At 37.0% G+C, this 144179-nt stretch overlaps 3 protein-coding genes and 2 pseudogenes across 6 annotated transcripts; 4 read left to right on the top strand and 1 right to left on the bottom strand.

The window, feature by feature from the left end:
* Nucleotides 1–4131, bottom strand: part of LOC148107762 (USP6 N-terminal-like protein) — a 4729-nt pseudogene extending 598 nt beyond the window's left edge.
* A 23116-nt stretch (nt 4132–27247) lies between these two features.
* On the top strand, nt 27248–53928 carry LOC123781612 (NKG2-A/NKG2-B type II integral membrane protein-like). The gene is made up of 6 exons (XM_087855408.1): nt 27248–27456; nt 27854–27931; nt 28586–28639; nt 29157–29308; nt 53090–53190; nt 53424–53928. Exons 1-6 carry the CDS (start codon nt 27270–27272, stop codon nt 53551–53553), a joined length of 702 nt encoding a protein of 233 aa, XP_087711534.1. The 5' UTR covers nt 27248–27269; the 3' UTR covers nt 53554–53928.
* Nucleotides 53929–69721: 15793 nt separating this feature from the next.
* On the top strand, nt 69722–86419 carry LOC123781638 (NKG2-A/NKG2-B type II integral membrane protein-like). 3 transcript variants are annotated; one of them, XM_087855618.1, is made up of 6 exons: nt 69722–69938; nt 70340–70417; nt 70898–70951; nt 71742–71884; nt 85879–85985; nt 86220–86419. In XM_087855618.1, exons 1-6 carry the CDS (start codon nt 69752–69754, stop codon nt 86338–86340), a joined length of 690 nt encoding a protein of 229 aa, XP_087711744.1. In that variant the 5' UTR covers nt 69722–69751; the 3' UTR covers nt 86341–86419. The 3 variants fall into 3 exon arrangements, with proteins under 3 accessions (XP_087711744.1, XP_087711745.1, XP_087711746.1); XM_087855619.1 differs by lacking the exon at nt 70898–70951; XM_087855620.1 differs by lacking the exons at nt 85879–85985; nt 86220–86419 and adding an exon at nt 79919–80624.
* Nucleotides 86420–103251: 16832 nt separating this feature from the next.
* Nucleotides 103252–121379, top strand: LOC123781611 (NKG2-A/NKG2-B type II integral membrane protein-like). Of its 2 annotated transcripts, XR_015721600.1 has the most exons (7): nt 103252–103349; nt 103860–103958; nt 104430–104483; nt 104962–105110; nt 116711–116808; nt 117043–118015; nt 120055–121379. XR_015721600.1 is itself a non-coding variant. In XM_045781225.2 (6 exons), exons 1-6 carry the CDS (start codon nt 103280–103282, stop codon nt 117152–117154), a joined length of 582 nt encoding a protein of 193 aa, XP_045637181.2. In that variant the 5' UTR covers nt 103252–103279; the 3' UTR covers nt 117155–121379. The 2 variants fall into 2 exon arrangements, 1 of the variants encoding a protein (XP_045637181.2); XM_045781225.2 differs by having other exon boundaries at nt 117043–121379.
* Nucleotides 121380–132405: 11026 nt separating this feature from the next.
* On the top strand, nt 132406–142823 carry LOC123781610 (NKG2-A/NKG2-B type II integral membrane protein-like; annotated as a pseudogene).
* The last annotated feature ends 1356 nt before the right edge of the window (nt 142824–144179 follow it).

Genomic DNA, 144179 nt, shown 5'->3' with positions numbered 1-144179 from the left:
AGGAACAAGACACCAGACTCTTGCCAGATACGGAAGGGCTCTGCATGTCCCCCACCCCTGCCCAGGCTATGGGGAAGTGCCTCTGGGGTGCTTCTACTCACCACGTGCTTCTTCAGCTTTGAGAGCGCTTTGCCTAGAATGTGCTCATGGTGGCCCTGGAATCTCAGCAGTTTGGGGCACCCTGGAATGAAGAAGCCTGAGGAGGTCCCAAGCCCCCCAGCAATCAGGGCCTTCTCCCCCACCAGGTGGGGGGTGAGTCCTGGCATGTACCTCTTCTCCCATGCCCTGACTCCAGTGTGTGCCCACAGCCCTCCTGAGCCCTGGCTGGATACGCTCTTCCTAGAGAGCAGGACTATCTTCCAAGCTTGGGGTGGCAGGGCAGAGGACCCTCCTCTTCACAGAGACCCAGCTGGGTTGGTGTCCTGTGCTAAGGACCAGGCCCGTCTGACCCAGCACCCTCTTTTCTGCAGTGGCCACAGCAGGGGACAAGGGGGTCCCCAGCACCGAGGGGCAGAGAGTGTCCCCCATGGGGAGGGTGATGGGGAGTCAGGCTGGGGGTGCACAGGAGTAGGACATGCTGCCACCCGGGCTCTGTCTGGGTGTGGGCTGGCGGGGTGCTGGGGCAGTCGAACAGGCAGCCAGACAGGAGGCTGAAGGACCAGCAGAGATGCAAGAATGGTCAGCAGATGGTGGGGCTGGTGGCCATGGCTACAGGACCCTGAAGGCGACCTGGGGAGGCAGTGCCCTTTGCCAGGGGGGAGGCAGGCAGAGTGCAGTCCCTGCTGGAGCAGCCCTTCAGGGTGGCTCTCCTGAGCTCCAAGTCCCATCCAGCAGCCCAGCCGGCCCCCTACCTTCCATGGCATGCCTTTCTTTGGTCATCAGCTGAGCCAGCACCCAGAAGGCATCCTCCTCACTCAAGAACACTAGCAGGATGGCCGAGATCTGGTTCATGCCCTGGCAGTAGCCCACCTCCTGCAAGAGCCAGGCCACATGGAAGGTGACTACACCGAGGACACCTCTGTGCCCTCCCCTGGCACTGGCATCAGGCTCCCAGAGCTTCCTTATAGCCCAGTCTCACAGAGGGCACCCCCAGAAGGCGAGGAGAGCAAGGTGCAGGGCCGCCCGGACAGCTCAGGTGCTGGCACCACACAGCCCCTCTCCTGAGCCCTTTGGATGCCGTCCCAGGGTCCCCTCAGAGAAGCAGGAAGTACCTAAGTGAGGTGTACCAGGGTGAAGGGGACCAGCGAGGTCTGGAGACCCCCACCAGGAGTGCAGGTGGGGGACTGACTGTGGCATATGGGAGGGTCCACAGGGACAGCGGGGCCAAGACACCGCCATGGACCCCGTGGAGTGTCTGGACCCTTCCGGAATGCGTGGCAAAGTGGGAGCAGCCTCCTTGGGAGCCGTGTCCTGGTGTGTCACATTATTAAGCAGTTCAGGGTAATGGCAACCTTCCTCCTCGCCCAGTTTCTGATTAGTGCTAAGGTATTTCAGGATCCAAACCCAGGTTTTACAACAACAGCAATGTATGCTAGAACACCTGGCAGCCCCAGGACCCAAGGACTCAGCTGCCATCCCTCCCCAGTAGTGAGGTCTGCACCCAGCCCCTTGCCTTGGTCCTAGATTAGAGAGCCCCTCTCTTGTCTCTCTGTGACAGTGGGAGCTGGGGTCCGAACTAGTAGGTCATGTTTGGTCACAAATACTGAAGACAAAGGACACCCATGAGGCAGCACGCCTCGCTGCGGGGATACTCCCAGTGTTGTACACGGGATAGGCGAAGAGCACGTGGAACAGGGCTTGCTGCCTAGGAAAGGGGACAGCAGGGTGCGTTGGTTTGCTCTTGTCTGGTCAACCATACATTAAGTCTGGTGAGGCTCAGCAACCAGCCACTCAGGCCCTGCAGTGTTCAGGGCACCTTGCGGTGTGACGTTTCTTTGGGGTCAGCCCCCCACTCCAGCCCTGAGCACCTGCTCCACCCTGAATGTCCCCTTTGGAGCCAGGCACTCTTAGTGCACCTGCTTTCGGCAGCTCCTGCTGCCTCTCCTCCCCATGGTCTGGCTTGTTCCAGATGTCCTGCGAATGCAACCATGCCCGAGTCTGGCTTCCTTCCCTGAGCCAAACGCAGCGCAGGTGCATCCATGGCATTCAAGCATCGATAGCTCGTTCCTTTGCGTCACTGAATTGTATTCTGTTCTACAGGTTACAAGTGTTTGTTCATCCAAGAGTATCTTTGTTGCTTCCAGGTTTGAGCCGTCGTGAAGGAAGCAGGGAACGTTCATGCAGGGTTTACGAAGATAAAGGTTTTCACATCAGTTGGGTCAGTATCTATGAGCACTTCGGGGTGTATGGTGAGGCTCGGTTCAGCTTTGTTAGAAGCTGCCAGAATGCCTTCCAGCATTGCTGCATGACTCTGCACCCCTGCTCCTGCTGCTGCATGAGCCCGCCAGCCCTGGGGGCCGTCAGCCTCTCTGATAGGCATGTGCTGGTGTGTGCTAGTGTGTGCTGGTGGGGATGGGAAGGTTCGGGGTGTTGTCACCTGGTGCTCTGTCATAGCATACACACACTGTATGAATGCACATCCGTGTGTGTGTGTGCACCTTCTTTGCTCAAACATCTGTTTAGATCTTGTGCCCATTTTGTGCCTCATCCCGGTTAGATAACCAAAGTTCTTGTCCTCAGTCTGCCAGGGCCCCGCATTAGATGAGCAATCTGAAATCTCTCTCCTGCTTTGTACATTTCCTTCTTATTTTGTTTCCAGGTGTGCTGCGTGGGCAGGGCCTACTCCTCATGTCGGGGCCGGTCTCTGAGAGGTGCGTGGCAAGGTGCCCATAGGATGATGGATGTTTGGGGTGGTGACTGGGGCTTCAGGGTTGCTGGAGGCTGGCCAACCCTGGACCAGGTGTCACAGGTCAGCAATGACCCAACTGCACTCTGAAGGCCAAGGCTGTCATAGGGGCCACCCAGGATCAGGGGGTACAAGGCACCTCCCTCAGTGAAGGAGCATTGATGTTTCATCCTGAGACAGGTGTAGGACAGCCCCATAGGAAGCCCCAGTCCAGGCGGCTCCTCAGCGCCAACCTTGGCAGCCCTCAAGGTCGGCCTCTCTGGAGCCCTGGGGTTTGAAACACATCCCTGGCCACCGCCCTCTCCATGCAGAGAGCTCCATCTCCTGCACCCCAACCTGTCTGGGTGCATGAGGTATTCCCATCCCTCCAGCTCAGTCCCCCGCATCATCAGGTTCTCTGCCGGCATTCAGGGACTCAACCAGAAACCTGGGTTTCTGATGAGAACAGACTTTCCAGAGAACACCAAGGTGGCCAAGAAGGTGCGAACACAGGCTGCACACTAAGGATGTGCACTAAAGCCTTGCAGGGTGCTGATGTGTGTTGTGGGCGTGCATACAAAGGGATCCCTGTTTTTTACGACGCATATGGAAACATCTCCAGATAAAGTAGACCCAAGGTCTCAGGTTTGCTGTGACACTCTTGCTGCTGGGGAAGAGTGTGATGAGCACAGAACCCCGGGCTGGACCGGATGACAGCATCAGGGGGTTCATCATAGTATTTATCTTTACAAATGATGGAAATTTTCTAAAATAAAATGCAAAAAAAAATCAGAAATAAATAAAAACACCAACAGTGGGTATCATTTTGACCTGTTAGACTGGCATTTGGTCTATGTGCGTCCTTGTCCAGCCTTGTCTGTGCTGCCTGGCCCCCAGCTCTCCTTAGTGCCTCCCCACACCCCACAGCCCCTGCTGTACACGTGGCCAGCTCCACATGACACTTTGGGCCTCAGCTCACAGAGCGATGCCAGGAGCCTCTTGTCCTGTCACCCTCCCCATCTCCGCAGAGCCTAGCATGGGGCACATGGGTCATCCAGAGTACGTTTACCATGCGGTAGTATTTCTTGTGCTGCTGTCAATCTCTCCTCTCCTTAGACACTCTGCATTCCCCATCCAGAGGACCCCTGTGCCTCTCCTGCCCCTGGGCCCCCCAGGAACCCTGCTTGCTCAGCAGCGTCACCTGACACCATAGCAGTTCTAGAGCATGATGTGTTTGCAGAAGGTCTGGTTTGGTCCAGGTTGATCTGCATTACGTCCTGGGAGAAGAGCTTGGCTTGCTCCTTCATTTTCTGTGGGAGGAACTGGGGAGGATGAGCCCGTGCCAGAGACACAGAATCCTAACTGCCACCAGCTTCCATCCTCAGCAGGGAGCTCTGGTAGCCGCCACATGAGTGTGTCCTTCAGAAACCTCCTTCCTTCCCTTGTCTCTGAAGCCAGGGATGCTCACAAGTGCCCACCATGCCGGCGATGCCCTAGTCAGGGTTCCTGCTCAGCACCCCTGGGCAGGGAGGGGACTCCCAAGAGTCAGCCCGAAGCTTCTCCCCTCCCCAACACAGGAGTCTGTCCAGGACTGAGCCCAAGCCTGGACCTTGAGCCTCCCCTGGGAAGCTGCTCCCAGAGTGCAGGCCCATCTCAGGGCACTTGGGGAGGCAGGATGGGTCGGGGAGGCCTCTGCTCCTGATGCCCACCTGAATCCTACAGCCAGAGAGGTGAGGCAGGGACCAGCCATTCTCCCCTCCCATTCCCACCCATGAGCTCATTCTGTTTTGCCGAGCAGGAATCTGGCACCAGCCCACCTGCTAGGTCCCCACTCTGGGCTCTGGGAACGGAAGGACTGCTGGGGGCTCCAAACCTCCAGCTCCAGGGTGTTGGCTCCCATCACGCTGATGCTAAGCCCGCCCTGGAGGAGTGCAGAGCCCCACAGCCCAGACACCCCCACTGTCAAACCCTTATTCCTGAAGGAAAAAGTATCCTCGGGGCTCTGCATAGAGCTGATAATGTGTGTTTCCCAGTTTTAAGTTTTGTTTGCTTCTATTGAGAAAACCCTCAACCTCTGCATGGTGTCCCACACCCAGCCAATTTCCTGGGGTCCCGTCCTGATTCTGATTCACAGGGCTTCGCATCATGTCCTGAGATTTCCAAGTCCGAGATCATATCACCTGTGGGGGAAGCTCATTTCTTGTTTCTTTTTTCCTGTGTAATACTTTTATTTTCTCATCTGATTTTATTGGCTAATAGTACTGAAACCATTCTGAGTACCAGGGATGATAGTAAACATCTCTGTTTCTGACTTCCCTATTTTAAGGGGAATGGCTTCAGCATTTCATGGTTCCTCATGATATTTGCTGCTTTTCTTACAAAGTTTTTAAACATTTGGTTTCTTTCCACTCTTACATTACTTATGATTTTGTTCACAATTTAGATAAGACTGTCGGATTTTATTCTTTGGCTTTCTGGAATCTGCTTATGTCCTCAAGTGGTTCTTCCTTGTGAAAGGGTGATGAGGTATTTCGGACCCACAGGCTGGTTCTGGAGTGTGCACCATCCAGTCACCATGGGTCACCTGTTCTAAATGCAGAGCTGTGCGTCTGTGGTTAGTGTGAAGTGGGTAGTGGCTTTCCTCTCTGGTACTCTCAGCTGGGTTTTGAGGGGCCCAAGGGGTCTCCCTTGGGTAGAGACAGAGGGCTGAGGGGCGGCAGCATAGCCAAGGGCAGGGTCCTCTCTGGAGGTGGGCAAAGACCCCTGTCTTGTCCCAGTTGAGTCTTTTTCTTCCCTTTTTTTCTCTGTTTTTAAAATTTAAATTCAATTAATTAACATATAGTGTATTATTAGATTCAGAGGTAGAGTTCAGTGATTCATCAGTTGTATATAACACCCTGTGCTCGTTACATCATATCCCCTCCTTAATGTCCATCACCCAGTTACCCCATCCTCCCATCCCCTCCCCTCCAGCAACCCTCAGTTTGTTTCCTATGATTCAGAGTCTCTTATGGTTTAACTCCCTCTCTGACTCTGTCTTGTTTTATTTTTCCCTCCCTTCTCCTATGCTCTTCTGTTTTGTTTCTTAAATTCCACATATGAGTGAAATCATATAATTGTCCTTCTCTGATTGACTTATTTCACTTAGCATAATACCCTCTAGTTCTATCCACGTCGTTGCATCTTTATCCATTCATCTGTTGATGGACATCTGGGCTCTTTCTACAGTTTGGCTATTGTGGACATTGCTGCTATAAACATCGGGGTGCACGTTCCCCTTTGAATCACTACATTTGTATCTTTGGGGTAAATACCTAGCAGTGCAATCGCTGGGTCATTGGATAGCTCTATTTTTAACTTTTTGAGGAACCTCCATACTGTTTTCCAGAGTGGCTGCACCAGCTCGCATTCCCACCAGCAGTATAAGAGGATTCCCCTTTCTCTGCATTCTCACCAACATTGGCTGTTTCCTCACTTGTTAATTTTAGTCATTCTGACTGGTGTGAGGTGGTAACTCATTGGGGTTTTGATTTATATATACCTGATGCTGAGTGATGTTGAGCATTTTTGCATGTGTCTGTTGGCCATTTGGATGTCTCCTTTGGAGAAATGTCTGTTCATGTCTTCTGCCCATTTCTTGATTGAATTATTTGTTCTTTGGGTGTTGAGTGTGATAAGTTCTTTATAGATTTCAGACACTAGCCCTTCATCTGATAAGAAATTTGCAAATATCTTCTCTCATTCTATAGGTTTTCTTTTGGTTTTGTGTACTGTTTCCTTTGCTGTGCACAAGCTTTTTATCTTGATTAAGTTCCAATAGCTCATTTTTGCTTTTGTTTCCCTTGCCTCTGGAGACATGCTTAGCAAGAAGTTGTTGCTGCCAAGGTCAAAGAGGTTGCTGCCTGTGTTCTCCTCTAGGATTTTGATGGATTCAGGTCTCACATTTAGGTCTTTCATCCATTTTGAGTCTATTTTTGTGTATGGTGTAAGAAAATGATCCATTCTCATTTTTCTGCCTGTGGCTGTCCAATTTTCCCAACACCATTTGTTGACGAGACTGTCTTTTTTCCATTGGATATTCTTTCCCACATTGTTGAAGATTAATTGACCATAGAGTTGAGGATCCATTTCTGGGTTCTCTATTCTCTTCCATTGATCTATGTGTCTGTTTTTGTGCCAGTACCATACTGTCTTGATGATTACAACTTTGTAATGTAGTTTGAAGCCCGGAATTGTGATGCCACCAGCTTCGGTTTTCTTTTTCAACATTCCTTTGGCTATTCAGATTCTTTTCTGGTTCCATACAAAGTTTAGGATTACTTGTTCAAGCTCTGTGAAAAATGTTGATGGTATTTTGATAAGGATTACATTGAAAATATAAATTTCTCTAGGTAGCATAGACATTTTAACAATATTTGCTTTTCCATTCCATGAGCATGGAATGTTTTTCCATTTTTTGTGTCTTTTTCCATTTCTTTCATAAGTATTCTATAGTTTTCAGAGTACAGATCCTTTACCTCTTTGGTTAGGCTTATTCCTAGCTATCTTATGGTTTTTGGTGCAGTTGTAAAAGGGATCAATTCATTAATTTCTCATTCTTCTGCCTCATTAATAGTATATAGAAATACAACTGATTTCCGTGCATTGATTTTATATCCTGCCACTTTGCTGAATTCCTGCATGAGTTCTAGAAATTTTGGGGTGGAGTCATGTGGGTTTTCCACATCGAGTACCATGTTATCTGTGAAGAGGGAGAGTTTGACTTCTTCTTTACTAATTTTGATACTTTTTTTTTTTTCCAATGTATGATTGTTGAGGCAAGGACTTCTAGTACTATGTTGAACGGTGGTGAGAGTAGACATCCCTGTCATGTTTCTGATCTTAGAAGAAAAGCTCTCATTTTTTCCCTTTTGAGAATGATATTTACTGTGTGCTTTTTATATATGGCTTTTATGATATTGCGGTATGTTCCCTCTATCCCTACACTGTGGAGAGTTTTAATTGAGATAAGATACTGTACTTTGTCAAATGCTTTTCTTCATCTATTGGGAGAATTATATGGTTCTTTTTCTTTCTTTTATTAATGTAGTGTATCACATTGATTGATTTGTGGATGTTCAACCACCCTTGCAGCCCAGGAATAAATCCCACTTGGCCATGGCGAATGATACTTTTAATGTACTGTTGGATCTTTTTGGCTAGTATCTTGGTGAGAATTTTTACATCCATGTTCATCAAGGATATTGGTCTGTCATTCTCCCTTTTGGTGGGGTCTTTGTCTGGTTTGGGTTCAAGATAATGCTGGCCTCATAAAATGAGTTTGGAAGTTTTTCTTCTGTTTTTATTTTTTGGAAAAACTTCAGAAGAATATGTATTAATTCTTCTTTAAATGTTTGGTAGAATTCCACTGGGAAGCAGTCTGGCCCTGAACTCTTGCTTGTTGGGAGATTTTTGATTACTGCTTTAATTTCCTTGCTGGTTATGGGACTGTTCCAATTTTCTATTTTTTCCTGTTTCAGTTTTGGTAGTTTATAGGTTTCTAGGAATGCATCCATTTCTTCCAGATTGCCTAACTTGCTGGCAGATAGTTGCTCCTAATATGTTCTTATAATTTTACTTCTTCAGTGTTGGTAGTGATCGCTCCTCTTTCATTCATGATTTTATTTATTTGGATCCTTTCTCTTTTCTTTTTGATATATCTGACTAGGGGTTTATTGATCTTATTAATTCCTTCAAAGAACTGGCTTCTAGTTTCATTGATCTGGTCTATGCTTTTGGTTTCTATTTCATTGATTTCTGCTCTTATCTTTATTAATTCTCTTCTTTTCCTGGATTTAGGCTTTATTTGCTGCTCTTTCTCCAGCTCCTTTAGGTGTAAGGTTAGGTGGTATATTTGAGACTTCTTGTTTCTTGAGAAAGGCTTATATTGCTATATACTTCTGTCTTAGGACCACCTTTGCTGCATCCCAAAGGTTTTGAAGAGTTGTCTTTTCTTTTTCATTTGTTTCCATGAATTGTTTAAATTCTTTAATTTCCTGGTTGACCCATTCATTCTCTAGTAGGATGCTCTTTAACCTCCATGTATTTGTGTTCCTTCCAAATTTTTTCTTGATATTGAGTTCAAATTTCAAAGCATTGTAGTCTAAAAATATGTAGGGAATAATCCCAATATTTTGGTACCTGTTGAGACCTGACTTGTGACCCAGTATGTGATCTATTCTGGAGACTGTTCCATGTGCACTCGAGAAGATTTAGGATGGAATGCTCTGAATATATCTGTGAAGTCCATCTTGTCCAGTGTGTCATTTAAAATCCTTGTTTCCTTGTTGATCTTCTACTTGGATGATCTGTCCTCTGCTGTGAATGGGATGTTAAAGACCCCTATTAATATTGTATTATTATCAATGTGTTTATTTAATTTGGTTATTAATTGGTTTATATAATTGGCTGCTCCCATGTTAGGGGCATAAATATTTATAATTGTTAGCTTTTCTTGTAGGATAGACACTTTAATTATGAGATAGTGTCCCTTTTCATCTCTTATTGCAGTCTTTGGTTTAAAATCTAATTTCTCTGATATAAGGATTGCTAGCCCAGCTTTCTTTTGATGTCTATTAGCATGATAAATATTTCCCCACCCCCTCACTTTCAATCTGGGGATTTTTTTTGGTCTAAAATGAGTGTCTTGTAGACAGCATATTGATGGGTGATTAATCAGATTAATTAATTAATTAATATTTAATTAATCAGATTTATTTAATCTAATACTCTATTATCTTTTGATTAGAGCATTTAGCCCATTTACTTCAGAGTAACTATTGAGAGATATGAATTTAGTGCCTTTGGATTACCTTTAATATCACTATTTCTGTATATTGTCTGTTCCTTTCTGACCTATGCTATTTTTGGGCTCTCTCTTCACATAAAGGATCCTCTACAATATTTCTTACAGGGTTGGTTTAGTGATCACAAATTCTTTTAGTTTCTGTTTGTCCCGAAAGCTCTTTATCTGTCCTTGTATTCTGAATGACAGCCTTGCTGGATAAAGTATTCTTGTCTGCATATTTTTCTCATTTAGCATCCTGTGGTTCATGGTTTATGGCAACACCAAGCTGAAAGCCCACTCCTAGGATCTCTGTTTGCAACCTGCTTCCCTGCACTGATGCCGAGAAACCCTGCTGCGCTCAGGTACCCCCACTCTTCCTGTGACCCCAGGTATCACTGTCCCATTTAGGATTCCACCCTGCTTTGCCACCTGAGCACATTTCAGGAAGGGACGTCTCCCACCGAAACAGACTTCTAAAAGTTCCAGTTTTGCATTTTGCTGCTATATCACTTTCTGGTAGCTGACTTATGGAGGCTCCCTCCCCCGGGGTTTATCTTTCAAAATATCACCTCGGATTCACTTCTCTACATCTCCTACTTTGCCAAAAGTGGTCACTCTTCTATTTGTAGAATTCCAGCAATTCTTTTCTTAAATCTCCAGTTGAGTTCACAGGTGTTCAGCATGATTTGATAGCTATCTATTTGAATTCCAGGGATCAGATGAAACTAGGGTCCCCTACTCTTCTGCCATCTTCTTTTTCCTCCTTTCACAAATCATCTTCTTTATTGGATTTATACACTTTAAATGGATGGATTTTATGCTGTGTAAATTACACCTCAAAATGGCCAGTCTTTCCACCCTCTCTAGAAGCTGGAGAGTGGTAATGTTTTACTCTCTTAGGTCATTGACTGGGAGGACAACCAGGAGGTGCTTGAGGTGCTGGCAGTGGTCCACATCTTGATCTGAACTGTGGCTACAAGTGTATTTACTTGGGAAAGTTCCCCGGGGCATTACATTTGTGCAATTTACTGCATTTAGGTTTACAACAACAAGAGATTAACAAAGCATTTTAAAAAAGCTTTATAAATGGAAAAAAGGTAATTTTTTAAAGATTTTATTTATTCGTTTGAGAAAGAGAGAGACAGAGAGAGCACAAGCGGGGAAAGCAGAAGAGGGAGAGCGAGAGCAAGCAGGGAGCCTGACATGGGGCTTGATCCTAGGACCCTGGGATCATGACCTAAGCCAAAAGCAGACACTTAACTGACTGAGACACCCAGGCACCCCTTTTTAAAAGGTTTTTTTAATCATACTTTTCTTATGGTAAACAATTCAGTAATATTCCCATTTTTCTAATAGATTTTATAATCAATCAGTTACATTTTTATTATTTTTCCATCAATTGGAATGATAAATGTTTTTTCTATACGATATTTATAAAGTAAATTAAATTCTTATTTCAAATGTTAAAGTAATCTTGCATTTCTAAAATAAGATCACAAGGATTATTCTGTATTGTTCTTATAAAAAAATCAGTGCATATATTATATTAAATTAGCCACATTTAAACAGAAATGTACTACTTCCAACCTCACAGAAAATTCTCTAACTACAGTTTACCTAAAACAGAAGTCAGTAGCCATAAATTTGAAGATCCTTCTATAGTTTTAAATTTGGTAATATATTTCTAATTAACATGTGAGCTAAAGAAATAATCACAATGAATGCAATCACAATTTTTATATGTATTACAAGAAAAACATAAGAGCAAATGTCTGTCTTGTGAAATATAATAGTGTATATAAGATTTTTTTCTTCACCCATGTTCACAAAGAGATTAGACTGAGAGCTATGTTTTGTTATAAAAGCTATATTGGGAAGCATTTCTTTTTTTCTATTACTGAAAGATTTTATAGCCATATAGGTAAATCCTCAACTTTCGTTGTGTAAGGGTACTGCTATTTTTTCATATCCTTTTGTTGTTGTTGTGTTGTTGTTGTTGTTAATTGAAGTGTAGTTGACATATATTCAATTTCATATGTATGACATAAGGATTTCAAAATTCTGTATATTACTCAATGCTCACCATGATTAGTGTAGTTACTCTCTGTCACCACAAAAAGTTATTACAATACGATTGACTGTGTTCTTTATGCTGTACTTTTCATCCCTGTGACTTATTTATTTGGTAACTTAGATTTTGTAGCTTTTAATCTCCTTTTCCTATTTTGTCCATTACTCCTGCCCCTGCCAGCAACCACCAGTCTGTTTGTGCATTTCTGTTTCTTTTGTTTGTTTCTTTGTACAATTGTTTTGTTTTAGATTTCACATTTAAGTAAAATATATGGTGTTTGTCTTACTCTGACTTATTTCACTTAGCATAATACCCTCTATGTCTATTCATGTTGTTGTAAATGGCAAGATCTCATATAAATCTCACATCTTTATCTACTCATGTACTAAGACATTTATGCCACTTCTATATCTTGGCTATTGTAAATGGTGCCACAATAAACATATGGGTGCTTGTATCTTTTGGAATTAGTGTTTTCATTTTCTTTGAATAAACACCCAGAAGCGGAATTTCTGGGTTGTATGGTATTCCTATTTTTATTTATTTGAGAGGAATTGCATGCTGTTTATCATAGTGGCTTCAACAATTTGAGTGTTGTTATATTTTTAAGTGTCACTATTTACTACTGACGCCACTTTATTTTACAGAATTTTTTTCTAGGAAAGCTTATGTAATGAACTCAGTTTCTGTAATACATGTTAGGCTTGCCCAGGTTTCTTTTCGTTATACTACATTTTGGTAATTTGTCTTTTCTAAGAATTCTCTATTTAATGGAAATATTTAAAATGCATTCATACTATGGCTTTATTATCTGTTCAATATCTGTGAGAATCAAAATGGTATTCCCAAGTTTTATCTAGATATAAAATATTTCTCTTAGTTTTTTTCTTCAGTCTTATCAATTTTATTGTCTTTTCAATGAGAATGCCTTTGTTCTTTTTGATCCTCTCTACTGCAGTTTTGTTCATTGTCATGATTTTCTATTATTCATTATTTTCTTCTACTTCATTTGGATTTAATTTCATCTAATTTTTGCTTTTATGTTTCTAGTTTCTTGTGATATATGTTCAGATTTTGCTCTGTTTTTATAATCATGCAATATTTAAAGGAATCAATATTTCACAACACAGAATTTTGCTGTTGTAATTTCCTTGTAATTCATATAAAACTTGTGAACATTCATTGTGATCATTTGTTTGGATCACAATGTTACTTAGAAATATATTACTGAATTAAAACTATATGAGGGATAGGCTGGTGATGGGTAGTAAGGAGGGCACGTATTGCATGGTGCACTGGGTGTTATACACAACTAATGAATCATGGAACTTTACATCAAAAACCAGGGATGTACTGTATGGTGACTAACATAATATAATAAAAAAATATTATTATAAAAAAAACTATATGAGGATTTTCAATATTGTTGGTTACTGACCTCTATTTTAAGTAAAGTATAGTTAGAGAATCTCTATGAAGGTGGAAATGGTCTATATTTGTGTTTAAAAATGGCTAGTAAGACTGAGGAACAAATCTGAAAATTTTATTTATCTTTAAATCATTACAAATTAATTTTAAATATCCATATTTCATGTGCCCAATTGCCAAATTTGGCTAGTGGCTACTACAGTGAAACCACTGTGCTGTATATTTTATATTAATATACTTGGAAATGTTGAGTGCATTTTTGGAAAATTTCTATGTGAACTTAAAAATATGAGTAATCTATACTACTATATAGTGTATGTATGTATGTGCATATATGTATTTGTTAATTGTCTAGTTTAAATCTTCCTATAGCTTTACTGTTATATCTGTTTGCTTGATAAGCAGGGAGATAGAGTTGTTTAAATAACCATTTATGATGGCTTACTTCCTTTTTTCCAAAACTATGTTGAACTTGCTTTATTAAGTACATACAGATTTTATAAAACATTACTAAATGTTTGGATACTCATCTGTCATTATTAAATGTACTTCATCATTTCCAAAAACGTTCCAACCTTATACTGTGACAGTGCATTAGCCAGAACAGATTTCTACCAGCTTTATATTATTCATCTTTATACTTTTGTCATTCTTTTTGCTTTTGTTGGAGGAGTATCTCATTAAAAGAGTAAACAGTAACTGAAATATAAATATTTTTGAAATTAAAAGGAAAGCTATTCTATTTATATTAACATGATTTTAAATTATTATGTTTTATTTATATATTTTACCTCTATGTATAAGCATATAGATACAATTAAGTGTTAAGTATAACATATCACTAATTTGGAAATAACCACTATCATTTCTTTGAACTCTACTTTTTGTTTTCTTATCTTTCACAATAAATATTTTACTTTAACTTTCCTCTATAAGAACATGTTAATTTAATATGCCTTAAATATTCTTCTATAATGCCCTACATTTTACAACAAAGTATCTATAAAAAACAGTGGCTCTTACCCATCCCCAGCCAGCAGGCAGCTTTGGCTAGGTCCATCACCCCTGCAAATGGCCTCTGCCCACCAAAGCCAGTAGATCTCCTCAGTTGGGAGCAGTGCCCCAACTAAACTGACTACCATCCTGCCACAACCTGGTGACCTCACGAGAACTGGAGCCCCTCAAAAGCAACTTCTAGGGACATCTCCTGCCCACCACTGTGCCTACAACATTTGTGGCCAAGTAACACACAGAGCCGTTATGGGGCTTGTCTCATACAATAGCAGGCCCTCAGTACCCCTACCCAGTCCTCTCCATCAGCCATACAAGGGGAAGGCTATCATCAGGCACTGAAATAAAGCTCTCAGACCCCAATCTGAGTGGCCGTGCAAGGCTGGCTCTGCAAGGGAGTGCAGCAGCAGCTGAATTCTCCACACAGCTTGCTTGCATTTATTTATTTATTTAATTTATTTATTTATATCAGAAAATTACAGATGTATCAAAGCATGGGAAAGGAGTACAAAGACTTTGAGCAGGTCTGCACCCTCCCTTATATGCAGGCGGACAGGGAGGAAGTTATGAGATAAGGGAGGAGCAGGGAGTCATCGGAAGCAGGAACAGGGGTTGAGGGTTACTTTCTTTCCTAACTCCCAATCTATGTTCTATCTCAGGATAATGGGATCCTGCTCCTACCTGACAATTGTGTTCAGCAGCCCCAAAACAAGAACACTGCTGACATTTCAGTTGCTTCCACAGTCACCCTTTAGGGCTTACAATACACTTTATAAGAATAACCCAGAAGATTATGGGATCCTGTTCAGACCAGGCTATTCCATTCAATAGCCTGAGAACAGGAACACTGCTGGTATTTCAGCTGCTTCCACCATCACCCTTTAGGGTTTACAATACATTTTGAGAACAGCTCCACATAAGACCTGCCCACCAGTGTGCCCACAGGACTTGCAGCAGGGCTTCGCAGCCAGCCAGGATGGAGACCAGTCTCATAGTAATTGTGGACAAGCCACAACAGAAGAGTGTGTACAGACCTCACAGGAGACAACCCCGGAGCACCTGATTTTCATGACCAGGAGGAATTGCACTTCTGTGTCCTACAAAACACCTTTTAATAAGGCCAGTCCTTCAACACTAGGAGACTAGCTAACCTGCTTATACATAGAAACACAGAGTCGGGTAAAATGAGGAGACAGAGGAATATATTCCAAATGAAAGAACAAGACAATATCTCAGAAAAAGACAAAAATGAAATGCAGATAAACAATCTACTTGATAAAAAGGTCAAAGTAATGATCAAAGAGGTGCTCACCAAACTCAGGAGAAGAAAAGATGAACATAGTGAGAATTTCAACAAAGAAATGGAAAATAGAAAAAAGAATCTATCAGAATTGAACAGTATGATAACTAAAATTTAAAAATAAGCAAGGAATCAAAAGAAAGGGGATGCAGAAGAAGGGACCAGCTATCTGGAAGACAGAGCAGTGGAAATCATACAAGCAGAACAACAAAGAAGAATTGTTTAAAAATGCGGATAGGCTAAGGAAACTCTGGACAACAGCAAGCTCATTAACATTTGCACTGCAAGAATCCTAGAAGAAGAAAATAGAAAAAGCAGAAAACTTATTTAAATAAATAATAGCAGAAAGCTATAACTAATTTTGGGAGGAAAACAGACATCCAGGTCCAGGAAGCACAGACAGCTCCAAAGAAGATAAACCCAAAGTGGCCCACAACAAGACCCATAAAAATTCAAATGGCAAAAATTAGAGAATCTTAAAAGCTGAAAGAGAAAATTAACTAGTTAAATACAAGGGAACTGCCATAAAACTATCAGCTGAATTTTCAGCAGAAACTTTGTAGGCCAAAAGGGAGTGTCATGATATATTCAAAGTAGTTAAAGGAAAAATGCTAAACAAAGAATACTGTAACCTGCAACGTTATTCAGATTTGAAAGAGAGATAAAGAGTTTCACAGAGAAACAAGTTAAAGGAGTTCATGACATCTAAACAGGCCTTATAAGAATGTCAAAGAAACTTTTTTAAGGAAAAAGAAAAAGTCATAAATAGAAGTGTGAAATTTATAAAAGAAAAAAATCTCACTGACAAAAACCAAACATATATTAAAGGTCATGGATAAACCACTTACAAAGCTAATATGAAGATTAAAAGACCAAAGTAGAAATATCAACTATGCATAATTGGTTAAATAATACACAATGTAAAAACAAGTAATATATTGTGTCAAAAGCACAAAACATGGTGGGGGGTTAGCAAAAATATAGTGCTTGCCAAATGTGTTTGAACCTAAGTGACTACCATATATGTATATAATAGACCATTATATACATATGATGTATATATCAGCCCCATGGGAACCACAAACCAAAAACTTATTTATAATAGGCACACACAAAAATAAAGAGAAACAAGTTGGAACATAACACTAAAGAAACACAAGGGAAACACAAGGGAAGAAAGCAAAATAAATAATTAAATAATTAAATTTTTTAAAAAAGAAAAAAAAAAACACACCAGAAAGAAACAGAGAAAAACTACAAAACAACCAGAAAACAATTAACAAAATGGCAGTAAGTTCGTATCTAGCAATAATTACTTTAAATCTAAATGGACTAAATGCTCCAATTAAGGGACTGAATTGGATAAGGGACTAACTGGATAAAAAATAAAATCCATCTATATGCGACCTACAAAAGACGCACTTCAGACCTAAAGACACATACTGACTGACAGTGAAGGGATGGATAAAGATATTCCATGCACATGGAAATAAAAAAGAAAACTAGGGTAGCAGTACTTATCAAAAAGTGAAATTAAGAAAACAATGTCATTTACAATAGCATCTATAAGAATAAAATACCTAGGAATAAATTTAACCAAGGATGTGAAAACCTTGTATTTGAATTAAGACATTAATAAAAGAAATTCAAAGATGATACAAATAAATGAGAAGATATACTGTGCTTATGGAGAGGAAAAAAATTATTTTGTGAATATATCTATGCTACCCAAAACAATCTACAGATTCAATGTAGTCCCTATGAAAATACCAATAGGAGTTTTCAAAGAACTAGAACAAATTATCCTAAAATTTGTATGGAACTACAAAGGAAGGACCCTAATTATCCAAAGCAATCTTTAGAAAGAAGAACAAAACTAGAGATATCATCTTCTTACATTTAAAACTATACTAAAAAGCTATAGTAATCAAAATAGTATGGTACTGGCACAACAATAGACATAAAAAAATGGAACAGAATGGAAAACCCAGAAATAAACTTGTGCTTACATGTTTAATTAAAATGACAAAGGAGGCAAAAATGTGTAATGGAGAAAATACAGTCTTCAATAAATAGTATTGAAAAATTTGCACAACTACATGCAAAAAAAAGAAAAAGAAAAAGAATCTGGACCACTTTTTTACACAATATATAAAAATAAACTCAAAAAGAATTAAAACCTGATAAAAGACCTGAAACCATAAAACATCTAAAAGAAAACACAAAAAGTAAACTCTTGGACACAGGTCTTAATTTTATGTTTTTGGATCTGTCTCCTTAGGCAAGGGCATCAAAAACAAAAGTAAACAAATAGGACCATATCAAACCGAAAATCTTTCACACAGCAGAGAATCATCAGCAAAAAAAATGCAACCTATTGAATGGGAGATGATACTTGCAAATGATATATTGATAAGGGATTAATATCCAAAATATATAAAGAACAACACCACATCCAAAAAACCCAATCAATCAAAAAATGGGCAGAAAGCCTAAATGGACATTCTTTCAAAGAAAATATAAAGATAGTCAACAAACACACAAAAAGAGGCTCAACATCACTAATCATGGAAATCCAATTCAAAGCCACAAAGAGCGCACTTGTCAAAATGGCTAGAAACAAAAACACAATAAGTAACAAGTGTTGGCAAAGATGTAGAGAATAGAGAACTCTCATTGGCTGCTGGTGAGGATGTAAATTGGTGTAGCAAGAATGGAAACAAATATGGAGGTTCCTTAAAAAATTAAAAATAGTAATACCATAAGATCCCAAAATTCCCCTTTCTGGATATTTATCCAAAGAAATGTAAACATTAATTGAGGAGATATATGCCCCCCCAATGTTTATTGCAGCATTATTAATTATAGCCAGGGTATGGAAGCAACCCCAGTATCCATTGATAGATGAATGGATAAAGAAGATATATATATCTTATATGGATTATTATCCAGCCATAAAAAAAAGAATGAAATTTTTGTCATTTTTGACAACATGGATGGACCTAGTGCATTTTATCCTTAATGAGATATGTCAGACAGAGAAAGACAAATACTGTATGATTTCACTTATATGTGGAATCAAAAAGCAAAACAAATACACAAAACAGAAACCAACTCAAACATATAGAGACCAAAATGGTGATTGCCACAGGGGAGAGGGGAAGAGTGATGGGTATATAAGTGAAGGGGATTAAGTGGTACAAACAGTTAAAAAGAAGTCACAGGAGGAAGGAGGAAGATGGTGGCAGAATATGAGGACCTTAAGCTTGTCTTGTCCCCAAAACACAACTAGATAACTCTTAAATCATCCTAAATACCCCCAGAAATCAATCTGAAAACTGACAGAACAGGCTCCACAATTAAAGGGAGAGAAGAGTCCACATCAAAGAAGATAGAAAGTCCAGAGATGTGGTTTAAGAGAGAAATGGATTGTGAGTGCTTTGGAGGAGAGGGAACCATAGTCATGGAGAAGGGCAAGAGAGAAGAACACAGAGGGGAGCACACAAAGAGAACATTTCCCCAATGCCATTGTCTTGGAAAACAAGAGGGGCTGAATTTCATGAGTTCTTGCAACCAGCAGAGCCTAAAGTCTGGAGTCTTAAGGGTCACCAACTTGGCTGGGATAGAACTCTGATGGCACAGCTCTGCTGCTGGACAGAAGGCGAGCAAACAACATGGGGGCAAATGGTGTGGGAATAGTAATCTCAAGAATGCCTCGGGCACACAAGGAGGAGATTATTCACTTTTCCCAGAGCACATCCCAGAGAGGCAGCATTCACTGACATCTCTCCAGGAAAAAAGGAGGTGGCTGGTGCCATTTCCCTCTCCTGCACCTAAACATAAACACAGAACCACCTGCAGGAAGCAGCATAGTGACAACACAGGCTGCCTAACTTGCTTACACCAAGCCCCGCACTCCTGAGCTCTGGCAGGCCTGGCCTTTCCAGTCAAGTTTGTGTCAGTTCCAGAGTGGCAGGCCCTCCCCCAGAAGGCCAGCACAAATCCCTGCCCACACCATATCTTCCAACCAGAGAGTTCTGCAAAGCCTCAGTTCTGGTGGGATTGATGTTAGGTCTCATTTCACAAAGCAGCCCAGAGCACACATAGTTGAAACTCAGCACATTCAAGCCAGGGACCAAACACTGCCGACAGCAGGAAAGGAGAGTCTCTGCAGACAACTGGCCTGAAAGATAGAGCAGCCAAAATGCAACAACAGAGTACATGAAGCATGTACCAGTGACACTCCCTGAAATGTGAGGTGCTAGGCAGTACATAGCCTCTTCATAAGGCCATTATTTCAGAAGCAGGAGACATAACTGCTTTTCTTTCCTTCTTTCTTTCTTTCTTTTTCTTTTCTTTTCTTTTCTTTTCTTTTCTTTTCTTTTCTTTTCTTTTCTTTTCTTTCTTTCTTTCTTTCTTCTTTCTTTCAAGACTTATTTATTTATTTTAGAGAGAGAGAGAACTCAAGCAGGAGGGGCAGAAGGAGAGGGAGAGAGAATCCCAAGCAGGCTCCACACTGAGCATGGAGCCTGACGCAGGGCTTGATCTCACGACCCTGAGATCATAACCTGAGCTGAAACCAAGAGTTGAATGCTTAACCTACTGCACCACCCAGGCGCCCCATAAGTGGCTTTTCTAAATCAAAAAAGAAGGCAGAGACTTAGACAAAGTGCCAGGATAAAGGAATTTATTGCAAATGAAAGAAGATAAGGTCACAGTCAGAGATCTAAGTGAAACAGATATAAGCAGCTTGCCTAAGGGACAACTTAAAGCAACAATCATAAAGATACTCACTGGGATTGAGAAAGAAATAGAAGACAACAGTGAGACCCCTACCACAGAGATAAAAGAGTTAAAAAGGAGTCAATCAGAGATGAAGAATACAGCAAATGGAATTAGAAACAGACTTGATGCAATGAACAGCAGGCTGGAAGAAAGAGAGGAATGAATTAGTGACCTAGAAGACAAAATAATGGAAAATAATGAAGTTGAACAAAAGAGAGAAAGAATTATGCAACATGAGAATAGAGTTAGTGAACTGAGCAACTCCATCAAATGTCATAACATTCATTTTATAGGAATCCCAAAAGAAGAAGGGAAAAAAGGGGGCAAAAAATTTATTTATGGAAATAATAGCTGAAAACTTCCATAATCTAGGGAAGAAAACAGACATCCAGATTCAGGAGGCACCGAGAAATCCCATCAAAATCAACAAAAGCATTTCAACATCAAGACATATTATAGTTAAATTTGCAAATATAATGATAAAGAAACAATCTTAAAAGCAGCAAGACAAAAGAAGTCCTTAACTTACAAGGGAAGACCCATAAGACTAGCTGGACATTTCACAACAGAAACTTTGCAAGTCAGAAAAGAGTGGCATGATATATTCAAAGTGCTGAATGGGAAAAATCTGCAATCAAGAATACTCTATCCAGCAAGGCTATCATTCAGAATAGAGGACATATAAAGAGTTTCCCAGGCAAACAAAAGCTAAAGGAGTTCATGACCACTAAACTAGTCCTGCAAGAAATATTAAAGTGGACTTTTTGAGTGGAAAGGAAAGACCAAAGTGACAAAGACAAGAAATGATCAGAGAAAAATCTCAGGAAACAATGAAACAAGAAATAAAATGGCAATAAATACATATCTATCAATAATTATTTTGAATGTAAATGGACAAAATGATCCAATCAAAAGACATAGGGTGCCAGAATGGATTAAAAGAAAAGACCCATTTATATACTGCCTAAAGAGACTCATTTCAGACCTAAAGACACCTGAAGATTGGATAAATTCCTAGAAACATATAAACTACTAAAACTGAATCAGAAAGAAATAGAAAACTTGAATAGACCAATAACCAGCAACAAAATTGCATCAGTAATAAAAACTCTCTCAACAAACAAAAGTCCAGGGCCAGATGTCTTCATAGGGAAATTCTATCAAAACATTTAAAGAGAATTAATACCTATTCTTCTCAACTTACAAGGTCTTTCTTTCTTTTCTTTCTTTTCCCTTCTTTCTTTCTTTCTTTCTTTCTTTCTTTCTTTCTTTCTTTCTTTCTTTACTTTCTTTCTTTCTTTCTTTCTTTCTTTCTTTCTTTCTTTCTTTCTTTCTTTCTTTCTTTCTTTCTTTCTTTCTTTCTTTCTTTCTTTAAGTAAACTGTTCCTCCAATGTGGAGCTTGAGCTCACAACTCCAAGATCAAGACTTGCATGCCCTACAGATTGACCCATCCAGGCATCAAAAAAATAGAAAAGAAAGGAAGATTTCCAAATTCATTCTATGAGGCCAGCATTACTCTGATAGCAAAACCAGCTAAATCCCTGATGAACATGGAGGCAAATTTTCTCAATAAAATTCTAGCAAACCATATCCAACAATACATTAAAAAAATCATTCACCATGATCAAGTAGGATTATTTCCTCGGTTGCAAGGGGGTTTAATATTTGCAAAGCAATAAAGGTGACACTACATTAATAAAAGAAGGGATACAAATCAAACGACCATCTCAATACATGCAGGAAAGCATGTGACAAACTACAGCATCCATTTGCAAAAACCCTCAATAACATAAGGCTAGAGGGAACATACCTCAATATCATAAAGGTCATATATGAAAAACCCACGGCTAATATAATCATCAATGAGGAAAAACTGAGCTTTTCCTCTATGGTCAGGAATAAGACATGGATGTCCACTCTTATCATGGTCATTTCATATAGTATGGGAAGCCTTAGCTACAGCAATCAGACAACAAAAGGAAATAAAAGGCATCCAAATGAGCAAAAAAGAAATCAAACTTTCACTATTTGCAGATGACATGATACCCTATATAGAAAACCCAAAAGACCACAGCAAAGAAACTTCTAAGAACGCATCAACAAATTCAGTAAACTCTCAGGATACAAAGTCAACATACCGAAATCTGTTGCATTTCTATACACCAATAGCAGAAAGAAAAATTAAGGAATCAATCCTATTTACAATTGCACCAAAAATGATGAGATACCTAGGAATAAACCTAATGAAAAAGGAAAAAGACATATTCTCTGAAAATTATAAAACACTGACGAAAGAAATAGAAGACGACACAAAGAAATGGAAAGACATTCCATGCTCATGGACTGGAAGTACAAATATTGTTAAAATGTCTATATTACCTGAAGCAATCTACAGATTTAATGCAATCCCTATCAAAATACCAACACTTTTCAGAGAGCTAGAACAAATAATCCTAAATTTGTGTGAAACCACAAAAGACTGAATAGCTAAAGCAATCTTGAAAAAGAAAAGCAAAACTAGAGGAATCACAATTCCAGACTTCAAGCTTTATTACAAAGCTGTAGCCATCAAAACAGTATGGTACTGACACAAAAATAGACAGATCAATGGAACAGAATAAAAATCCAGAAAGGAGCCCATAACCGCGGACAAAGCAGGAAAGAATATCCAATGGAAACAGGGCAGTCTTTTCAACAAATGGTATTGGGAAAACTGAGCAGCAACATGCAAAAGGATGAAATTGGACCACTTTCTTACACCATACACAAAAATAAATTCAAAATGGATTAAAGACTTAAATGTGAGACCTGAAACCATAAAAATCCTAGAGGAGAACACAGGCAATAATCTCTTTCACATTGGCTGTAGCAATTTGCAAGAGAAACAAAAGCAAAAATAAACTATTGGGACTTCATCAAAAAGCTTCTGCAAAATGATGGAAACAACCAACAAAACTGAAAGACAGCCTATGGAATGGGAGAAGATATTTGTAAATAATATCTCTGTTAAAGGGACAATATCCAAAATATATAAAGAACTTATAAATTCAACACCCAGAAACCAAATAATCCAGCTAAAAAATGGGCAGAAGACATGAACAGATATTTTCCAATGAAGTCATATAGATGGCTAACAGACACATGAAATGACACTCAACATCATTCATTATCAGGAAAATACAAATTAATACTATAATGAGATATCACCTTACACCATCAGAATGGCTAAAATGAACAAAACAGGAAATAACAGATGTTGGTGTGGGTGCAGACTAAGGGGAACTCTTTTGCACTGTTGGTGTAAATGCAAACTGGTGCAGCCACTCTGGAAAACAGTATGGAGGTTCCTCAAAAAGTTAAAAATACAACTACCTTATGTCCCAGAAATTGCGCTGCTAGGTATTTACCCTAAGGAAACAAAAATACTGATTCAAAGGGATACATGCCCCCCAATGTTTATAGCCGTGTTTTCTATAATAGCCAAACTATGGAACAGCCCATGTCCACTGACTGATTGACTGAAGAATGGTTAAAAAATATGTGATACATATTCATATATATATATGAATATTATTCAGTCAATAAAGAATGAAATCTTGTCATTTTCAATGACATGAATGGAACTAGAGAGTATTAAGATGGTAAGCAAAATAAGTCAGCTAGAGAAAGACAAATACTATATATTTTTAACCCATATGCGGAATTTAGGAAACAAAACATGAGCAAAGGAATAAAAAAAGAGAGGCAGAGAAAGAAACAGAACAAACTGATGGTGGGGGGGATGGGTAAATAGATGATGGGATTAAGGAGGGCATTTGTTGTGATGGTGGTGTATGGAAGTGTTGAATCACTATATTTTACACCTGAAACTAATATTACACTATATATACTAACCAGAATTTAAATAAACACTTAAAATAAACAATAAGTCACAGGGATATTAATTACAGTGTAGGAGTTATAGTCAATAATACTGTTATAACTTTGTATCGTGACAAATGGTAACAAGATTTATAATGGTGAATAGTCCATAATGTATATAAAGTCTGATTCACTATGTTGTGAATCACTAATATAATATGCCAATTATGCATCATTAAATTAATAAATTTGTCACTCAATGTTGCAAAGAAAAGAGAAAAATACAGATCAATAGAAACAGACAAGTAAAAAAATTTAAATTGCATTTTAAAAGTACTCTTTCTGTCCTCCCCAGTTTTTTAAGTTAAGTGAAATTTCTAAAAATTACCTTCACCTTAATAACTGAAGTCTACTTCTGAAACTAATGGTATACTATATGTTAATTAATTAAATTTAAATAAAATAAAATTTTTAAAAATTACCTTCATCTTCTCCTATCTGTTTAGGTTTTTGTCATTTAGAACAACTATTTCTATTAAAATACAGACAACTAGTTATCATGGGAGGATGAATCAATGAATAATACGAATAATTATTTAATATTTTAATCTCGGCCATGGTGTTATTATTCAAAATTTTTTGATATTTTATCCTTCCCAGAAATGTATTATTTTCAGCATAAATCTAAATAATGTACTTACAGATAATAAAATTGAATGCAGCATATTAAAAACTAAGGCAGAAAAGTAGAGGAAAGTTTGGAAATTGATGTCATTGTGACAGTGACAATAAAGTTGAAAATGTGGTAAGTCTTCAGAATTAGTGTCAAATATCAGTAAACACCTGTTATTGGGATGTTGATTTTAGAATATTTTCAGTATAATAGAAATGACATAGCAAGAGCATAAGAAAGAAGTATGTAATGCTAATTTAGCAAACTTGTCTCACAGTAAAACTTAAACATCTAAGATATTTCTCACAAGGCCTAAATTCTCCCTGTTTGTGTTTCAGATGGAAGCAAGCTAATAGCCTGGGTGCTCAAGTCTCTGACCCCAATATCTTGTGCAACATAAAAATTTCTCAGAGGCACAATGCCAATTAAATGACACACTACAAGCTGAAAGTCTCAGACATTCTGGAGGTGTGTGATGAAATAAACTGTCTTCAAAATAGCCCAAGTGTAAGAATTTCCTGCCAAATTTTAAGTGACAGATTGATGAGAAATCTACTTTTTCCACTATTGCCTCACTTTGAGCTCTCACAGGGCTGGCAGTCTGTGAAGACAACAGATATTACCCGTTTACAAGAGTAACCTGGTCTCCCACCAGAAGATGCATGACTTTATGGCCAACAGAAGGTATGTGTCGCTACTCTGCTGTCTCTCTCCAGCCACCTCATTGAGTGGGAGATTACAAATGCTGGATGGGATGGAACTGAGTTACAACTAATATACAATTAAATCACAGAGAACATTGGTATCTTTATTCCAACAATTCATGGTGAAAAACAAGAATAGATATGAAATATGTTAGAAAATGTCTTAAAATATTTAAAATATTGCCTATGGTAAAGTAATCAAGTGTATACACACACACATAGCTGGGTTTGTAAATCAATACAATGTCAAGTGAAATTCCATAAGCATCATGACAAGAAACACTTAATTTTGAATTTGTCATCAGTATAGATATACCTACATGTATGATTGATACTTAGCCCAGCCTTTAAAAATGGACTCTTAAAATGAATTCATCAAAACGTAAAGGTAAAACGTTATTCTTCATACACTTACTTAGGTAAATGAAAGCAGTTTGGTTTTTCATAAAAAGCAGGAAGAGGTACCCTCTGTAAAATGCTATTTTAATTTAACTATAAACAGTCAAAAGACTTTTTTAAAAAAATTGAGCAAAACTTGGCAAAAAAAGATTCCATACTGAAAGACACTACTGTCTAATGAGTTTTGTGGCATGGTCTAACGAATATGAATCGGTAATTATAATGTGGCTATTGTGTTAAAAATAATTAAAATAATTAATGTATTATTGAGACTTTATAAAAGCCATATGGAGTATTAAGTGCTTTATGTGCATTATATTTTACACATTTTAACTCTAATTTTAGATTAGCAAACTAGATAGCTAAATGTGAAGTAACATTTTAAAGGTCGTACTTTGTAAAATTGAGAGCCAGAAGTAATTTCAGATCTCACTGACTTCAAAACTCATTCGCTGAATTATTAATTTACATTTATTTGATTTATTACAATTGTTTACACAACTAAAGTTACAATTGTTACACAACTAAAGTTACCCTCACAACCTAGGATTGACATGGGATCTTTCTGAAACTTTGTAACAACAGTGTTCTTCCATAACCGATCTACACTTTTATTTATCATTTTATGGTTTCATATTTTGCCGTCAATGCCAATTTCTGGTGTTAAATAAGTAGTTTTTAAAAAATCATTTTTTAATCTTGTTTTCAATATTGTTCAGGTTTTGGATAGGTTTAGTGTATCATGTAACATTTTGAACATATACGAACATAACATATATGAACATAACATTTTGAACATATACAATTACTCAAAATAAAAGATCATTTAATAATAACACATCACCCTTTAATAAATAAATATGCCATCAAATCAAAGTAATTTATTACAGGAAATTCCTATATGTGCTAAAACTGCTATTCCCCTATCAGAACTGTCAATGTTTAACCATTACCAGATTTTTTAATTGTCATAAAAATTGGTGCATCATTTATTTTCTAATATAGCATATTAATTTTAACCAAGTTATTCTAATAGTGTTAAAATATTTCTGTGCAATCTGACCTTATATTAATAAGGACAATATTATTCATGAATTCTTTTCCTCTCCAGTAATTTTTTACTTTACATTTTTCCAGCCAATACTATTGTGTCAAACATAGAATATCATTATAAAAACCACTTAACTCTATCGTGACACACCTATTTAAAGCTCTAAGGAAATTAGTACCAGATTTTACATTGTTCAACTGCAAATAATTACTACCACTTACCTCACACTCCACCCAGTGTGACTGTGTAGCAATCTTGTCATTACATACACCATTCATCGAGTCCTTCAGTGCAGCCCCATTCAGCACTGTGCCTGACAATACTCAGCTGCAGAGATGAATAACCAAGGAGTTACCTATGCAGAACTTAATCTAGTGAAGAACCCAAAGAGACAGCAAATGAAACCTAAGGGCACTAAAAGCTCCGTTTCAGAAACTGAGCAAGAAATAATATATGCAGAATTAAATCTTCAAAGTGCTTCTCAGGATCTTCAAGAGAATGGCAAGAACAATTACTGCAAAGGTAAAACATTTAATATGCACACAGTATAACTGTTCTAGGATGTGCACTTGGGGTGCAGGGTGTAGGGAATGAGTAGGAATATCTCCCATATTTTTCATTCGTAAGATCAGAGCTTGGAGTTGGTATACAGTATTGTAATTGGAATCTGAGGACTAATTTTACTCAGGCATTGTAATTCGTAGTCTTTAATGTATCATGGAGTATTATCTTTACTGAAAATGCAATGGTATATTCTGAGAAGATTACAATGGTAGATAGGGGTTTGAGGTCCAAGTTTTTATATGTGATTCCCTGTGCATTGTTGGTTTTCTTGTATGTAAATTTCCTAAATGATTTTCCCCCTCCATCCTTTCTCATTGTTTTCATTTCTGTTCCTAACATTTACCACTATTTCCAGGGAAGCTCATGGCTGGGATCCTGGGAATCATCTGCTTTGTCTTGATGTCTGCTGTGATAACAATAGTTCTAATTCCCTGTAAGTAAGTGTTTGAATGACTATTTGGAAACTTTTCATTTTATTGATTGTCAGTGTCTCAAAATATCTCATACTATTATGGGAATAGATCTTTCATTTTAATGCATGTATCCTCTAAATGTAGAATGATTATTCTGAATTTGTCAAAAGTATAAATAACAGAATAATTGTTAAGAATATTACGTATATATTCAGTTTCATTATGTAAAGAGATGTTCTAGGAGACACACTGAGAAATAGAAACTAATTATTTTTTAAAATTTAAATTCAATTAGCCAACTTATAGTACATCGTTAGTTTCAGATGTAGTGTTCAGTAATTTATCAGTTGTATATAACACCCAGTATTCATCATGTGCCCTCCTTAATGCCCATCACCCAATTACCCCATTGCCCCACCCACCTCCCCTACAGCAACCCAGTTCTTAAGACTGGTTAAACCCAATCCTGTAAGAGATGGAACGGTTTGGTTCATCAGGCTTTTGAAATATTTTCTCCCATATCTTCATTACTTTATTAATATTGCTTGGTAAAATAAATTTTATTACAGAATTTTGTAATTCTAAACAATACACCAAGTTCTAAGTTAAGAAACCCAAATAATTATATTTATTTCAATATTAAATTTTTATGAGGATTCCTTTAATTATTTTAGCTACTGAAATACTGGAGCAGAACAATTCATCCCTGAAAACAAAGATCCAGAAAGGTACAAAAGGATTTTCAAAATTCTGATATTGTTGTAGTTTCTATTTTATCTCTATCTTTGACTGTTCAAAGGTGATAGTAGATTTGGGGGGGGATGAATTACAAAATTGGGTAATAAAGATTCAGAAATGATTATAGGAGAGTATTACTTATTAAGCAACAATATGAAGAAATATTCATTTAGAATCCCCATACCCATTGTTACCAATCGCCTTAAATTTCCTCCTGCTATAACAAGATAAGAGATAAATCATTTTACTATTCTAAAAAAGTGGTTTTGTTCAGTGGTCTCAGGACATGTAGAGATTGATATTTTGTGTGTTTGCTTTATATGGGCACATAAATTAGGGAATGACAGGCTGACTGTTCTCTGTGAGTGTGCATGAGTGTATTTTGTTTTATTTATACTATCCTGTGAGTGTGCATAGATATGTGTATACGTATACGAGTGTGTAAATTAATTTTAATTTGTTAATATTCAAAGATCTCTTGCATAGTATCTCATAATCTTTCTTTAGCTTATCACTGTGGTCGTTGTCCAAAAGAGTGGATTACATATTCCAACAATTGCTATTACATTAGCACTGAAAGAAAACCATGGAAAGAGAGCTTGTCAGCCTGTGCTTCTAAGAACTCTAACCTGCTCTACATAGATGATGAAGAAGAATTGGTAAGATTTCAAATGTTTCCAGATTTTATTAAAAACTTACCAGTTAATGTTATATTTGTAGAGTTCATTCATATTTTTGTATGTATTTGTAGTTTATTTATTTTAAAATCTCTTAATATTTCATAGTTTGACTCTATGATATTTTATTTGTATTTTTATCCCTTTAATGTATATTAAATAATTTTCAGTCTTGCTTTTCATAGAAAACCATTCTTCTATAAATGCTCTTTTGCCTGAAATAACTTTACTATTTAATTTTACTATACAATAAGGAAACTAAACATACGATTGTGCAAATTGATCACAAAGTAGCTAGAACCATGTAATTACAAATCAGATCATGGGAATAGAAGTTTAGAGCCTTGGGGCGCCTGGGTGGCACAGCAGTTAAGCGCCTGCCTTCGGCTCAGGGCGTGATACCCGCGTTATGGGATCGAGCCCCACATCAGGCTCCTCCGCTGTGAGCCTGCTTCTTCCTCTCCCACTCCCCCTGCTTGTGTTCCCTCTCTCGCTGGCTGTCTCTATCTCTGTCAAATAATAAAAAAAAAAAAAAAAGAAGTTTAGAGCCTTTATAAGTCTTGCCAATTTTAATATTATGAAATATCTTTGCTTATTTTTGGACTTTATATGAATGGAATCATTCAGTATACATTTGTATGTATGTCTTCTTTCGCTCTCATATGATATTTGTAATCCTCTATATTATCACATTTGTTTATAGTTTGTGAATTTTCACTGCTAATATGAATATGATATTTTAAATCTACTTATCCTAAAGAAATTCAATTCCTTTTTAGGATGTGGGTATTATGAATTATTATTTTATGAAAAGCCTTTTCTTTATCTTTTTTCATGTATTATATTGTACTTATAATATATATTTACATAAATATATTTATATGATACATAGTATATAATATATTTAGGCATATAAATATATTTATCATAATAGAATAATGATGTAGAAATATAACATTATAATTGTAATTATATATAATTATAATACATTTTCTTCTAAGCATTAGAATGAAATTCCATGGTCATAGATATGTGTGATGTCAGTTTATTACATTATTCCAACATTTTTCTAGATTATTGTGTAAATACACATTTTACCAAATAGTCCCTTGATCTAAAACTCAGTTGTCTCAGGAAAATTAATATAATAAATTCTGATGGTTATATAACAGTACCATTGTTCTGGGGTATTAATCATTTGAATAGCCTCTTCTATGAGAGTGAGGAGTGCTCGAGTGTGTCTCTTGCCCATTTCTCCTAGACGGTGTCTACTTTTTCCTTTTTAGTAGTCTTTGTCATATTTTAGATATGAGCTCTTTTCAGGGTTCTAAAGATGCAAATAGATTTTTGACTCTGTGACTCACATTTTTACTCTCTAATTAGAGTCTTTTAATAACCAAATTTATTAATATTACTATAGTACAATTTATCATTTTGGGCATTGGTGATTATTTTAGACTAATTTCAGAAATTAGTCCAAGTTCATGAATGTAACTTCCTATATTGTTTTCTAGGATTTACTTTTTTTCTTTATTTCTTTATTTTTTAACTCTTATTAGGCTTTATGATCCATTGGAAATTTATTTTTTGTGATGCTATATTTGTGATTCTATGAGATAAAAGTGAAGGTTATACTCTCCTATATCACTGAGGGAACATAATTTATAGCAAAATCGATCTTTTCTTCATGAATAATTTTTATATATAAAGATACATGGGTAAATACATAAATTCTAATCTGCTTTATAAAGATAATAGTGTATTATATATTTATATAATTATACAGATCATTATATATACATCTGTCACATTCTACACAGTCTAGCACAACTACAGCCTGTTCAGTAAAATGTAGATCCTTACCTTCCTTTATGTCCCTTTAATGTGTCCCATTTATGCTCTAATTGTCTTGAGTATTTCTCTACTTACGTTGAGAATCCCATGGATGTTATAATTTTGTTTCAACTGATAATTTTGCTTCAAGTATCAATTTAGAAAAGAGATGAAGGAAAGTCCTTTAGATCTAATGATAGTTTTAGTCTTTCTTTTGTCATGTCTTTTGTCCCAATGATCCACGATTCCTTCTTTTATCACAATTTCTGTTTAGATAATTCCCTTTAGCAATTCTTTCAGAGTGGGTCTGGTGTGACACATTTTTTTTTAGTTTTCCTTTATTGCAAAATGTCTTAATTTCCCCTGCATTCCTGAGTGATATTTTTGTTGGATCGTCAATGGCTTTTGATTGGAATAAGGCATTTAGTGTCTAAATTATTTTTTGTCTTTCTAGCATGCCTTTTATTATTATTATTATGCTTAGTTAGCCAACATCATTAGTTTTTGATGTACTGTTCAAGGATTCATTAGTTGTGTATAATACCCAGTGCTCATCTTCCATTATTTAGACTGGAGAGAAAAAAAAAAAACACAGTTTTGGAACTTTTGTCTGTACCCGTTAGTGTCTGTGGTTTGCTCACCACTCTGGGACATGTGAGGGAAAGAGAAATTCCAGGGCGCTCACAGCCGTGTCATTCCTTAGGTCTGGAGTGCTCGGTTCTGTCAGCTTTCTCACCTGTCTGAATGTTCTTATGTTGTATCCAGTGGTTTTAGCTCTATTTGGTGGGAGGACTAGGGATAAGTATATTCTCTCTCTCTCTTTCCAGAAGATTAAGTCTGATACGCGGTGGTTTTAATTTGAATTTTCCTGGGAGTAACAGTGTTGTGCATAATAACAATTAAAAAAAAGGGTTGAGGGGCGCCTGGGTAGCGCAGTCGTTAAGGTGTCTGCCTTCGGCTCAGGGCGTGATCCCGGCGTACCGGGATCGAGTCCCACATCGGGCTCCTCCGCTGTGAGCCTGCTTCTTCCTCTCCCACTCCTCCTGCTGTGTTCCCTCTCTCGCTGCCTGTCTCTCTGTCACATAAATAAATAAAATCTTTAAAAAAAAAAAAAGGGGGGGGGTTGAGCATCTTTTCCTGCACTCATTTGCAATTTTATAGTTTACACTTAGGTTTTGTGGGGTTTGGCCAGCAAACCCTGAGGTGACGAATGGAAAGATTACTCCAGACACCTAAGTAGGAGAAAGGAGAGGGCGAGGGGACAAGACGCTCTAGTGGCAAAAGGTCCCGAGCCAAACTCTGCCTTCATTTTTATTATGCATGCTACTGTTACATCAAAGAATCAAGATTAGAGAAGAATGTGAAGTTTCAATAGCTAGGGCAGTGACATTTTCGCAGCGTCTTGTGATGAGAGCTATCTGTGTTCATGACTTGCAGCCAGGGTAGGTGACTACTAAGGATTGATGTCTAACCTAAGTTAAACACCTGCTCCCTGGGAGACTGCGTTAAGCCACAACTAGGATCTGGCTATTTTCAGCCCAGAAACTTCAAAGGAGGCCCAGTTTTCTGGTCACTCCTTTGCTTTTCAACTAGCCTCTGCCAAGGAAGATTGTGTTTATTGTATCTTAGCTAGCCAGGCATTGTGATCTCCCACAGGTTTACGATCAGTTTGGAGCATTTTTGTATGTGGTGTAGGGTAATTATTAATATTATTTGATAGCCAGTTATTACACAACGTTTGTTGACAGACTATACTTTCTCCACTGAATGACTTTGCATCGTTGCTGAAATTTGTTCACTATATGTGTGGGTAAAAATTTTGCACCTTCTCATCTGTTTCATTAATCTAGTTATGTATTTTATTGCCTTTTCCTTCTTTTATTTTCTTAAAGACTTTATTTATTTGACAGAGAGAGAGAGCACAAGCAGGGGGAGTGGCAGGCAGAGGGAGAAGCAGACTCCCTGCTGAACAAGGAGCTGGATGCGGTGCTTGATCCCATGACCCGAGCCGAAGGCAGTCACCTAACCGACTGAGTCACCCAGGCATCCCTGCTTTTTCCTCTAAAAAAACAAACAACAACAACAACAAAAACCCTCTTTTTTTTTAACGATACATATATATTTATTCTATTTCAGAGTTGTTTGTGTTTTCTAGATCTTTGCATGGATATTTCCTCTTATTTCTGTCTTTTTTAAAGATTTTCTTTTTTCAAAATAGAATATGAGTTTTATCAAATGCATTCTGCATCAGAAAAAAAATATGATTTATTTTTTTCAAATTTTTACTTAAAACCTGTTAACATACCATGTAATATTAGTTTCAGTTGTAGAATTTAGTGATTCATCACTTACATACAACACCCAGTGCTCATCTCAAGTGCCCTCCTAAAAACCAATTTAGCACATCCCCCTGGCCTCCTCCCCTCCAGCCACCCTAAGTCTGTTCTATATAGTTAGGAGTATGTTTCCTGGTTTGCCTCTCTTCTTTTTCCCCCTCCGTTCATCTGTTTTGTTTCTTAAATTCCACATGTGAGTGAAATCATATGGTGTTTGTCTTTATCTGACTTTTTCACTTTGCATAATACGCTCTAGTTCTATTCATGTCATTGTAAATGGCAAAATTTCATTCTTTTTCTTTTTTGGCTTAGTAATATTCCATTATATATATCTTCTCTTCTTTATCCATTCATTGGTTGATGGACATTTGGCTCTTTCCATAATGTGGCTATTGTTGATAATGCTGCTGTAAACATTGGGAAGCATGTATCCCTTAGAATCAGTATTTTTGTGTCCTTTGGGTAAAACCTAATAGTACAATTGCTGGAACATAGAGAGTTCTATTTTTAACTTTTTGAGGAACCTCCATATTATTTTACACAGTGACTGCCCCAGTTGTCATTCCCACCAACAGTGCAAGAGGAGACTTATTTCTCCACATTCCCACCAGCACTTGTTTCCCGTTTGTTCATTTTAGCCATTTCATCTGGTATAAGACGATATTTCATTGTAGTTTTGATTTGCTTTTCCCTGATAATAAGTGATGTTGAGCATGTTTTCATGTGTCTGTTCGCCGTCTGTAGGTCTTCTTTGAAAATATGTCTATTTGTGTCTTCTACCCATTTTTTTTTTAACTGAATTGTTTCTTGGGTGTTCAGTTTTAAAAGTTCTCTATAGATTTTGGATACTAAGCTTTTTTCAGATATGTTATTTGCCAATATCTTCTCTCATTCCGAAGGTTGCCTTTTAGTTTTGATTGTTTCTTTTGCTTTTTATCTTGATGAAAATCCGAATAGTTTATTTTTTCTTTTATTTCCCTTGCCTCAGGAGACATATCTAATAAGAAATTGCTATGTCCAATGTCAAAGAGGTTAATGCCTGTGTTCTCATCTAGGATTTTGATGGTTTCCTGTCTCATGTTTAGTTCTTTCATCCATTTTGAATTTATGTTAGTGTATGGTAGAAGAAAATGGTCCAGTTTCATTCTTTTGCGTGTTGCTGCTCAGTTTTCCCAGCACCATTTGTTGAAGAGACTGTCTTTTTTCCATTGGATATTCTTTCCTGCTGTTGAAGATTAGTTAACCAAATGGTTAAATGTGGGTCTATTTCTGGGTTTTCTATTCTGTTCCATTGATCTGTGTCTGTTTTGTGCTAGTACCATACTGTCTTAATCATAACTGCTTTATAATAGATCTTAAAGTCTGGAATTGTGATGCCTCCGGCTTTGCTTTTCTTTTTCAAGATTGCTTTGGTTATTCAGGGTCTTTTGTAGCTCCGTACAAATTTTAAGATTATTTGTGCTAGTTCTGTGAAAAATGCTGTTGTTATTTTGATAAGGACTGTGTTGAATGTGTAGGTTGTTTTGGGTAGTAGAGGCATTTTAACAATATTTGTTCTTCCAAACCATGATTTCCATTTCTTTTTTTTTAAAGATTGTATTTATTTATTTATTTGTTTGTTTATTTATTTATTTATTTATTTAGAGAATGTGAGCTGTGAGGTGGGAGCAGGGGGAGAGGGAGAGAGAGAATCTCAAGTAGACTCTGTGCTGAGTGTGATGCCTGATGTGGGGCTTGATCTTATGACCTTGAGATCATGACCTGAGCCAAAATCAAGAGTCAGAGTATTAACCAACTGAGTCCCCCGGGAGCCCCTGTTTTTCCATTTCTTTGTTTCATTGTCAAATTCTTTCATTGGTATTTTATACTTTTCAGAGTAAAGATCTTTTACCTCTTTGCTTAGGTTTATTCCTAGGTATCTTATGGTTTTTGGTGTAATTGCAATTGGGACTGATTGCTTGATTTCTCCTGCTGCATCATTACTGGTGTGTAGAAACACAACAGATTTCTGTACATTGATCCTGCAACTTTACTGAATTTGTTTATCAATTCTAGCAGTTTTTTTGGTGGAGTCTTTTGGGTTTTCTCTATTGAGTATAATATTATCTGAAAATAATGAAAGTTTGACTTCTTCCTTGCCAATTTGGATGATTTTTATTTCGTTTTGTTGTCTTATTGCTGTAACTAGGCCTTTCAGTACTATGTTGAATAACAGAGGTGTGAGTGGCCATCCCTATCTTGTTCCTGACTGTAGAGGAAAAGCTCTCAGTTTTTCCCCATTGAGGATGATATTAGCTGTGGGTTTTTTGTATGTGGTCTTTATGATTTTGAGTTATGTTTCTTCTATCCCTACTTTGTTGAGAGGTTGTTTTTTTTTTTTTAATTCTGAATGGATGTCTTACTTTGTCAAAACTTTCTCTGCATCTGTTCAGAGGATCATATGGTTCTTATCCTTTTTTTTATTAATGTGGTTTCTCAAGTTGATTGATTTGCAAATATTGAACCACCGTTGCAGCCCAGGAATAAATCCCACTTGATCATGTGAATGATTCTTTTAATGTATTGTTGGACTGGATAGGCTGTTATTTTGTTGAGAATTTTTATATCCATGTTCATCTGGGATATTGGTTTCTAGTGCTCTTTTTCAGTGGAGTCCTTGTCTGGTTTTGGAATCAGGGTAATGCTGGCCTTGTAGAATGAGTTTGATGTTTTCCTTCCATTTCCATCTTTGGGTGTATTATGAGAATAAAAGGTATCAACTCTTCTTTAAACGTTTGGTAGAATTCCCCTGGGAAGCCATCTGGCCCCGGACTTTTGTTTGTTGGGAGATTTTTGAATACTGATTCCATTTCTTTGCTGGTTATCAGTCTGTTCAGGTTTTCAATTTTTTCCTGCTACAGTTTTGGTAGTTGGCATGTTGCTAGGAATTTAGCCCTTTCTTTCAGTTTGTCCACTTTGTTGGCGTATAATTTTTCACAATATTCTCTTATACTTGTTTGTATTTCTGTGATGTTGTTTGTGATCTCTCCTCTTTCATTTGTGATTTTATTTATTTGGGTCTTTTCTCTTTTTTTTTTTTTGATAAGTCTGACTAGCAGTTTATCAATTGTATTATTTTTTTTTTTTCAAAGAAACAGCTCCTGGTTTCATTGATCTGTTCTGTTATTTTTTTTTTTGTCATTTATTTCCACTCTAATCTTTATTTCCCTTCTTCTGCAGGCTTTATGCTGTTTTTTTTAATTGTTATTATTTCTTCTTTCATTTCTCTGCTTGACCAGTTCATTCTTTAGTAGCATTTTGTTTAATCTTGGTGCATTGGTTGTCTTTCCAAGTTTTTTCTTGTGGTTGACTTCAAGTTTCATTGTGTTGTGTTCAGAAACTATGCATCGAATGACCTCAATCTTCTTGTACTTGTTGAGGCTTGATTTGTGACCTATTATGTGATGTATTCTGTATAAAGCCCCATGTGCAATTGAAAATAATGTGAGATCTGCTGTTTTAGGATGAAATGTTCTGAATATATCTGTTATGTCCATCTGGTCCAGAGTGGCATACAAAGCCATTGTTTCCTAGTTGATTTTCTGCTTAGATGATCTGTCCATTAATGCAAATGGGGTGTTAAAGTCCCCTACTATTGTCGTATTACTATCAATGAGTTCCTTTATGTTCATTACTAATTGTTTTATATATTTGGTTGCTCTCAAGTTGGGGGCATAAATATTTACCATTATTAAATCTTCTTGTTGGATAGTCCTCTTATTATATACTGCTATTCATCTCTTGTTACAGTCTTTGTTTTAAAATCTAATTCGTCTGATATAGGTACAGTTTTTCTGGCTTTCTTTTGATGTTGGTTTGTATGATAGATGTTTCTCTATCCCCTTTCTTCCAATTTGCAGGTCTTTGGGGGCTAAAATGAGCCTCTTGTAGACAGCATATAGATGGGTCTTGTTTCTTTCTCTTTTTTTTAAATTAATTGTAACACCCTATGTATTTTGATTGAAGCATTTAGTCTATTTGCATTCAACATAATAATTGAGAAGTATGTATTTAGTGTCATTTTATTACTTGTTTTGTCATTGTTTCTGGGGATTTCTCTGTTCCTTTCTAGTCTGTCAATTTTGGTCTTTCTTTACTACTCAAAAAGTCCCCTTTACTATTTCTTGCAGGTCTGGTTTAATGGTTATGAACTCCTTTAGCTTTTGTTTGTCTGAGAAACTCTTCATCTCTCCTATTTGGAATGATAGCTTTGCTGGATAGAGTATTCTTGGCTACAGATTTTTCCTATTCAGCATGTTGAATATATCATGACACTCACTTCTGATTTGCCAAGCTATTGTGGAAAGAACTGCTTTTAACTTTATTTGTCTTCCCTTGTAAGTTAGGGTCTCTTTTGTCTTGCTGCTTTTAGGATTTTTTCTTTATCACTATATTTTGCAAATCTACAATATGTCTGGGTATTGATCTGCTTTTGTTGATTTTGATAGGAGTTCTCTGTGCCTCCTGTCTTTGGATGTCTGTTTCCTTTCCCAGATTAGGAAAGTGTTCAGGTATTATTTCCTCAAATATGCCTTCTGCCAGCGTTTTCTCTCTTCTTCTTGTGGGACTCCTATGATATGAATGTTACGATGTTTGATGGAGTCACATTTTCTCCAAGTCTACTCTCGTGATCCATTATTCCTTTTTCTCTTTTGTTCAGCTGCATTATTTTCCATGAATCTATCTTCTATATCACTTATACATTTCTGTTTCTTTTGTCTTTGTGGTTACTACATCCAGTTGATTTTCATATCTCAGTTATCGCATTTTTTTATTTCTGTCTGATTTTTTTCTTCTTTCTTTTCTTTTCTTTTCTTTTCTTTTCTTTTTCTTTTCTTTTCTTTTTTTCTTTCTTTTTTTCCCCCCTTATGTCTCTGTGGCAGGAACACATGCTGACATCTTTCATACTTTTCTCAAGCCCGGTATGTATCCTTATGATTGTTGCTTTAAATTCTGCATCAGAATTTGCTTATATCTTTTTAGGTTAGATCTCTGGCTGTGATTCTTTCTTATTCTTTCCTTTGGGTTGACTTTCTCAGCCTTGGCATTGTGTTTAGGTCTCTGTCTTCTTTTCTGTGTCAGAAAATCCTGTTATGCTTCCTGCTCCTGACAGTAATGGCTTTATAAAGAAGAGGCTATATAATGTCCAGAGCCTGGCACCTTCAGGACACATACTGCTTGTGCTCTGCTGCTGTGTTTTGGTTGCTTTATTCCTCGGGTCAGTCATCTGCAGAGTTTCTCCTTGCCTGCGGTGCTTGGATGTTGGCCAGAATGTGGCAAGTATTAAGTAAGTGTGGTTTCATCTACTTGTTAAATGAGATCTGATGCTATTTCCAGTAGAACTGAAGGTTTGCAGAACTCTGTGGTCAACAGATATGGTGCATGGGGGATTTGTGTTGATTTTCTGGGGAAGGGGCCCACTGCTCTGGTCCTTAAGCACACTTGTCCAAGAAAAGCAGTACCAGCAAGGCACAGCAAGGAGGGACTTGGTGTATTCAGGTTAGGTAGTCAGTGCTGTCACTGAGCTACTTACTGAGGTTGGCTTATGCTGAGAGGGTGAAGAGGGAAATGGTGCTAGCTAGCTTCTTCATCTCCATGCTTGCGGCTCCCAGAGAAGCCTTCCCACAATAGTGAACAATTTCCCCTTGTGCATTTCAGGTATTCTTCAGATGGTCTGTCTCCAGGTTTCTTGCCTCCATGCAGTAGCACAGTGCACTTTGGGCTCTAACCCTCCTAGGCCTGCTGGCCTTTAAAACTCTAAAATTTAGGGACCTGATATGGCAGGGACGTGGCTACACTTTTAGGGACATTCTTGCCATGCTGGAACTGATGCAGGTTTGACCCGGGAGGGCAGACATGCCTAAGTGCAGGTGAATGGGATTTGGAGCAAAGCAGGCTTAACAGCCAGTGTCCATGTTAGCTGCCCTCGGCAGGTGTCTCTGTGCATATACTGAAGGGGAGGGGAGAGAAATGGATCCTGCCACCTCTTTTGCCCCCAGAGATACAATCTCAGCTCTCACAGATATGCTCCAAGAAGTGAGAATAGCTTCTCCCTATGAACCTTAGGAGATGCTCAGATCATGCCATCTCCCCCAGGGTTACTTGTCTGCCTTTTCTCCAGGAGTAGGGCACCACCCTAAGGTCTCTATCCCAGCCGAGCCCACTGGCCCTTAAATAACAGTCTTTGAGCTCCACCGATGGCAAAAACTCATGGAAATCAACCCCTCTTGGTTTCTGAACCAATGGCTTTGGGAAAGTATTCTCCTTGTGCCATTCCCTGTGCACTCCTCTTTCTGTCACTTTTCTCCATGACCAGAGCTCCCACCTCTCTGCAGTACCAATGATCCGTTTCAACCTCAAACCATGTCTCCATACTTCATATTTTCCTTGATGTGTCATCTGTACTCCCTCTAGATGTGCAGCTTGTTCTGTCAGTCATCAGGTCAATTTCTTAGGTAGTCAGAATGATTTCATAGTTTTCTAGCTGTGTCAAGGGATGAAGCAAGCCTAGGGTCCTCCTACTACACCACCACCTTAGTTACCCACCCCCCAAGAAGTCATATCATTTTAGCTTCTTTACTCTGCTAATGTGATGGATTAATTTTATGGGATTTTAAATGTACATTTAACATGGTATTGAGTCAATAAAACTACTTATGTCATAGTCTATTATTTTTATATATTGTTGGAATTTATTTGTAATTGCCACAGATGCGTAGTTTCCTTTTTTAAAAAATCCCCATCAAAAATACATATAACATATTTTATCAATCTTTTTTTTTCCTACCCTGCAAAAACTTTTTTTTAATTGGCATTATATATTTCTTTATACATAAACATCTAAATGCTCAGTAACAGTGTGGAGAGTTTTTTGAATTGCAGATATAATCCTGTTAGAAGATATAAATGCGCTGGTGGTGGGTAGTAAGGAGGGCACGTATTGCATGGAGCACTGGGTGTTATACACAAACAATGAATCATGGAACACTACATCAAACACTAAGGATGTCCTGTATAGTAACTAACATAACGTAATAAAAAATTATTTAAAAAAAAGAAAATATTTTTATTTATTTTTGTTTGGGTTTTCACAAGTTATATTTGGTAGGATTTTTTTCTCTTTTTGTCTGTTTTTAAATGTATTTGCACGTTTTCATAATATTCTCTTACAATACTTTTACCGAAGTATAATACACATACAGATGGAAGCACATGTTATACATGCCAACAGATGGCTGAATGTTCAAGTATCACCATTGCACAGAATGAGAAAATGAATTGCAAAAGGCCCCTTTCACATTTTTTTTTCTTCATTAAAAAGCGCTTTATATACATGGAATCTTATAGTATGGATACTTTATTTTTGGATCTTGCAGGTGAAGCTAAACTTGCGTGATTCATCCATATAGTTGCATGCAGTTGTAAATGTCCATAGCTCCTCGCTGTTCATTATCTGATTCTGCTACAGTGTAGAGTCCAATCCATTCCGATGATGGTACCGTTGGATATTTGGCCATTGTTCCATTTGAGGCTCCCATGAGTTATTCTACTATACCTATTTCAGCATCAACTTTCAACTCAATATGTGTTTATCATTTCTTCCTTCTCTAACTTTAATTACGTTTTTTATAGCTTCCTGAGAGGAAAGCTACTCAGATCATTCATTTCATAACATTCCTCCTGTTGAGTATAAGTGACAAAGCTATGAATTGTCTCTAAACACTACTTTAGTTCTACCCTATTTTTTTGATATATTCTAAGTTTAATATCATCCAGTACAAGGTAACTTATATCATCCAGTACAAGATATTTACACCAGTGTCATCTTTGAATTGTAAATTTTTCAGAAGTGTATCGCTTTCCAAATGTTTGAAAATTTTCCATATTTTTTTCTGCTGTTGATTTCTCATTTATTCTTTTTCTTCAGAGAATGTTCTTTGAATTATTTCATTTGTTTAATTTTTTAAAAAGATTTATTTATTTATTTTAGAGGGGGATGGGGCAGAGGAAGAGGAAGAGAAACTCTTAAGCAGACTCTGCACTGAGTGTGGGGCTTAGGCAGGACTGAATCTCACAACCCTGAGCTGAAACCAGGAGCTGGATGCTTAACCAACTTCGCCACCCAGGCGCCCCTCACTTATTTAAATTTTTGATAACATTTATGACCTAGAAGAATACTCCCCACATATGTCAGTTATGTCAAGCAGGTTCCTAGTGTTTTTACAGTCTTCCGTAGTCCTCCTGATTTTGCGACTAGCATTCTATCACTTATTGAGGGAAGAGCTTTTAGATCTCCAACTATACTTACTGAATTGTTTATTTATCCTTCCAATTCTGTCAGTTTTTATTTCATGTTTTTGAGGGTTCTGTTGTTAGATGAATAACATATATTTATAATAATTTTACCTTCCTTTTATCCTGACACCTTTAATATTTTGAATTTTTAAAAAATAGTCTGATAATACTTCTTGTTTTAACAGCTACTTTAATATTAGAATAGCCACTTCTGCTCATTTATGGTTACTGCTTTTAGGGTCTCTTTTCTCATCATTTTATTTTCACCTATTTGTGCCTTTAAATCTAAAGTGTGTCTATTGTAGACAGTATATAGATGGATCTTACTTTTTTATTCAGAGTGAAGTGACTTTCTATCTTCCGATTACAGTATTTATTTCATTCATATTAATGTAATTATTTGTATACTTGAATTTAGGTCTGTCACTTTGCTGTGTGTTCTAGCATATGTCTCATTTTCTTCTTCCACTTTAACTGACATCTTTTGTATTAAACACATATTATTTTAGTGTTCCATTTCAATTCCTCTGTTGATGTCTTAGCTATATCTTAAAATATATCTTCTGTTTGTTTGCTTTTATTGGTGTATAATTTACATATAACGTTGCATACAAATATTGCATTATGATTACTATGGTAATATTAACTAACACCTTTGTCATGTCACATGTTTATCATTTCTGTTTTGTGTCGAAAACAGTTAAGATTTAGTCTCTTTGCAGCTTTGAAGTTAATAATACAGTAATGCTGACTATAATCACTAAATTGTACGTAAGGTCAGCAGAACTTATCTTCTAGTTGTAACTTTGTACACTTAAACAACATGTCCCCAGTTTCCCCACCTCTTAGGCCCAGGCAAACAACATTTGACTGTGTTTTCACAAGTTCAATTTTTTAGATTCCATGTGAAAGTAAGATCACACAGTATTTGTGTTTCTCTGACTCATATCACTTAATATAATGCCTTCAAGGTCCATCCATTTGTCAGAAATGGCAAGATTTCCTTTTCCCTCATGGCTGAGTAACATTCATATATATGTGGTATATATATATATCATACCTTCTTAACCCTTTATCTGTTGGGAGACCTTAGGTTGCTTTCATTTCTTGATTATTGTAAGTAATGCAATGAACATGGTTGTACAGATATTTATTTTAGGTACCGAATTAAGTTCCTTTTAATATACACTCAAGAGTGAGATTACTGGATTATATGATAGTTCTATTTTTAATCTTTGAAAATTATGATTTCCGTTGCGGCTGCACCAATTTACATTCCCACCAAAAGTCTTCCTTTTCTTCATGTTCTAACAATATTAGTTATCTTCTCTCTTTTTGATGAGAGACATTCTAATAGATGTCAGGTGATCAACTCATTGCTTTATACTCGTTGATTTGCATTTCCCTGATGAATAGTGTGGTTGAGCACCTTTTTATATACCTCTTGGCTATTTTTATGTCTTCAGAAAAATGTCTACTCAGGTCCTTTGCCCATGTTTAAAATTGGATTATCTTCTTTTTGTTATAGTGTTGTATGAGTCCTTTACATATTTTGGAAATTAGCCCCTTATCAGATAAATGGTTTGCAATTATATTGTCCCATTCAATATGTTGTCTTTTCATTTTTTTGACTGTTTCTTTTACTGTGCAAAAGCTCTTTATTTAATGTAGTCTCGCATTTTTATTTTATTTTATTTTATTTTATTTTATTTTTTATTTTATTTTTTGATGCCTGTGCTTTTGGTGACTTATCCTAGACATCTTTTTCCTTTTGCCTATACCAATGATTTTATACTTTCATATATTTTTAGGTTATTAATTTGTGTGTGTGTTTTGTTGTTGTTGTTTTGGCTTGAAGAATTCCTTTTAGCATTTCTGTAGGTTAGATCTAGTGCTTATAAATTCCTTATGATGCACGGCTTTAACAGACACCAGTGGAGTCATGCTGCTGCAATCCTGTGATTGCCACCCAAAGCCAGAGTTGAAACTTTGATCCACTGTCCCCTGAGATGGTGAGAAAGTCTTTATTGCTCCTTTATTTCTGTATGATAGCTTTGTTGAACAAGGCATTCTTGGTTGATAGTTATTTTTTTTTCCTTTGATCACTTTGAAAATATCATCCCAACTTCTGGGGAAGTGGCAGAGTTAGAAGATCCTAAGCTCACCTCATCTCATGGATACAACTAGATAACACCCACATCAATGTAAATAACCCAGAAAATGACCCAAAGACTGGCATAACAGACTGTCCGTAGCTGAATCGAGAGAAGAGGCTACGTCCAAGAAGGTAGGAAGTCCAGAGATTCAGTCTGGAGCTAAGCAGACCTGCAGGACTGTTCGTGGGAAGAATGGCTGCCATAGGTGTGGAGAGAGGAGAAAGAAACCCTCACACAAAGCACCCCATGTATGGGGAACCCACTCAGGGGAAAAGAATCCCATAACATTGACTTTGAAAACCAGAGGAGTCTTATTTTGTGAGTTCTTATAATCAATGGGGATTAAGACCTGGAACTCTAAAAATGAATAGTCTCATCTCTAGGAGAGCCTGGGGGGCTATAGAAAACTCAGCCTCCACCCTTAGAGACAGCACAACAAATAACATGACTGAAATACACCATAGAAACATCAGCTTAAAAAACACCTGGGGTATACAAGAAGAAGATTTATTACTAATTTCAGAGCATATGCAGGAGGGCATGGATCTTCAAAGGAACAAAGGAGCTGGCCAGTAGCATTTCCCTCCCCTGCTCCCCGGCTTAGAGACAAGGACAGGTGCCCAAGCCAGTGCTACAACAATGCTCTCCACCTAACTTGCTAACACCATGCATCATCCCTGTGTTCCCTGTAGTCATGGCTCCTCCAACCAGGCCCCTATTTCAGGTCTTTTCCCACCTGAACAAAACTTGTTAACACTGTGTACTCTGCCCTATGTTCTCCTGGGAACCTGCTACCTCCCACATACCCTTGTCCAGAGTCCATGCAAAGCTGTGCTACAAGCCTGGCAGTATGCAAGAAGCCCCAACAGGGGCCAAGACCAGTCTAAAGGATTTCTGCCCTGGGGGAGAGGAGAAGATAACCACACACAGGAGTCCAGTTGTGGTCCCAGCAGAGGGTTGGGGGTCGATATGCAGTCTGACTGCAGGTCTTAACCACCAATGAAAGCTTCTATGGGAGAACACAGGGAGAATGCCTTGCTATTCTATGATATTCCGTCTCTGGAAATGTCTGGTCTGACTCAACTCAAGCCCAAGGAGGCCCCAAATGGGACCAAACCCATTCCCCAACAGACAATGCCCATTGCAGATGACTGGACTCAAGGTAAAAGTAGATCAGCCACAACAGCAAGGCTCACACAACACACACAGGAGGCACCCTTGAAATGCCTGGATCCACTGAACAAGGGACATTGTGTAGCAGGGCACTACAGGAACTCTTCTTCATAAAGCTGCTATTTTCAAGAGCAGGAGATGTAGCTGACTTTCCTAACACATAGAAACAGACACAGAGTTAGACAGGAAACAGTGGCTTTGAATGACACACTGGACTAGATGGATTTAATAGATATATTCAGAACATTCCACCCTATTAGAGCAGAATACACATTCAAGTGCACATGGAACATTATCCAGAATAGGCTACAAAACAAGTCTCAACAAATTGAAAAAAGATTGAAGTCATACCAGCCATCTTTTCTGATCACAATGCTCTGAAACTAGAAATCAACCACAAGAAAAATCTGAAAAGAACACAAACACATGAAAGTTTAATTTTGTGCTACTAAATAATGAATGGGTCAACTAAGAAATCAAAGAAGAAATTAAAAAAATACATAGAGACAAACGAAATTGAAAACACAACACTGTAAAATCTTTGGGATGCAGCAAAACCTCTTTAAGATGGAAGTTTGTAACAATACAGGCTTACTTCAAGAAGCAAGAAAAATCTCAAATAAACAACCAAGCTTTACACCTAAAGGAGCTAGACAAAGGAGAACAGACTAAACACAAAACCAGCAGAAGGAAGGAAATAATAAAGATTAGAGCAGAAATAAATGATATAGGGACATCTTGGTGGCTTAGTTCGTTGGGCATCCAACTCTTCTTGGGTCATGATCTCAGGGTTGTAGAATCAAGCACCGCATTGGGCTCTAGGCACTCAGCACAGAGTCTGGGATTCACTCTCCCTCTCTCTCTGCCCCTCCCCTGCTCACACTCTCTCTGTCTCTAAATAAAATATATTTTTTAAAGAAATAAATGATATAGAAAACTAAAAGAAATGGATAAATTCCTAGAAACATATAAACTCACAAAATTGAATCAGGAAGAAATAGAAAACTTGAACAGATTGATTAAAAGTAATGAAATTGAACAGGTAAACAAAAAACTGCCAACAAACTAATGTCCAGGACCAGATGGCTTCATAGGTAATTCTACAAGGCATCTGAAGAGGAGTTGATACTTATTTTTTTTCTCAAACTGTTGCAAAAAATGGAAGCAGAAGGATGCTTCCTGATTCAACCTATGAAGTCTGCATTATACTGATATCAAAACCAGATAAAGACACTAGGAAAAAAGAGAACTATAGGCCATTATCTCTAATGAACATAGATGCAAAAATCCTCAGTAAAATATTAGCAAACTGGATCCAACAATATACTAAAAAATATATATTCACACCAATCAAGTGGGATTTATTCCTGGGATGCAAGGTTGTTTAATATTTGCAAATTAATCAATGTGATACATTACATAAGCAAGAGAAAGGTTAAAACCAATATGATCATTTCAATATGTGCAGAAAAACCATTTGACAAAGTACAAAATCCATTTTTGTTCAAAATCCTCAACAAAATAGGTTTAGAGGGAACATACCTCAACAAAATAAAGGCCGTACATGAAAAATCCACATCTGGAATCATCTTCAGTGGTGAAAAACTGAGAGCTTTTCCCCTAAGGTCAGGAAAAAGACAAGGATGCCCACTGTCACCGTTTTTATTCAACATAGTACTGGAAATCCCAGTCACAGCAATCAGACAACAAAAAGAAATAAAAGGCATCTTATATGCTGGCTAATTGAACTTAATAATAAAAGTATATAAATTAATTAATTTAAAAAAGGGAAGAAAAAGCATCCAAATCGGTAAGGAAGAAGTAAAACTTTCACTGTTTGCAGATGACATGATACCCTATATAGAAAACCCTAAAGACTTCACAATGAAACTACTAGAACTGTAATGAATTCAGCAATATTGCAGGACAAAATCAATGTAAAGAAATCTGGTGTCTTTCCAAATACACCAATAATTAAGTCGTATAAAATACCTAGGAATAAACTTAACCAAGGAGATGAAAGATGTGTACTCTGAAAACCATAAAACCTTGATGAAAGAAATTAAAGAAGACACAAACAATGAAAAGACATTCCATGCTCAAGGACTGGAAGAACAAACATTGTTAAAATGTCTAAACTATCCAAAGCAATCCACAGATTTAATGTAATCCATATCAAAATAGCAACAAGACTTTTTTTACAGAACTTGAGCAAATAATCCTAAAATTTGTATGGAACCACAAAAGACATTCAATAGCCAAAACAATCCTGAAAAAGAAGAACAAAACTGGAGGTATCACAATCCCAGATTTCAAGATATGTTACAAAGCTGTAGTAATCAAAAAAGTATGGTACTGGCACAATAATAGACACATAGCTCAATGGGACAGAATAAAAAAACCCAGAAATAAATCCTTAAGTTCATACTCAATTAATCTTTGACAAAGGAGGAAAGAAGATGCAATGGGAAAAAGTCTCTTAAACAAAGAATGCTGGTTAAACTGAACTTCTACATGCAAATGAATAAAACTGGACTGCTTTCTTACTCCATACAGAAAAAGAAACTCAAAATGGATTAAGGTCATAATGTGAGACCTGAAACCATAAAAATCCTAGAAGAGAGAACAGGCAGGAATTCTCTGACGTTGCCCATAGCATCATTGTTCTAGATATGTCTTCCAAGGCAAGGTAAACAAAGGAAAGGTAAACTATTGGGATTATATCACATTCCGCTCTCTACTGACCTGTGATGAGAGGAAAGTTTAACAAGGTCGTCCTTCTTGGAGATGCTTCTGGCATTCAGACACTCAAAGCCCTCAAAGCAGCATGGGAGCTATAGTCAGTCCTGGGAGGAAGTGCAAATGGAACGAACACAGTGTCATGTCCTGGGGCACAGTTTTACTTGTCACTGTGGCACGGATGTCTAGGGTGGAGGCATGTGTCGATATCCCAGAGACACTGTACTTGGGGTCACTGTGACTCTGGCTGGTGAAGGAAATGCATCAGTGACACAGATTCTGGGATTTGGGGTTTCAGTGTTGTTTGGGCCCAGAGGCAGGGTGTAGCAGTCTGGGGATATAGTTGTCAAAGCTTCAACTCTGGCCTAGGTGGCAGCCTGGGAATACTCAAAAATTTTTCATATAAATTAACAGCAATAACTTATTCAATTTATACCATTTTAGCCTACAAACGTTTTCATAACAATACTCCACATTCAGATAATGAGGGAAACCTATACTTCTAAAAATGTGCTAAAGCCAGCTAGCGCTGGTTTCTGAACACCAATTATGCATAGCTTTTTCAACACTGTGTTCATGATTTCACATTGGTGACTTGAAATAAACCACTCATGGTGACTTTGCACCACAAAAATCAATAAATGCAAAAATAATAATAATAGTAATGATAATAATAATAATAATGTTTTCATCCCCCTCCAATGTGCCCAATTACCAGCACAAAGTTGTATCTCTATATAGTATAGACCAACCATACAATGGTATAATGATGGCTTTAAATAATCTTACCTTTTAAAGAAATAGAGAAACACACACACACACACACACACTCTTAAATTTACTCACATATTTACCATTTCTATTGACCTTTATTCCTTCTTGTGGACCTATGTTACCATCTAGTGTTACGTACTTTTATGTTGAAAACCATTTTTGAAGAACAGCTCTGCTAAGAAGATATTCAGCTAGATTTTGTGTGTGTTGTCAGGTCCTTATGCACCTTTTTTTTTTTTTTTTGAAAGACTGTTCTGCTGAATTTAGAATTCTCGTTTGACAAGTTTCTTTGTTTTGTTTTGCCATCTTTTGGGGTTTTTTGGTTTGTGTTTTTGTTTTTTGTTTTTGTTTTTTTTCAATACTTTGAGCTCTTTGGTTTTGACCTTCCCTGTCTTTTATTCTTCATAGTTTCTGGTGAGAACTCCTCTATTAATCGTATTATTGGTTGTAATTAAGCATAATGAGTAGTTTTTCTCTGCTTTCAAGATCACCTCTTTTTGTTTGCTTGCTTTTTATCTTATTTTTTAATCATGCTAAAAATAATAGAAAATTTACCAAATTCAACTTTTTTTCTGAGAGCAGTTTTAGATTCACAGCAAAACTGAAACAAGGCGCAGAGGTTTCTTATATACACCCTTACTGTCTGCACACGCATAGCCTCTCCCATTACCAAAACCCTAACCAGAGGGATGCACTTGCTACAACTGAAGAATGTACATTAACCCATCTTTATTACTGAAAGACCATTAATTAAATTAAAATTTACTCTTGATTTTGTACATTTCATGAATTTGGAGATATATATAAAGACATATTTATATAGAATAGTTTCACTGGCCTAAAAATCCTCTGTGCCTCACCTGTTAATTCTTCCCTTCCTGTGAAACCTGGCAACTACTGATCTTTTTACTGTTTCCATAGTTTTATTTTTTCTGGGATATTGTATAGTTGGAATCACACAACATCTCATGTCTTATCCATTACATTTAACAAATATTTTAACATTTTACAACATGCATCTTAATCGACTTGAATCATACTGTTTAGGAGTGTTAACTGTATTCATATTGTTGTCCAACGGATCTCGAGAACTTTTACTTTTTAAAACTGAAACTTCATACTTATTGAACATAATTCCCTTCCTCCACTTTCCCCTCAACCCTTATCAATCATTATTTTACTTTCTTTTAGTTTGACTATTTAGATACTTCATATAATGTAATAATACACTCTTTTATGTGTGACTGTTCTGTTTTCACTTAGCATAATCTCCTGGGGTTTCATCCACGTTATAGCATATGACAGGATTCAAGGCTGAATGATACTACATTTTTATGTGTACACCATGTTTTCTGATCCATTCATCCATTAATGGACATTTGAGCTGCTTCTACCACTGGCTCCTGTGAATAATGCTGCAGTGAGCATGGGTGCACAGATACCTCTAAGATCTTGCTTTCAGTTCTCTTATTTTCCTATATGCGGGATTGTGGATTCATATAGTAATTTTATTTTTAATTTTTTGAAGAAGCTGTAAAATGTTTTTCATAATGGCTGACCAATTAACATTACCAACAAGAGTGTGCAACACTGTCTACTTCCTCATGGGCACTTTTTTTTTTGGACAATATCCATCCTAAGGAATATGAGGTGATATCTCATGATGGTTTTGATTATCATTTCTTTGATAATTAGTGATATTGAGCATCTTTTCATATACTTTGTGATCACTTGTATATTTTCCAATGTCTATTCAATTTCCTTGCCTATTTTTAATTGGATTATTTGGTTTTTGTTGTGTTATTAGTGACATAGAATTCCTTATATATTTTGGACATGAATCTCTGTTTTGATATGTAATTTGCAAGCATTTTTTTCCCCACTCTATCTTTTCATTCTGTTGATCTGTCCCTTCGACGCACAAAAATGTTTTAGTTTTATGTAGCCCATTTGTCTACAATGGTGTTTTCCTTGTGGTCTGTGCTTCTAGGGTCATATGCAAGAATCATTGCCAAATACAGTTTTATTTACTTTCCCCCCACGTTTTCTTCAAGGAATTTTATAGTCTTACACCTTATGTTTAAGTCTTTAGTCCATTTAGAGTTAACCTTAGTATATGATATGAATGTAGGCATTCAACTTCAATCTTTTGCAAGTGGATAGTCAGTTTCCTGCCACCTTTTGTGAAAGATGCTGCCCTTTCCCTATTGAATGGTCCTGGCACCCTCATCAAAAATGATTAGACCGAATATACACAGGTTTTTGTCTGGATGCCTTTTGAAGTTATTGTTCCATGGGGGATTTAGGGCCTGGGGCTTCCTATTCCTTCATCTTGTTGAAGTTACACCCCCTTGAGTCTGAAACAGTGTGCAGGGAAGATACGGATTCTGTGATAAATAAAGTGGTCTAAGGCTGCTGGATGTGGAAGATGTATCACCCATTTCCTGATTTTCACATTGACTTAAGTCACCTCATAATCCACCCTTTTCCCTCTAGATTATTTCTTTGTCTGTGTTTACACGTGTTTTTTAATCATTTCACTATGATGCTTTGAGATATGGATTTCTATGTGCTCATTCTGTTAGTTTGTTGAGATTGGGGTCCATACATATTTTTTAACAATATTTAAGAAGTTGTTCATTCATTGTGATTTAAGATCGTTTTCTGTCCTTTTCTATCTCTCTTGTCTTCTCAGATTATATTTAGACCTATGCTGGTTTTCCTGATACTATTAAAGGTCTCTGAACCCTGTTAATTTTTCTCTCTTTTTTCTCTCTCATTCTGTGGGATGAGTAAATTCTGTTGCTCCAACCTCCATTTCATCATTTTTTTTCTACTGCATCTCAGATTTTCTCTGGAGTCCACTTAGCGCATTTTTCATTTCAGGTATGTTTTCATAAACTAAGAATTTCTCTTTGGTCTATTCATATAGTTTTATTTCTCTATTGATATTCCCTAGTTGTTATTTGGTGCCATATTTTCATTTAATAATTTGATCATAGTTGTCTTTATAATTTACATTTATTCATAAATATTACTTTAGAATACTTTTTTTCTAATAAATGTAACATCTTTTCCCAGTAAAAGTTTCTATTAACCTTGTTTTCCCTTAGTATGTAGACAGTTTCCACTTTATATGAATGTTTTAAATTTTTGGGGTGGGCATTTTGAAAATATAGTTTAGAAAACATGCAGTGTATTTCATTTTTCTTAGATTTTCTCATTTTTGGAACTTGCATAATTTTTACAACAGAATCTTCTCTGAATTGCCTGCTGATATGTCTGCTCAGTTTTCCCAAATTCTTATTATTTATTTTTATTTTCTAGCCTATCTTTCTAAGGATTGCCCTTGTGATTTTGTAGCTTAGATGTCAACCATTAATTTTTTTTAAAGGCTATATTCAAATACTGCAAATCAGTAGGGCTTCCATCCACACTCTGCCGTGTAATTTGTGTATGTGTGGCCGTGTGTGTATGAGGGGAGTGCTCATAACTTTGGTATCAGTTCTCAACTCTCCTTCAGCTTTCACTTTTAACTGGATTTATTGGGCTCTCCTCTACATGTGGGCACATTTTTTTTTCCATCAGTGAGGGGTGGCTAGATAGCTAATGTCATCTCTTATGTTGTACTTTCACTTTCAATATCTTCCCCTTATATGTATGGGAGGCCTCCACCTCAAATTAGAGAAAGTATGAGTCTTCCTCATTCATTATCAAGCGTGTTCCCCACTTTGAGCTGAAAAACCAATGGGCTATTTACCTTTTCCCCGCTGTTAATCAGGGCTGCCCCTGTGGCAATAGCATCCGTGATTTTCACAGCCTTTCCCAAATTGTAAATACTACAATTCCTCTTGATCACTGAGCTAGGGCAGGCAAGTGGGGAGGCATGGAAGCGGCAAGAAGATTACAAATGTGCTTCTTACGTGAATTTCTAGGAGGTTTTTTTTTTTTCAAAAATAAATATTTCATAAATTATTAACCTTTTTCAATTAACCCTTGGTCAATTATCAGAAACTTAAAATTGTTAGCTTGGTCAGATGGTCCTCTGCACTTAGTTTTACTAAGATATTTTCCTAATGTGTCCAGGGTGTCGCATTATATTGTCATTTGAAAGATTCCATGGGGAAACTGTGTGGCTCGCTTAGCTAAGCATCGGACCCTTGATTTTGGCTCAGGTCATGATCTCAGATGGAGATCGAACCCCGCCAGGCTCTGTGCTGAGTGTGGAACCTGTTTGAGATTTTCTCTCCCTCTGCCTCTGCTCCCCTTCCTGCTCTCTCTCTCCTGTTCTCTCTGTAATAATTACAATGATGATGATGATGATGATGTAAGAAGGAAGTAACTTCATTTGTTGCTAAAAAATTCAAATGAGCTTAAGAACTTTTATTTGACTTCTAATAAAATCTGTTTTCTCATAGTTTATGTTGAACTTCTTCATTCATTCTTCATGGATTAGAGTCTCCCAGAGAAGCAATAATTCATGGGTGTTGCCCAAAGGCCTAACTTTCTTTTCAAAACGGTAAGTTTCTCCAGAACTCTTATATTTTATGCCTCAAAAGAATTACTCACAGAAAGAAAAAAAGCATCATGTGAATAACTATATAAACACAGTGATTGAAGTGTTTCCGTAGAAAAATGATATAAAAATATTCATATTTAGATATATAATCATTAGTAAATGAATTGCTTCTTCATTAAAATATTAAATTATATATTACCAAGATTGATTAGATATTATTTCCTATATTTCAGGTTGTCAGTAACTTCAGAGATGGACAACAATTGTACATTTTTACATGTTCACACAAACAAATTTTCTCTTGCATCCTGCTTAGAAAGAAAAACACATATTTGTAAGCACCAGGCACTTCAGCTTACTTAAATTTGGTATAATGCTATCTCACCATCTATAAAGAGCATATTTCTCTTTTCTTCAAGCCATACAATTATTTACTCAGTTATTTTTTTAAAGATATTTTTTTGAGAGCAATTTTAGATTCACAACAAAATTAAGAGGAAGTACTGCAATTTGCTTGATTGCCCCTGTCTGCACATGTGACGGCCTCTCCCGTTATCAGCATCATTCACTAGAATGGTCCATTTCTTACAAGGATGAACCTGCAGTGATGCATCATAATCACCCAAAGTCCAAAGCGTACCTGAGGTTTCACTCTTGGTGTACAGAACTATTTTTCAACCTTTATTTATATTAATGTAAAAATATATGTACTTAGGAACATATTATACATTTCTTAAGCTTTTGTGTGTACTAAAATAAATTATATATAAATCATAATATCGAGTGCTGTTATTGTCAAGTCCTCAATAAGGTGAACAAACCCACTCATATTTCCAAATTAATTGATTTGTCCCAGCCCTTAAAGGGACTGCAAATGAGGGTTGAGCAGCTCAGGGTGGCAAGGTTATCAGTCAGGGTTGAGGAAGGAGACAGAAACCAGGGGAAGTTTGATGAAAGTATTATTAACTATTTGTAAGGGAAAGCCTTCTGAGAGGGGATGAAAGAAAAATATAAGAATACCTTAGGATGAAAGAAGAGTACCCAAAGGAGGGATCACTAGGAAGCCAGGTCTACCCTCTGAAGATGGGACTTAGGTGTCATTGAAGACAATGTGGCTACACAGCTTCATGGCAGACATGCTCACGGAATTGGTGGGGACAAGCAGCTCCACAGTCCACAGGCTGAACTTGGTGAGGATGGATCTCAGGCTGTGACTGGCAGCCAGGAAGAATTCCCTACCAGAGTGTAAGCAGGTAGAGGCTGGAGGATGGGAAACTTTGACTGGTACTGGCCACAGAAACTTCCTGGAGGCTGAATACACGGGACTTCCTGCGTGCATGAAGCTGGCAACCAAGCCATAGAGGCCAAACACCCTGAAAACACCATGAAACCAAGAAGAAGAGCCCTTTCTGCTACAGTGTCTCTCCATTGCGTTTTACCAACAAAACTCAACCTCATGTGAGCTGACAAGGGAGAAAAGTTGATAGGATCTGCTCTATTGTCTGAGAACCGGGGAGTGAACAATCGATTTGGAGCTGAGAGTACTGAATTGTTAACAGGCCCTCAGACTTACCATGCAACAACCACAGGGTTGCTCTGTAAGAGCCATTAGGATCTGCCTCAACTCCTCAGAGAATGGAACCAAAGTGTAGCTTCAGAATCTGTTTTAGCGCAGCTCTATCAAAAATTAGGTGCATTTTTTGGTAGAGCTTGTTTTTTCATTTAGGAATAACCAGTTTCTTCTGGTACTCTTTTCTTGTCTATTGATTTCCTGGTTTTCAGATATTTTGGGAGAGATCTTGTTTGTTAAATTTTCTCTGTCCTCACTTCTGTCACTCTTTATTACCAAGTTTAGAAATATATTTTGATGTGAAAAATAAAATGTTAAATAATAACGAAAATAAGAATTTAAAATGTACAGGTATTTGTGTGGGTCAAACAGTTAGTTATTACCAGAATTCAGGACAGACTTTAGTAATTTGATAATGATTGAGAGATTTTTTTTTCTACCCTAATTCAGTTACCAGAGGGAGAGAGATTAAACATGATTATTACTTACTTGCAAAATAAATTCATATTTCATATACATTTATCTCTTTGAACCTAGATATATTCTTTATATTTATTTCCCATGTTAACACAGAGAAGATAGATGCATATTCAAAATTAATTTCATATAATATGTAAATGGTGGTTGTAACAAATTGCTAAGATTGTGTTACAAACAACTCAAGATTGCAATGGCATTTAAAAATACGGGTTTGTTTCTCACTCACCCATTTGCGGTTTGGCTGTGTTTCAGTTGATGGAGGTTTGGGTTGTATGAGCTTGGCTATAAACCACAGATGCAGTTCAAATCTTTTTTTATATATTTTATTCTTAGAACAGTGGGCTATCTGGTACATGACCTATTTAAGAGGAGATTTGCGGCTCTCCAAGGGGCCAGCAGATATGTGCTTCTTAATGCGTGCAGTCTGAACTCATAAGGTGTCACTTTTCCACTTACCATATATTGTGAAAACAAATGATAGAGCCAAACCTCTCAATAATTATCTGCAAAGCACACTGTTTTCAAATTGGTCAGTTGGAAGAAATATAGGGTCCCTGAACAATGACCTACTCTACCATAATAGCTACAGGAATATTTTTCTCATTATATTTCCCGAGATAGATATCTTTATAAAAATAAACATTGTAAAAATTTTTTTAAAAAGTACTTTCCTAACTTCCCATCTAGATGTTTGTTTCCTCTGAGCCAAAAATTGTTATCAAATAGTTTTGTCTAGCGGTGAACATCATCATTCAGATGTTCAACAGGGTCCTTGATGAATGTACACCAGGGAGCGCAGTGTGGTATAAACTGTAAGGACATCGACAGGGAAACCAGGTCACGTCCATGTAAATTCTGAATGCACACCATTCGCCTGGTGACTCAGCTACATCACTGCTCTGGCTTAATTTCTTCTTTTATAAAATACAGAGCAAATCGTATCTTATTCATGGAGTTACTTGAAGATTATTTGAAAAGCACCTCTTGGCACATAAATATTCACTAAATCTCAGTCATTTTTACTTAAAAACTTCATGCTTCATTTCCATCATCTGTGACATGATAACCATATATGTAGCCCCTCATAGGGCTGATCTGAGTGATAAATAATATACGCCTAAAGATCCTTAAAATAAAGCCTAACCACGTTAAGTTCTTGCTGCGTGATCTCTTCGTATTTTGTGTTTCTAAATATCAAATAAAGGCTGATTTCCACGAAAACACAAGCTCTAAAACTGTCTTCTTCCTTTCACCCATCCAAATCTCTATTGTTACGATATATTTAGCTGGGCATCAGAAATAGAATCTGACTTAACCACTTGGCTTATATATATCAAAGATATTTGCATGTTAAAACAGGTCTTTGAGAAATTCAATACACATCATGTATGGAAATCAAACAAGAGTAATTTTTTTCTGGACAGGCATTTCCATTTTTTTTAAAGATTTTATTTATTCATTTGAGAAAGAGTGAGAGAGAGAGAGAGAGCATGAGCAGGGGGGAGAGGCATAGGTAGCAGGAGAAGCAGGAAGCAGGTTTCCTGATGAGCAGGGGAGCCCTATGAGGGGCAGGATCCAAGGACCCTGAGATCATGACTTGAGCAGAAGATGGGCAGAGAGCCGACTGAGCCACCCAGGTGCCTCTGCATTTCCAGTTTTGAAATTAAGTTGCAATTACTGTTCTTTCTCTTATTGGTCAAGAACCCCAGGCTCCTCACCCAGTGTGTTATTTTGGACATATGTAAATGCTGTATCTTTTGGAATTAAAGAAATTTGAAAGGAATTGTTTAGGTGTGACAAGATATCCTGTTTAGTTCTTAAATTTGGGGAACCTACAGGGTCCAAGGGAAGAAGACAGTGAAATGCCCCTTTCCTTCCAGTGTGGGAACATCCCATCTACACATGTGTCTCTCTTACCATTAAGAATGGAGAAAAGTTAGAGAGAAGGTGCTTAATACCTTCTGATGTGGAACACCTCCCAATTTTCTCCAAGTATTTTTTACATATCTAAACACGAGCATAAAAAAGTGCCTACTGAGAGGATCATATGGTTCTTGACTCTTTTCTTGTTGATATGATCTACCACACTGATCGATTTGCGAATGTTGAACCACACTTGCATCCCAGGGATGAATCCCACTTGGTCATGATGGATAATCCTTTTAATGTACTGTTGGGTCCTATTAGCTAGGATCTTGTTGAGAATTTTGGTGTATTTATTCATCAGGGATATCGGTCTGTGATTCTCCTTTTTGATGGGGTCTTTGCCTGGTTTGAGGATCAAGGTAATACTGGCCTCATAGAATGAGTTTGGTAGTTTTCCTTCTGTTTCTATTTTTTGAAACAGCTTCAGGAGAATAGGTATTATTTCTTCTTTGAATGTTTGGCAGAAAACCCCAGGGAATCCGTCAGGTCCTGGACTCTTGTTTTTCGGGAGGTTTTTGATAACTGCTTCAATCTCTTCATAATTAATCGGTCTGTTTAAAAAATCAGTTTCTTCCTGTTTCAGTCTTGGTAGTTTATAGGTTTCCAGGAAGGCATCCATTTCTTCCAGGTTGTTTAATTTATTGGCATCAAGCTGTTGATAAAAGTTTCTAATAATCCTTCCTATTTCATTGGTGTTGGTTGTGACCTCTCCCTTTTCATTCATAATTTTATTAATTTGGGTCCTTTCTCTATTCTTGTGAATAAGTCTTGCCAGTGGCTTATAGATGCAGAAAAAGCATTTGGCAAAATACAGCATCCTTTCCTGATTAAAACCCTTCAGAGTGTAGGGATTGAGGGCCCATTCCTCAATTTCATAAAAACCATCTATGAAAAGCCTACAGCAAATATCATTCTCAATGGAGAAAAGCTGGAAGCCTTTCCCTTGAGATCAGGAACATGACAAGGATGCCCACTCTCGCCACTATTATTCAACATAGTCCTAGAAGTCCTTGCAACAGTAATCAGACAACAAAAAGGGATAAAATGTATCCAAACCGGCAAAGAAGTCAAACTGTCTCTCTTCATAGATGACATGATACTCGAAATAGAAAACCCAAAAGACTCCACCCCCAAACTACTAGAAGTTATAGAGCAATTCAGTAATGTGGCAGGATACAAAATCAATGCTCAGAAATCAGTTGCATTTCTATACATGAACAATGAAGATTGAAGAAAGAGAAATTAGGGAATCCATTCCATTTACAATAGCACCAAAAATCATACATTATCTCGGAATTAACTTAACCAGAGCATTAAGGATCTATATTCTAGAAACTTCAAATCACTCTTGAAAGACATTGACGAAGACACAAAAAGATGAAAAAACATTCCATGCTCATGGATCAGAAGAATAAACATAGTTAAAATGTCTATGCTACCCAGAACAATCTACACTTTCAATGCCATCCCAATCAAAATACCAATGACACTTTTCAAAGAACTGGAACAAACAGCCCTTAAATTTGTGTGGAACCAGAAAAGGCCCCGAATCGCCAAGGAATTGTTGAAAAAGAAAAACAAAGCTGGGGACATCACATTGTTGGATTTCAAGCTATACTACAAAGCTGTGATCACCAAGACAGCATGGTACTGGCACAAAAACGGACACATAGACCGATGGAACACAATAGAGACTCCAGAAATGGACCCTCGGCTTTTTGGGCAACGAATCTTTGACAAAGCATGAAAAAACATCCAGTGGAAAAAAGACAGTCTCTTCAATAAATGGTGCTGGGAAAATTGGACAGCTACATGCAAAAGAATGAAACTTGACCACCCTCTCACACCATACACAAAGATAAACTCCAAATGGATGAAAGACCTCAAAGTGAGACTGGAATCCATCAAAATCCTAGAGGAGAACACAGGCTGCAACCTCTTTGACATCAGCTACAGCAACTTTTTTCATGACACATCTCCAAAGGCAAGAGAAACAGAAGAAAAAATGAACTTGCAGGACTTCATCAAGATAAAAACCTTCTTCACAGCCAAGGAAACAGTCAAAAAAACTAAGAGGCAGCCCACGGAATGGGAGAAGATATTTGCAAATGACACCACAGATAAAAGACTGGTATCCAAGATCTACAAAGAACTTCTCAAATCAATACACAAGAAACAAATAAACAAATCATAAAATGGGCAGAAGATATGAACAGACAGTTTTCCAATGTAGACATACAAATGGCTAACAGACACATGAAAAAATGTTCAAAATCATTAGCCATCAAGGAAATTCAAATCAAAACCACACTGAGATACCACCTTACGCCAGTAAGAATGGCAAAAATTGACAAGGCAAGAAACAACAATTGTTGGAGAGGATGTGGAGAAAGGGGATCCCTCCTACATTGTTGGTGGGAATGCAAGTTGGTATAGCCACTCTGGAAAACAGTGTGGAGGTCCCTTAAAAAGTTAAAAATTGAGCTACCTTATGATCCAGCAATTGCACTACTGGGTATTTACCCCAAAGATATAGACGTAGTGAAGAGAAGGGCCATATGCACCCCAATGTTCATAGCAGCATTGTCCACAATAGCTATTGTGGCAGGAGCCGAGATGCCCTTCAACAGATGACTGGATCAACTAGATGTGGTCCATATATACAATGGAATATTACTCAGCCATCAAAAAGAACGATTTCTCAACATTTGCTGCATCATGGACGGCACTGGAGGAGATAATGCTAAGCGAGATAAGTCAAGCAGCGAAAGACAATTATCATATGGTTTCACTCATTTATGGAACATAAGAAGTAGGAAGATCGGTAGGAGAAGAAAGGGAAGAAGAAAGCGGGAGGTAAACAGAAGGGGAAATGAACCATGAGAGACTATGGACTCTGGGAAACAAACTGAGGGCTTCAGAGGAGAGGGGGTGGGGGAATGGGATAGGCCGGTGATGGGTATTAAGGAGGGCACGTATTGCATGGTGCACTGGCTGTTATATGCAAGTAATGAATCATGGAGCTTTACATCAAAAACTAGGGATGTACTGTATGGTGACTAACATAATATAATAAAAAAATTATTAAAAAAATAAATAAAAATAAAAAAGTGCCTAAACTTTTAAAGGTACCCATAAGAAGCCATGGGTTTATTTGGTAGAGTGAGCATGTGTTACGGGATACATTATATATACAATGGAATATTACTCAGCCATTAGAAAGGATGAATACCTGCCATTTGCATCGACATGGATGGAACTGGAGGGGATATGCTAAGTGAAATAAGTCAAGCACAGATAGACAATTATCATATGTTTTCACTCATATGTGGAACATAAGGAATAGAGCAGAGGACCACTGGGGAAAGGAGGGAAAACTGAATGGAAAGATATCAGAGAGGTTGACAAACCATGAAAGACTCTGGACTCTGGGAAACAAACTGAGGGTTAGAGAAGGGAGGTGGATGGGGAGATGGGTATTAAGGAGGGCAGGTGTGGTGATGAGCACTGGGTATTATACCCAACTAATGAATCTTTGAACACTACATCAATAACTGATGATGTATTATATATTGGCTAATTGAACATAGTAAAAAAAAAAAAAGGATGCACCAAAATCAGTGGAAATACAATATATATTGTATGTATATTAGGGAGCTGCTACAAGAGTGAATTGAGAATAGAAAAGGTCACAGAGAAGTAAGGAATATAAAGATCAAAATGGTCATTTTCTCTGTGTCTAAATCTGACATATACATTAGATGTTGAACATAAAGAGTTTGTTATTCCGGGGGTGCCTGGGTGGCGCAGTCGTTAAGCGTCTGCCTTCGGCTCAGGGCGTGATCCCGGCGTTATGGGATCGAGTCCCACATCAGGCTCCTCCGCTGGAAGCTTGCTTCTTCCTCTCCCACTCCCCCTGCTTGTGTTCTCTCTCGCTGTCTGTCTGTCTCTGTCAAATAAATAAATAAAAATCTTAAAAAAAAAAAAGTTTGTTATTCCAAAATTAAACAGTACTCATTTCAGTACTAAGTTCAGAGGAAAATTATGACCTTTTAAAACTGACTATTGTTAGAGCAGAGCAGAAAGTGTATTCTCTGCAGGCCGCCAGTTGAGGGAGAATGCAGGAAGGACTGATCTCTGTCTGCCTAATCTCCTGTCCCAAATTTATTAATCTGAAACTTTTGTTTTCTGGTAATTAATGAGATAAAGTTGGAGATAAAGCCATAAAAAGTGTGGCTCTGCCCTACATTTTATGCTGATTTTCCCTTAATTACAGCCATTGTTTCTTTGTGGCTCCTCCTAAGGCAACAGGTAAAACTAGCTTGCGTAGCCCTAAATGCTCTCATTGGATAAGAGTAATCCAGTCTGAGAGGGGAATAAAAATAATTTTTTAAAGGGAAAACAATGTGATAACATCAAAGTTATGACGCATGTGTAATAAAGATCTTAGAAGGAGAGGGAAACATTTGGCAGAAAAATATTAAAGAAGTGATGGCTGAAACTATTTCAAATTCCTTGAAAAATGCCAGGTTAAACTCAGGAAACCCAGCAAAAACTAAGTAAGATAAATATAATCTAAAACACTAGTAGGTATATTGTGGTCATACTTCTGAAAGAGATAAAAAGAAAATCTTGAGAGCAAGGACAGAATAACAACACTTCATATGTCCAGAAATTCATTATAAGTAATGAAATTTACAAGATAATAGAATATCAATCATAACAAAGAAATCTGCCAACCCAGAACTCGATATCATTAATAGTCTTCCAGAATGAAGGTAGATTAAGACATGTTCAAATAGCTGCTGGGGACATCTGTCATCAACAGGCCTGCAGAGCATGAGGTGCTGCAGGAAGGGAATTCTTCAGGCTTAAGAATAATAGTACCAGATGGAAAACTAGGTATTTGGGAAGGGGAGAAGGGCATGAAAAGTTATAAATATCTGGTAAATATGGGAAAATCTTCTGTTAATTTCTTTGCAGTATGCATGACTATTAAAAGCAAAGTTTGCAACAGTGTATTCTGATGTTTACAATGCATGCGGGATGTAATACACACGACAGCTACACTATAATGGATAGGGGAGGTGATCGATAACCTGTTTGGTACAAGATTTCTTAAACTTTTCAAAATTAATTCCGATTAGACTATGAAAACTTAAGAGTATGTACTGTAATCTTTAGAACAACCACTAAAACTGTAATGTAAACAGAAATAGCCTAGACTAAGACAAATATTAATTGAAATAGAATTTAATAAATATTCAAATAGTCCCAAAGAAGGCAGGCACAGAGGGCACAAAGACAAAACAAATTGACAGTTAAGTAATGTGAAAGACTAAAAATAATTAAGAGTTCTTCTACCCCAAATTCTTACTCTGTTTATTCTTCACCGTTAAGTATGTGTTATACAGACTAAGTTAGTATACCTTTGGCAGATTCCTTTCCTTGAAATGGATGCAGTATTTTCCAGACTAAAAAAAAAAAAAAAAATGGGTTTTAAAAAATCTTATGTTTCTTATTTTTATAACTCCAAATATGTATTAGCACATAAAAAATAAAAACTCTAGTTATCCATCCACATAATCATCACCATTAGCTTCTTCATAATAAGAAGAAATTCCCCACCTGTACAGTTTATCACAGGCAAAATTATTTCCCAGAGTTCAGGGATCATTTTTGCCAAAGATAAAACTGCAGATATTTTGAACCCAGGACACATAAGATTTGGTAGCCATGATATAAAATTGTTAAGTAGGCAAAAAAAAAAAAAAAAAGAGCGAGAGAGAGAAGAAGAAGAAGAGTGAGGAAGAAGAAGAAGAAGAAGAAGAAGAAGAAGAAGAAGAAGAAGAAGAAGAAGAAGAAGAAGAAGAAAAGAAAAAAAGGGGGAAAAAGACAACAAATCAATATTCTTGAATATTGATTTTAAAGTATTAATAGAAGGAATGAAAGTACAAGGAATAAATATGGACACGCCAAAAAAAGAAGTTAGTATCTGAGGATAGGGTGATGGGAAAAACCCAGAGAAATTTGAAAAAGTCAAAAAGAAAACTTTTTTTTTGCAACAGTGTATTCTGTAAATGTTTTTTTTACAGGACTTTTTACATGGACTAATTGATGGAATGATTAAAGAACAGATTAGAAACAATTAGGGAGAAGTAAGTGAATTGAAAGAACAATTGAAGAAGAGAGAAAAGGAGGTAGAAACTGTAAAAGCTACTCAGGCATGAAGGGTAACATTTGCAGAGTGGATCAGAATGATAGGGAAAATGCAGATAAGCCACACTGGAAAAGAGCATATGTAATTGTAGTCAGGATTGGTAGCCCACTGGATCCTCCATTCAAGAAGCAGTAAAGATACCTTTAATGAACACCCCCAACCGCATCATAGTAAAACTATTTCTAATTCCTATTCCATTTTCCTTTAAATCTATCACAAATTGGAATTTTGCCTCAAAACTCACTGGAATCATTCCTTATTTTGTACCTTAAATAATAAAATCCCATTTTACCAGAATTAGGAGCAACATTAGACAGAGTGGATCATTCATTCCTCCTGGAAACACTTTTCATTTGGCATCCGGGGCAATCACTGTTCTTCCCGTCTTGTTTGCTGATTCCACCTCTTCCCCTTTACCACTTTACATCTGAGTGCCGTAAGGCCCCATCCATGGACTTCCTCTTGTTTATATCTACTTTAAGTTCCTGGGTGATATTATCACTTAGTTTTAAGTACCACATACAGGCAGAAAAGCCGGTTTTGTACTTTCTGGCCCAAATCTCACCATTCACCTTTGGAGTTTTGCATCTGAATCCCTATTCAACAACTCCACTTGTGTATTTAATGGATAATTCATACTTGACATTTCCAATCCCAAAACACACTACTGATCACTCTGACACCTACTTCATGAGTAATCTTTTACAACGCATTGAATGGTTACATTCAATCTGTTTTCAGATACTCAAGGCAAAACACATGTTTCATCCTTGACACCTCTCCTTTCTCAGACCACATTCTCACATTAAAGTCCTGTTTAACACTGACTTCAGAGCATGCCAGAATCCATTCTCTTCTCACCATCGCCACTATTTACTTTAGTCCAAACACCACATCTTTTGCTGACTTATTTTGAGTCTTCCTGTTTTTTATTATAATTTCTGCATTTCTTTCCAACTGCCAAATTGAGACTATTAAAATAGAGTCAGAGCACGTTACTCATTTGTTCATACTTCTTGATAAAGAAGGTATAGCCTTACTTACAAGAACCTGGGTGATTTGAGCACTCTTACATCATGTGTATTATGCTTTAATATTACATTCCTCAACATTTCCTTCATTATCTCCCCCAAACTCAACCCATCAAGGAGTCTTTACAACACATGATATTAACCATCCCCATGAAAATTCAAACCAAAAATACATTATATCTCTCTTTATGTACTGTATGTGCACCTGTGCTTTTTACATAAAAGGAGCAAGATTTTTTTCACTACCAACACCAGAGAAATACAAACAATTATAAGATAATATTATGAAAAATTATGCCAACAAATGGGACAAGCTGGAAGAGATGGATAAATTCTAGAACTTTTGCACACCATACACAAAATGAAACCTAAGATGCTTTAAAGACCCAGATGTAAGGCCGGAAACCGTAAGACGCCCACAAGAATGCACTGGTATTAAGATCTTGGAAATAGGGCTTACCTTTATTCTTTTGGATCTGTCTCCTTAGGGAAGGTCAACAAAACAAACAAAAATAAACAATACATCAAACTAAAAACGGTTTGCACAGCTAACAAAACCATCAACAAAACAAAAAGGCGGCCTACTGAATGGAAGATGATATTTGCAAATGATATATCTGACAAGAGGTTAATATTCAAAATATATAAAGAATTCCAACCACTCAACACCAAAACAATTGATAGACAAATGATTAAAAATTGGGCCATGGACCTGAATAGGTATTCTTTCAAAGAAGACACCGAGATGGCCAAGCAACACATGAAAAAATCCTCAACATCACTAATCATCAGGAAAATGCAAATCAAAACCACAATGAGATTTCACCTCACACCTGTCAGAATTGAAAAGACAAGTAATACAAATATTGTTGTGGATGTGGAGAAAAGGGAACCTTGTGCACTGTTGGTGGGAATTTAAATTGGTGTGGTCACAATTCAAAACAGTATGGAGGGTCTCCAAAAATTAAAAATAGAAGCACCATAACATCCAGAAAATCCACGTCAGGGCATCTATTTGAAGAAAATGAAAACATTAACCGGAGGAGATGTATGCACCTTCTGTTTGTTGCAGTATTACTGACAATAGCCAGGATGTGGAAGCAACCATGTGTCTATCTATAGATGAATGAATAAATAGAAGCAACACATATATGCAATGGAATATTACCCAGAGATAAAAAAGAATATAAATTTGTCATTTTTGCCAATACTGATGGACCTCCAAGGTTTTATGTAAATGAAATTAGTGAGACAGACAAAGGCAAGTACTGTATGATTTAACTGATAATGTACAACCTAAAAACAAACAAACACAGAAAACCGAAACAGACTCGTATATAGAGAGACCATAGTCGTGACTGCCATAGGCAGAGGGAAGGAGGAAGGGGTGGAGTAGGTGAAAGGAAGTCAGTGGTGCAAATTCTTAGTATAAAATAAATAAGTCACAGGGGTGTAAATTACGGCATAGGGAATATAGTCGACAACACTGTACTAATTTTGTATGGTGATAGATGGTAATGAGCTTTATCACGATGATCACATCATAATGTGTATAAATGTTGAATCACCAAGTCTACACCTGAAACTACTATAATATTGTATGTCAACTATACATCATTAAAAATAAATACATAAAAGTAAAAATAAAATTATCACCTAATTTTGCAAAAAAAAAAAAAAAACAGTACTGTAGACCAATAGAAATAAACATGCAAACATCCTCAAAATTATTCACAAATTAAATCCAACAATGTAAAAATGGAAAAGAATTCCATTGATTCGAACTAGGTAATTTAGATTTAATGTTTTATTTCTTTGGATGTTCATATATCATCTACTTGTTTTAAAAGTACTTACTTCCTCTGCCCTCTCTCAACTTCTTCAGTTAAGTGAAATTTTCAAAATTGCATTCATTTTCCCCCTACATAGTTAGACTTAGGTTTTTCTCATGCATAACAAATATTCCCATTAAGATAGAAACAACTTGTTATCATTGGAGGATGGCTTATTAGTAATTATTTAATATTCAAATCTCTGGCATGGTACTGTTGTTCATTATTGTTCAACATTGTGTCCTTCCCACAGGCATTTAGGTTTTTTTTTCAGCAGGAACCCAGATAACTTATTTACAAATAATAAGATGGATTACAGGTATATTAAAACTAAGGGAAAACATTGAGAAGATAAGTTTGAAAAGTGATGTTTTTTGTGGCAGTTACAATAAAGTTGAAAATGTAGTGAGTTTTCAGAATTAGTGTCAAATATTATTAAATATCTGTTAAGGGGATGATGATTTTAGAATATTTTCAGTACAAGAGAAATGACATAGCAAGGGCATAAGAGAAATATGTAATGGTAGATTTAGCAACCTTGTCTAAAAGTAAAACTTAAATATCTAAGATATTTTTCACAAGGCCTAAGTTCCCAGTGTTTGGGAATCAGAGAGAAGCAAGTTAACAGCCTGGGTGGTCAAGTCTCTGACCCCAGTATCTTCTGGAACATAAAAATTTCTCAGAGGCATCTGCCAATGGACAAAATAAATGACACACTACAAACTGAAAGTGTGTACATTCTAGAAGTGTGTGATGAGATACACTGACTTCAAAATAGCCCACGTGTAAGAATTTCCTGTTCAAATTTTAAGTGACACATTGATGAGATATCTACTTTTTCCACTACTGCCTCACTCTGAGCTCTCACAGGGCGGGCAGTGTGTGAAGACCATAGATATTGTCTGTTTACAAGAATAACCTGGTCTCCCTCTGGAAGATGCACCAACAGAAGGTACGTGTCACTACTCTGCTGTCTCTCTCCAGCCACCTCATTCAGTGGGAGATTACAAATGCTGGATGGGGTGGAACTGAGTTACAACAAATATACAATTAAATCACGGAGAACATTGGTATCTTTATTCCAACAATTCAGGGTAACAAACAAAAATGGATATGAAATATGTTGGAGAATTTCTTAAAATATTCAAATTCTTGCCTGTGGAGAAGTAATTAGGTGCATATGCATGCACATAATTGTGTTTGCAAATCAATATAATTTCAAGTGAAATCCCATAAGCATCATGAGAAGGAAACAGTTAACTTTGGATTTGTCATCAATATAGATACAATTATGTATATTATTTGCTATTTAGCCCAGTCTTTAAAAATAGATCCTTTTTTTTTTTCATATTTTATTTATTTATTTGACAAAGACAGCCAGCGAGAGAGGGAACACAAGCAGGGAGAGTGGGAGAGGAAGAAGCAGGCTCCCAGTGGAGAAGCCTGATGTGGGGCTTGATCCCAGAACGCTGGGATCACGCCCTGAGCCGAAGGCAGAGGCTTAAGGACTGCGCCACCCAGGCGCCCCTAAAAATAGATTCTTAAAACAGATGAACATAGGTGAAGGGGAAAAAAAGAGAAGAAAGTAAACCATAAGACATTCTTAATTATAGAGAACAAACTGAAGGTTGCTGGAGGGGAGGTGGGCAGGGAATGGGCTGAATGCATGATGGGTATTAAGGAGGACACTTGTAGTGATAAACATTGGGGGTTATATGTAAATGATGAATCACTAAATTCTACTCCTGATACCAATATCATACTATATGTCAACTAGAATTATATAAATATTTTAAAAAATATATTTCTTAAGATGAATCTGTCAAATCATAAAAGTCTAATGTAATTCCTCATACACTTGCTTTGATAAATTAAAGCAGTTTGATTTTTCATGAAAAGCAACATGAGGTACCTTCTGGAAAATGCTAATTTAAACTTAAGTATGAAACAACCAAAAAACTTTTTAAAAAAATTGAACAAAACTTGGCAAAAAAAGATATTTAATACTGAAAGATACTCCTGCCTAATGGATTATGTTACATGCTCCGAAGGATATAAATCAGTAATGATACTGTGACTATTGTGTTAAAAATACTTAAAATAACTAATATACTATTGAGATCTTAGAAAAGCTGGATGGAATATTAAGTGATTTATGTGCATCATATTTTATGTATATTTAATTCCCATTTTAGGTTAATATAAACGGGTAACTAGACAGGAAGTAACTTCTTAAAGGTCATAGTTTGTAAGTTTGAGAGTCAGGAGTAATTCCAGATTTCACTGACTGTAGAGCTCAATGACTGAATTATGAAATTACATTTCATTTATTAAGAATTCCTTATACAACCAAAGCTTCCTTACTGCTTTTGACATTCATAGGTCTTTCTGTGGTTTGTATCAACAATGTTCTTCCATAAATGACCTACACTTTTATCTAACATTTTATGGTTTCATATATTTACCACTTAATCAGTGGTCAATTTCTGCTGTTAAATAAGTACTTTTTTTTTAAAGATTTTATTTATTTATTTGACTCTCTCTGTCAAATAAGACAGCCAGCGAGAGAGGGAACACAAGCAGGGGGAGTGGGAGAAGAAGAAGCAGGCTCCCAGCAGAGCAGGGAGCCCGATGCAGGGCTCGATCCTAGCACCTGGGATCACGCCCTGGGACAAAGGCAGATGCTTAATGACTGACCCATCCAGGCGCCCCTAAATAAGTACTTTTAAAAAATGCTTTTTGTTTTGTTTTGTTTTCATTATTGTTCAGGTTTTGGGTAAGTTTATTGTGTCATGTAACATTTTTCAATATATAAAATATTTCTTTTACAAAATACTTTTTTTAATTTAATGATTTCTTTTAAAATTTATAAAATAAAATATTTCTTTTAAAATTTAATGATTTCTTAGAACTCCACAATTATTCAAAATAAAAGACCACTTGATATCACTACATGACTTTTTAGTAAAGAAATCTAAGTCCCAAATAAAAGTAATTTTACAGGAAATTCCTGTATGTGCTAAAACTAGTATTCCCTAATCTAGGCGGCTCGATTTCTTTTAACCAATAATATATTTAAAAATTGTCAAAAAATTGGTGCAGCATTTTCTTTCTAATATAGCATTTTAATATTACCCAGCTATTCTAATAATGTTGACATGTTTCTGTGGAATCTGACCTTACATTAATAAGAACAATATTATTCATGAATTCTTTTCTTCTTAACTAATTTTTTTGCTTTACATTTTTCTAATCAATAGTATTGTGTCAAACATAGAATATAATTGTAAAAACCACGTATTCTATCATGAAATGCTTCTTTAAAGCTCTAAGGGAATTAGTACCATATTTTACATTGTTCAACTGCAAATGAGTACTCTCCATCACCACACACTCCACCCAGTGTGACTGTCGTAGCAATCTTGTCATTACGTACACTATTCATCAAGTCCTTCAGTGCAGTCCCATTCAGCACTGTGCCTGACACTGTTGAGCTGCAGAGATGAATAACCAAGGAGTTACCTATGCAGAACTCAGTCAGGCTAAGGACTCAAAAAGACAGCAAAGGAAAGCTAAGGGCACTAAAAGTTCCACTTCGGTAACTGAGCGGGAAATAACCTATGCAGAATTAAATCTTCAAAATGCTTCTCGGGATCTTCGAGGGAATGGCAAGAACTACCAGTGGAAAGGTAAAACAAGACACATATAGTATAACTGTTCTAGGATTTGCACTAGAGATGCAGGGGTGTAAGGAATGAGTAGGAAATGATCTCCCATATTTTTCATTTGTGTGTATCAGATCTTGGAGCTGGAATATGGTTTTGTAATTAAAATCTGAGGACCAACCTTGTTTAAGTGTTGTAATTCGTGGTCTTTACCCAATCTCATGGGGTAAGATATTTACTGCAACTTTAATGGCATATTCTGAGAGAAGATTACAATGGTAGATACAGGTTTGGGGTCCAAATTTTTATATGTGACTCCCTGTGCGTTGTTGGTTTTCTTGTATGTAAGTTTCCTAAATGATTATTTCCATCCATCCTTTCTCAGCATTTTCATTTCTCTTCCAACTATTTATCTTCATGTCCAGGAAAGCTCATTGCTGGGATCCTGGGAATCATCTGCCTTGTCCTGATGTTCACTGTGGTCACAATAGCTGTTATTACCTGTAAGTTAGTGTTTGAATGACTACAAGGGAATTTTTCACTTTAATGATCATCATTGCCTTGAAATGTTGCACAATATTATGGAATTGTATTATCTCATTTTAATGCCTGTTGCTCTAATGTGGAATGGTTATTTTGAACTTGTCCAAAGTAGAAATAACAATAATTATAGAGTATTATAAATATATTCAGATGTCATAACTCAAATGCAAGCTATAGGAGAGACCTTATCGAGATATACAAATTAAATCTTGAGATATACAAGCTAAAATACTGTAAAAGACTGTGAGTTGGTTCTTTAAACTTTTGAATTATCTTCCCTCACATGTTCATTATTTTATTCAATTTTTATGGGTAAAATCAATTTTACTACAGAGTTTTCTCATTCTAAACCATACACCAAACTTCAAACTAAGAAACTCAAATCATAATGATTTATTTAGTTTAATATTGTTTTATGAGGATTGCTTTAATTTTTCTAGTTACTGAAGGACCAGTGCAGAACAAAGCATCCTTGGAAACAAAGACCCAGAAAGGTAGAACATCATTTTCAAAACTTTGATATGAGGATAATTTATATTTTATGTCTATCTTAAGCTAGACAAAGATGGTACTAGATACTGTTGGGGAAAATGAATTAGAAAATTGCAAAATAAATTTTCAGAAATAATGAGTATAGGAGAGTATTACTTCTTATGCAACAGTATGAGGAATACTCATTTAAAATCACCATACCCACGGTGCTTGGATGGCTCAGCCAGTTAAGTGTCTGACTCTTGGGTTTGGCTCAAGTTGTGATCTTAGGGTCATGGGATTGAGCCCCATGTCGACTCCATTCTCAGCACGGAGTCTTCTTGAGATTCTCTCTCCTTTTCCCCCTACCCCTCCCATTTGTGCACTCTCTCTCTCTCAAATAAATAAATAAATAAATAAATAAATAAATAAATCTTAAAATAGAATAAAATAAATACAATAAAATAAAAAATAAAAAAGTCACCTGCCCATTGTTACTGATAGCCTCAAATTTCCTCCTGCTATAACATGATAAGAGATAAATTGTTATACAATTCCAAAAATGTGGTTTTGTTCAGTGACTCAAAGAACATGTAGAGATGGACATTTTTGTGTGTTTGCTTTACATGGGCACATAAGGTTAGGGGTTGAAAGCCTGACTCTTTTGGGAGTGTGTGTGCGTGTTTTGTTTTTGCCAGTTGTGAGGGTAAATTGATGTATTTCATACCCATTTTTGTATACATATGCAAGGTGTAAATTTGCAAGTTTTAATATTCAAAGCCTTTTGGATAATATCTCATAATCTTTCCCCAGCATGTCATTGTCCAGAAGAGTGGATTACATATTCCAACACTTGCTATTACATTAGCACTGAAAGAAAATCATGGCTTGAGAGTTGGTCGTCCTGTGCTTCTAACAGCTCTAAACTGTTCTACATGGATGATGAAGAGGAAATGGTGAGATTTCAAATGTTTCCAGATTTTATTAAAAGCTTATCATTTAGTATTATATTTGTAGAGTTCATCTATATATTTGTACATATTTCTAGTTTATTTATTTTAAAGTCTGTTACTATCCCATAGTTTGACTCTATGATATTTATTTATATGTTTATACCTTTAAATGACATTTGATAATTTCCATTGCCCAAAATAACCTTACAATTTTTTTTATCACACACCAAGAAAACTAAATATATGATTGTACACATTCATCACAAAATAGTTAGAACCACATAATTACAAATCAGATCATGAACTCTCGAGAAGTTTAGAGCCTCTATTAGCCCTGGCAATTTTAATAATGTGAAATATCTTTGCTTATTTTTGGACTTTATATTGATGGAATCATGCAGTGTGCATTATTATGTATGTCTCCTTTCACTTTCATATGGTATTTGTAATCAGTCTATATTGTCGCAACTGTCTATAATTTGTGAATTTTCACTGCTGCTGTCTTATACGAATATGACATTTTAAAATCCATTCTCAGAAAATTGGTTCCTTTTTAGTATGTGGGTATTATGAATAATTATTTTATAAAAGGCCTTTTCTATATCTTTTTCCACATGTTGTATTTATAATAATTTATAATACGTGACTACGTAGTATATAGTATATTATGTTTATGGAAGGTAAATAATGCATTTGTCATAATAAAATACTAATGTATAAATGTGACATTATAATTGTATTTACATATGATTACATTACATTTTCTTCTAAACATGAGTATGAAAGTGCACCGTCATTGATATGTGTGTCTTTCAATATATTAAATTATCCCTACATTTCTCTAATGTATTGTGGAAATACACATTGTACAAAATAGTCAGTCCCTTGATCCAAAACTCGGTAGACTCAGAAAAATTATTACAATACGTTCTAGTGGTTATATAACAGTATCATTTTTTTCGGCTGTGAGTTACTAGGATATTCTCTTAGGTGAGAATGAGAAGGGCTTGAGTGTGTCTCTTGCTCATTTCTCCTAGATGGTGGTTTTTTTCTTTCTTTCTTTCTTTTTTTTTTTTTTTTGTCTTCTAGAATTCCTTATCATGTTTTACATATGAGCACTTTTTGAGTTTATGAGATGAAAGTAGCTGTGTCTTGCATTTTTACTCAAGTCTTTTAATGATCAGAATCTTAATGTTAACATGGTCCAATATATCATTTGGGTGTTAGTGATTATTTTGAAACTATTTCAGAAGTTACTCAAAGTTCTTGAATGTAATTTCATATATTACTCCTGGACTGCTTTCTTTCTCTTTCTTTCTTTCTTTCTTTCTTTCTTTCTTTCTTTCTTTCTTTCTTTCTTTCTTTCTTTCTTAACTTAAATTAGGGTTTATTATCCCATTGGAATTTATTTTTGGTGATGTTGTAGTTGTGATGCTGTATTTGGGATGCTGTGAGATAAAAGTGAAGGTTACACTTTTCTACATCATGACATAATTGATGGGGCATAATTTAAACCAAAGTAGATCTTTTCTTCATAAATAAGTTTAGACATATAAAGTTATATATGTCCATTATATGTTCTAATCTGCTTTATGTAAATAATATAGATATTAGATATCTTTATGTAGATAATTGTAAACACATATATCAGTCTACACAGTCTGTCACAGCCCGAGACGCTTTAAGTAAAATGTACAGTTTACCTTCCTCGATGTCCCTTTACTATGTCTTATTTCTACTATAATTGTCTTAAATATTTCTCTACTTATATTGAGAATCACATGGATGTTATAATTTTGCTTCAACTAATGATTTTGCTTCAAATATCAATATAGACAACACAGGTTAAGCAAAGTCCATTAGACCTAATGATAGTTTTATTCTTTCTTTTGTTGTCTCCTTCTTCCTGATGATCCAAGATTCCTTCTTATCATTTAATTTCTGTTTAGATAATTCCCTTTAGCAGTTCTTTCAGAGTGGGTCGGGCAGTGACACATTTTCTTAGTTTTCCTTTAATGCAGAATGTCTTGATTTCCCCTGCATTCCTGAGTGATATTTTTGCTGGATCGTCAATGGTTTTTGATTGGAATAATGTACTTAGAGTCTACATTTTTTTTTTTTTTTTGGCCTTTCTAGCACGCCTTTTTACCATTATTTTGACTGGAGGAAAAAAAATAACATTTTGGGGGCTTTTGTCTGTACCCATTGGTGTCTGTGGATTGCACACCAGTCTGGGCTTTAGATTGAAAGATAAATTCTAGGGCGCTCACAGCCATGTCATTCCTTGGGGCTGGAGTGCCCAGTTCTGTCAGGTTTCTCATCACCTGTTTGAATCTTATGTTTTCTTATACATAAGGTCCAGAGGTTTTAGCTCTTATTTGGTGGAGGGAATAGGGAACAGTATATCCTGTCTATCTAGCTGGGACAGGAATTCTGATATGTAGAGTTTTAATTTGAATCTTCCAGGACTAATAGCATTAAGCAGCTTTCCCTGTACTCATTTGCCATCAATACGTGCTTTTCGATGAAGTATCTTGAAACATTTTGGGTGTATTTTTACGTTTTGTTATTGTATTTGGAAAATTCTTTCTGTATCCTTGCAACAAGTATTTTAATATATGATTTATAATTATTTCCTCTCAAGTTTATGACTCGTCTTTCTCTTCTCTTCAAAGAGCAGACGTTATCTTAATGAACTACACTTCATCAATTTGTTCTTTTATGGATCATGTTTTGCTGTTCTTTCTAAGAAATCTTTGCCCAACTTTAGGTCAGATGTTTTTTCTAATACATCGTCTTGACAGTTTATTATTTATACTTATGCCTGATCAATTTTTACCATTTTTGTACATAGTATAAGGTATATATTATTAATTTCATTTGACACTCCATTGTTTCCACAACATTTGTTGTAAGACTACACTTTCTCCACTGAATGACTTTGCATCTTTGTTGAAATCTGCATTCCATATATGTTTGGGCATAAACTTTGTGCTGTCTCCTCAGTTTCTTTAATCTTATGTGTATTTTTATGTCGATCTATACTTTAAAAATTGTCCTTTTGTAAACAGTAGGTTTACAAAGTGTTATATCTATTCTCCGTCATTGCATGGATGTTTCCTTTTTATTTCTATCAGTCTAAATGGTTTTTTTTTAATTAAGAATGAAAATTAGTTTTATCAGTTGCCTTCTTCATCAGAGAAATCACATCATCCGACCTTCTTTACTCTGCTAATGTGACAGTTAAGTTTATGGAATTTCACATGTAAATCCAACACAGTACTTCTTCAATGAAACTACTAATGTCATAATCCATTATTTTTACATATTGTCAGAATCAGTTTATGATTGCCACTGACATGTAATTTCCTTTTTTTAGTATTCCAAGAAAATGTACACAACACATATTTTATTAGACCCTTTTTTCTACCTTATAAGGGTTTCTTTTTGGTTTTTAATTGTCATTTCATTTTTCTTTACTCATAAGCTTGTAAATATTTTGTCACTGAGTATGAAAAAGCTTTCTAAATTATAGATTAAGTTATGTTAGAAGTTAAGACACTTCTGATATTTTTTTTCTTTTTGTTTTTGTTTCATAAGTTGTATTTGGTAGGATTGTTTTCAATTTTAGGTCTAATTTTAAACATATTTGCATATTTTCATAATATTCTCTTATGGTAATTTTATTGTGGTATAATGTCCACACAGATGGATGCACATGGGATACATTCAAGTGTCACCATCCTGTGAATGAGAAAATGAATTTTACCAGCACTTCAAAAGGCCCCTTTCATGTTCTCACCTCCGTTTACAAACATTTACATAAATGGAATCATACAGTATGCATGTTTTATTTTTGGCATTTTCAGGAGAAGCTAAACTTGTGTGTTTCATCCATGCGTTGCATGAAGTTGCAAACTGTCCATACTCCTTGCTGTTACGTTGTCTGATTCTACGGCAGTGTATTCATCCATGCTATTGCTAATGCTTTTGGATATCTGGGTATTGATCCATTTGGGGCTACTGTGAGTTATTCTCCTATACATACTTCACTGATGACTTTCAGCTAAGTATATGTTTATCATTTCTTTCTTCTCTAACTTTAATTGGCTCTTCTCTGCACAGCTTCTTGAGAGGGAAGCTACTCAGATCATGCATTTTATAACACTCTTCCTTTTGAGTAGAAGTGACAAAGCTACGAATTGTCTCTAAACACTCCTTTAGTTCCACCCTAAAAGTTTTGATATATTCTCAGGTTAGTATCATCCAGTACAAGGTATTTTCACAGATTTCATCTTTGAACTATATATTTTTCAGAAGCATATCACTATTCCACGTTTGGAAATTTCCCGCATTTCTTTCCACTGTCGCTTCTAGTTTATTCCTTTGTCTTCAGAGAATATACTTTGAAGATTTCCATCCTTCAATTATTTGATCCCTACTTATGAGCTAGACCTCTTTCTATATATGTCAATTATGTCAAGCTGGTTCCTGGTGTTTTGACAGTCTTCCAAGGCCTCCTGCTTTTGTGACTAGCTGTTCTCTCACTTACTGACAGAAGAGCTTTTAAAATCTCCAACTATATGCATTGAATTGTGTATTTATCCTCCTAAATATGTCAGTTTCTATTTCATGTGTTTGAGGGTTCTGTTGTCAGGTGAATAATATTTTTATAATTATTCTATTGTCTTCTCATAGTGACAGCCTTAACATGTTGAAATGTACTTTTAATTTCTAAGAATATTTCTTGTTTTAACAGCTACTTTGCCTGATGTTAGAATAGCCGTTCCTGCTCACTTATGGGGTTACTATTTGTATGGTAGGTTTTTTGCTGTCATTTTACTTTCGCCTCTTTGTGCCTTCGAATCTAAAGTGTGTGTGTTACGGAAAGCATAATGACGGATCTTACTATTTTTTTTTCTTATTCAGGAAGACAATTTCTATCTTTTGATTGGAATATTTACTGAATTAACATGAACGCCATCATTGGGATAGTTGGATTTAGGGCTCCCATTTTGCTATTCATTCTATGTTTATGCTTGTGTTCTTCTTCCACCTTATATATGTTTATTATCTGCTATATATGTAGCAGTGACATCACTGAATAATATGGTATTTTTACTTGTAATTGCTTGAAAAAACGCTGTACTGTATTCCATTGTGGCAGCACCAATTTACATTTCCTCCAAAGGATTTCCTTTTCTTCAGATCCTCATCACTATTCTCTTATGTTTTTGGAAAAGGCAATTCTAACAGGTGCAAGGTGACATTTTATTCTGTTTTTGATTTGCATTTCCCTGATGCTTAGTGATTTTCTTTCTTGTACCTATTGGCCATTTTTATGTCTTCAGAAAAATGTTGCTCAGGCTCTGTGTCCATTTTTGGAATTGGATTATTTTCTTTGTTTTTATTGCTTTGTTTGAGCTATTTATATATTGTGGATATTGGTCCCTTATCTGATATATGGTTTACAATGTTTCTCCTGTTCTGTACATTGTTCTTTCAAATATTTTTTAACTTTTTTGTTCTTTCCTTTGCTGTGCAAGCTTTCTAGTTTAATGCAGTCCCACTTTTCTGTTTTAGTTTTTCTTGCCTTTCGGTGACTTATCCAAGAAATCATTGCCAAAAACTATGTGAGGGATCTTTTCCTTTTGGTCTCTACCAGTGATTTTATATTTTTATGTGTTTCTATGTTACTTATTTTTGTCTCTTTTTTTCAGCTTGAAGAATTCCCTTTAGCGTTTCCGTAGGACAGGTCTAATAGTTCGAATTTCCTCAGACACGTGGCGTTAACAGACCACCACTGGAGTCATGTTGCTCTCCTCCGACTGTCATTTGGGGCAAGGGTTGAAACTTCGACACATCATCTCCTGGGATGCTGGGAGAGTCTTTATCTCTTCTTCGTTTCTGAATGACAGTTTGATGAGCGAGGTGTTCTTGGTTGCAGTTGATTTCCCTTTGATCACGTTAAACACATCATCCCACTCTCTCCTGTCTCACCCATGGGAAGGTCATGCTGAGAGGATCCTTTTTGGTGTCTGGTCCGGCATGCTGACCTCAGAGCCCTCGGAGCTGTATCGGAGCTGTCATGCAGGATCAGGCCCAGATGGAGCCACCATAGCGACTGCATGTTGGAGCATAGGTTCCCTTGCTGTGGCTGCGGCACTGGGCTCTGGGGTGGAGACATCTGCAGATATTCCACTGAATCTTACTGGGTCTCAGGTTCTCGCCACTGTGACTCTGTCTGGCAGGGGGGATGTAGCAGTGACACAGGTCCTGGGATGACACTGTTCGGTTGGGACTTGAGGCCACAGGGCAGGGTGAGGTAGCAGCATAGTTGGGTTTGGTGAGACAGTTTCAACTCTGTCCCAAGGGGCAGTCACAAGATAGCAGCAGCTGGATCCTGTGGTGGTTTGTTCTAGCCGTGTGTCAGGACCCAGGGAGCTGGGAACGGGGCTCTAGCAGCCTAGCCCACAATGATAGTTCCAGCTGTGACCTGGGAGCTGAAAGTGTGTCTTGGGAGACAGCAGTACAGTACCAGCCATGAGGACTCGGAGCCCTACTGTGGGACCTAGGAGACTGAGCTCAAGGCAGATAGAGCTTGGCCCTAGCAGTGATGGGTCAGAGCCTTGAGCATCTATAGGTGGAGGAAAGGGCCCAGGCAGTAATAACCTGGTGTTAGCAATGTCAGTTCAGAGTCCAGGCCTGGAATGGGGTTGGGTTTCAGAGCAGCAGGAGCTCCCTTTTCAGTGAAGACCCAGAGTCATGCCCAGAACCTGGTGGGTGGGGCCCAGGGCAGCAGCAGCATGCACCACTAATGGCAGCCAAACCATTTATTAGGACTTGGGGGCCAGACTCAGGACAGGGAGGCTGCCTGTGTTGTTGAGACAAAGCCCCACTCAGGGACCAGCCATGAGCAAAAACTAGAAGCAGCTCTAGTCTTACAAATGGTGAGGTGCTATGGTGCCCACCCCTAAGAGCAGCAACTGGGGCCCCTGAAAGAAGATCTCCCCCTAGCAACAGCTCCAGCCTCTGGGAGTAGAGGCAGAGGGGAGCTCTCTGGGCTCTCCATCACCTAACGTCAGCACTGGTATGGCACCTCTGTTGCAAAAGCTGCACGTGTCCACAGGGGTGAAACTTGCTGGGTTCTCCTGCTCCCCTATCTCCATGTAGTGACTTCACCTGCTGGGATTACTATAGCTGCCAAGTGGCTCTCAACTGGAGGTTTTTCTGATGCAGGCAAATGCTTTTTTTTACTTTCTACAGAGCCATGCTGGACTTTTGAGCTCCACCACATTTTTGCTTCCTTTTTTTAAATGTATTTATTTATTTGTTAGTTTGTTTGTTTATTTATTTATTTATTTATTTATTTATTTATTTATTTATTTATTTATATCTAGAATTTCCCTGTGCCATTTTAAGCTTGAAGTCCTTTTTTTGTTGATGACCATTGGGACCCCCTAGCCCTCCATCTTGCTGATGGCGCTCTTTATACATGTATAATTAACTGATCACCATCTACTTCAAATTATTCTGAATAATTCTGATAAAATATATTAAATTTGCTCTAACATAGATCCTTTTCTTCACTTAACTACTAAAGGTATTCCTCAGCTTTTCAGATGTTTGCATTATGTCCATTTGTTTCTATGAAAGACCTTAGTAAGTACCAATTCTTGCTGAACGACAGAATTCTGAAGGGGATTTTTGCTTTTAGGACAAAAGGAGAACAATGAAAATTGTGTTCAGTGCTAGTTTTGCTGTTATAGAGGCAGTGCACACCCCAAACAGTGAGAGTGAGCCTGTCAAGTTCCTTCCTCAGAGACTATATTCAGCATCTCAGAACCAAGCATAGCTTTGAACTGCGTCTTTGAGTGCCTGTACTTCATCTCAATTTATTTTGTGCGTCTATTAGCAATATGTGCCTTAAAGTGTAAGAAAAGTTATTTGAGAAGTTATTTTTGAGATCAGGGAATGCTAGGTATTTTTTCCGTATATAATAATGGCAATTGTTTCTTCTATTTACCCCCATTTCAGCTTTGGAAAAGTTTCATAGAACACTCTACTTGCAGAAAGATTGGGAAACCTGTACTTCTAACAATGTTGTACTGAAGCCAGCTAGTACTGGTTTCTGAACACCATCGTGCATGTCTTTTCCTATACTGAATTCATGACTTCACATTGGTGAATTGAAATGAAGCATTCATGGCGACTTTGCACCACAAAAATTAAGGAATGCTAAAAAAAATAAAAATAAAAATAAATAAGGTATATGGTATATAGACCCAACCATGCAGTGATAAAATGATGTCTTTAAATGATCTTCTCGTTAAAGCAATTAAGATTTACAGACATAGTTATCATTTCTGCAGATCTTTATTCCTTCTTGTGGATTAATGTTACCATCTAGCATCATTTCCTTTTAATCTGAAGAATATTTTTGGAGGGCAGGTCTACTAAATAGAAATTCTTTTAGGTTTTGTGTTTGTTGTGGGGTCTTTATGCACCCTCTGTTTTGCTGAATTTAAAATGGACTTTGGAAAACAAACTGAGGGCTTCAGAGGGGAGGAGGGTGGGATAGACTGGTGAAGGGTATTAAGGAGGGCACGTATTGCATGGTGCACTGGGTGTTATATGCAACTAATGAATCATGGAACTTTACATCAAAAACTAGGGATGTACTGTATGGTGACTAACATAATATAATAAAAAGTTATTATTAAAAAAAGCAATAAAATTCTTGTTCGACAAGTCTTTTTGTATTATTTTATTATGTTTTGAGTTTTTGTGTGGGGGCGGTTGGTTGGTTGTTTTGTCTTGTTTTGTTTTTGTGTTTCCCGTACTTTCAGCTCTGAATTAGACCAGCCTTCTTTTTCTTTTTTTTTTTAAGTATTTTTTGTTGCGAACTCATCTATTAATCATACTGTTACTTTCCTAAATGTAATGAGTAGTTTTTCTCTTGCTACTCTGAAGATCACCTCTCTTTGTTTGATTGCCTTTTAAGTTGTGGTAAAAATAACCCCACATAACATAAAATGTACCACATTACCCATGTTAAAAAAAAAAAGACATTATTTCCTTTTTTTTTTTTAAGATTTTATTTGTAAGAGAGAGAGAGAGAGAGAGAAATCAGAGTATAAGCAAGGGGAGCAGCACGTAGAGGGAGAAGCAGACTCCCCGCTAAGCAGGGAGCCCGATGTGGGACTCAATCCCAGAACCCTGGAATCATGCCCTGATCCAAAGGCAGAAGCTTAACTAAGTCACTCGGGTGTCCTGATTTTATCTTCTTAGAGCAGTTTTAGGCTCATAGCAAAACTCAGACAAAGCATAGCGATTTCCTGTATTCCCCTACAATTGATAAACCCTTGTTGATAAATCTTTATCACCCAAAGACTGGAATTTGCTTGAAGGTTTACTCTTGATGTTGTGCATTTTATGTGTTTGGAGAAAAATGTAATGACCTGTATCAACTCTTACGGAGTTATACAAATGGTTTCATTGTCTTAAAACTCCTCTGTGCCCCACCTATCCATCCTTCCTTCCCTGCCAAACCCTGTCAACCACTGATCTTTTCACTGTCTCAAGAACTTTCTTTTATTCCAGACTGTCATTTAGTGGGAATCATACACTATCTCATGTTACATTATATTTAACTATATCATGCTTCATTGTTTTCTTTTTTTCCCAAATTTTTATTTAAACTCCAGTTATTTAATAGATGGTGTCATTTTGGTTTCATGAGTAGAATTTAGTGGTATATCAATTACAGATAACGCCTAGCGCTCACCACAACCAGTGCCTTCCTTAATACCCATTACCCATATAGCCCATCTCCCCGCCTTACTCACCTCCACCAACCTTGTTGTTCTCTATAGTTAGGAGTCTTTTATGGTTTACTTCCTTCTCGGGTTTTTTTTTTTTTCTTCACTTTCCCCTACGTTTATCTCTTTTGCTCTTTAATTTCACACATGAGTGAAAACAGGTGGTGTTTGTCTTTCTCTGACTGACTTTTTCAATTAGCATAATATACTCTAGCTCCATCCAAGTTGTTGCAAATGGCAAGATTTCATTCTTTTTGATGGCTGAGCAATATTCCTTTGTATAGGTATGTATAATACACCACATCTTCTTTATCCATTCATCGTTCAATGGACATTTGGGCTCTTTCCATAATTTGGTTATTATTAACTATATCATGCATCTTAACCAACTTTAAGCATACAGTTGAGGAGTGCTAAGTATATTCACATTGTTACTTAACAGACCTCTAGAACTTTCACCTTGTAAGACTCGAACCCCATACTCATTGAAGAATAATTCCCCTTCTCCACTATCCTCTCAAGCCTTAGCAGTCACCTTCTACTTTCTGTTTTGTCAGTTTGACTCCTTTAGATACTTCACATAAGAGGGGCCATATGTTTTTCTTTCCATGTGAGTGTAACTGGCGTATTTCAATTAATACAATGCACTGGAGTTTCAGTTATGTTGCAGTATGTGATAAGAGTTCCTTCCGTTTTAAAAAATATATATTTATTCATTAAGACAGAGAGACAGAAAGCACAGGAAAGAGAGCAAGCAGGAGCGGGGCAGGGGTGGGGAGGGCAGAGGGAGAGGGAAGCAGTTTCTCCCCTCTAGAGCCTGACACAATGCAGAGCTCGACCCCAGGACTCCAGGACCATCACCTGAGGAAAGGCAAACACTTAACTGACTGAGCCACCCAGGTGCCCGGCAGTTTCTTCCATTTTAAAAATGAATAATATTACATTGTCATGTATATACTATGCTTTCTTGATCTATTCGTCTATCAGTGGACATGTGGGCTGCTTCTACCCCTTGATTCCTGTGAATAATGCTGCAGCAAGCAGGGACGTACGGATAATCTCTTTGGGATCCTGCTTGCAATTCTTTTAGATATTTTCCTACATGTGGGATTGTTGATTCATACGGCAATTCTATTTTTAATTTCTTGAAGCAACTCCATACTCTTCTTCATAATGGCTAACCAATTTATATTTCCAACAACAGTGCACAGGGGTCCTCTTTGTCCACCTCCTCACCAACATTCTTCTTCTTTTTTTTTTTTTAATAGTATCCATCCTAATGAATATGAGGTGATGACTCATTGAAGTTTTGATTTGCAATTCTCTGGTAATTCATGATATGGGGCATCTTCTCATATGCTTTTTGACCATTTGTATATTTTCTTTGGAAAAATGGCTATTCAATTCATTTGCCCATTTTTTTAAAATTAGGTTATTTGTTTTTTGTTGTTGTTGTTATTGACTTAATAGGAATCTTCATATATTTTGGATATGAATCCCCTTTTTGATATATGATTTGCAATCATTTTTTCCCACTGTCTTTTCATTCTGTTGATCATGCCCTTTGATGCGCAGAAATGTTTTTAGTTTGATGTAGCCCATTTGTCTACACTGGACTTTTCTTCTTGGTCTGTGTTTTTGGCGGCGTGCCCAAGAAATCATTACTAAATGCAATGCTGTTTCCATTTCACCCGTGTTCTCTTCAAGGAGTTTTATAGTTTTATGACATCTCGTTTAGGTCTTTGGTCCGTTTTGAGTTAACTTGAGTATATGGTATAAATGCAAGCATCCAATTTTGTTCTCTTGCATGTAAACCAGTCAGTTTCTCACCCTTTGTGAAAGCCAGTTTCCCAACACCATTTGTGAGAGATACTTTCCCTTCCCTCCTGAATGGTCTTGGCACCCTCACCAAAAATGATTAGACTGAATCCACGTTGGTTTGTGTTTGTATATATTTTTAAGTTATTCTTTGCATGGGGTATTTAGGGCCTGGGGCTTCTTCTTCCTTTGTCTTACCGATGTTACCTCCTCCAATCTGAACTAGTATGCAGAGCATGTATGGATGCTGTGGTAGGTAATGTGGTCTGAGGCTGCTGGAGACGAAGAATATATCACCCGTTCCATGATTTTCACACTAACTTGAGTCACTCCAGGATCCACCCTGTTCCCTCAGGAGTATTTCTCTGTCTGTGTTCGCAGGCGTTCTTCAGTCATTTCATTATGCATTGAGTTGTGGAATTCTATGTGCTAATTCTATTATTAGTTTGCTGAGCCTCTGGGGTCCATAAATACTGTTTAAATGAAATTTAAGAAGTCGTTTATTCATTGTGGTTTATAATTGTTTTTCTGGGTTTTTTTGTTTATTTCTTTGTTTTTGTCTTTTGGGTTTTTTTCCCCCTGCTTCTCTTGTCCTTCTCAGATTGTGTTTAGAACTGTGCTGGTTTTCCTGAGACTGCTTTGAAGATTTCTGAACTGTGTCAATTTTTCTGCTTTGTCTTTCTCATTCTATGAGATGAATAAATTCTATTATTCCTTCCTCAATTTCATCATTTTTTTCTACCTGGAGAGGCAATTGAGTGAATGTTCATTTAGGTATCTAATGATAAACTAAGAATTTCTCTGTGGCTTATTCATACCATTTTATTTCTCTATTGATATTCCCTACTTGCTATATTGCTGCCATTATATGTTCATTTAATTATCTGAACTGTTTTCTTTTTTTTATTATGAACTGTTTTCTTTATAATTTCCATATACTTATATTTTTTAAGATTTTACTTATTTATTTCATAGAGAGCACAAGCATGAGCAGCAAAGAGGGGCAGAGGGAGAAAACAGACTCCCCGCTGAGCAGAGAGCCCAATGCGGGGCTTGATCCCAGGACCCTGGGATCATGACCTGAGACAAAGGCAGATGCTTAACCAATGGAGCCACCCAGGAACCCCATAAAATTTCCATATATTATAAACAGTACTCTAAAATACTGTATGGTGACTAACATAATAAAAAATATTATTAAATAAAAAAATTTTTTCTAATAAATGTAACATCTTATCCCAGTAGAAGTCTATTTTGACCTATAATTTCCCTTAGTATAGAAGACATTTGCCAGTTTCTTTTCATTTTTTTAGTCTTGTAGGTAGATATTTTTGATGATATAGTTTGTCAACATGCATTTACATTTTTTTGTAAGTTGCATACACTTTACTGCCGGATTTCTCCCCTCGGATCCACCTGCTGATATTTTGTTCAGGGTTTCCAAATTTTTATTCTTTATTTTTATTTTTCAGCCTACATTCTTAGGGATTGCCCTTGTGATTTTTGTACCGTAGATGTCACCCACGAGTTTTTTAAAAGACTGAATTCAAAGACTGCAAGTCGGTAGGGTTTCCAACCTCTGTCCTGTGATGTGCGTGTGTGTGTGTTTGTGTGTGTGTGTGTGTGTGTGAGGGGAGTGCTCTGAACTTGAATACTGGTTCTCAAGCCTCCTTCTGCTTTTACTTTCTACTGGGTTCATCTTGGTATCTCCCTGTGCGCATATTTTTTTTTCCATCACTCAAAAGTGTGTAGAGAACTCAGGTCAACTCTTCTGTTGTACTCTCACTAACAATATCTTCCCATTATATTTATAGGGGTCACAGTGCTTGACACAAAGACCACAACCTCTGACTAGTAAACACATGGGTTTTCCTCATTCATTATCAAGAAAAATCATCACTTTGGGCAAAAAATCAATGGGCTACTTCACTCCCTTCCCCACTGCTGATCAAGTCTCCCCTGGGGCACCAGCACCATTGGTTTTTGTAGCTTCTCCAGATTGTGGAGCTGCAAGCTTCTGGAACACTGAGCTAAGGTGGACAGGTGGGGAGCAGTGCTGGGCAAGAAGACTACAGATGTGTTTCTTCTTACTTGAATCTCTAGGAATTTTTCAATGATAGATATTTCACAAATTAATATTAACCTTTGATCAATTTTTAGAACTCTGAAATGGTTACCTTTGTCAGTTTGTCTTCCTCACTTACTTCTACTAAGATGTTTTGATAGCATGTCCAAGGGTTAACATTACATTAAAATTTGAAAGATTCTATAGAGTAAGAAAGAATGAACTGTTTGTTACTACAAATTCAAATAAGAGCTTTTATTTGTCTTCTAAAAAAAAAACCTGTTTTCTCACAGTGTTTGTTTGGCCTCTTCATTCATTCTTCATGGATTAGTAGAGTCTCCCAGAACATCAGTATTAATTCTTCTCTGTGTCCAAAAAGCTCACCCTTCTTTTCTAAAGCGTAAGTTTCTTGACAACTTTTGTATTTTATGCCTTAAAAGGACTAATCTTTCAAAGAATAAGTGCAATATGTGAACAATTCTGTAACACAATATTAAAGTGTTTCCACAGAAAAACGATATGGGAAATATTCAGGTTTAGATGTACAACTATTAGTCTATATAAACTGTTTATTCTTCAAAATGTTGTGATTTATATTTTTAAGAGTAATGAGGTATAATTCTCTATATTTCAGGCCGCCAGTTTCTTCAGAGAGTGGCAAGAATTGTTCGTATTTCAACTTTGACTCAAACAGAAGTTCTTTTGAAAATTGCTCAGAATTAAAAATATATGTTTGTAAGCACCGGGCATTTTAGTTACCTAATTTTGGTATAATGGTATCTCACCATCTATAATGAATATAGCTCTCATTTCTTCAAAAGCCATACGATTATTTTCCAGGTATTTTTCAGATACTATTTGTAGAACAATTCTAGGTTCATAACAAAAATTATCAATAAATTACAGATTATAACATCTACTGTTGCTACTGTAAAGTCTTCATTAAGGTGATCAATCCACTTATATTTCCAAACGAATTGATTTCTCCTTGCCCTTAAAGTGTCTGCAAGTAAGGGTTGAACAACCCAGGGAGGCAAGGTTATCCATCAGAATTGACTCAGGAGACAGAAACCAGGGGAATTTTGGTGTAAACAATTATTATCTATTTGTAACAGAAAGCCTACTAAGAGGAAAGGTTACTAAAATAAAAACCATGAAGAATTTCTTAGGGTTGAAGGAGAGTACCCAAAGGAGAGTCACTGGGAAGCCACGTCTTCTCTCTGAAGATAGGATTTAGATGTCATTGAAGACAATGTGGCTACACCCGGCTTCATGGCAGACATGCTCATTGCTCCACAGTCCACAGGCTGAACTTGGTGAGTGGGAATCTCAGGCTGTGACTGGCAGCCAGGAAGAACCCCTGTTAGGAGGCACAGAGCAGAGGGCTGGAAGTTGTGACCGGGACTGGCCACAAAAACTTGCTGGAGGCTGAATACACAGGACTTCCTGCATGCATGCAGCTGGCAACCAAGCCATAGTGGCCAAACACCTTGAAAACACCATGAAACCAGGAAGAAGAGCGCTTTCTGCTGCAGTGTCTCTCCATTGCCTTTTACCAACAAAACTCAACCTCATGTGAGCTGACAAGGAAAAGAAGTTTATAGGATCTAGCTCCACTATCTGAGAACAGGGCACAGAGGAATGGGTAGATTTAGAGCTAAGAGTACTACATTGTTAACAGGCACTTCGGGTTATCATGCAGCAACCACAGGGTTGCTGTATAAGAGCCTTTAACATCTATTCCACCTCCTCAGAGAAAGGAACGAACAGGTATTTCTGAGTGACTGGTTACAGCACTATCAAAATTAGGTTCATTTAATGATTGGTTTCTTCTCAATCATTAATAAACAGTGTCCTTCAATACTTTTTCCAGTGTGTTCTTTTCCTTACGTGGATTTCAGATATTTAACAGACATCTTGGTTTATTAAATTTCCGAAGTCCCCACTTCTGTAACCCTTACCCAGGCTAGAAAATACTTTGATGTAAAAAATAAAATGTTAAATATTGAAAAAAACAAGAAGAAAAATTCAAGATTTTATGTGGGTCAAACATCTTGTTACTGCCGGAATTCAGGACAAACTCTGGTAATTTGATAATGACTCAGATATTTCTACCCTAGTTCAATTACAAGAGGGATATTGATTGAACACAATTATTACTTGCCAAATAAATTCATATTTCATATACATTTATCTCTTTAATATAGACATATTATTTTTTACACATATTATTTTTTAAGATTATTTATTTATTTATTTATTTGGCAGAGAGAGAGAGCACAAGCAGGGGGAGCATTAGTCAGAGGGAAAGGGAGAAGCAGGCTCTCCACTGAGCAGAGAGCCAGACTTGGGGGGCGCGGGGGTGCTCGATCCCAGGACCCTGGGATCATGACCTCAGTCTAAGGCAGTTACTTAACAGACTGAGCCACCCAAGCACCCCTACATATATTCTTTATACTCTGTACTGATTCCTTATACTCCCATAGAAAAATTATATGACTATTCTAAATCAAATTCTTATAATATGTAAATGGTAGCTGTAACTAATTGCTGAAGTTATGGTACAAACAACCCAAGATTGCACTACATTGAAAAATAAGCTTTTACTTCTCATTCACCAGTTTGTGCTTTAGCTGGCTGGGTTTTACTTGAGCGAGGTTGACATGCATGGGCTTGTTTCCAGATTACAGATTCAGCTCAGATCTTTACGATATATTTTATTCTTAGAAGACCAGGCTACCTGGTATATGATGTTTTATAGCAAAGATTAGCAGCTAGGTGAAATGTGCTTCTTAATGCCTGGACTCTGAACTCATAAGCTGTCACATTCCCACTCACATTATATTGTGAAAACAAGTCTCATGGCGGAACTCATCATTGATTTTCTGCAAGGTGTACTCCTTTCAAAGTGGTCAGGCAGTAGAAAGGTAGTTTGATTGAACAACAACCTAATCTACCATAATAGCTATAGGAATATTTTTCTCATTATATTTCATGAGATACAAAAGTTTGTAAAAGAAAAATATTAGGAAATAGGTGGAAAATTTAGTGTTTTCTTAACTTCCGATCTAGTTTTTGTTTCCTCTATTTCAAAATTTTTGTAGTTTTGGATAATGTTAAACATCGTCATACAGATGCTTGCACCGGTGTCCTTGATCAATTTATAAATGGGAATGAGCAGGGGTAAGGTTTAAGGACATTGGCAGTGAAATCAGGCCTCTTCAGTGTAATTTCTAAATGCACACGCTAGGCTTGTGAGTCAGTTACACGACTGCTCTAGGTCACTGTCCTGTCCCGGAAAATATGATAGGTCTAGTACCTTATTCACAGAGTTACTTGAAGATTATTTGAACAGTACCTTTGGCACTCAAGTATTTACTAGATCTCATCTGTTTTGACTTCAGCACTTGATGCATCACCTGTGTCATGATAACCATAACTGTAGCCTCATAGGGCTGATCTAAGGAATCAATAATATAATGCCTGAAGATTCTTAAAATACAGCCTGAACACATGATGTTCTTGCTATACGTGACATCGTCATATTTTGTTTTTTCCGAATATTCGATAAAGACTGATTTCCAAGAAAACTGAAGCTCTGAAACTGTCTTCTTCCTTCCATCCACGCAATCTCTATTGTTAACAATACAGTAGTTTAACTGCTCCTCAGAAGTAGAAACTGACTTAACCACTCCCATCATACACATCAAAGATATCAGCATTTTATTTCTTTCTATTTTTTTCTATCTTTAGCAGCTTTTATTACTTTCTTTTCGGTTCCTCTGCCATTCTTTGTTTATGTAATTATTTTTCATTTTCTTCTTTTATTTCATTAAATTCAATTAACCTATAGTGTGTTATTAGTTTCAGAGGTGGAGTTCAGTGATTCATCAGTCTTATATAACACCTACTGCTCTTTACCTCACATGCCTTCCTTAATGCCCATTACCCAGTTACTCCATCTCCCCAAACCCCTCCCTTCCATCAACACTCAGATTGTTTCCTATGGTTAAGAGTCTCCTATAGATTGTCTCCCTCTCTGATTTCATCTTGTTTTAGTTTTCCCTCCCTTCCCCTACAAACCTCTGTTTTGTTTCTTAAATTCCACATGAGTTAGATCATATGGTAATTGCCTTATCTGACTGACTTATTTCACTTAGCATAATACCTTCTAGTTCCACCCATGTTGTTGCAAAAGGCAAGATTTCATTTTTTGATGGCTGAGTAGTATTCCATTGTATAATATACACCACATATTCTTTATCCACTCGTCTGTCAATGGACATCTGGGCTCTTTCCATAGTTTAGCTATTCTGGACATTGCTGCTATAAACATTGGGGTGCAGGTGCCCCTTCGGATCACTACATTTGTAACTTTGGGGTAAATACCCAGTAGTGCAATTTCTAGGTCATACAGTAGCTCTGTTTTCAACTTTTTGAGGAACCTCCATGCTGTATTCCAGAGTGGTTGCAAAAGCTTGCAATTCTGCCAGCACTTTAAGAGGGTTTCCCTTTCTTTGCATGCTTACCAACTTCTGGCGTTTCCGGACTTGTCAATTTTAGCCATTCTGACTGGGGTGAGATGGGATCTCATTGTGGTTTTGATTTGTATTTCCCTGATGCCAGCTGATGTTGAGCATTTTTTCATCTGTCTGATGGCTATTTGTATGTCCACTTTGGAATAATGTCTGTTCATGTCTTCTGTCCATTTCTTGACTGGTTATTTGTTCTTTGAGTTTGATAAGTTCTTTATAGATTTTGGATACTGGCCCTTTATCTGATAAGACATTGGCAAATATCTTCTATTCTGTCGGTTTTTTGGTTTTTCTCCACTCTTTCTTTTGCTGTGCAAAATAATTATTGCATTTTAAAACAGGGTTTTGAAAATTCAATACACGTCATGTACGGGCACTAAACAAGAGTAATTTATTTCTGGACATGCATTTCCACTCTTGAAATCAAGTTGCAATTACCGTTCTTTCTCTTATTGGTCAAGAACTGCTGTCTCCTCACCCAGTGTCTTACTTTGGACATATATAATGGTTTTCTCCTTTGGAACTGAAGACATTTTTAAAGGAATTGTCAAGGTTTGCCAAGATAGCCTGTTTGGTTTCTAGATTTGGGGAACCTATCGGGGCCTAGGGGAAGAAGACACTGAAATGTCCTTTTCCTTCCAGTGTTTTGTATCCCATCCACACATATATACTGCATACCATGAAGAATGGAGAAAAGTAAGAGAGAAGCTGCTTAATATTAACATTCTGATGTGTAACACCTCCAGGTGTTCTCCCAAAGTATTTTTATATATCTACATACTCCTTAGAAAGGTGCCTAATGTCTTACATGTACCCATAAGAAGCCATGGGAAAACTTCAGTAGAGTGAGCGTAAGTCGAGGATCCTCCAAAAGCACTGAAGATATAGAAATATGGAACAGTATTTTCAGGGAGTTGATCAAGTGTGAGGTCAGAGTAGAAAGAGTCATGGAGGGGTGCCTGCGTGGCATAGTCATGTAAGTGTCTGACTCTTGAGTTCAGTTCAGGTCATGATCTCAGGGTGATGAGATGGAGCCTGTGTCCGCTCCATGCCTAGTGAGGAGTCTGCTTATGACTCTCTCTCCTTCTCCCTCTACCCCCCCACCATTCAAATAAGTAAATAAATCTTTAAAAAAAGAGAGACATACAGAGAGACCATACTGTCTTGGTGATTATAGCTTTGTAATAAAGCTTGAAGTCCAGAATTGTGATGCCTCCAGTTTTGGTTTTCTTTTTCAACATTCCTTTGGCTATTTCTGGTTCCATACAAATGTCAAGATTGTTTGTTCTAGCTCTGTGAAAAATGCTGGTGGTATTTTGATAGGGATTGCATTGAATGTGTAGATTGCCTTGGGTAGCATAGACATTTTAACAGTATTTTTTCTTCCAATCCATGAGCATGGAATGTTTTTCCATTTCCTTATGTCTTCCTCAATTTCTTTCGAATTGTTCTATAGTTTTCAGATCCTTTACCTCTTTGGTTAGGTTCATTCCTATGTATCTTATGATTTTTGGTGCAATTGTAAATGGGATTGATTCCTTGATTTTTATTTATTCTGCCTAATTATTAGTATATTGAAATGTAACTGACTTCCGTGCATTGCTTTTATATCCTGCACCTTTTCTGAATTCCTGTATGAGTTCTAGCAAATTTTTGGTGGAGTCTTCTGGGTTTTCTACATAGACTATCATGTCATCTATGAAAAGTGAAAGTTTGACTTCTTCTCCCCACTGTTGGTGGGAATGCAAAGTGATGCAGTCACTCTGGAAAACAGTATGGAGGCTCCTGAAAAAGTTAAAAATAGAACTACCTGTTTATAGCAGAAATGTCCACAATTGCCCAAATATGGGAAAAGTCTTGATGTCCATCAACAGATGAATGGCTAAAGATGTAGTATATATACAATGGAATATTACTTAGTCGACAAAAAGAATGAAATCTTGCCATTTGCAATGATGTGGATAGAACTAAAGGGTGTTAGGCTAAGGGAAATAAGTCAGTCAGAGAAAGTCAAATACCATATGATATCACTAGTATACAGAATTTAGGAAACAAAACAGATGAACATAGGGGAAGGAAAGGAAAAATAACATAAGATGAAAATTGAGATGGAGGCAAAGCATAAGAGACTCTTAAGTACAGGGAACAAACTGGGGGTTGCTGAAGGGGAGGTGGGTGGGAGGAAGGGACAACTGGGTGGTTGGCATTAAGGACGACACTTGATATAAAGAGCACCGTGTGTTATATCCAGCTGATGAATCACTAAGTTGTACCACTGAAACTTAAAAAAAAAAAAAGTTTCAGAGAAGTCAGGGATATAAAGATCAATATGGTAGTTTTCTCTGTGTCTAAATTTTGAGAATATCCATTAGTTGTTGAACATAATGGGCTCGTATTTTTAGTTCCCAGAGTTAAAAAGTATTCATTTCAGTAGCAAATTCAGGAGAGATGGTGCCTTTTATAATTTACTGTGGGTGCAGCAGAGCAGAAAGTATATTCTTTGCAGGCGCTCCATTCCAAGGAAAATGCAAAAAGGACAACGTTGTCTTTGTCCAATCTCGTGCACCCAGTTTATTCATCTGAAAATTTTATTTTCTGATAATTAATGAGGGTAAAGTTATGGATAAAATAAGACTTTATCATTTAAAAATTATAGCTCTGTCCTTAATTACAACCCTGGGTTCTTTGTGGCCCCTCCCAAGGCAATGTGTAAATATCTAGCTTTCGTCCCCCTCAAACGCTCTGGATTGGGTAAGAATAATAATGCATTCTGAGAGGGGATCAAAAATAATTTTTATAAGACAGAACAATGTGATAATATCAAATGTTATGACATGTATAATTATGATCTTACAAGGAGAGGGAAACAATTACCAGAGGATTATTTGAAGAAATAATGACTGAAGCTGTTTCTAATTTGTTGAAAAACAAGTTAAATTCAGGAAGCCCAGCAAAACCCAAACAACAGAAATAAAAACTAAATCACATATGGGCACATCGTAGCCACACTTCTGAAACAGATAAAAAATATTGAAAGCAATGAGAGAATAACAACACTTTATATCCCTAGAAATTAATTTGAAATAATGAAATGTAGGAGATACTAGAATATTCATCTCAAGTAAAAAACCCTGCTAGCCCAGAATTCAATATTATGAATAGTCATAGAGATGAAGGTAACTTAAGACATTTTCAAAAACTACTTGGAACATCCATCACTAACAAGCCTGCAGTGCAAAAAGTGCTCAAAGAAGGAAATTTGTCAGGTTTATCTGTAATAGTTTCATTAGAAAACTGGGTGTTCCATGCAACTAATGAATCTTTGAACACTACCTCAAAAACTGATGATGTAGTATATGTTGGCTAATTGAACATAATAAAAAAATAAATAAATTATTTGATTAATTAATTAAAATTAAAAAAATAAAAATCTTTTAAAAACCTGGGTATTTGGGATGGCATAAGTATATATAAAGTTATAAATATCTGGGGAAATATGAAAGACAATCTTCTGTTAATATTTTTGCAGTATACATGGCCATTCAAACCAAAGTTTGTAAGTTTCTCCCAGTTTTTACAATGTATGTCATATGTAATACATAGGACAACTATATACCATAATGGATAGGGGAGGTGAACATTAAACCTGCTCCATACAGGATTTCTTAAGTTCTATAACTAATGCTACCTAGACTGTGGAAAGCTAAGAGTGTGTACTGTAATCATAGAACAACCACTAAAAATGAAATGTAAAGAGGGATAGCCTAGAAGCCAGTATACTAATTGAAATGGAGTTCTAAAAAATATTCAAATAATCCCAGAGAAGGCAGGCACAGAGTGCACAAAGACAAAATAAATTATCAACCCAGAAGTATGTTGTCTTGGAATTAACACATTTAATATGAATAGTATATATATGATGACATGATTAAGAAAAGAATTCTTCTATCCCAGATTCTTACTCTGTTTATTCTTCACCATAAATATGTGTTATTCAGATTAAATTAGTATTTTTTGGCAGATTCAATTTAGGCTGCCTTCCCTTGAAATGGATATAGTATTTCCCAGACTACAAAAAAAATGGGTTTACAATAATCTTATGTCTCTTATTTAAATCTCCAAATATATATTAGCACCTAAAAATAAATTCTACCCTTTCATTCACATAATCATTGCCATTATCTTCCTCATAGTAAAAAAAAAAAAAATCCCTATATGTAAAGTTTATCAAAGGCAAAATTATTTGCCAGACTTTGGCGATCATTGTTGCTAAAGAAAAATTTTTGTGGTTATTCTCAACCCAGGCCATATAGGATTTGGAACCTATCTTGAAAATTGAAAATCATGCAAGAAGAAAAGGGGATGGGAAGAAGAAAAGAAAAAGAGAAAGAAAAACACCAAATGATGGAATTCTTGAATATTGATTATAAAGTATAAATATTTAGAGTGAATAAAAGTACAAGAGATAAAGAGGAACCTCCAAAAAGAAGTTAGTGTCTGAGGGTTGGGTAACAGGAAAAACCCAAAGAAATTCAAAAAAGTCAAAAAGAGGAAATCCAAAAAACGAAAACAAGAACTTTTAAATGAATAATTGATGGCGTGATTAAAGAACAGATTAGAAACAATTAGGGAGAAAGTAAGTGAATTGAAAGACACTTGAAGACAAGAGAAAAGGAGGGAGAAACTATAAAAGCTATTCAGGCATGAGGGATAATATTTACAGGGTGGATCAGAATGACAGGGAGAATGCAGATAAGTCATACTGGAAGAGAGCATATGTGATTGTAGTCAGGATTGGTAGCCCACTGGATCCTCCCATTCAGGAAACACAGTTCATTGCTATCAGAAAAGATACCTGTAATGAACACCTAGCTACATCATGATAAAACTATTTCTAGTTCCCATCCTTCCATTTTCTTTTAAAGCTATGACAAATTGGATTGTTGTCCCAACAGCTCACTGAAACCATTCCGTTTTGTACCACCAATAAACTCTCATCTTACTGGCTTAGCAGCAGCGCTCCACAGAGTGGATCATCCATTCTTCCTGGAAACACTTTTTTCACTTGGTACCCATGGCAATACATTTTCATGGGCTTGATTCCTATCTCATCATCATGCTTTCAATCTTGCTTGCTGATTTCACCTCTTCTCTTCTACCTCTCTACATTAGAAAGTCACAGAGCCCATCCTAGAACTTCCTCTTGTTTATATCCACTTTAAGTTCCTGGGTGATAGTCTCAGTTACTTGTTTTAAGCACCACCTGTAAGCTGAAAAGCCCAATTTTATACTTTCTGGCCCAAATCTCACTATTCACCTCAGGACATTGATATCTGACTCCTTGTTCAACTGCTCCACTGGTGTGTTTCATGAAAAATTCACTCTTCGCGCATCCAGTCCAAACACAGACTCCTGATCACACCTAATCTTTTCCAGCTCATGGAATGGAAACAGATTCAGTCTGTTTTCAGATACTCAAGGTAAAGCACATGCCTCACCCGTGACTCCTCTCCATCTTTCTCAGGCCACGTTTTCACATTAGAGTCCTCTTAACACTGACTTCAAAGTACTCCAGAGTCCAGTCTCTCATTGCCATTGCCACTCTTTACCTTAGTCCAAGCCACCACATCTCTTGCCTGAATTATTCTGAGTCTCCCTGATTTTGCTCTTAATTTTTATATTTCATTTTAACTGCCAAGTTGAGACTAACATAGTCAGAGCATGTTGTTCATCTGTTCATGCTTCTTGATAAGGTACAGCTTTACTTAACAAAAGCCTGGGTGATCTGAGCCCTCTTTCATCATGCATATTTTTTTATAATATAGCATTGGTCAATCTTTTCTTCATTAGCTCCCCCAAACAACCCACCAAGGAGTCTTTACAGACACATTATCACCATGAAAATTCAAAATAAAAAATATGTCATATATCTCTTTACATACTATCTGTACAGTACTATCTGTACTTTTTACATAAAATCAGCAAGATTTTTTCACTGCCATCACCACAGAAATACAATTATATGAGAATACTATTAAAAACAATAGACCAACAAATGGGACAACCTGGAAAAAATGGATAAATTCCTAGAAACATGAACTTCCAAAACCAAGACAGGAAGAAATGGAAAACTTGAACACATGGTTAACCAACAAAGAAATTGAATCAGTCATCAAAATCTCCCAACAAACAAAAGTACAGGGCCAGATGGCTCCCAAGGGGATTTCTGCCAAACATTGAAGGAAGAGTTAATTCTTAGTCTTCTCAAAAAATTAAAAAAAAAAAAAAAAGAAGAAAGAAAGAAAGAAAGAAGAAAGAAAGAAAGAAAGAAAGAAAGAAAGAAAGAAAGAAAGAAAGAAAGAAGAAAGAAGAGAAATGTGAGTAAAACTTCCAAATTCACTCTATTAGGCTAGCATTACCCTAATAACAGAACCAGACAAAGACTCCACTATGAAAGAGGACTATTGGGCAATATTCCTGGTGAACGTGGATGCAGATATTCTCAACAAAATACTAGCAAATCAAATCCAACAATAATTTAACGTATTAAGTGGGATTTAATTTTTGGCTGCAAGCGTGGTTCAATATTCACAAAACAATGTCATACTCTTAGAAAAAAAGGATAATTTTCCCAGCACCATTTATTGAAGAGACTGTCTTTTTTCCACTGGATGTTTTTTCCTGCTTTATCAAAGATTAGTTGCCCAAAGAGCCGAGGGTCCATTTCTGGGTTCTCTATTCTGTTCCATTGGTCTATGTGTCTGTTTTTGTGCCAGTACCATGCTGTCTTTGTGATCACAGCTTTGTAGTACAACTTGAAATCCGGCATTGTGATGCCCCCAGCTTTGTTTTTCCTTTTCAACACTTCCCTGGTGATTCGTGGCCTTTTCTGGTTCCACACAAATTTAAGGGCTGTTTGTTCCAGTTCTTTGAAAAACGCCATTGGTATTTTGATCGGGATGGCATTGAAAGTGTAGATTGCTCTGGGTAGCATGGACATTTTAACTATGTTAATTCTTCTGATCCATGAGCATGGAGTATTTTTCCATCTTTTTGTGTCTTCTTCAATGACTTCAGAGGGGAGGGGGGTGGGGGAATGGGATAGGCTGGTGATGGGTAGTAAGGAGGGCACGTATTGCATGGTGCACTGGGTGTTACACACAACTAATGAATCATCGAACTTTACATCAAAAACTAAAGATGTACTGTATGGTGACTAACATAATTAAAAAATATTATTATAAAAAAAGAAAAAAAGGATAAGAGCTATTTGATCATTTCTATAGATGCAGAAAAAAGCATTTGACAATGCACAACATCCACTCCTGATTAAAAAAAAAAAAAGCCTCAATAATGCAGGGATAGAGGGAATATACTTCAAAGTAATAAAGACCACATATGAACCCTGCAAAGCTAATATCACCCTCAATGGGGAAAAACTGAGAACTTTCCCTCTACAGTCCGGAACAAGATCGAGATGTTCACTCTCACCATTGCTATTTAGCACAGTACTGGTGGTCCTAGCCTCAGCAGTCAGACAACATAAAGACATAAGAGGCATCAAAATCAGCAGGGAAGAAGTCATACTTTCACAATTTGCAGATGACATGATACTCTATAGAGAAAACCCGAAAGACTGCACCAAAAAATTGCTAGAATTGATGCAGGAATTCAATAAAGTCACAGAGTGTAAAATCAAACGTACAGAAATTTGTTGCATTTCTAACTCCAGTAATGAAGCAGCAGAAAGAGAAATCAGGTAATCAATACCAGTTACAACTGCACCAAAATCGTGAGTTACGAGGAATAAACGTAACCAAGAAAGTGAAAGACCTGTACTCTGAAAACTATAAAACACGAATGAAAGAAATGGAGGAAGACAAGAAGAAATGGAAAAATATTCTTTGCTCGTGGATTGGAAGAGCAAACATCTCCAAGTGCAATAAGCAAAAGGCAATAAAAGGCAATACTCTATCCCCAAAGTGGGATTGCTGGGTCATGATACTTCTGCTACTAATGTCTTTAGGAATGATGGGTAAACATTACCCATTTCTTGTTACAAGAGGAGGAATGATGCTATGAAAAGCCCACAGCGAATATCATTCTCAATGGGGAAAAACTGAGAGCTTTTCCCTTAAGATCAGGAACATGACGGGGATGCCCACTCTCACCACTTTTGTTCAGCGTAGTACTAGAAGTTCTAGCCTCAGCAATCAGACAACAAAAAGAGATAAAATGTATTCAAATTGGCAAAGAAGAAGTCAAATTCTCTCTCTTTGCAGATGACAAAGAACTTTATGTGGAAAACCCAAAAGACTCCACCCCCAAATTACTAGAATTCATATAGCAATTCAGCAACGTGGCAGGATAGAAAATCAATGCTCAGAAGTCATTTGCATCTCTATACACTAACAGTATGACTGAAGAAAGAGAGTTTAAGGAGTCAATCCCATTTACAATAGCACCAAAGACCATCAGATACCTAGGAATAAACCTAACCAAAGAAGTAAAAGATCTATAGTCTAGAAACTACAGAAAACTTATGAAAGAAATTGAGGAAGACACAAAAAGATGGAAAAATTCCGTCCTTATGGATTGGAAGAACAAATATTATGAAAATATCTGTGCTGCCTAGAGCAATCAACATTTTCAATGCAATCCCTATCAAAATACCATCACTTATCACAGAGCTGGAACAAACAATCCTTAAATTTGTATGGAACCAGAAAAGACCCTGAATTGTCAGGGGGTTGCTGAAAAAGAAAACCAAAACTGGGGACATCACAATGTCTGAATTCAAGCTATATTACAAAGCTTTGATCATCAAGGCAGCATGATATTGTCACAAAAACCGACACGTAGATTAGTGGAACAGAACAGAAACCCCAGAAATGGACCCTCAACTCTATGGATGACTAATCTTTGACAAATCAGGAAAGAATATCCAAAGGAAAAAAGACAGTCTCTTCAATAAATGGTGCTGGGAAATTGGACAGCCACATGCAAAAGAATGAAGCTGGACCATTCTCTTACACCATAAACAAAGATAAACTCTAAATGAATGAAAGAAAGAAATGTGAGACAGGAAACCATCAAAATCCTAGAGGAGAACATAGACATTGGCTACAGTGACCTCTTTAAAGACATGTCTCTAAGGCAAGTGAAACAAAAACAAAAATGAACCTTTGGGATTTCATCAAGATGTAAAGCTTTTGCACAGCAAAGGAAATAGTCAACAAAACTAAGAGGCAGCCCACGGAATGGGAGAAGATATTTGCAAATGACATTACAGATAAGGGACTGGTATCCAAGATCTATAAAGAACTTCTCAAGCTCAATCCCCAGAAAACAAATAATCCAGTCAAAAAAATAGGCAGAAGATATGAACAGACACTTCTCCAAAGAAGACAAACAGATGGCCAACAGACACATGAAAAAACGTTCAACATCACTAGCCATCAGGGAAATACAAATCAAAACCACAGTGAGATGCCACCTTACACCAGTTAGAATGGCAAAAATTAACAAGACAGGAATCAACAAATGTTAGCAAGGATGGGGAGAAAGAGGAACCCTCTTCCACTGTTGGTGGGAATGCAAGCTGGTACAGCCACTATGAAAAACAGTGTGGAGGTTCCTCAAGATGTTAAAAACAGAGGTACCCTACTACCCAGCAATTGCACAACTGGGTATTTACCTCAAAGATAAAGATGTAGTGAAAAGAAGGGGTACATGCTCTCCAATGTTCACAGCAGCAATGTCTGCAATAGCCAAACTGTGGAAGGAGCCGAGACGTCCTTCAACAGATGAATGGATAAAGATGTGGTTCATATATACAATGGAATATTACTCAGCCATCGGAAAGGATGAATACACACTATTTTCATTGGTAAGAATGGAAATGGAGGAAATTATGCTAAGTAAAATAAGTCAAGCAGAGAAACACAATTATCATATGGCTTCACTCATAGGTGGAACATAAGGAATAGCATGGATGACCACAGGGAAAGGGAGGGAAAACTGAATGGGAAGAAATCAGAGAGGGATGCAAACCATGAAAGACTCTGGAGCCCGGGAACAAAACTGAGAGGGAATGGGATAAGTGGATGATGGATATTAAGCAGGGCCGGTGAGGTGATGAGCACTGGGTGTTATATGCAACTAATGGATCGCTGAACACTATATCAAAAACTAATGATGTACTGTATACTGGCTAATTGAACATAATAATAAAAACATAATTAAAAAATAATAGCAATACAGAAGATTAATATAAATAAATAATAAATAAATAAATAAATAAATAAATATTAAAAAATAAGGAATGATGAAAAGAATTTCATTTGATGCAAACTAGATAATTGGATTTAAATTTTTTATTTAAATTCATCAAAATTCTTTTGATATTTGTATGTCATTAATTTGGGTCAAAAGTCTACCTTTCTGGACCTTCTATTTTTGTGGTTAAGGGCAATGCTTAAAAATTACCTTTGTTTTCTCCCTATATAGCTAAAATTGGTTTTTTGTCATTTATGACAAATATCCCTATTAAATAAGAGACATCTGGTTATGATTGGAGGATGAATCAATGGATAATGTCATTAGTAGTTACTTAATATTGTAACCTCTACCATGGTTGTATAGTTCAATATTGTCTAATGTTTTAACCTTCCCAGAGACATTTATTTTTATCATGTGAAATTTAAATAACTTATTTACGAATAATAAAATTGAATGTAGGAATCTTAAGAACTAGGGCAGAGAAATTGAGAATGGTTTAGGAGTTGGCGATAGGAGCAACAGTTACCATAAAGTTGAAAATGTAGTAATTCTTCAAAGTCTTGGAGATAAATATCATTAAATTCCTATTGTTAATGGGATGATGGTTTCAGATTTTTCCCATTATAACACTAATGACATAAGAAGAGTATAAGGGAAAGGAGTGCGTTATGCCAAGATTTACCAACCTGTGTAAAAATAGAACTGACACATTTAAGATACTCTTAAAAGACTTGAATTTTCAGGTCTCAGCATTTGTGACTGAGAAAAAAGCAAGTTAACAGCATGGGTGGTCAAATCTCTGACCCCAGTATCTTTCAGAACATAAAAATTTCTGAAAGGCACATGCCAATTAGATGCCAGACTATAAGCTGAAAGTCTCGGACATTCTGGAGGTGTGTGATAAAGTGTCTTCAGAATAGCCCAAGTGTAAGGATTTCCTGTTCAAATTTTAAGTGACACATTGATGAGAAATGTACTTTTTCCACTATTGCCTCACTCTGTGCTCTCTCACAGGGCGGGGAGTCTGTGAAGACCACAGATACTACCTGTTTACAAGAATAACTTGGTCTGCGCCTGGAAGATGCGCAACTCTCTGGCCAACAGAAGGTATGTGTCACTGCCGCCCTGTCTCTCCAGCCACCTCATCTGGTGGGAGACACAAATGCTGGATGGGATGCACCTTAGGCACAGCTAATGCACGACGAAATCACGGAGAACACTGGTTATCTCTATTCTAACAATGCAGGGTAACAAACAGGAATAAGTATGAACTATGTTCAAAAATTTCTTAAATATTCAAATTCTTGCCTGTGGAGGAGTAATCAAGTGTAGACACACACGTATGATAAGAGTTTATAAATCAATATAATTTCAAGTGAAATCTCATAAACATGATGCATGACAAGGAACGGTTAATTTTGATTTGTCACCAACATAGATATAATTTCATATATTACTTGATCTTTAGCCCAGCCTTTAAAAATAGATTTTTAAAATAACACCTTGCAAGTATGAAGGTCAAAGGTAATTCTTCATATACTTTCTTAAATAAAACCAGTCTAATTTTTCATAATATCAGGATGAGGTAATTTGTATAATATGCTAATTTCAGCTTACCTATGAACAATGATAAGATTTCTAAAAAAATTGAACAAAACTTTGCAAAAGTTTTTAACCACACTGATAAAGACATCCCTGCGAATCATGTTACATTTATGATATGAATCAGAAACGATGATATGGCAACTGTGTTAAAAATAGAAATAAATAACATATTATTGAGAGTTTATAAATGCCGGCTTAAATCTTAAGTGTTTTACATGCATTATAGTTTACATATCTTTATCCCAATTATAGATTAGTAACTAGGTAGCTAGACATGAAGTAACTTTTAAAACGTCACACCTTGTAAGTTTGAAAGCCAGAAGTGATTCTAGAGCTCACCGACTGCAGAGCTAATTATGTGAACTACTTAATTACATTTATCTGACTTGCTACAATTGTTTACACAATAAAGCTACCTTCACTGCCTTTGACAGCCATCGGTGGCTTCTGAGTTCACACCAACACTCTTCTTCCATAAATGATCTCTACTTTTATTTATCATTTTACAGTTGCATATATTGGCCATTATCAATTACCCTTTTGAGGTGTCCTATAAGGATCTTTTCTGTTATTTATTTATTTATTTATTTTGGTTTTCAGTATTGTTCAGGTTTTGGATAAGTTTAGTGTGTCATGTGGCATATTTTACCATATACAGTATTTCATTAAAACTTAACGATTTCCAGAATTCTACAGTCATCCAAAATAAAAGGTCATTTAATAAGATCTCATACCCTTTATTAAGTAAATATGTCACCAAATTAAAGTGATTGACTGCAGGAAATTCCTGTATATGCTAACACTACTATTCCCCCAACTTTAAAATACTCGATCATTAACCATTCATGGATTTTAAAAATTGTCATAAAAAATTAGTCTCATTATTTCCTAATAACAGCATTTTAGTTTTAATCCAGCTATTCTAACAACGTGTCTACGGAATCTGACTTTAAGTTAATAAGGTTATCATTCTTTATGAGTTTCTTTATTCCTCACTAATTTATTGCTGTTCATGGCTACAACCGAAAATATTGCATCAAACATGGAATATCACTTTAAAAATCATTTATTCTATGATGAAACACTTATTTAAAGCTCTGAGAAAATTAGAAACAGACTTTTATATCATTCAACTGCAAAAGAGTGTTACCACTTACCTCACACTCCACCCAGTGTGATTCTAGCAGCACTCTTGTCATTACCTACACCATTTATCAACGACGTAAGTTCAGTTTTCATAGAGCACAGTCCCTGAGACGACTCAGCTGCTGAGATGAATGACCAAAGAGAAAACCTCTCAGAGCCAAATCTGGTTAAGAACTCAAGAAGACAGCAATTGAAAGGTAAGGGCACTAAAAGCTCTAATTCAGTAACTGGGCAGGAAATGTTCTATGCAGAATTAAATCTTCAAATGCTTCTGAGGATCTTCAAGGGAATGACAAGAACTACCATTGCAAAAATAAAGCACACAGTACAGCACACAGTACAGCTGTTCCAGGCTGTGAACCTGAAGGGCAGAGGTTTGGGGAAAGAGTAGGGAATGATCTCACATATTTTTCATTTGTGAGGCCAGAGCTTAAAACTGGAATATGATATTGTTATTGAAATCTGAGGACTAACTTTACTCAGGCATTGTTGTAATTCATAGTCTTTGCCCAACAACTCGTGGAGCATTATGTTTACTGAAAATTAAATGGCATATGACCAGAAAGATTACAATGGTAGATATGCATTTATGGTCTATGTTTATACCTATGATTCCCAGCACATTTTGGTTGTCTTGTACGTAAATTGTCTAAACTTTGGTCTCCATCCATACACCCTTTCTCAGTGCTTCATTTCTCTCCCCGCAGATTTGCCATTATCTCTAGAGAAGTTCATTGCTGGGATTTTGGGAATCACCTGCCTTGTCTTGACATACGTTGTAGCAAGAATGATAAGTTCTCTTCCCTGTAAGTAAATCTTTGAATGATTATGAGAGATCTTTTCATTTCAATGATCATCAGTGCCTCTAAGTATTTCAAGTGTCATGGAATGGAACTTTCCTTTTCATGTATGCATTTAGACTAAATGTGGAATGCTTATTCTGAATTTCTCAAAACTATAAATAACAATGATTGTGGAAAATATGCATATATTCATAATTGAGAAACACAGGTTAATTCTTGAGACTGGTTAAACGAAATACTGTAAGAGATGCCAAAGTTTGGCTGTTTAAGCTTTTGAATTGATTTCTCCTCAAATCTTCATGGTATTATTAATTGATCTTGGTAAATCAGTTTTATGCCAGAATATTCTAATCTTAAAAAATACACCACGTTTCAAACAGAAAAACTAAAATGATTACAAGGATTTTTTTTCCTTATAATTTCCTTAATCTTTCCTTGTACATCACTTGTAATTTCCTTAATTAATATTTTTAGGTAGTGGACCACCACACCAGAACAATTCACGCCCAGTTACAAGAATCCAAGAAGGTATGTAATGATTTTTATAGTTCTGATATTAGTACAGTTGATATTTTGTCTCCGTCTAGACTGTACAAAATCAAAGTAGAGTTTCAGGGGAGACTTAAATTATAAAATATAGATAATAGATAATAGATGTTAATAAGTAATGATTAGAAGAGAGTATTCCTTCTTAGGCAACAATATGAAGAAATCCTATTTTAAAATCACCATACCCATTGTTACCAATTGCCTCAAATTTCCTCCTGCTATAACAGAAAAGAGAAATCATTTTACAATGCCTAAAAAGTGGTTTGTTCAGTGACTCAAAGGACATGTAGAGATTGGCATTTTGTGTGTTTCCTTTATATGGGTTCATGGATATGTTATATAAACGTGTGTGTGTGTGTGTGTGTGTGTGTGTGTGTGTGTGTGTGTCTGCAAGTTGTAAATTTGTGTGTTTTAATATTCAAAGCTGTTTGGATAATATCTCATAATCTTTCTTTAGCTTATCCCTGTGGTCATTGCCCAAAAGAGTGGCTTACATTTTCCAACAATTGCTATTACATTAGCACTGAAAAAAAAACATGGAATGAGAGTTTGACATCCTGTGTTTCTAAGAACTCTAATCTGCTCTACGTAGACAAAGAGGACATGGTAAGATTTTAAACGTTTCCAGCATCTTATTAAAAGCTTATCAGTTGAGGGGTGCCTGGGTAGCCCAGTCCGTTAAGATTCTGCCTTCAGCTCAGGTCTTGATCCCAGGGTTCTGGGATCCAGTCCCACATCAGACTCCTTGCTCAGCAGGGAGGCTGCTTCTCCCTCTGCCTGCTTCTCCCCCACCTTGTGCCCTCTCATTTTCTCTCTCTCTGACAAATAAATAAATAAAATCTTTTTTAAAAAAGCTTATCAGTTAATATTATATCAGTAGAATTCATCCATATTTTTGTACATTTTAAGTCCGTTACTATTCCATAGTTTGACTCTACGATATTTTATTTATATTTTTATACCTTTAATGTACATTTGATATTTTCCACGTCTTGCTTTTCCCTGAAAACCGTGCTTCTATAAAGGTGCTTTTTACCTGAAATAACGTTACTATTTAATTTTACCACACATCAAGGAAATTAAACCTAAGATTGTGCAACTTGATCACAAAGTAGTGAGAACCACATGATTACAAATCAGAGCAGGAAATAGTTTAGAGCCTCTATCAGCCTTGCCCATTTTAAAATTATGAAATATCTCTGCTTATTTTCAGACCTTACATCAATGGAATCATGCAGTGTGCATTTTTATGTGTGTCTCCTTTCGGTCTCATGTGATATTTGTAATCCATCTATACCATTGCATTTGGCTATAACTTGTGAATTTTCACTGCTGTCTTATATGAATATGACCTTTTAAAAGCTGGTCTCAGAAATTTAGTTCCTTTTTAGTATGAAGTATTATGAATAATTATTTTATGAAAAGCCTTTTCTATGTTTTTTTTTAAACTATCAATTAATTAAATTATTTATTTACTTATTTATTAATTTGAGAGAGAGAGTGTGGAAAGGGGCAAAAGGAGAGGGAGAGACAGAGAATCTCAAGCAGAGTCTGTGCTGAGCATGGAGCCCAACACAGGGCTGATCTCACCACCCTGAGCTCGTGACCTGAGCCGAAAACAAGAGTCAGATGCTTAACCAACTGAGCCACCCAGGTGCTCCGCCCTTATATGTCTTTTATTGTAACTACAAATGGTAGTTATAATAATTTATTATACATAACTGCATAGAATATAATATACTATATTTATGGAATATAAATATATTTGTCATAATAAAATACTAATGTATAAATATAACATTATAATTGTATTTAAATAAAATTATAGTACATTTTCTTCTAAGCATTAATATGAAATTGCATGGTCATAGATATGTTAAATTATCCCTACACTTCTCTAGTGTATTGTATAAATATACATTGTACAAAGTAGTCCCTTGATCCAAAACTCAATAGTCTCCGAAAAATTAATACAATTTCTGATCATTATATAGTATCATTTTTCTGGCCTGTGAATCATTAAGCTATTCTCTTCAGTAAGAATGAGAAGTACTTGAGTATGTCTCCTGCCCATTTCTCCTAGATGGTGTCCTCTTTCCCCTCTCTAGTCCTTGCCATATTTTTCTTAAAGATTTTATTTATTTATTTGAGAGAGAGATAGCAAGAGAGAGCACAAACGGGGAGGAGAGGGAGAAGCAGGCTCACCGTGGAGCAGGGAGCCTGATGCAGGGCTCCACCCCAGGGCCCCATGACGTGATCCAAAGGCTGAGGGCTTCAGAGGGGCGGGGGGTAGAGGACTGGGACAGGCAGGTGATGGGTAGTAAGGAGGGCACGTATTGCATGGTGCACTGGGTGTTATACACAAGTAATGAATCATGGAACCTCACATCAGAAACTAGGGATGTACTGTATGGTGACTAACATAATATAATAAAAAATTATTATAAAGAAAAAAAAAAGGCAGATGCTTAACCCACTGAGCCATGCACCCGCCCAATCCTTGTCATATCTTAGACATGAGCGCTTTTTTGAGTTTATGAGATGGAAATAGTTGTGACTTGCATTTCTACTCCCCTACTGGAGTCCTTTAATGATCGGAATTTAATGTTATCATGGTCCAATTTATCATTTTGGGTGTTAGTGATTGATTATTTTGGACCTATTTCAGGGGTTAGTCAAAGTTCATGAATATAATTTTTATAGCACTTCCTGTATTTACCTTTTTGTTTATTTTTAACTTTATTTATTTATTTATTTTTAAAGATTTTATTTATTTATTTATTTTTAAAGATTTTATTTATTTATTTGACAGAGAGAGAGAACGCAAGCAGGGGGAGCAGCAGAGGGAGAGGGAGAAGCAGGCTCCCTGCTGAGCAAGGAGCCTGAAGCTGCACTTGATCCCAGCATCCCTATTTTTTAACTTTTAATTAGGGTCTTGATCCAGTTGGAATTTATTTTTTGTGATGCTGTATCTGGGATGCTGTGAGATAAAAGTGAAGGTTATACTTTTCTACATCATGACCTAATTGATGGGGCACAATTTATAGCAAAGTAGATCTTTTCTTCATAAATAACTTTATACAGATAACATTATATATATGGCCATATATGTTCTAATCTGCTTTATGTAAATAGCATAGATATTACACATCTTATATAGATAATTATATACAGTCTATCATAACCCACAGCACTTTCAGTAAAATATAGAGCCTTACCTTCCTTTACGTCCCTTTACAATGTCCCATTTCTACTATAATTGTCTTAAATATTTTTCTCCCTACACTGAGAATCACATGGTTGTTATAATTTGGCTTCAACTGATGATTTTGCTTCAAATATCAAACAGTTTAGACAACACAAGAGGTGAAGGAAAGTCCATTAGACCTATGATAGTTTTATTCTTTCTTTTGTTGCTTCTTTCTTCCTGATGATCCGTGATTCCTTCTCTTACCGTTTAATTTCTGTTTAGATAATTCCCTTTAGCAGCTCTTTCAGAGTGGGTCTGGTGGTGACACATTTTCAGTTTTCCTTTATCGAAGCATGTCGATTTCCCCTACATTCCTGAGTGATAATTTTGCTGGGTAGTCAATGGTTTTTGATTGGGATAATGCGCTTAGTATCTAAAACATTTCTGTTTTCCTAACATGCCTTTTTCTCGTTATATTGACTGGAGAGAAAAAAACAGTTTTGGGACTTTTGTCTGTCCCCGTTGGTGTGGGACAGTCTGGGACATGTGAGGGAAAGAGAAATTCCAGGGAACCCACCCCCATCTCATTCCTCGGGTCTGGAGTGCCCAGTTCTGTCAGCTTTCTTGTCACCTGTTTGAATCTTCTTATGTTGTCTTGTACATACTAATACCCAGGGGGTTTTGCTGTATTTGCTGGGAGGAATAGGGAAAAGTTTATATTCTCTATCTTTCCAGGACTGGAAGTCTGATTTGTAGTCGTTTCAGTTTGAATGTTTCTAAGACTGACAGTGTCGAGTATCCTTTCTTGTACTCATTTGCCATCCATATTTTTGATGAAGTTAACTGTTTGCTTATATTTATATATTTGTTATTGTATTTTGAGAATTCTTTATGTGTCCTGGCAGCAAGTCTTTTATTACATGTATGTTTTATAAGTCTTTCTTCTGAAGTCTATGATTTATCTTTCCTTTCTCTTCAAAGAGTAGAAATCATCCCAATGAGCTACACTTCATCATTTTGTTCATTATGGATCATATTTTTGGTGTTCTACATAAGAACTCTCTGCCCCACTTTAAGTGATTTTTTTGTCTAATATACCTCCTTGAAATGTTATAGTTCACATTTATGTATGGCAATGTTGAGCATTTTATATAGTATAAAGTATATAAATATTAATATTATTTGATACTGAATTGTTTCTATCACATTTGGCTTTTTTTCTTTTCTTTTTCACGTTTTCTTTTACATTCTAGTTAGTTAACACTCAGTACAATATCAGTTTCAGGTGTAGAATTTAGTGATTCATCCCTTACATTCAACGCCCAGTGCTCATCCTCAACATTTGTTGAGAAGATTTAACTTCCTCCAATGACTGACTTTCCATCCTTGTTGAAACTCTCCATTCCATATATATGTGGGTATAAATTTTGGACTCTCTAATCTGTTTCTTTAATATCCTTATGTATTTTATGTCAATTTCATACTTTTAAAACAATCTTTTTTGTAAACAGTACATCCATACTAGCTCTTTTTCAGAGTTACCATACTTATTCTATATCTTTGCCTGGCTGTTTCCTATTTATTTTTATCTTTCTAAAGATTTTTTTTTTAATTAAGAATGGATATTTGTGTTATCTGCATCAGAGAAATCAGAGAAATTCTCTGCATCAGAGAAATCACATCATTTGATCTTCTTTACTCTGGCAAGGTGATGGATTAAGATTCTGGAATTTCAAATGTAAATCCAATGTGGTATTGCTTCAGTGAGTCATGGTCCTTTATTTTTAAATATTGTCCAAATCTCGGCACTGGAGGAGATAATGCTAAGTGAAATAAGTCAAGCAGAGAAAGACAATTATCATATGATTTCTCTCATCTATGGAACATAAGAACTAGGATGATCGGTAGGGGAAGAAAGGGATAAAGAAAGGGGGGTAATCAGAAGGGGGAATGAAGCATGAGAGACTATGGACTCTGGGAAACAAACTGAGGGCTTCAGAGGGGAGGGGGGTGGGGGAATGGGATAGACCGGTGATGGGTAGTAAGGAGGGCACGTACTGCATGGTGCACTGGGTGTTATACACAACTAATGAATCATCGAGCTTCACATCGGAAACGGGGATGTACTGTATGGTGACTAACATAATAAAAAATCATTAAAAACAAACAAACAAACAAAAATAAATAAATAAATATTGTCCAAATCTATTTATTTATTTTTTTTAATGATTTTTTATTATATTATGTTAGTCACCATGCAGTACATCCCCGGTTTCCGATGTAAGGCTCGATGATTCATTAGTTGTGTATAACACCCAGTGCACCATGCAATACGTGCCCTCCTTACTACCCATCACCGGTCTATCCCATTCCCCCACCCCCCTCCCCTCTGAAGTCCTCAGTTTGTTTCTCATAGTCCATAGTCTCTCATGTTTCATTCCCCCTTCTGATTACCCCCCCTTTCTTTATCCCTTTCTTCCCCTACCGATCATCCTAGTTCTTATGTTCCATAGATGAGAGAAATCATATGATAGTTGTCTTTCTCTGCTTGACTTATTTCACTTAGCATTATCTCCTCCAGTGCTGTCCATGTTGTAGCAAATGTTGAGAACTCGTTCTTTCTGATAGCTGAGTAATATTCCATTGTATATATGGACCACAACTTCTTAATCCAGTCATCTGTTGAAGGGCATCTCGGCTCCTTCCACAATTTAGCTATTGTGGACATTGCTGCTATGAACATTGGGGTGCATATGGCCCTTCTCTTCACTACGTCTGTATCTTTGGGGTAAATACCCAGTAGTGCAATGGCTGGATCATAGGGTAGCTCAATTTTTAACTTTTTAAGGGACCTCCACACTGTTTTCCAGAGTGGCTGTACCAACTTGCATTCCCACCAACAATGTAGGAGGGATCCCCTTTCTCCACATCCTCTCCAACAATTGTTGTTTCTTGCCTTGTCTATTTTTGCCATTCTAACTGGTGTAAGGTGGCATCTCAGTGTGGTTTTGATTTGAATTTCCTTGATGGCTAATGATTTTGAACATTTTTTCATGTGTCTGTTAGCCATGTCCAAATCTATTTATGATTGCCACTGACATGTAATTTCCTTTATTTTAAATATTCCCATCAAAATGCATAGAACACATTTTATTAGACTCTTTTTTCTACCCTCAAGTGTTTCTTTTGTTTTTAAAGATTTATTTATTTGAGAGAGAGCAAAGGGGGTAGTGGAGGAAGAGAGGGAGAGGGAGACAAGCAGACTCCCCACTTAGCAGCGAGCCCAATGTGAGTCTAGATACCAGGACCTTGAGTCATGACCAAGCCAAAAACAAGAGCTGGACACAACCAACTGAACTACTCAGGTGCCCCTTTTTTGTTTTTAATTGGCATTACATTTTTCTTTAATAATACACATCTAGATATTTTCTAATAGAATATGAAAAGTTTTCCAAATTGTACATCAAATTGTAAGTTGTAAGACATTTCTGATATTTTTATTTCTCTTTGTTTTTGTTTTCACAAGTTGTATTTGGTAGGATTTTTTCAAATTTGTGTCTAGCTTTAAATATGTTTGCATATTTTTATAATATTCTCTTATGATAATTTTGTTGTGGTATAATGTACATACAGATGAATGCACATGGGATACATGCCAACTGATGGCTAAATTTTCAAGTGTCGCCATCGCATGGAATGAGAAAAAGAATTTTACCAGCACTGCAAAATGCCCCTTTCATGTTCTTATCTGCATTTAATAAAACATTTATATAAATGGAATCATACAATATGCTTACTTTAGTTTTGGAATTTTCATGGGAACTTAAACTTGTGCAATTCATCCATATAGTTGCATGAAGTTTTCAATTGTCCAAACTCACTTCTGTTCTAGTGTCTGACTCTACTGTAATGTATTCATCCATCCTACTGCTGATGAGTTATTCTCCTATACGTAGTTCCGAATCAGCTTTCAGCTAAATATATGTTTAACATTTCTTCGTTCTCTAACTTTAAAAGGCTTTTCTCTGTACAACGTCTTGAAAAAGAAGCTACTCAGATCATGCATTTTATAACACTCCTCCTTTTGAGTAGAAGTGACAAAGCTGCAAACTGTGTCTAAACACTATTTTAGTAACCCCTGAAAGTTTTGATACATTTTCAGTTGATTATTATCCAGTACAAGATAATTTCAACTGTAAATTTTTCAGAAGTGTATGACCTTCCACATGTTTGGAAATTTCCAAAATTTCTTTCTGTTGTTGCTTCTAATTTATTCTTTTCTCTTCAGAGAACGTGCTTTGAATAGCTCCATCCTTTAAATGTTCGATCCCTTTTTATGGCCTAGAAGAATACTTTCTTTTTTTTTTTTTTAAGATTTTTATTTATTTATTCGACAGAGATAGAGACAGCCAGCGAGAGAGGGAACACAAGCAGGGGGAGGGGGAGAGGAAGAAGCAGGCTCATAGCGGAGGAGCCTGATGTGGGGCTCGATCCCATAACGCCAGGATCACGCCCTGAGCCGAAGGCAGACGCTTAACCGCTGTGCCACCCAGGCGCCCCAAAACATAGACTATTTTCTTAAAGCAGTTTTAGGTTTACAACAAAACTCAGACAAGGCACAGAGATTTCCTGTATTTCCCTACTGTCTATATCTATGCGTGTGTAACGCATAGACTCTCTCACTCCCAATATCCCTCAGCGGAGTGATTCATTTGCTACAACTGATGTTTATCTATATAAGTTTCTATATTGACATATCTTTATCACCCAAAGACAATAGTGTACTTTAAGGTTTACTCTTAATATTGTGCATTTTATGAGTTTGGAGAAACCCGTAATGACATGTATCAACCATTATGGAGTTATACAGAATAGTTTCACTGCCTTAAAAATCCTCTGTACCCGACCTATCCATCCTTCCTTCCCTGCTAAACTATTCAACCTCTGATCTTTTCACTGTCTCTATATTTTTGTTTTTTCCAGACTGTCATACAGTGGGAATCATCCACTATCTCACATCTTACATCACATTTAACTAAATCATGTATCTTCACCAACTTTAAACGTAACAGTTTAGACTGCTCAGTATATTCACATTGTTGCCCAGCTGATCTCTAGAAATTTTTCACCTTGTAAAACTGGGACTCTCTCCTCATTGAACAATAATTCCCCTCCTCCACGTTCCCCTTAACCCTTAGTAATCACCATTCTACTTCTGTATCTATCAGTTTCACTATTTTAGATACTTCATATAAATGGGATCATACACTTGTGCGTGCACACGTGTGTGTGTGTGTGTGTGTATGTATTTGTATGTGTGTGTGTGACTGGCTTATTTCTATTCGCATAATGTCCTGGAGTTTCATCCATGTTGTAGCATGTCATAGGCTTTCCTTCCTTTTCAAGGCTAAATAATATTGTTAATGCATACTGTTTTCTTGATCCATTCATCCATCAGTGGACACGCGGACTGCTTCTACCACTTGACTCCTGTAAATAATGCTGCAGTGCACATGGGTGGACAGTTATCTCTTTGAAATCTTGCTTTCAATTTTTTAATGTATTTTCCTACATGTGGAATTGCTAATTCATATGGTAATTCTATTCTTAATTTCTTGAAGAATTTCATGCTGTTTATCATAATGGCTGACCAATTAACATTCCCAATGGCAGTGTACAAGGGTCCTCTTTTTCCATGTCCTCACCGACATATTTTTTTAATAATATTTTTTATTATGTTATGTTAGTCACCATACAGTACATCCCTAGTTTTTGATGTAAAGTTCCATGATTCATTACTTGAGTATAACACCCAGTGCACCATGCAATACATGACCTCCTTACTACTCATCACCAGCCTATCCCATTCCCCCACCCTCCTCCTCTCTGAAGCCGTCAGTTTGTTTCTCAGAGTCCATAGTCTGTCATGGTTCATTCCCCCTTCTGTTTACCTCCCACTTTCTTCTTCCCTTTCTTCTCCTACCGATCTTCCTAGTTCTTATGTTCCATAAATGAGTGAAACCATATGATAATTGTCTTTCTCTGCCTGACTTATTTCGCTTAGCATTATCTCCTCCAGTCCCGTCCATGTTGCAGCAAATGTTGAGAAATCGTTCTTTTTGATGGCTGAATAATATTCCATTGTATATATGGACCATTTTTTTTTATAATATCCATTCTAAGGAGTATGTAATATCTCATTGAGGTTATGATTTGCCTTTCTCTGATCATTAGTGATACTGAGCATCTTTTCATATGGTTTTGACCACTGATATATTTTCTTTGGAAAAATATCTACTTAATTCCTTTGCCCATTTTTAATTGGGTTATTTGTTTTTTGCTGTTGTTACTGACTTGTAGGATTCCTTATATATTTAGGATATGAGTCCCTTGTTTGATACATGATTTGCAAGTGGTTTTTTTTTCCCACTCTGCCTAGTCATTCTGTTGACCTATCCCTTTCATGCACAAAAATGTTCTGGTTTGATGCAGCCCATTTGTCTACAATGGACTGTTCCTTTGTGCTCTGTGCTTTTGGTGTCATATCCAAGAAATCATTGCCAAATATCACATTGTCTACTTTTCTCCCCATGTTTTCTTCAAGGAATTTTATAGTTTTCCATCTTATGTTTAGGTCTTTAGAGCATATTTTGAGTTAACTTTAGTATATGGTGTCAATGTAAGCATCCAACTTCATTTCTTGCATGTAGATAGTCAGTTTCCTACCACCATTTGTAAAAGATACTGTCCTTTCCCTACTGAGTGGTCTTGGCAAACTTATCAAAAACGATTAGAAGGAATATACATCCGTTTGGGTCTGAATGTATCTTTATTTTATTGTTTCCATTGGGATTTATGGCTTGGGGCTTCCTACTGCTATATCTTGCTGATGTCACTTCTTCTCCACAGTCTGAAATAGTGTCCAGAGGAGATATGGATTCTGTGGTGGATAACATGGTCTAACACTGCTGGAGGTGGAAGATACATCACCCATTCCCTGAATTTCATACTGACTTAAGCCATCTCTTAATCCACCCTGTTCCCTCAAGATTATTTCTTTGTGTTCTTAAGTGATCTTCAGTCATCTCAGTATGATGTCCTGAGATGTGTATTTATTTTTTTAACTTTTTTTAAAGATTTTATTTATTTACTTATTTATTTTTGCAAGGGGAGAGACAGAGAGCACGTGCTAACATGAGCAGGGGAGGGGGAGAGGGAGAAGCAGACTCCCTGCTGAGAGGGAGCCTGATGCAAGACTGGACCCCAGGACCCTGGGATCATGACCTGAGCCAAAGGTAGATGCTTAACCTACTGAGCCACCCAGGCACCAGATGTGTGGGTTTCTATGTCCACATCTCTTAGTTTGCTAAACTTCTGGGGTCTATAAATATTTGGAAATGATGTTTAGAAGTTGTTCATACATTGTGACTCAAGGTTGATTTTCTGAGTTTTTTTCTGCCTCTCTTCTCCTTCTTAGATTATATTTAGAACTATACTAGTTTTCCTGATACTATTTTGAAGGTTTCTGAACTCTGTTAATTTTTCTCTCTCATACTATTTGGTGAAAAAATACTCTTACTCCTTTTTCAATTTCATCAATTTTTTGCTCTGCATATCAAATTTTCTGTAGAGCCAATTTATTAAAATTTTAATTTCAGGTATGTATAAAGCAAGAATTGTCTGTTCATATAGTTTTATTTCTCTATTGATAAATCCTACTTGCTATATTGCTGCCATCATATTTTCATTTAATTATTTGAACTAAGTTTTATTTAATTATATATATATACACACATATTTATTACTTTAAAGTACTTCTTTCTAATAACATAACATCTTATCCTAGTAAAAGTTTCTATTGACCTGTTTTTTTTTTCCTTTAATGTGGAAGATATTTTCCAGTTTCTTTTCATGTTTTTTTTAATTTTCTAGGTAGACATTCTTGACAATATAGTTCAATAAACATGGATTCTCTTTCATTTTTCATAGATTTATTATGTTTTGTAAGTTGCATAAACTTTACTGCAGAATCTTCTCATCTGAAGTTGGCCTTCTGATATTTTTGTTCAGTTTTTCCAAATTCTTAATTGTTTAATTTTTTTTCTTTTTTAGCCTATCTTCCTGGGTATGATCCTTGTGATTTTGAAGGTTAAATGTCAATCACTAATTCTTTTAAAAGTCTGTGTTTGAACACTGCAAGTCAGTTGGGCTTTCACCCTCTGCTGTGTGGGGTGTGTGTGTGTGTGTGTGTGTGTGTGTGTGTGTGTGTGTGTGAGGGGAGTCCTCATAAATATATTAGCAGTTCTCAAGTCTCTTTCAGCCTTTACTTTCTAGTGGGTTCACCTTGGTCTCCTGTCCCTATGCACATATTTTTTCCCCCTCTGCCAAGAGTGTGTAGAGAGTTCATGCCAACTCTTCTGTTGTATTTTCCCTTACAGTAACCTCCCATTGTATTTATGGGAGTCAGAGCCCTTGACACAAAGACCACAAGCTCTGACTAATAAAAGCCTGAGTTTTCCTCATCATGACCGAGCAAAATTAGCACTTTGAGCTGGAAAATCAATGGACTATTTTGCCCCCTTCCCAACTTCTAATCAAATATACCCTGTGGACCAGCACCATTGCTATTTGCAGCTTTTCCAAATGTAAAATTTACAATTCTTCTTGATCCCTGAGCTAGGGTGACAGGGGGAGAGGCATAGGAACTGTCCTACACAAGAAAATTACAAGGTGCTTCTTCTTACTTGAATCTCGAGGATTTTTTCCAATGTAAATATTTCACAAAGTACTTTTAACCTTTTGTCACTTATCAGAAACCCCAAATTGTTATCTTTGTCAGTTTCTCCTCCTTCCTAGTCCTAGTAAGATACTTTTGCAGTGTGTCCAGTGTGATACAAAATATATAGATATAGACAGATACTATAAAGTCAGAAAGAATTAACTTTATTGTTACTACAAAATTCAAATGAGTATAAGAGCTTCTCTTTGACTTCTAATAAAATCTGCTTTCTCATAGTATTTGTTGAACTTCTTCATTCGTTCTTCATGGGTTAAAGTCTTTAAGAGTAATACTTCATCTGTGTGGCCAAAAGGCTCAACTTTCTTCTCCAAAACGTAAGTTTCTTGAGAATGTTTATATTTTATGACTTAAAAGAATTAATCTTACAAGGAAAAACATTAAAATGTGAACAATTAGATGAACACAAATGTTGCAGTGTTTTCATAGAACAATGACAAGAGAAATATTTAGATGTTGATATATCACTATTAGTCGAAATAAATTATTTATCCATCAAAATATTATGGTATGTATTACTAAATTAATGAGATGTAATTTCTGTATTTCAGATCATCAGTATTTTCAGAGAGTAACAAGAATTGTCCATTTTTCATCATCGATTCAAACATAGTTTCTTATGAATCCTGCTTAGAATTAAAACCATATGTTTGTAAGCACTAGGCATTCGTTACGTAATTTTGGTATAATGATCTGCCACCATCTAAAGAAATGTCATTTCTTCTGAAGCCATACAATTGCTTTCTCAGAATATTTTTGAGATGTTATTTTTAGAGCAATTTTCACAACAAAATTAAGAGAAAGGTATAGAGATTTCCTCAATTGCCCTTGTCCGCACACATGATGACCTCTCCTGTCATCAGCAGCACTCACTAGCATGGGTCATTTGTTACGAGGATGACCCTGCAACGATGCTTCATAATCTCCCAAAGTCCAAAGCGTACCTGAGCCTCCACCCTTTGTGTTGGTGTCATACTAATCTAAAGCATAAATACTCAGGTACATATAGCATTTCTCAAGCTTTTGCCATTTATTAAAATGAATTCTGCTTAAATTACAAATCATAATATCAAACACTGTTTTTGTAAGTTCCTCAACAAGGTGAAAATTTCTACTGAGAATTCCCAATGAATAGATTTGTCCTAGCGCTTAAAGGGGCTACAAATGAGGGTTGAACAATTGAGGGTGGCAAGGTTATGAGTCAGAATTGAGTCAGGACACAGAAACCAAGGGAAGTCTGAGATGAAAACAAATTATCGTCTATTTGTAAGGGAAAGCCTACTAAGAGGAATGGTGCTAAGATAAAGAAAATCATCAGAATACGTTAGAATTAAAGGAGAGTACCCAAAGAAGGGGTCACTAGGAAGCCAGGTCTACGCTCTGAAGATGGGACTTAGATGTCATTGAAGACGATGTGGCTACACCCGGCTTCATAGCAGACATGGTCACGGGATTGGCCTGGGACAGAGCAGCTCCACAGTTCACAGGCTGATGTTGGTGAGCATGGATCTCAAGCTGTGACTGGTAAGCAGGAAGACGCCCTGCCAGGTTGTTAGGAGGCACAGAGCAGAGGGCAGGAAGCTCTGACTGGTTCTGGCTACAAAAGTTTGCTGGAGGCTGAATACACAGGACTTCCTGCGTGCATGGGGGCCAAACACCCCGAAAACACCATGAAACTAGGAAGAAGAGCTGTTTCTGTTGCAATGTTTCTCCATTGCCTTCTACTGACATAACTCAACCTCGTGTGAGCTGAGAAGCCAGAGAATTTTATAGACTCTAGCCCCAATGTCTGAAAACGGAGCACTGAGGGATGGAGCCAAGAGTATGAAATGGTTAACAGGCACTCAGGGTTATCATGCAACAACCACAGGGTTGCTCTATAAAACTGTTCACATCTGTCCCACCTCCTCAGAGAATGGAATGAACAGGTATATTCCGGGTCACTTTTAGTACAGCACTATCAAAATTAGGTTCATTATTTGGTAGAGATAGGTTTTTTCATTGAGTAACAGCCAGTGTCCTTTGATACTCTTTCTTGTGTGTTGTTTTCCTCACCTGGATTCCAGATATGTTGGAAGAGATCTTGTTTTATTAAATTCTCCACATCACCACCTCTGTCACTCTTTACTACTATGCTAACAAATACTTTGAAGTGAAAAATAAACGTTAAATAGGGAAGAAAACAAGAATTAAAAGTATAAAGATATTTGTGTGTGTCAAGCAGCTAGTGATTGCCAGAATTTAGGACACACATTCCTATTTTAATCATGATTCAGAGATATTCCCACCCTAATTCAAATACATCAGGGAGAGAGGTTAAACTCGATAGTTATTTGTAAAATAAATTCATATTTTATATACATTTATCTCTTTGAAGATATATTCTTCAAATTCTCTGTATTTATTCCTTATCATTATATAGACAAATTATGTGAGTATTCTAAATCAACTTCATATAATGTGTAAATGGCATTTCTAATTGCTGCAGTTGTGTTACAAACAATCCAGGATTGCATTGACGTTTAAAAATAAGCATTCTGGGGGCGCCTGGGTGGCACAGTGGTTGGGTGTCTGCCTTCGGCTCAGGGCGTGATCCCAGCGTTATGGGATTGAGCCCCACATCAGGCTCCTCCGCTATGAGCCTGCTTCTTCCTCTCCCACTCCCCCTGCTTGTGTTCCCTCTCTCGCTGGCTGTCTCTATCTCTGTCAAAAAAAATAAATAAAATCTTTAAAAAAAATAATAAGTATTTATTTCTCATTCACCAGTTTGCAGTTTAGCTGTGTTTTAATAGATCAGGGCTGGGCTGTAGGAATTGGGCTCCAGACCACAGATTCAGCTTAGATCTTTTTTCCATATTTTATTCTTAGGAGAGTGGGCTACCCTGATATTCACTAGATCTCAGTCATTTTGACTTAAGAACTTGATGCTTCTGTGCCATCTCCTGTGACATGATGATGAAAATTGTAGCCACCCCATAGGGCTGATCTGAGGATCAATAATATAATGCCTGAAGATCCTGACCACGGGACGTTCTGGCTATCTGTGATCTCTTCATATTTTACTTTATCAAGTATTCAGTAAAGGCTGTTTTCCAAGAAAACCCAGGCTCTGTAACTGTTGGGGTTAATGTAGAGCATGAAATCAGCCATAACAACCTGGCTTGCTAAAATGTAACAGAAAGGCCGCTGAGGGCAGGGAAGGTTTCGGAGAAGGGCACAGGCCTTTGGAATGCTGAGGCCTACGTGACCACTCTGCCCTTGGAATGCCGCGGGGAGTTGCCTTCCAGAAACTTTGTAGCAAACGGTCGCCTTGTGATCTAAGAGATGCAGGCATTGTCCCGCAGGCTTTGTTTAGCAGGACTTGCAGAACACGCCCAGATTCGCATATCGTATCTTCCCGTAAACACATCCCCCAGTTTTCAGTAAGACCCCATCATGTGCTTGAGGAACAGTGATAAGGATTTGTGATTATCTTGAAAGACCAATAAAAACGGGAGAAAAGAAGCACAAAGGGTCTTCATTTCTGAGCGTTGACCCCCTTGTCCTTCTTTTGTCTTTCACAGCAGAGTCTGGAGTAATCTTTCGTCCGTCACTACAGGGATTGCTGGCCATTCCTGGCAAGTGGTGACCCCGATATGATCATCTTGCAATGGATACCGTACAGACACCCTGAAAACGAGAAGTCTGCACGAAGCTGGCATTGGCTCAAGGCCGAGTTCGGGGAAGTTTCAGGCAAGGGTATTTTTATCGAATTAAAAGTTCTCTAAGAATTCCAGATATGGGGGGCGCCTGAGTGGCGCAGTCAAGCGTCTGCCTTCGGCTCAGGGCGTGATCCCAGCATTCTGGGATCGAGCCCCACATCAGGCTCCTCCGTTGGGAGCCTGCTTTTTCCTCTCCCACTCCCCCTGCTTGTGTTCCCTCTCTTGCTGGCTGTCTCTGTCAAATAAATAAATAAAATCTTTAAAAAAAAAAAGAATTCCAGCTATGGGGCAAATCCTCTCTCTCTCGAACAGAGACAATATATTAAGGTTTTAAAGCAACTCTTAAAAGCTAACATTGCTACTATAAATGAGAAATAGCTCCATAAGGTGAGTGGGGCCTCTATAATAGAGGGCCGACTTCAGGGTTTGTTAGAGGTTGTCACTGAACAGAACCCATGGTTTCCTCACCAAGGAACTTCAGAAGTATGGGAGAGTATTGGAAAGAACTTGAAACGTTGCCAAAACAAGGTAAATCGAGATTTACTAAAGGTCAAATAAGCTCATGTTATCTCTCTTGAAATTTGTTAGCAAAAAGATGATTCATAAATTTGTGTAACAATTCACACTTGGTTACTACTTAGCCTTCATTGGAGACTAAGATTTCTAAGAGTGCAAAATTCAGCAACTCTGTATGTAGAAAAGTAGGACATATATAAGAAAGATACAAGGAATGGGAATTTCATTCTTGTTAAAGGTTAAAGAAGGTAATTTGTCCCAAATAAGATGGTTATTTGGAGAAAAATGGCTTGGGACAAAATCTGAATGCAAAAAATTGTAGGTTTGTGAAGGGAAATCTTTGGAAGGGAATTTTAGGTGTGGTCAGGACAGACTAAGCTTAAAATAAAGGGATTTTAAAGGTACGTGGTAAGAGATTGAAATTCTGTTTAAAAGACAAAGTTTTCTTGAATTGTCTGCTCTTGATAAGAAAATGTAAGCAAAGGTTTTTTTTTCTCTTTAGTAAGCTTATCGAGTCTTTGACAATCCCTAATCCTATTTAAGCATGTGCTTTAAACCTTTCTTAGGTTTTAGCAAACTTCCTCAAGATTTAAATCATGAACAGGGTCTCGTTGACTAATTAGGCTTGCTTGGTATGTTACCTTTTGGTTATAAGGTCATCGACACTTGATATTCTGGCTATTGAAGTGTTTCATGTGTCGCAGAAATAACTGAGTTTCCTTGTCAATTGCATCATAAAGAATGATCAGATCATTAGCAATATTCGTTTCTGAGTTTGTCATTTATAACTGTTCCTACTTCTCTTATAAAAATGAGGTTCATCTTCAAGAAAATTCATATAAAAGACTTAAGGACAAATACAGATTTTTGGTATCTTTAAAAACGTAAAAAACTGAAATAAAAGCTGCCTTCAAATTAAGCAAAAATTAATAACTTGGGACTGAATGAACTAAAAAATTAGTTTTGTGACTCTCACTTAAAACATTGCTGATTCCGTTTGCTTTTCCAGATTAAGAAAACTTTCTCTTAAGATATCAATGACTTACAGAAATGTGATAAAATATTCATTTGTAAACAACACTTATGTAAATCAGTACTTGGGGCCCCCAGTATTTGGTCTGGCATACTGAATATGATGATTTATGTGAAGAAGCTGCTGGGTCACTTTGCAGGAGTTTCTAGAGCGGCTAATATGCTTCAGGGGAGAGGTCCATACATAGATGTAGGACAACTTCTAGGGACCCTCAAGTCTTTGAACAATGCTCTCTCTATGGAAAACGAGCTTGGCACTCCTCAAGTCTCTTTGTCTCTATTAGCAGGGCCCCCAAGAACCCTTTATCAAATTCGTCAATAAATCACAGCAAGCTTTTCGGAGGCCAGTCAGTCATAATCGGACTATCATTGAGAGAGCACATTCTACCCTTAAACACATGATAAAAAAACAAAAAGGGGGCGATAAGGGTCCTACAGCACAATTACAGAAAGCATTTCTTACTCTAAATCTTTTTAATTTAAATTCTGATTTTGAAACTCCTGCCAAAGAAAAACACTTTAAACCTCACTCCTCACCAAAACCAGGAGCCCAAGTACCCTGGAAGGACCCAGATATGGGCATTTGGCAGGCACCAGGAGAACTGCTAACATGGCAGCGAGGTTATGCTTGGGTTTCCACTCAGGACGGACCAGTGTGGATCCCCGCTAGAAACGGTAAACACTACCATGGCCTGACACGGTCAGAATCCAGTCCCTCAGATGAGTCACTTGAACCTAGATGAAAAACAGCCACACTTCGTGCACCTCCCCCAGACCCACAAGGTCAAATTCATGACCTGGGGAGACCTCAAGACAACGACCCAGAAAGCCAAGGAGATTCTACCACAAACCGGTAAACCCTCTACTTCTGAGAACATGTTCTTGGCTAAGGTATCTGTGCTTAACACCAGCTCCACCATGATCTGTATCCTCGTCTGTCTGCTGCTGCTGCCTGGGTTCTTTGCATCCTTTTATTGGGCTGATGTTATAAATACCCCCTCTGGAAACCTGTTACTTGGGGGCATGCCCCTTTTCCTGTTTTCAACAATGCCACTATCCCTGTTAATCTGACCAGAGGTCGGGAAGAATCCAGATCCATTAGCCTTCTGAATCAGGCATTATCTGACATCAGAGGACCCTAGTGCTTCCTGGGCCTGCTCGTTGCCAGCATTACCGCGGCTGTCTCAGTGGTTACCCCACTAGCGTGGCAGGTGCCTCTCTTTCTGTCACTCGGTTCAGACTCCTGCCTTTGTGGACCAGCTGGCTATTAATAGCACAAGGGAATTTCAACTTAAACTAAAATGTTAGGACATCTTCGACTAATGGAAGCTGCTGTTGAATATCTTGGGGGAAAACAAGAAGTCTTATTTACGAATTGGCAAGGCCTCTCACGTGACTGGGCTTACAGATCCATCTGCGTTACCCTATGTCCTGGAATCAGTCTACACATGAATCGGAAAAGATGCATGGATCATCCCATGATAATTTAACTTTAGACATTCAGCAGCTAAAGGATCAGATCCTCACTTCATTAACGGTGGTGGAAAAATCGTAAGCTTCATACAGAAGCTTGGCCATCTCTAACAATCTGCAGTGGCTTAACCCGACCACATGGTTCTCTTCCACAAAATGCGGATTCTTAGGAGTTGCTACTGTAATAATAATTACTGGTTTTCTTATCATAGTCTGCAAAATTGGAATAAATGCCCTATCCACCGCCAGAGATGTGAAGCATATCTACACAGCGCAACTGTCTCAAGAACTACCTGCTACCACTTTAAAGAAACAAAAAGGGGGCAGATGTTGGGGCTAATGTAGAGCGTGAAACCAGCCACAATTACCTGGCTGGCTAAAATGTGACACAGAGGTCGCTGAGGGCAGGGAAGGTTTCGGAGAAGGGCACAGGCCTTTGGAATGCTGAGGCCTACGTGACCACTCTGCCCTCGGAATGCCGCGGGGAGTTGCCTTCCGGAAACTTTGTAGCAAACGGTCGCCTTGTGACCTAAGAGATGCAGGCATTGTCCCGCAGGCTATATTTAGCAGGACTTGCAGAACACGCCCAGATTAGCATATCGGATCTTTCCCTTAAACAGATCCTCCCATTTTTCAGGAAGCCCAGCAAAACCCAAATAAGATAAATATAAACTAAGTCACAAGCGGGTACATCGTAGTCACGCTTCTGAAAGATAAAAAGAAAATCTTGAAAGCCGTGAGAGAATAACAGCGCTTCCTATGCCCAGAAATTCACTACAAACAATGAAATTTAGAAGCTGGTAGAGTATTGATCTCAAGAAAAAACACTTGCTTACCCAGAAGTCTGTCATTAATAGCCTTCCAGAACAAAGGTAAGCTAAGACACGTTCAAAGAACTACTCAGGACATCCATCAATGAAGCCTGCTGAGCAAGAGGTGCTATGGGAAGCAAATTTTTCAGGCTTGCTGGTAATCGTACCAGAGGGAAAACTGGGTATTTGGGAAGGTGAGAAGGGCATGAAAAGTTACAAATATCTGGGTAAATAGGAAAGACCAGTCTTTTGTTAATTTCTCTAAGTATGCATGCCTAGTCACAGCAAAGTTTGCAACAGTGTCTTCCAGTGTTTACAATGCATGTAGGTTGTGATACAACAACTATACCATAATGGTTGGGGGATTTGATCAATATCTTTAAGTGTTGTTATTCTCTCTTGTTGCCGTCTGAGCTTCTGAGTAGAATGTTTTTGTAGGAAGGTTTATATAATGAAGACAAATTCTTTAACACATGGTAGGTTTGCCCAGGTTGCTTTTTATTGTACTGCACTTTGGTAATTTGCATTTTTCTGGGACTCTTCTCTTACATACAGATTTTGAAATCTATTCATAATATGCCTTTATTGCCTTTTAATATTGTTTTAATTTAAAACAATAATGTAGTCCCCAAATTTAATCCAGATATAAATAATTTCTGTCTTTATTTTTTCGACAGTTTTGACCATTTTGTCTTTTTCAAGGAGAATGACTTTCTTGATCCTCTCTACTGCACTTTCGTTCTTTGTCATGATTTTGTACTATTTATTATTTTCTTTTATCTTCTTCATTTGGATTTACCTTCCCCTAATTTTTTGCTTACATGTTTTTAATTTGTATTTATTTTTTAATTGTCTTAAAAATTTTATTTTCTAAAAAGTATGGCAGTATATAACAGCATCTTTATATTCTACCAAACATTTACAGAAGAATTAATACCTATTCTTCTGAAGTTTTTTCAAAAAATAGAAATGCAAGGAAAACTTCCAAATTCGTTCTATGAGGCCAGCATTACCTTGACCCTAAAACCAAACAAAGACCCCCACCAAAAAGGAAAATTGCAGATCTATATCCCTAATGAACACGTAGGCAAAGAGTCTCACCAAGATACTAGCCAAAAGGATCCAACAGTTAAAAGGATTATTCACCAGGACAAAGTGGGAAAAGAGTATGGCGATCCCTCAAGTTAAAAATAGAGCTACCGTACAACCCAGCAATTGCACTACTAGGTATTTACCCAAAGGTACAAATGTAGTGATCCCAAGGGGCACCTGCACCTTGATGTTTATAAACAGTAGCAATGTCCACGACAGCAAAACTATGGAAAGATCCCAGATGGCCCTTGACAAATGAATGGATAAAGAAGATGTGGTATATACATACAATGGAATATTACTCAGTCATCAAAAAGGATGAATACTTAACAATTATATCGGAGGGTGGAACTAGGGGGTATTTTGCTGAGTGAAATAAGAGTGAAATAAGTCAGAGAAAAGATAATCATATAATTTCACTCATGTGGAATATAAGAAACTTCGCAAAGGATCATAGGGGAAGGGAGGGAAAACTGAGCGAGAAAAAATCAGAGGGAGACAAACCATGAGAGACTCCTAACTATAAGAAACAAACTGAGGTTTGCTGGAGAGGAGGTGATGGGAAGATGGGGAATTGGGTGATGGGCATTAAGGAGGGCATGTGATGTGATCAGTACTGGGTGTTCTATGCAACTGATGAAAAACTAAACTCTACATCTGAAAGTAATGATGTAGTATATGTTGGTAATTGAGTTTAAATTAAAAAGAAAATCGAAAATCCCTGGAGAAAAATGAAAAGGAAATCACAATGTTTCAAAATCTACAGGAGTGGAAATAAATGAAATTAAGATTAAAAAATAATAGAAAAGATGAATGAAATGAAGAGAGGCTTCCTTGAAAAAATCTACAAAATTGGTAAGACTTTAAGTGGAATTAACAGGAAAAAAAAGTGAGGCCCCAAATAAATACATTCAGAATCAAGGAGAATTTACAACATATACCTCAGAAATACAGAAGAGCGTAAGAGATTTACTGTGACCAATTACATGCCAACAAACTGGACAATCCAGAAGAAATAGACCAATTCCTACAAATACACAGATTTTCAAGATTAAATCAGGAATAAACAGAAAAATCTAAATACACTAAGAGTAAAGAAATGGAATCAGTTGTCAAAAATTGCCAACAAACACATATCCAGGACCAGATGGCTTCACAGGTTAATTCCAACGAACTTTTAAATAAGAGAATACTTATTCTTCTCAGATTCGTCCCAAAATGAAGACGGAGGAAAACTTCCCACTTCATTGTGTGTGGACAGCATTACCTTGATACCAAAACAAAACAAGGATGCAACACACACACACGCACATGCACAAACACACACACACACACACACACAAATTATTCTAGGCCAAAATTCCAGATGAGCATGAAAGTATCCTCACTAAGTTTTAGCAAACACAAGGCCACAGTACAATAAAAGGATCATACGCCATGATCAAGAAGGATTTATTCCATATATGAAAGGATAGTTCAATATCAACTTGACATACCACATTAACTAAAGATCAAAATCATACGGCAATCTCAATAGATGCAGAAAAAGCACTGATGAAATTCAACAACCATTTATGATAAACACTCCCAACAAAGTGTATAGAGAGGGACTCTGCCTCCATATATTAAAGGCTATTATTACAAGCCCACGACTAACCTCATTCTCAATAGTGAAAAGCCAAAAGCTTTAAGACAAGGATGTCCACCCTTACCACTTTTATTCAAAACATGTGGAGGTCCTGGCCACAGTAATCTGAAAAGAAAAAAGCAATTTAAAAAGACATCCAAATTGATAAGGAAATCGCAAAGCTGTTGCTATTTTCAGATAACATGATTCTCTAGATAATTAACCTAAAGACTCCACCAAAACTATTAAAACTAATACATGGAATCAGTTAATTTGCAGGATACAAAATTAATATGCAGAAATAGGTTGCATTTTTGTACACTAGTAAAAAACCAGGAGCAACAAATTATAAAAACAATCCCCTGTATAATTCCATTTATAAGAATAAATTCCATAAGAATACATTTAACCAAGGAGGTAAAAGTCCTATACTCGGAAAACTATAAGTCATTGGTAAAAGAAATTCGAAGATGACATAAGTGGGAAGATAATACCATGCTTATGGAGCAGAAGAATTAAAATTGTGAAAATATCCATATTTTGAAGAACAACATAGAAATTCAATGTAATCCCTAAGAAAACACCAATAGCATTTTTCACAGAACTGGAATAAATTATCTTAAAGTTTGGAACTACAAAAAACTCTGAATATCTAAAGCAATCATTAGAACAAAATTGGAAGTAACATGCGCTTACCCTTCAAACTATACTACAAAGCTGTAGCAATCAAAGCAGTACGGCACAACAATAGAACTAAACCTCTGTTTATACGGCTAATTACTATATGACAAGGAAGGCAAGACTGGAGAATGGGGAAAAGAGAATCTTCACGAAATTGTGTTTAAAGAACTGGAAAACTCTGTGCTAAAGAATAAAACTGGACCTCCTTTTATTTTATTTTTTTAATAATTTTTATTTTGTTATATTAGTCACCATACAGTACATCCCCAGTTTTTGATGCAATGTTCCATGACTTATACCATAAACAAAACTAAACCTAAAATGCTTAAAGATGTAGGTGTAAAACCAGAAACCACAAAACTCCTAAAGAAAGACAGGTAATCAACTCGTGGAGATAGGCCTTAGCTTTACTCTTTTGGGTCTGTTTTCCTTAGGGAAGGGCAACAAAATGAAAAATAAACAATACGTCAAACTACAAGGCTTTTGCCCAGCCGAGGAGATCATCAAAACAAAAAGGTAGCCAACTGAATGGGACATATTTGCAAATGGTATATCTTACAAAAGGTTAGTATCCAAAATATATAAAGAATTCCTACATCTCAACACCAAAAAAAAAAAAAAAAAATGGAAACGAGATTGAAAAATGGGCCAAGGTCCTGAACAGATACTATTTGAAAGAAGACATACAGGGGCGCCTGGGTGGCACAGCGGTTGAGCGTCTGCCTTCGGCTCAGGGCGTGATCCCGGCGTTGTGGGATCGAGCCCCACATCAGGCTCCTCCGCTAGGAGCCTGCTTCTTCCTCTCCCACTCCCCCTGCTTGTGTTCCCTCTCTCGCTGGCTGTCTCTATCTCTGTCGAATAAATAAATAAAATCTTAAAAAAAAAAAAAAAGAGAAAGTTTTCTTAATCTGGCTGTCTCTATCCTGTCGAATAAATAAATAAAATCCTTAAAAAAAAAAAAAAAGAAAGAAGACATACAGGTGGCCAGCCAACACACGAAAAGATGCTCAACATCACACTTGTCAGGGAAATGCAAATCAAAACCACAGGGAGTTGCAAAACACTCTCAGATTAAAAAAGACAAATACTGGTGAGGATGTGCAAAAAAGGGAACCTTGTGCACTGCTGGTGGGAATTTAAATTGGTGCAGTCAACAATGGGTAACAGTATAGAGGTTCCACCAGAATATCCATTTCAGGGGATATAAGGTAATGCAAACAATAACTTGAGAAGTGTGCACCCTATGTCTATTGCAGCATTACTTACAATAGCCAGGATATGGAAGCAACCCATGTGTCCATCCACAGGTGAATGAATAAATAGAAGCGATATTTATACGCAATGGAATATTACTCAGAAATTTTTGTCATTTTTGACAAAATTGATGCAACCAGAGGATTTAATGCTAAATGAAATTAGCCAGAGGAAGTTAATACCATATGTTTTAACTAACAATGTGCAATCTAAAAGTGAAATGAGTCATACATAGAGCAAAGTTGTGATTGCCATAGGCCGGGGGCATGGAGAGAGGGCTGAAATAGGTAAAAGGAAGTAAGTAGTATAAAATTTCAATTATAAAATAAGTCACAGGGTTGTAAATTACAGCATAGGGAACATAGTCAATAACATTGTATTAATTTTACATGGTGGCCATATAAAATTAATAGTTTTATAATGATGATCGTATAATGTGTATAAATGTTGGATCATTGTGTCTACACCTGAAAGTGATATGATACTGTATGCCAACTACATATCATTAGAAATAAATACATAAAAATAAAATTTTCAACCAATTTTGCAAAACAAAACCAAAGTAGAACTACACAGCAATAGAAACATATCTGTAAATATCTTCAAAAATTACATGATGTTCACATGATATTTAATCATATTTTAAAAGTACCTTCTCTGCCCCACTTCAATTTTTTCAATTAAGTGAAATTTGTAGGCACTGTGTTCATTTTCCCACTACATAGTTAGACTTATGTTTTTTTCATTTACAACAAGCATTCGTATTAAAATACATTTATCATTGGAGGAGGAATCAATGAATAAAATGAATAATTCAATTACTTAATATTCAAATCTCTGGGATGGTGCTATTTTTCAATAAATTTCAATGTTCTATTCTTCTCACAGGCATTGTTTTTTTCATGAAAACCTAAGTAACTTATTTACAGATAATATAAATAAAATGCAAGTATATTAAAAATGAAAGTTGAAAAATTGAGATTAGTTTAGAAAGGATGAAAATGTAAGTCTTCAGAATTAGTGTCAAAAATCATTAAATACCTGTTAATGGGATGATTATTTTAAAATATTTTCAGTATAGTAGGTACGACATAGCAAAGGTGCGAGAAAGACAGGTGTATGATGCCAAGATGCAGAAACATTGTCTAACAGTAAAACTTAAACATCAAAGAGATTTCTCACAAGGCCCAAGTTCTCAAGTGTTTGTGAATCAGAGGGAAACAAGTTACCAGCCTGGGTGGTCAAGTCTCTGACTCCAATATCTTGTGGAACATAAGAATTTCGCAGGGGCACTTGCCAAGGAACAAACTCATGACACACTATTACCTGAAAGTCTTGGACATTCTGGAGGTGTGTGATGAGATAACGTGTCTTCAAAATAGCCCATGTGCTTTCAATTTCCTTTTCAAATTTTAAGTGACACATTGATGAGAAATGTACTTTTTCCACTATTGCCTCACACTGAGCTTTCACAGGGCCGGCAGTCTGTGAAGACCACAGATATTGTTTACAAGAGTAACCTGGTTTCCCCTGGAAGATGCCCAACTCTCTGGCTAACAGAAGGTATGTGTCAAAATTTAATAGGAGACTAGAAAAGCTGGATGGGATGTCCCTGAGGTACAGCTAATACCCAATCAAATCACAGAGAACACTGGTATCTTTAGTCCTACAATTCAGAGTGACAAAATTGAATTTGAAATATATTGGAGAACTTCTTAAAATACTCAAATTCTTGCCTGTGCAGAAATAATTAAATATATATACACAGGCATAATTGTGTTTGCAAATCAATATAATTTTAATTGAAATCCTATAAGCATCATGACAAGGAATAGTTAATTTGGATTTGTCATCAATTATAGATATACATACCTATATTATTTGATATTTAGCTGAGGCTTTAAAAATAGATTCTTAAAATGAATCCATCAAATCGTAATGGTCAAATGGTCATACATTTGCTTTGATAAATTAAAACAGGTTGATTTTTCATAAAAAGCAAGATTAACAAGATTATGATTTTTCATAAAAAGCAAGATTTTGCTTCTAGAAAATGCTAATTTAAACTTAAGTATAAACATTCAAAACAAAGCTTGAAAAAAAAAAGATATTCAATACTGAAAAGACTCCTGTCTAATGAATGGTTACATGGTCTAAAGGATATGAATCAGTAATGATAATGTGGCTATTGTGTTAAAAATAATTAAAATAACTGATGTATTATTGAGCACTTAGAAAAGCTGGGTGGAGTATAAAGTGCTTTATCTGCATTATATTTTACATATTTTAATTCCCATTTTAGATTAGTAAAAACTAGATAGCTAGACAGGAAGTAACTTGTTAAAAGTCATACTTTGTAAGTTTGAGAGCCACGAGTAATTCCAGATTTCACCGACTGCAAGCTCATTGACTGAATTATGAAATTACATTGATTTGGTTTATTTATTGGAATTCCTTATACAACTAAAGTTACCCTCGCTGCCTTTGACATTCACAGGTCTTTCTGGAAGTTTGTACTGACAGTGTTGTTCCATAAATGATCTACACTCTTACTTATCATTTTAAGGTTTCATTCTTTGCTATTACATCAATTGTCAATTTCTGGTGTTAACTAAACGCTTTTTAAAAATACAGGTTTGGGGCTCCTGGGTGGCTCAGCCCACCGATTAAGCATCTTGCCTTTGGCTCAGGTCATGATCTCAGGGTCCTGGGATTGAGTCCAGGGACAGGCTGTCTGCTCAGCAGGGAGGCTGCTTCTCCTCCTCCCTCTGTGCTCACACACACACTCTCTCTCTCAAAAAATAAATTAAAATCTTTAAAAATATACATGGGCTGTTTTGTATTGTTTTCAATATGGTTCAGGTTTTGGAAAAGTTTAATGTGTCATGTGACATAATTCAACATATAAAATCTTTTAAAATTTAACGATTTCTCAGAACGCCACAATTATTCAAAGTTCACTTGATAGCACTGCATTACCTTTTCGTACAGAAATCTAATTCCTGAAATTAAAGGCATTTACTGCAGGAAATTCCTATATGTGCTAACCTAGTATTCCCCAATCTTAGAACACCCAATTTTTAACCAATACTGGGCATAAAAATTGCCCCCAAAAAATGATGCAGCATTTTTTTTTCTAATTCAGCATTTTTTTTTAAGATTTTATTTATTCATTTGACAGAGATAGAGACAGCCAGCGAGAGAGGGAACACAAGCAGGGGGAGTGGGAGAGGAAGAAGCAGGCTTCCAGGGGAGGAGCCTGGTGTGGGGCTCGATCCCAGAACGCCGGGATCACGCCCTGAGCCGAAGGCAGACGCTTAACGACTGAGCCACCCAGGTGCCTCCAGCATTTTAATTTTAAACCAGTTATTCTAATAACGTGAAATGTTTTTGTGAATTCTGACCTTACATTGATAGGGACAATATTATTTCAGAATTCCTTTCTTTTTCACTAATTTTTTGCTTTACATTTTTCCAACCAATACTATTGTGTGAAGTATAGAATATCATTGTAAAAACAACTTATTCTATCATGAAATGCTTCTTTAAGGCTCTAAGGAAATTAGTACCATATTTTACATTGTTCAACTGCAAATGAGTACTGTCACTCACCACACACTCCACCCAGTGTGACTGTGTAGCGATCTTGTCATTACATACACCATTCATCGAGTCCTTCAGTGCAGCCCCATTCAGCACAGTGCCTGACAATACTCAGCTGCAGAGATGAATAACCAAGGAGGTACCTATGCAGAACTCAGTCAGGCTAAGGACTCAAAAAGACAGCAAAGGAAAGCTAAGGGCACTAAAAGTTCCACTTGGGTAACTGAGCAGGAAATAACCTACGCAGAATTAAATCTTCAAAATGCCTCTCAGGATCTTCAAGGGAATGGCAAGACCTACCAGTGGAAAGGTAAAACAAGACACATATAGTATAACTGTTCTAGGATTTGCACTAGGGATGCAGGGGTGTAAGGAATGAGTAGGAAATGATCTCTCATATTTTTCGTTTGTGAGGATCAGAGCGTGGAGCTGGAATACAGTATTGTAATTGAAACCTGAGGACTAAATCTGTTCAGCCATTGCTAACTGATTGTCTTTACCACATTCCTTAGGTAATATATTTACTGCAAATACAATGGAATATTCTGAGAGATTATAATGGTAGATATGGGTTTGGGGTACAAGTTTTATGTGTGACTCCCTGAGCATCGTTGGTTCTCTTGTATGTAATTTTCTTAAAGGATTGTTACTGCCTGTCCTTTCTCAGTGTTTTCATTTCTCTTCCTACTATTTACCTTCATGTCCAGGGAAGCTCATTGCTGGGATCCTGGGAATCATCTGCCTTGTCCTGATGTCCACTGTGGTCACAATAGCTGTTATTACCTGTAAGTTAGTGTTTGAATGACTACGAGGGAATTTTTCACTTTAATGATCATCATTGCCTCGAAATGTTGCACAATATTATGGAATTGTATTATCTCATTTTAATGCCTGTTGCTCTAATGTGGAATGGTTATTTTGAACTTGTCCAAAGTAGAAATAACAATAATTATAGAGTATTATAAATATATTCAGATGTCATAACTCAAATGCAAGCTATAGGAGAGACCTTATTGAGATATACAAATTAATTCTTGAGATTGGTTAAACAAAATACTGTAAAAGACTGAGGTTTGGTTCTTCAAACTTTTGAATTATCTTCCCCTACATGTTCATTATTTTATTCAATTTTTATGGGTAAAATCAATTTTACTACAGAGTTTTCTCATTCTAAACAATACACCAAACTTCAAACTAAGAAACTCAAATCATAATGATTTATTTAGTTTAATATTAAGTTTTATGAGGATTGCTTTAATTTTTCTAGTTACTGAAGGACCGAAACAGAACAAAACTAGGACCCAGAAAGGTACAACATCATTTTCAAACTTTTGATATTAGTGTAATTTCTATTTTATCTCTATCTTAGGCTAGGCAAAGATGATAATATATTCTTTGGGTGAAAAAATTAGAAAATCATGTAATAAACTTTCAGAAATAATTATAAAAGAGTATTACTTCTTATAAAACTGTATGAAGCAACACTATTGAAAAATCACCCATGGGACGCCTGGGTGGCTCAGTTGGTTAAGCATCAGCCTTCAGCTCAGGTCATGATCCCAGGGCCCCGGGATCCAGTTTGGCATTAGGAGCCTGCTTCTCCCTCTGCCTGTCGCTCCCCCTGTTTCGGCTTACTCACTCACTCTCTGACAAATAAATCTCTAAAAAATAAAAATATAACATAAATAAATAAAACCTTAAAAAAACAAATCAAAAAATCACCATATCCATAGTCATCAATTATTTCAAATTTCCTCCTGCTATAACATGATAAAAGATAAACCATCAAAAACTAATGATGTACTGCATGGTGACTAACATATCATAAAAAAATATATAGATAAACCATTATACAATTCCAAAATAGTTGTTTTGTTCAGTGACTCAAAGGAATTTAGAGATGGTTATTTTTTGTGTGTTTGCTCTGTATGGGCACATAAATTAGGGGATGAAAGCCTGACTCTTCTGGGTGCATCACGTGTGTGTTTTATTTTTGCCAGCTTGTGAGGATGCATGGATATGTTATATACACAGGTGTATACATATGAAAATTGTTCAATTTGCATTTTTAATATTTGAAACTTTCTGGAGAATATCTCATACTCTTTGTCCAGCATATCACTGTGGTCATTGTCCAAAAAAGTGGATTACATATTCCAATAGTTGCTATTACATTAGCACTGGAAAGAAAATCGTGGAATGAGAGTTTGTCAGCCTGTGCTTCTAACAACTCTACCCTGCTCTACATGGATGATGAAGAAGTGGTAAGATTTCAGATGTTTCCAGATTTTACTAAAAGCTTAGCCGTTAATATCATATGGGTAGAGTTCATCCATCTTTGTGTACGTATTTCTAGTTTACTTAAAGTCTGTTACTATGCTGTAGTTTGACTCCACGAAATTTTACTTATATTTTTATGCCTTTTTGTACATTTTAACAATTACCAGTTCTTCCTGTTCATAGAAAACCCTGCTTCTAGAAATGATCTTTTGCCTGAAATAACTTTACTGTTTAATTTCACCACACATCAAGGAAACTAAACACATGATTGTGCAACTTGATCACAATGTAGTGAGAACCACGTGATTACAAATCAGAGCAGGAAATAGTTTAGAGCCTCTATCAGCCTTGCCCATTTTAATATTCTGAAATATCTCTGCTTATTTTCAGACCTTACATCAATGGAATCATGTAGTGTGCATTTTTATGTGTGTCTCCTTCCACTCTCACATGATACTTGTAATCCAACTGTATTACCGCATTTGTCTATAGCTTCTGAATTTTCACTGCTGTCTTACATGAATATGGCCTTTTAAAAGCTAGTCTCAGGGGAAGACGCATCTGGATCTCTACAAATGAACATCTCCAGCGCTGAGTATTGAGGTACGAAGCGGGGAGCCATGAAACTGTGCACAGATATCGGAAGATAAACGGAAGGGGGAGGGAGCCGCCATGTTCGGGCGCCGGGAAGCGGTAGCCACTTGCACGGGAGAGCGGGCGGGGCTCGCGGACGGCACCGCAAAACAGCAGACTGAGACCGTGAGCCGGGTGCGCGCGCCACCAGGCATCTCGCGGAACCCCGGAATCCCGGTGCGCTCACTGGATCCAGACTGAGACCGGGAGCTTCCGGAGCGCGCGCGGGGCGGCTGGCGGCTGGCGGCGTTAGAAACACAAAGGACAGAGACGCGCCGGCCCTGGAAGTGAGGGCTGGGACGCCGGGTGTGGGGCGCACATCCCGGGACGCTGCAGGGTTGAGCAGCACCAACAGAAACAGAGTTAAAGTGGCCAGAACATCAGTAGAGAACGGGCCGCAATCCCTCTGTTCTGTGACAGAGGCTGAGATTCGGCCGCTGCTGCTCTGACTCTCAGAAGAGGCACAGCAAACCACCAGGGAAAGCCGCCAGAGAACAAAAGCCTGGAAATACTGGCTCAGGGAGTGCCCATCCCCATCCCCCCTCGCAGGGGACACGGAGACTCTACCCAAACAGGGCTGCCTGAGTATCGGCGCGGCAGGCCCCTCCCCCAGAACACAGAAGGCAGGCTGAAAAATCAAGAAGCCCACAACCCGGGCGCCTGGGTGGCGCAGTCATTGAGCGCCTGCCTTCGGCTTAGGGCGTGATCCCGGCGTTCCGGAAAGGAGTCCCTCATCGGGCTCCTCCGCTGGGAGCCTGCTTCTTCCTCTCTCACTCCCCTGCTTCTATTCCCTCTCTCGCTGGTTGGCTGCCACATAAATAAATAAATAAAATCTTTAAAGAAGAAGCCCACATCCCTAAGATCCCTATAAAACAAGGGGCACGGCTTGGGACCCAGTCAATAATTTGGTCTCTGGAAACCCCGCAACCTCTCTTCATCAGAATGACAAGAAGGAGAAGCCCCCCCCCAGCAAAGAAAAGACAGTGAGACTGTGGCCTCTGCCACAGAAATAATGGATAAGGATGTAACCAAATTATCAGAAATGGAATTCAGAGTAACGATGGTCAAAATGATGAGTAGAATTGAAAAAAGTATAAACGAAAAGGTTACTGAGAATATAGAATCCCTAAGGACAGAAATGAGAGCGAATCTGACAGAAATTAAAAATTCTATGAGCCAAATGCAGGCAAAACTAGAGGCTCTGACAGCCAGGGTCGCAGAAGCAGAAGAAAGGGTTAGTGAATTGGAGGATGGGTTAATAGAGGAAAAAATGAAAATAGAAGATGGTCTTAAAAAAATCCACGCCCACGAATGTAGGTTACGGGAGATTACTGACTCAATGAAACTATCCAATGTCAGAATCATCGGCATCCCCGAGGGGGTGGAGAAAAACAGAGGTCTAGAAGAGATATTTGAACAAATTGTAGCTGAAAACTTCCCTAATCTAGCAAGGGAAACAAACATTCGTGTCCAAGAGGCAGAGAGGACCCCTCCCAAGCTCAACCACGACAAACCTACGCCACGTCACGTCATAGTGCAATTCGCAAATATTAGATCCAAGGATACAGTATTGAAAGCGGCCAGGGCAAAGAAATTTCTCACGTACCAAGGCAAAAGCATCAGAATTACGTCAGACCTGTCTACACAGACCTGGAATGAGAGAAAGGGTTGGGGGAGCATATTTAAAGCTCTTTCAGAGAAAAACATGCAGCCAAGGATCCTTTATCCAGCAAGGCTGTCATTCAGAATTGATGGAGAAATAAAGACATTTCAGAATCGCCAGTCACTAACCAATTTTGTAACTACGAAACCAGCCCTACAGGAGATATTACGGGGGGTTCTATAAAAGTAAAAAGGCCCCAAGAGTGATACAGAACAGAAAGTCACAGCCAATACAAAAAAAAGACTTTACTGGCAACATGGCAACATTAAAATCATATCTATCAGTAATCAGTCTTAATGTAAATGGTTTGAACCATCCCATAAAACGCCACAGGGTTGCAGATTGGATAAAAAGAAATGACCCATCCATTTGCTGTCTACAAGAGACTCATTTCAAACCCAAAGATGCATTCAGACTGAGAGTAAGGGGATGGAGTACCATCTTTCACGCAAATGGTCCTCAAAAGAAAGCTGGGGTAGCAATTCTCATATCAGATAAATTGGATTTTAAACTACAGACTATAGTTAGAGATGCAGAAGGGCACTATATTATTCTTAAGGGAAGTATTCAACAAGTGGATATGACAATTATAAATATATATGCCCCCAACAGGGGAGCAGCAAGATACACAAGCCAACTCTTATCCAGAATAAAGAGACATATAAATGAAAATACATTAATAGTAGGGGACCTCAACACTCCACTATCAGAAATAGAACACCCTGGCAAAAACTAAGCAAAGAATCAAAGGCTTTGAATGCCATACTCGACGAGTTGGACCTCATAGATATATATAGAACACTACACCCCAGAACCAAAGAATACTCATTCTATTCTAATGCCCATGGAACATTCTCAAGAATAGACCATGTTCTGGGACACAAAACAGGTCTCAACCGATACCAAAAGATTGAAATTATCCCCTGCATATTCTCAGACCACAACGCTCTGAAATTGGAACTCAACCACAAGGAAAAATTTGGAAGAAACTCAAACACTTGGAGACTAAGAACCATCCTGCTCAGGAATGACTCAATAAACCAGGAAATCAAAAATCAAATTAAACAATTTATGGAGACCAATGAGAATGAAAATACAACAGTCCAAAACCTATGGGATACTGCAAAGGCAGTCCTAAGGGGGAAATACATAGCCATCCAAGCCTCACTCAAAAGAATAGAAAAATCTAAAATGCAGTTTTTATATTCTCACCTCAAGAAGCTGGAACAGCAACAGAGGGACAGGCCTAATCCACGCACGAGGAAGCAGTTGACCAAAATTAGAGCTGAAATCAATCAAGCAGAAACCAGAAGTACAGTAGAGCAGATCAACAGGACTAGAAGCTGGTTCTTGGAGAGAATCAATAAAATTGACAGACCACTGGCAAGACTTATCCAAAAGAAAAGAGAAAGGACCCAGATTATTAAAATTATGAATGAAAAAGGAGAGGTCACGACGAGCACCATTGAAATTGGAAGGATTATTAGAAATTTTTATCAACAGCTATATGCCAATAAACTAAGCAATCTGGGAGAGATGGAATCCTTCCTGGAAACCTATAAACTACCAAGATTGAAACCGGAAGAAATTGATTCCTTAAACAGGCCAATTAATTATGAAGAGATTGAGTCAGTGATAAACAACCTTCCAAATAACAAAACTCCAGGCCCGGACGGTTTTCCTGGGGAATTCTACCAAACATTCAAAGAAGAAATAATACCTATTCTCCTAAAGCTATTTCAAAAAATAGAAACAGAAGGAAAGCTACCAAACTCATTCTATGAGGCCAATATTACCTTGATCCCCAAACCAGGCAAAGACCCCCTCAAAAAGGAGAATTACAGACCGATTTCCCTAATGAATATGGACGCCAAAATCCTCAACAAGATACTTGCTAATAGAATCCAACAGTACATTAAAAGGATTATCCATCATGATCAAGTGGGATTCATACCTGGGATGCAAGCGTGGTTCAATATTCGCAAATCAATCAGCGTGATACATCATATCAACAAGAAAAGACTCAGGAACCATATGATCCTCTCAATCGATGCCGAAAAAGCATTTGACAAAATACAGCATCCTTTCCTGATTAAAACCCTTCAGAGTGTAGGAATAGAAGGTACATTTCTCAATCTCATAAAAGCCATCTATGAAAAGCCTACTGCAAATATTATTCTCAATGGAGAAAAGCTGGAAGCCTTTCCCTTAAGATCAGGAACTCGACAAGGATGCCCACTCTCGCCACTATTATTCAACATAGTACTAGAAGTCCTTGCAACAGCAATCAGACGACAAAAAGGGATCAAAGGTATTCAAATTGGCAAAGAAGAAGTCAAAATGTCTCTCTTTGCAGATGACATGATACTCTATATGGAAAACCCAAAAGAAGCCACTCCCAAATTATTAGAAGTTATAGAGCAATTCAGTAACGTGGCAGGATACAAAATAAATGCTCAGAAATCAGTTGCATTTCTATACACGAATAACGAGACCGAAGAAAGAGAAATTAGGGAATCCATCCCATTTACAATAGCACCAAAAACCATACGTTACCTTGGAATTAACTTAACCAGAGACGTAAAGGACCTATATTCTAGAAACTATAAATCACTCTTGAAAGACATTGAGGAAGACATAAAAAGATGGAAAGATATTCCATGCTCATGGATCGGAAGAATTAACATAGTTAAAATGTCCATGCTACCCAGAGCAATCTACACTTTCAATGCTACCCCGATCAAAATACCAAGGACATTTTTCAAAGAACTGGAACAAACAGTCCTTAAATTTGTATGGAAACAGAAAAGGCCCCGAATCTCCAAGGAACTGTTGAAAAGGAAAAACAAAGCTGGGGGCATCACAATGCCGGATTTCGAGCTGTACTACAAAGCTGTGATCACAAAGACAGCATGGTACTGGCACAAAAACAGACACATAGACCAATGGAACAGAATAGAGAGCCCAGAAATGGACCCTCGGCTCTTTGGGCAACTAATATTTGATAAAGCAGGAAAAAACATCCGGTGGGAAAAAGACAGTCTCTTCAATAAGTGGTGCTGGGAAAATTGGACAGCTACATGCAAAAGAATGAAACTTGACCACTATCTCACACCATACACAAAAATAAACTCCAAATGGATGAAAGACCTCAATGTGAGACAGGAATCTATCAAAATTCTAGAGGAGAACATAGGCAACAACCTCTACGACATCGGCCAAAGCAACCTTTTTCATGACACATCCCCAAAGGCAAGAGAAACAAAAGATAAAATGAATTTATGGGACTTCATCAAGATTAAAAGTTTCTGCACAGCCAAGGAAACAGTCAGAAAAACTAAGAGGCAGCCCACGGAATGGGAGAATATATTTGCAAATGACACTACAGATAAAGGACTGGTATCCAAGATCTACAAAGAACTTCTCAAACTCAATACACGAGAAACAAATAAACAAATCAAAAAATGGGCAGAAGATATGAACAGACACTTTTCCAATGAAGACATACAAATGGCTAACAGACACATGAAAAAATGTTCAAAATCATTAGCCATCAAGGAAATTCAAATCAAAACCACACTGAGATACCACCTTACGCCAGTTAGAATGGCAAAAATAGACAAGGCAAGAAACAACAATTGTTGGAGAGGATGTGGAGAAAGGGGATCCCTCCTACATTGTTGGTGGGAATGCAAGTTGGTACAGCCACTCTGGAAAACAGTGTGGAGGTCCCTTCAAAAGTTAAAAATTGAGCTACCCTATGATCCAGCCATTGCACTACTGGGTATTTACCCCAAAGATACAGACGTAGTGAAGAGAAGGGCCATATGCACCCCAATGTTCATAGCAGCAATGTCCACAGTAGCTAAATCGTGGAAGGAGCCGAGATGCCCTTCAACAGATGACTGGATTAAGAAGTTGTGGTCCATATATACAATGGAATATTACTCAGCTATCAGAAAGAACGAGTTCTCAACATTTGCTACAACATGGACAGCACTGGAGGAGATAATGCTAAGTGAAATAAGTCAAGCAGAGAAAGACAACTATCATATGATTTCTCTCATCTATGGAACATAAGAACTAGGATGATCAGTAGGGGAAGAAAGGGATAAAGAAAGGGGGGGTAATCAGAAGGGGGAATGAAACATGAGAGACTATGGACTATGAGAAACAAACTGAGGACTTCAGAGGGGAGGGGGGTGGGGGAATGGGATAGACCAGTGATGGGTAGTAAGGAGGGCACGTATTGCATGGTGCACTGGGTGTTATACACAACTAATGAATCATCGAGCCTTACATCGGAAACCGGGGATGTACTGTATGGTGACTAACATAATATAATAAAAAATCATTAAAAAAATAAATAAATAAAGTCATTGGCATCTTTAAAAAAAATAAAAAATAAAAAAAAAAATAAAAGCTAGTCTCAGAAATTTAGTTCCTTTTTCGTATGAAGGTATTATGAATAATTATTTTATGAAAAGCCTTTTCTATTTGTTTCCATATATTGTATTTATAATTTACTATACATAACTACACAGTATATAGTATATTATAATTATGGAATAGAAAAGTTTCGTCATAATAAAATAATAATATAGAACTATAGTATTATATCCCTCAGTGTATTCTTGCCCATTTCTCCCAAATGGTGTTTCTTTTCCCTTATTAGAAGTCTTTGTCATATTGTAGATATGAGCACTTTTTTGAGTTTATGAGATGGAAATAGCTGTGACTTGCATTTTTACTCTCTGATTGGATAATTTTAATGATCAGGATTTTAATCAAAAACCAATGATGTACTATACCTTGGCTAACTGAATTTAAATTTTAAAAAAATGTTACCATCATCCAATTTATCATTTGGGTATCAGTAATTATTTTTGACTGATTTCAGAAGTTAGTCAAAGTTCATGAATATAATTTCCTATATTAATTTCCTGGATTTACCTTTTTCTTTCTTTCTTTTTTAACCTTTAGTTAGGATATATGATCCAATTGGAATTTATTTTTTGGTGATGTTGTATTTATGATGCTGTGAGATAAAAGTGAAGGTTATATTTTTCTACATCATGATCTAATGATGGAGTATAATTTATAGCAAAGTAAATCCTTTCTTTATAAAAACTTTATACAGTTATATATATGTATATATATATATGTCCATATATGCTCTAATCTGCTTTATATTAGACATGTTTGTATGGATAACTGTATACACGTTTCAGTCTACACAGTCTATCACAAATCACAGTACTTTCAGTAAAATGTAAAGCCTTACTTTCCCTTATGTCCCCTTACCATGCCCCATTTATACTATAATTGCCTTAAATATTTCTCTACTTACGTTGAACATCAAATGGATGTTACAATTTTGCTTCAACGGAGGATTTTGCTTCAAATACCAAACAATTTAGAAAGCACAAGAGGTGAAGGAAAGTCCATTAGACTTAATGATAGCTTTATTCTTTCTTTTGTTATCTCCTTCCTCCTGATGATCCAAGATTCCTTCTTTTTTTTAAATTATTTTTTTATTATAATAATATATTTTTATTATATTATGTTAGTCACCATACAGTACATCCCTGGTTTTTGATGTAAAGTTCGATGATTCATTACTTGCGTATAACACCCAGTGCACCATGCAATACGTGCCCTCCTTAATACCCATCACCAGCCTCTCCCATTCCCCCACCCCTCTCCCCTCTGAAGCCCTCAGTTTGTTTCTCAGAGTCCATAGTCTCTCATGCCCCCTTCTGATTACCCCCCCTTTCTTTATCCCTTTCTTCTCCTTTTATCACTTAATTCCTTCCTTTTTTTTCACTTTATTCCTTTTTAGATAATTCCCTTTAGCAGTTCTTTCAGAGTGAGTCTGGCGGTGACACATTTTCTTAGTCTTCCTTTATCAGAGAATGCTGTATTTCACCTGCATTCCCGAGCAATATTTTTCCTGGACAGTTGAAGGTTTTTGATTGGAATAATGCACTTAGTGTCTAAAATTTTCTTTCTAGCATGACTTTTTCCCATTATTTTGACTGGGGAGAAAAATTTTGGGGGTGCTGTTGTCTGTAGCCCTTGGTGTCTGTGGGTTACCAGCCTCTCTGGCACCAGTCTGGGACATGTGAGGGAAAGAGAAATTCCAGAGTGCTCACTGCCATAGTCATTCCTGGGTCTGGAGTGCCCAGTTCTGTCAGCTTTCTCATCACCTGGCTGAATGTTCTTATGTTGTCTCGTATGTAATGTCCAGAGGTTTAGCGGTATTCAGTAGGAGGAATGGGGAGGTCTGATCTACAGATGTTTTAATTTGAATTTTCCTAGGACTAATAGGGTTGGGCATCTTTTTCTGTACTCATTTGCCATCCATATACATTTTTTATGAAGTTATTTATTGAAATATTTTGCTATATTTTTAGTTTCTGTGATTGCATTTTGAGAACCCTTTATGTATCTTGGCCTCAAGGCTTTTATTAGATGTATGATTTGCAGATACTTCCTCCCAAGTCTATGACTTGTCCTTCTTTTCTCTTCAAACTTTTTTTTTTAAGATTTTATTTTATTTATTTGACAGAGATAGAGACAGCCAGAGAGAGAGAGGGAACACAAGTAGGGGGAGTGGGAGAGGAAGAAGCAGGCTCATAGCGGAGGAGCCTGATGTGGGGCTCGATCCCATAACACCAGGATCACGCCCTGAACCGAAGGCAGACGCTTACACTTAACGACTTCGCCACCCAGGCACCCTTCTTTTCTCTTCAATAAGTAGAAATTATCCCGATGAATGGCACTTCATCAATTTGTTCTTTTATGGATCATGTTTTTGGTGATAGTAAGAAATGTCTGCCCAACTTTAGGTCGTGCATATTCTCTCATACATCTTCATGAAATTTTATCATTTACACTTAAGGGTGATCAGTTTTTTATATTTTTGTACATTGTATAAAGTATGTATTTATTAATAATAATGATACTCCATTGTTTCCACATTTGTTGCAAAAGTTACTTTCTCCACTGAATGACTTGCATCTTTGTTGAAATCTGCCTTCCATGTGTATGTTGCTCTAATTTTTGCACTTTATAATCTATTTTATTAATCTCATGTATTTTTATGTCAATATTATACTTTAAAAGCAGTCCCTTTTTTAAACAGTGGGTTTATAATAGTTCTTTTTCAGAGTTATCATGTTTCCTAGATCATTTCTATCTTTCTAAAGTTTTTTTTAATTAGGAATGAATATTAGCTTTATCACTTGCCTTCTACAGCAGAGATAGCACATCATTTGACCTTCTTTACTCTGCTAATATGACAGATTAAGTTTATAGC

This window comes from Ursus americanus, chromosome 25 (assembly GCF_024610735.1).
Source record: "Ursus americanus isolate L20-20 chromosome 25, mUrsAme1.1.p, whole genome shotgun sequence".
NCBI lineage: Eukaryota > Metazoa > Chordata > Mammalia > Carnivora > Ursidae > Ursus > Ursus americanus.
Note: the sequence above shows the minus strand (reverse complement) of the source record. Positions and strands in the feature narration are given on the sequence as shown.

What these genes read in the sequence shown, in the direction of transcription:
- LOC123781612 (XM_087855408.1), top strand. Translation starts at nt 27,270, where the DNA reads ATGAATAACCAAGGAGTTACCTATGCAGAACTTAATCTAGTGAAGAAC. An exon ending in AACAATAGTTCTAATTCCCT is followed by an intron (nt 27,932 to 28,585) that starts GTAAGTAAGTGT and finishes TAATTATTTTAG; the next exon opens with CTACTGAAATACTGGAGCAG. An exon ending in TAGATGATGAAGAAGAATTG is followed by an intron (nt 29,309 to 53,089) that starts GTAAGATTTCAA and finishes GTTTTCTCATAG; the next exon opens with TTTATGTTGAACTTCTTCAT.
- LOC123781638 (XM_087855618.1), top strand. Translation starts at nt 69,752, where the DNA reads ATGAATAACCAAGGAGTTACCTATGCAGAACTCAGTCAGGCTAAGGAC. An exon ending in TGGATGATGAAGAGGAAATG is followed by an intron (nt 71,885 to 85,878) that starts GTGAGATTTCAA and finishes GTTTTCTCACAG; the next exon opens with TGTTTGTTTGGCCTCTTCAT. An exon ending in TCACCCTTCTTTTCTAAAGC is followed by an intron (nt 85,986 to 86,219) that starts GTAAGTTTCTTG and finishes TCTATATTTCAG; the next exon opens with GCCGCCAGTTTCTTCAGAGA.
- LOC123781611 (XM_045781225.2), top strand. Translation starts at nt 103,280, where the DNA reads ATGAATGACCAAAGAGAAAACCTCTCAGAGCCAAATCTGGTTAAGAAC. An exon ending in AAGAAGACAGCAATTGAAAG is followed by an intron (nt 103,350 to 103,859) that starts GTAAGGGCACTA and finishes CTCTCCCCGCAG; the next exon opens with ATTTGCCATTATCTCTAGAG. An exon ending in AGTTACAAGAATCCAAGAAG is followed by an intron (nt 104,484 to 104,961) that starts GTATGTAATGAT and finishes ATCTTTCTTTAG; the next exon opens with CTTATCCCTGTGGTCATTGC.